The sequence below is a fragment of the Phoenix dactylifera genome, chromosome 2, assembly GCF_051530095.1.
Source record: "Phoenix dactylifera cultivar Ajwa chromosome 2, Ajwa_hap1_PhDact_Kaust_v1.1, whole genome shotgun sequence".
Taxonomy (NCBI): Eukaryota; Viridiplantae; Streptophyta; class Magnoliopsida; order Arecales; family Arecaceae; genus Phoenix; species Phoenix dactylifera.
The window spans coordinates 29,160,105-29,304,283 of record NC_143191.1 but is presented as its reverse complement, the minus strand read 5'-3'; the positions used below and the strand labels follow the sequence as shown (position 1 = coordinate 29,304,283).

The window sequence follows — 144,179 nt, the reverse complement described above, 5'->3', positions numbered from 1 at the left end:
ATATATATATATATATATATATATGTATATGTGTATATATATATATATAATATATATATATATATATATATATATATATATATATATATATATATATATATATATATATATATATATATATATATGAATGTATCATAATGCATAATATTAAAACTTAATGCAAGAAGAATTTATTTTTACATTTTTTTTACCATAACATCAGAAAAAACGGTCCCTCTTGAACTTATTTGCCCACACCCTAAAATGAATACAAACATTTAGATTAGCATTGTAGTGCTTTAACCATCCAGAACTGATATGTTTGAGAACAAACTAGAGAAAGCGTGCATGGTATGCCCTTCGTTTCTTTTGTACTGTTTGTATACTTTAGAAAAAAAAAAACTGGAGAATAAAAATTATCTAGTAACTGCGTGATGCACCATGCGATTAGGAAAAAAATCACTCTAGTTTTTAGCAGTTTCGGGTATTTGGATATTAATTGGAATATTTATAAGAAATAATCTCTGGGCAGAATTAGCTATTATAACAGCTAGCAGTACCTTTTATAACTGGCTTCTAAGTATGATCGTTACTCCTTAGGCTTTATGAAGTGTACTTTCAAAGTTGAAAATCCATTAATTACTAATCATTGCAACTAGTCATTTCAATTAGCCATTATAAATAATCATTCCAACTAGCCATCATAAACTAGTTGTTTTAACTAGCCAATAACCAAAAAAGATTAGGTATCTGTATATATCCTTCTTTCACAAATATCTGACTCTCCCCTCTAATAGTCTAATATCCTCTACTGCCTGCCTATTACTAGAATTTCTTTTATCCAATATGGATATGATTCTGTGAATCACAGGCAAGGAATAAACAACAACTATAAGATGTAAATCACTTTCCCCAGATTATACGAAGGTGTAACAAAAAAGTGACCTTATCACACCTCAGTCTTGTCAGGTGTTACACATATCAAGGAAGTTCTTGAAGCTCATTTGGCGATGTAAAGGGAAGTTTCATTTGGAAACTCTATGTTTGTCAAGCACTTGCACAATGTTTGATGACAAATAATTTCTTCTGTCATACTAGCATGCTAGTGTTGAGGAGCAAGCAATAATGTTTATGAATATATTATCAATGAATTCAAGCAACAGCACTACTGTACCAAAGCAATTACAGCATATAGCAATGAAACTATAAATTGACACTTTGGGCAAGTTTTGGACCCTATCGTGGAGCTTACCAGATACTAATATATGTCTTCCATTGACCATTAACCTCCACAAATTAAAAACAATCATAAACCTCTTTATTTTGAGATATATCTTTATTGATGAACCAAATGTTCATTTTTTATAGGCATGTGATGACTTTTTATCTTGCACTGTGGGACTCCATAAGTGTTATTGATGATATACTTACGTCCATGATAGTTGGGGTAGGTAGACATGCAAGAACTGTAGCGTAATTGAAAGCAAACTTTATCTCATATTGATATGGTTGTATGTAATTTTCACTTTTGTTTTCATAAATGCATGGGCTAGTTAGGAAGGCTCAACTTTCGATGCTAGAGTATTGCAACATGCACTGGATTCTAGTATCTTTCATTGTCCACATAGTAAGTAGGTAAGTATTATTTGGTGGATTATAAGGAAAAAGTAAAGCCAGGCCTAATAAAGCATTCAACTTTCAACATGCACAGCTTAGAATTCATATCTAGTATGTTATTGAAAGATGCATTTTCTAATTTTATAGATGGCTACACATCATCCAATCGACTCAAACTGATAGTGTAGTGGCGTAATTGATGCTATGTAACTCTATATGTATTTATATTATCAATGATAGATGGCTTAACAACAATATTATTGATGTTGATCCAAGCAAAATTATTAATGCACCTAATGATGAACAACCGCCAATATTGGAATTATTAAGCAAGACCAAATTGGTGAAAACATATGAAAAGATAACACGACTGAAAGAAGGCGTAAAAAATCTAATAAACTACTGTGTGAAGTTAGCTCACTAATTTCATGCATATTAGTTATTCAGTACCTATTATATATAACAAAAATGTTTTGAGAAATTTTTCAATAAAACCATGATTAATATTCGCTACAAAGTAGGAACATCAACTATCATAGCATTTAATGTTGCGCACTTACTTAATATTTGGAAAGAAGCAAGGCAATCCAAATGCATTAGAAGAGTGCAAGTTACAACCATTTCTATCCTCCATCAACCAAACCGCTCTCTAGTCCTCCCTCGGAGATAAATATCTCACGATTATCTTTGCTGTTTTTGAAGATTTTATGGCCTTTAACATATCTCAAGCCAAGAAATCTAGCAGCTCATTGAAAATATTAGTACACCTACTGATGGAGTAAATGGAGCACTCACCAGCAGGTTGGCTATTCTTCTCCATAGCCCGGATGCATTGCTCAGAGTCCTCAATCCGCATAACTAAATACTCCAGCTAAAATTTAGTTACTACACCAGCTTTAGTCTTGGTCTTTTTTACTACTCCCTTGTTAACCACTATAGCAGATCTTGGGGTAGGTAGTTGTTAAGTGGCAGGTGGTTGCACCTACAAGATGGGAGGATTCATGTCATTCGACGACCCATATTCGATAATCACCATCTTACAACAAATTTAGAAGTTAAAAACAAAAATAGGAATCAATACTAGGGATAGAACAACCTAAGATGGATTGAATTCTTGGAATGTTCCTTTGGGGACAGGGTGGTTTCTGGCATCCACACGACGACACCATTATGGCCAGAGAAGGCTGCAATGTTCACAACACCAAGAAACCGCGTACAAGTATTTCCATTAACAGACTTCTAAAGCAAACCCGAATTTACAAGCTTTTGCCACGAGATTAACATAGTGCAAAAGCCATTACAAAAACTGTGTCAAGTCCATTATTTTTTCTAGGTAAACCAGGAGATTGTAATAAAGGGTATATGATCCCATAGAGTCAGCCAACAGGAGAAGATTGGAAGGATGATTAGAAGCAAACAGATACGTCATGATCAGCAACAAAATTAGCGACACAGTCTGCCGGAGTAATCAAGTAGTCAGTTTTCCGCGCAGCTTTTTACACCAACGAGATGCTTCTGATCTTACAGCTCATGCTTTGCAATTGGCTGCCACCATTGCCTGACGACTAGTTAGGACATGTCAAAAATTTAGACATAATGAATCTATAGAGAGAGATCGATCCACTATCACCAGCTTTTGTGAAATTAGGCATACAAAGTGACAACTTATAAAAGATACCAGAAACAGAAGGAAACATTTACTGCATCGTAGAATTCCTCCCAACAAACTCATTGCAGATTTGAAATTAGGAATGCAAATGGACAGCCAGCAGGCCCATCGAAAATTGTTGAAATCCTTGGCCCTGAACTGGGATATTTGCATCACTATTCGAAACATAATTAAACCGCATGACATCGTTTTAGAAAATGAATTCGACAGGATTCCACTGTTTCAACAGAAGAACCATGTAATAATATAGCAAAAGAAAAAAGAAACAATATGGCAATGACAAATAGGTTTATGGTAATGACTAATGGGTACATGCTAATGACTAACACATGTACAAATGAAAACCACACTGCATGTAAGTTAGAATAAAGTAGCTAACGAAACAGAACAGCAGAGACATGGAGGTACATTGTCAAGGGCCAACACAGAGTCGCCTACCCTTGCGCCTGGGTGGAGGTTCACCTGAAGGATCTTTTTCTGGTGTATCCTCAACAACTGTTTCTTCTTGTATTATCAAGCCCCTATTTCGGGTCAACTTTCTGATAGGCGTTGAAGGTGCAGCAGACTGAGAATCCCCATCTGGTGGCTCTGCTTGTAAAGAGGTGCTGCACATACTTGGGCCACTCCTATGAGGCATCAGCTCTTCCCCAGACCCAACACTATCCATCATTAACTGCAAAGCAGGATAACAAACAAAACAAGCATATAACGGATGAGTCATGAGACTATTTGCTCCTGCAACAGGGAGGAAAGAAGAGGAAGGGGGATCAGAAAGAAGTAAATTTTGGCAACAAAAGCAGGGGCATTTTCCTACAGTACTTGTGAGGCAGCTCCTTGCAAACTCAAATTTCACAATGATAAAAAGGAAAGATAAGTTTAAATATAACAAGAAAGAGAACAGGTGATCCTTCAAATTTTGAAAATTTTCTTGTGGGTCGCAACCTGAAGGCCATGTACTTGGACAAAATTGAGAAGACCAACAAAAATCAAGATCTTCACATAAAGCAATCCGTTTCTGTAGGATATTAGGATTCCTTTTATCATTTCTCACAACATTGTCCCTCTTTTGATGCTATTCAATATGAACAGTTTCACGCATTGGCTTCACTCCAGTAGCTACGCTATAAATCATACCATTTGTTATCTCTTTACAAGTTCGAAAAAGAAATCGCTTTCATGAGCACTAAAATTAGGTATCCATGACCACTTTAAATAAATAAATGATGCAAAGAGTAATCAAATTCCCAAGAAAGAGTTTGTCTTTTCATACCTTCCAATCTTTAAAATCAAATCTGAATACGAAATGGTTGTAAGAGACATCCCCTGAGGCTACTGCAGTAGCAGCAGGTGCATTCCTTGGAGCTAAAAGAGACATATTTTCATTAGTATCAATACAAGAGAAACTTAAATAGAGTGGTGTGAAAAGCCTAATTTTGTTTATAAAGACTTACAAACAAAATGATGTCCATCATTCACAGATATTTCCGCTCTCCCATCTTTCACCAGAAATGACAGGGCAAATATGTTCTCCACAGTTTGCGCAAAAGATACTCTGTTTAGAACCAGGTTCTGAAGTCCTACACGTCTCTTCTTTCTCAATATGTTGAACATGGTTGCCATGTTCTTATCAGTATCAGTTTTTTCTTCTGGTTGAGCCTCATCAAGCTGAAAAAACAGAAAAAAATTGTCATCTAAAAGAAAACTATGTCATTGATTACAAATCATGAAACCATATTGTTTTGGAAGCGCGACCAGCCCAGTAGTTTGCTCTTCCTGGAGGTCTTTTTGTAAAATCTCATTTTACAAGCTTCAATATTCCAACATGGTGCTGCTCCATGGCAGATGTGATGTTTTTCTGGTGGCAATGCCAGGCAGCGCACAGAGGGCAGCTTGTTGGGAGGATAAGCACAAACAGCAAATAATGATGCTTAAAAGGGCCTCCAACATGGGCTATCGATAGTTCACAAGGTGGACTATGGGGCCCTTGTGACCTACATGACGTAGCCCATTGCTTCAAGGGTCAATCTTGATTTGCTAATAAAAGAATCAAAAAAAAAGAACAAAGTTAACCTTGTACTAAAAGGTAATCCGTATGGCCAGGTGTTATGCTGGAATTGGTGTTCTCAATCACGGCTTGGCCCTGTATCCTACAAAGCCCTTTAATTATACCATATTCCTCATACTATATGGCATTGCATTTTCATTTTTTTCCCATGATTACATACGGCAGCTCAGAGAATCAGAGAATCATTTTTTTTTTCATTAATTGAAATGCCACCAAATGGCTACTAGGTAGACCAGTTTTTAAAATAAAAAAAAAAAAAATCAGTGCCTTCCTAAACGGTCTTGCACATTCTTGATTTCTCCATTTTTATGGAATCATATTGTTGCCGCCAAAATCCAAGTCAAAGAGATCGGACAAACTTTAAGCTGAATAGATTACACGAGCTAGTGAATGGCGAGTGCCCGACTATGGATGTGCTTAGATGAAGAGATATGCTAAGAGTCCAACCTAAAAGTAAGAGAAATAACACAAAATGTTGCCAGATTTTGCCGACAAGAAATCTTTCGATGTCTAAATCAGACAAGAATTTTGGGGAACAGTAGAAATTTAAGAATAGTGAAAGCAAGAGTGTTAGCATGAGACAACGTACGGTCCCTCGAGTGTAGATTGTATAAAGTGAGGGTCAACGCCCGTTACCGAGTAAGGTAGACATGTGCCTTAACTGCTTGGTAACCACCCCCTCATTATGCATGTCGTTGGGCTTAACTACGCGGGACATACGTTCAGGAGCCGAGCTGTAACCGTCACCAATTGGAAGAGTTTTAAATGGCTTTCTGGTGAGATGCCATTTGTTGGTTTTATTATGTCGGATCCAATGCATATCACATATATTTATGGTAATCTTTTGCCCTTGCATTAATCATATGTTTACATAATAACTACAGTTGATGTATCATGTGTAACACTACATAAGATAGTTTATGGCAATTATGGCCCAATGATAGTATATTTTGTGTCCTTGTTTCCAAAAACCATATACTAATAAAGTTATAGGTGCCATGTGGAACAATCCAAGACCTCACCAGCTAATTGAAAGGTGTTATTTGGCTTCTTTGACCCTAAATAAGTACTCAAGATCTATCTAATGTATAGTCAATATGGGACTACAAACACACCTACTCGAATCCTCACATACTCATCCCATTTAAGCTCTCTTACTATGCTAAGGGTCCAAATCCATTCAAATATAATCTCAAGTACCACGATCGGCCCATGGTTGGCCCTAATGGGCCCATATTGCAGTGTTCCTCTAGTCCACATAGGTAATGGGCCGGGTTCGCTCTAATACCATTTGTAGCAACTTAGGATTTTATCCATAAAAGCTAGATAGAAAATATTATTGCTTGCAATCTAGAATTGAAACCTAACTCTTTGTAGGACAAGATGATTTGTGCTAAATATAATTTCTCAACATCTTAGTAGGCTATAGTATACCTTGTGGATGCTCTCTTATTGAATGCTTAATTATGTAGAACCATTTCATTTGGATGGTAGCCTCTGATGACCAGGTAAATGTCTATCATGACCCTTGGATTTCTAATGTTGCTTTAAAGGTTTGGCCTACTTTTTTCTAATGTGAATGTGGATGCTGGGAATTGGTAGGCAACTGATTCCATAAGTGATGATAGAGTTTGGAATAGAAGGAAATTATTATCTGCCTTCCTAGTTGAAATGGTGGATAATGTTTGTAAAATGCCTACGCCTAAAAGGATTTGGCCTAATCAGCTTTGTTGGGGTAAGAACAGACAGGTCAAAGTAATAGCTCTTATTTTACATAAATTTGCAAATTACATACTATCGAGAGGGTAAAAATGTTTTGGTGGACACCATTGTGGTGCAGAATTTCTTGCAAATTTGGATTGCACAGAAGACGAGTTCTTAATGCAAACTCTCTGTCCTGTGCTTTGTACCCGGACTATGAGGGGTTACTCGCTGATATTTTAGACGAAATAAAAAAATATATTTTAGGACCCCCAGAAGAATGTTTTAACATCTAAAAGAACCCTCATTTTGCATTCATCCTACAAATCGTGAAGATTTTTCTTGCAACTGCATATGCGATGGACCAGCAGCAAATAGAAAGTACTTGCCACTTGATTGACTAAGTAGGGAACAAACTTGAGAGATAACAGATAAGAAGTGACAGTCATTAAAAAAAAACTAAATAATTTTTTAAAATAGGTCGGCAACTAAAACAATCTTAAAAAAAGGAAGAAACTCTGTAAGGTACAAAGAGAGATAGTGGGAGCTAGACTCTTGGAGCAACTAACCTCCTCAGGACGACTGTTTTCAGTTGGCCTTGTCGGTTTTCTGTGAACCACAGCCTTGCGTTGTTTCATTTGAGTACTCATAGGACCAATCCTACATCATATATAACAAGGAGAGAAAAGTTAATAGACCGAAACAATTGCATATAAATCAGAGAAAAGTTAATAGATAGAAACAATTGCATATAAATCAGTTTAAGTTCCTCAAAATCCAGCCCCAGCAAGCTAAATTCACCAAAAAGAGAAACAATATTTAATACCTAAATTGGTATAACGGTTAGGAAGGTTCCTTACATTGTGCAGCATCCAGGGACCTTTCTAGAAATATGAGATACAGCAATGCCAACTTCTGCCCAAGAAATCATGTTGTGAGCACTATCAACATTCGCACGTCCATCTCGTTGTCCGAAGTTCCTGAGCAATGCAGTTACAAAATCTGCTGGAGTCACTCCATCATTGCTTTGAGACCTAACCGATGTAACCAGTGTGTTAGCAATGTCCAATAGAGCCTCCGCATCCGCCACTTGTTCTCTAGGCTTTTGAACTGTGGCCACATGAATACAACGAGAATGAGGAATTTGGCAGTTATTACATGATCATCTCATACCAGTAAAAAGGTTGCAAGTGGAAGAAAGAGAGAAAGAATGGCGGGGAAAAGAACAATGAAGTTCTAAAAGAGTAAGGGTTCAATGGGTCAGTGCAAAGATCAAAATACAGCATTCTGTGTCTTAGCTCAGAGCCAAATAGATTTATTGATCTCCCAAAAGCCACTAGGAGAGTCCCCTTTTCACAAGGCTTGATATAATGGGTTTCTTTTTTTTTTTGCTACTCCAATGAACTAGAACATGCAGCAAGGGATAGACTAATGGTGGTTCATGAATCATCAGACTCTTCAACCATGAGTCATATCTAACATAATCTAAGCATCAATGGAGCCAGAAAAATATTAAATAACCATTATGTTGATAAGAATGAATAGAAGGGTTAATTAGCAGAGTCATAGGGGGTGTTAAAAAGAATTAGGAAATGTGGTTAGAGAGCCTTGTACAAGAAAAGCAAGTGTAAAAAAAGTTCCATTCTGCTCACAGGTGAATCAATAGGCCAGACTTAGACTTTTTTTTTCAAGAACAAGGACAGGAGAAAATGGACCTAGGGTATTCAAAGTAATAAAAAGGCAAAGTCATTGCTTCAGTTTTAAGAATCATAAAAACCTTCAGTTTTAAATGAATCCCTAATTGTAGTTATTGATCATTTGACAATATTTTAGCATTTCCTCTGTCCATGAAATTATCTTCCACTGACATCAGAACACCAAATGTTCTAGCAAAGTCATAATATTCTGCTTTAGGATAATCAACAGCGGTGTGGTTGTTGTCCATTACAAAATTCATATACAGGGTAGGCAGTAAAATCATATCAAGATATTCATGCTTAAGACAGTAACCCATTTGTTCCCTTGGGGATTGCTAAGGTGCATTTTTTCACCATTTTTTTTCAAAAAACGAGACTAATCTTAGCCGTTCATTGTTTGGGATTATAATAGAAAATTTAGATTAACTAGTAGAGCCAGTGTCCACCCGCGCCATGCAAATCAATGCGCTTTCCTCCCATCTCTCACCCTCGTCCTCCATCCTCAATTCTGTTTTGCAGAATTTCTCCCATGCTGTTCCCAATGTAACCCTCCCTCCCTCCATTCCCTTGTCAATTGCCCCAAACCCCTACAAGAAATGGCTTCGCAAAGCTCACCCACTACTTCTTCGACAATGCCCGTAACCGCCATGGTGCTGCCGCCGTCATGTTGGAGCCCTATGACAAGGGCCTTGGCCACTCTTTATACTACATCCACCTCGACGCCCCCGTCTACCACCGCCTCCTCCAAGGTCCACCACTCCAAGGAAACCATCACCTTCTGCACCATCTTCGGCACCTCCATCAGCGCCAACACCACCCCTTCTCTCTCCACTACCCTCGCCGACCTCGACATCAAGCAAGCTGCCGACATGGTGCAAGGAAGCAACGTCGGAGCGTTCGTGGGAGGAAGTAGCATCAAAGCGGATGAAGAATGAGCTTGTTTTCTCATAAACACGTTATAAATTAATCTTTCAAAAAGATGATGAAAATAAAATCTTCATTAACAATAAAGGGTGTCGTACCACAAACAATGATAGCTCATTCCAAGTTTCTTCATGGTTTTGAAACCAAAATGTTTGATTCTTTTCGAACTTAGCCTTGGTCTTCTTGAAAGCCTGCTCTGCAATGATAGCTTCACTGCCATTAGCTTGTTTGATCTCTAAGTGGGATTTTTGATAGAATCCAATACCCCTTAGGTCCCGTTTGGCAAAGCTTTTCGAAAGCTAGAAAGCATTTTTTAGCCCTCCAAATGCATTTTTTTTGGGGGTCGGGTCCAAAGAAGAAGAAGGAAGGAGGAGTCGGCTGGGTGTTGAGAAGAAGAAACAGAGCAGTGCTCTGTTCTTGGGAAGAAGAAGAACATAAAAAAAAAAATATTTTATGTTGGAAGTCCACCGTGGGAGTGGGAGAGAAAAAAAAAAGATATTACTTATTTTTATTTTATTGTTATCTGTAGAAGAAAGAAGCATTAGGCCTCATCTTCAATCTTTTTACTTTTTGTGATCATTTCTTTTTATGAAATCTTTTAATGCAATCCATTAATTTTTCTTTTATGCAATTCATGTTTTAGGTTAAGTTTAATTCTTGCAGTTTGTTTTATGCATTCAAAAATTCTCGTTTTAGTTGCAAATTTATGAAATTTTCTTTCATGCAGTCTATGTTCCAGGCTTTAATCTCCCTAAGCACTGTTTTCATCCATTTTAATTTATGCAAAAACTCTTCTTTGATTGATTAAATAAATGCTTTTCGAATTTAAGTAATTGTCTTTCTGTTAATTTCAATTAGAAAACATTCTCTGGTAGTCCAGGGAATCATTCAACATCCTCAAGATAATGTTTTCCTTTTATCATTCAAAAATCGATTTCAAATCCGAGTAAACGTTCTAATTTTTAAGCAACTCCAATCGCCTCCCTGTGGATCGACCTCTTACAACCACTATTCTTCGAGTAGAACAGGTAAGAGTAAATTAAATTTAAACTTTTGTTCGTCGGTTCTAACAACGATCTGTCTAGCATATTTTTAGGTAGACAGGAATCGGACGAACAATGATGGTGTTTGGTAAAAAATCTGGAAGCTATTTTGGCTTCGCCAAAAAGCTGAAAAAGGTCTACTTGGGAGAAGCTCGATTTTGAAACTTCTCCCCAAAAATGCTTTCGGACATATGTCGGAAAGCTATTTTAGCTTTACCATAATTTTTGTAATGACCAAAATGCCCATGAACAAATGTATACTTGATATGATATTATGTTATATTATATTATATCATATCATGTACATTATGATACTATAAATATATTATATTATGTTAGTACATTATTATATTATATTATACTATTATAATAATATAATCATACATTGCTATATTATATTATAACATATCATGTCATATCTTATTATATATCTTGTATAATAATATTGTATCATACTACATTATATTATAATAATATATTATGCTATATATTTTATGCAATTATATTTTTGATATATAATAATAAATTATTATATTTTAGAATGTCATACCTTTTCATATTATATTATTCTACTATACTACATAATATTACATTATGTTATAATTATAATACAATATTATATTACATTACATTATAATAATATACTATGTAATATTATTATGTTGCATTATAATAATATTATACTATGCATTAGTACATTACTATAACATATCATATCATATTATATTATGTTATATTATTATACTATAGTATATAACATTATATTACACTATATTATAATAATAATATATTATATTCCAAAATATGTCATAATATATTACACTGCAATAATATTATACTATGTCATAATGTCTTAAAATATAATAATATATAATATTATATTATATTGTACTCCGCTATACAATACTATGTAATATCCTTCATTATCATTTTATTATGCCAAAAGCATTTTAGCGGTTTGGTTATCAAATATATGTTAAAGTTCCACGGCACTTCGGAAATGTAGTGACCAAAGAGTAATTAGCTTTTTGTCAAAGCTTTACTTCCAAAAGCTCTACTTCCAAAAGCTCAAAAAACTCTACTACCAATAGCAATCCCAAACAGGGCCTTCATGTATCGGCAATAAAATCATCAAACCCAAAGGCTATTGCCGCCTCTACCTTGGCTCCGTACACTTGGAAGATGGATCCTCATCAAAGCGGGAAAAAAATCGCTGCTTATAACCATCCCGTTGTGACCCCTAAAAGCCGACTAAATTACCAGATTATCCACACGTTTTTAGCCCATGGATTTTGTCCAAACTACAATACTTGCCATCTGTACCTAAACTTTCCACCAGCTATAATGGGTTGCTTTTGAGAAAAATATGCATTATTCATCATCCAATAAATGGTGAACAAAAATTAAGAATCTATTATATATAACATTTTAGGAAGCATTGTAGCAAATCCCTTGTTCCCTTAAATCAATATGGGACCTTACTCTTTCTTGCAGCCGAGAAAGGACAATCTAAGGCCTTCTATCCAATAAACTGTACAAGAAATAAGTTGACCAGATAACTTTATTGAACAAAAATGACCAATTAATATATCATTCACCGAATTATATAAGCATGGGCCTTACACATTATAATGACGTAAACTTGTCAAACAATTTATGAAAGGTTTTGTTAAACCCTTGAAAAAGCAAGAATAAGAAAACAATCAAATACGTTCAGAATAGAAAAATCTAACTATTTGGCTAGCTCTCCGCTAGTCATCAACCATTGATTTTCAATTAGATTCAAGATTGTCAGTACCCTTCTACCTTCTTTATCCTGCTTCTCTTCTACTTATTTCTTGGCTTCATCCCCAAACTATCAAATCCATTCCCCATTATTTTCATTTAGTTTTAAAAAGCTTAGAAAGCTATGTTTCTAGTCCAAATGCATATTAACTTGATGGTAAAAAAACAAATGGACATAGAAGCATCTAGTAAGATTGCATAATTATCCCTTCTTTCTTTATTTCCTTTATTGTTAGGCCTAAACCTTTTATGTATATCACCAAGAATATAGGTTAACATGTAGAACAACATCCAAAGAATACAAATTTTCAATGGATAACCACATGGTTAAATTATTTCCAGCTTAATTCTCTAACTGACAAAGCCTGTAAGTATAAACTGAATTAAAACACTAGCGAACACAGTTTAGATGGGTGGTTAATTAGAGATGCCAACATGACCTTAACTCACAGAGTCTAAACAATTATGGCCTCAATTGAACCTCCACATGCACCTCTTGCCCTCTACCCAAAGGACATGGATAATATGGAGAGATGCCAACTGACTGAACAAGGCCAAGCACAGCAGGTAGTGCTGCTTAATTAGACCATTATTGTTGAATGCAAGAAACATATCAGTTCAAGATAAGAGCTCTCTCAAAACACAAAGTATCATTAATGAGTTAGAGGGGAAAATGGATCGAGCTGATATCCATCCAAATCTGTTTGTGTATCCAAAACAATCCAATTTAGTATGCAGATTTCAGCATCTAAACTACTTCTGCACCTATATCTGTAATCCACCAAATAGAAGCAAGTAGAAATGTGGATAAACATATTGCCGATCTATAATTGAACCATTAACATTGAGACTTCTAACCCAAAAATCTACTCTAGTCGTGTTTTTAGGATTTAGTAAAAGGTGATGTGATTAAGTGAATGTAAGCAGCTTCTTGTGGTTTTTTATAGTTTATACAATGTTAACTGGAGTCCAGCATGTGCAAGCAATCCAGTATTTCATTTCTCTTCTATCAAGAGATGCATGTTGAAAATGGAAGGGATCAGCCAATCCTTTTTTTTGTGCGTGTGTGTTTGTGTTTTTTTTTTTGGAAAAGGAATTTGTATTTTCATTAGTTTTTTAGAACAAAAGAGAGAACAAATCCACCAACAGCCACATCCAAAATTCCAATCCAACTAATAGAAGCAGATAAGGATATGCATGTACCAATCCATTCAGCCTTGTAACATATAGTCAAGTAGATTTCAGTGCACAACAACCAAGACATAGGCGATCTGAGTAATTGTTTATATGGTCACCTTCCAATTATGGCTTCCCCTTGTTGCAATCCAATCTTTCAAAAGCTTTCTCGTTAAGTGTACTAACCAATAAATAAAAGCCTATCAAGTATGTCAATTGTAAAGGAATGCCAGCAATGATACTGAACCTTTTAAAACAACAATAAGTTACCTAATCTGAAGCTATAATCTGCCTGCTTCCTAAAGTTAATAAAAATTCAGCAAAACTAATTCACAGATACTATACCAGTTTAGCTGAGCTAAGGTCATTAGATTCACCGAAAAGAAGCATAGTACAGAGACATACAATTTCAATGTTTTTCTAAAATTCTACAAGTAGATACAAGATAATCTGCAAACAAATTTAAAAATACGTGCCTAGATGATGCAGATTCTCCACTTCACTGATGATCGAATTGAACTTGTCAGAATCCACTCTGCTAATATCCTCCCTCTCATCTGCAAACGACACTAACTGATTGGCAGCAAAGAAAACAACCTAGAAACCAGAGAGGAAGAAGAACAAAGGGAAAAGAAAAGAAAGACTGATACAAACATAAGAACTCGGCAGAGGGACTCGAATACATACCACTGATTAGATTCCTGACGGCCAAGTATCGAGACCTAAGAACCCGCCGCTCCGTCACCCCTTGCAAACCTTTCCCCCTGCTGCCCTCCCCCGCTTCCCCTTCCCTGGTCTCCTCTCTCTCTCTCACCCCCGTCTCCCTCTTCACGGCCCTCACCATGGCTGAAGATCCTACGACCACACAAAGTAAAGCCGGAAAAACACTAGAATCAAGAAGCAGAGTTACAGGTCGATATCAAGAGAATTACACGAAATTAAGCTTGGATGCGAAGCTATTACCTTGGAAGCTCGATCTCGAAGCCCTAACCCTAACCCTGACCCCAAACGTTGAGATTGGGACGGCGGAAACGGAGAACGGCAGGAGAAGCGTCGAGGTTTCGAGCGCGCAAAGGAGTGCTTAACGACTTCGACCCTTCGAGGGATCGAAGTCAGGTATCCTTGGAAAAGATTTCAATGGCGCGCGCGCTCTCCGCTAGAATTTTTTTTTAGAATTCTGGCTGGCTGCGAACCGTGCCCGTGGAGGCTCTCTCCTAATATATACCCTATGATTTAAATTAAATAAAAAAATATATATTGGGTTTGATAGATGGGTCCCACTCGAGAAAGATCCGAAATAGAAGGGCGTTTATCAAAGATCCGACGGGTTTGAGAATCAATTGCTCAAATGCGTGGCAGAGGTCTATTTGCTACTCTTCAAATCTTTTTCCTTTTTTTTTTTTTTTTTTTTTTTTTTTTTTTTTTTTTTTTTTTTTTTTTGCTAAGTTGGGTGGATTCCATCTGAAAAATACGAATGCATCCAATAAGATTAAAAAAATAATAATAAGTTTATTCGCGTATACGTCCCTTGCCCTCTTGAGGTGTTTAAAACTAGAAGGCAATGGAGTTTGTGTAACATGGTTGGGCTCTAAGAATAAAAGTTCTATGATGCGCACATATATACAAGGCAAGTTTCTATTTTGCTATATTTTCTTTGGCTTCACTTTAAAAAAAACCCCAAAAATTAAATTAGGATTGGCCTTCTTGTACTAACGAAGTTCATTTGCTCTATAATTAAAAAAAAGAAAATCGCAAGCATGAAAAGACGTCATCGGTTCACATCCTCTTTTCTTTCTCGTCGAGTCTCTCTCCACCCATTCTCTTTCTAGTCAAGCCATCTCTTTCGTTCATGAGGCATTCCTTCTCTTCTCCGTTCTTTTCTCATCCTCCAAATCCTTCTATCTTTTCCAAAATCAAAGAAACTTACAATATGTATAAAAAAACCAGCGAGTCTATATCATCTAGTCATGTATTATGTAGCAATGAACACCATATTCTAAAAATTGTGTATCGATTTATCTAAAGATTCTTTCTTCTTTTCTTTTTTTTCCAAATCTAGTGATTTATCTCACCAAGATTTGTTCTTTTTCCCAATTTTATCGGTTTATTTTGGCAAAAATTGTTATTGTTATTGATATCACGCCCAATGGATTTACTGTTATTTATCTTGCCTTTTGAGTGATATGAATGATAAGTTATCCTTCAGTCTTCTCTGCTTTGTTTATCAATCAATTTTGTTATTTTTGTTATTTTTAATTCTTGGTATTTTTTGTTGTCAGCTTAATTTGAAGATAATCGTTATCATCGACTACCCAAACATTGGTAACAAGTTTTGCCTCACCTTTATGGTTGTTTCCTTTTTTTTCTCTATGAAGCATTCTGTTTGTAAATTAGCATGCCTAGTTTTTTTTGGAAAAATGCGTATAACCTCATCCAGTTTTAAAATTTGGCTGTCAATCAAGTTTCAGCAGGAAATAATCCAAATAAATTTTGTGTAATATCTCAGAAATTATTAATGTTCTCTTGTTGTGTTTCTCGTGTGCCAAATTCTATCTGCCTGTAATCATATTTATTTTGCATTTTGTTAGCATTCCATTGAGAGCTGACTATAAAAAAATAAAAAAAATTGCATCGCCATTTGAATCTATACCTGTCAGATTTACCTAGAGACTAGAGTAAAAATTCTAAGCATGCCGCTATTGGATTACTCTGGGTTTTCTTTGCATATATATGCTGAAACAATGTCCAAATAGATTCACTAAAATATTTGTTTAGTTCAACATTCTATCATAACATAAAATAGTACTCCTTTGGGTTAGCCATGGGTTATCAATGTCGATGGTTAAATTTAGTTTTGTGTGATGTGGGTATAGTATTCCTTACTTTTGTGCTACAAAAGCCATGATCTATTTGTACCGCTTAAATCTATGGTTGTCAATCTTGCATGTTGAATAGTTAGCTGTCGGGGCAGCAGACTGTGTAGCTTCTTATGTGGCTAACCATTCTGAAAAAACTTTCTGGCTGGAAGAGGAGGAATTACCTGGAGCACTTCGGACCTGTTAGTTTTTGACTTTTTTGGGTGTATTCGTACCCGTCAGGCATGGTACATCCGTTTCAGCACAAAAAAAAAAAAAAAAAGTTAGTTGTCCACCTTCTAATTATTTTTCATTCAGATTTTGAATGGATAATATGAAGTGTTTGGATGATCTCGATGCATCAATATAGTAGTTGTGCAGCTAGGATGTTGCACCTATTGATCTGACATTTAGGTGCCAAAATTGGGAGAAGAAGCGGGCATAGGTGTGGACCGTGTGGTTGCAGGTGCAGTGAAGTGGATGCTTTAGAAACACTGCGGATGCCAAGTTACTTCAATTCAACCACAGTACCCTTCCTTCAATCCCACACCTTCTGTTTTGCATCTCTTTTATTGTTTTCTGAACCCTTGGTGTAATGACCGGGCTCAATACAGACCGGGCCCAATATTGTAGGGCCCAGTTAAATAGTATTGGGCCAGGGAAGGGTTAGCAAGGCCTTGCAGGCCCAGGAAGAGCAGTCTGCCATCTTCCCCGAGGGCTGAAAGGACAGGACCACCAGATGGCCAACGGAGAGACCCCCACGAACATGCAAAATGGGAGCCCGCCACCTCCTCTTCCCCTCGGCAGGCGAGCAGTGAGCTGGCCTGAAGGGGAGGGGCAGCCGGTGGCTCCCGGAGCCCTGAGGAAGGAGAGGATGCCACCTCTCCTTGGGGTCAAATCCTAAGCCAAGCATTTATAACCCCTAAACCTGCTAACCCCTGGTTTTGTTATACCCTCCTACAACCTCTAACCCTCTGGAAGTTGCTGCACCAGAGAGCTAAACCTTGGAGCTGGAGGCAGAAGGGATCCCGCAGCCTTAGGAGAGGAAGGAGGGAGCACACCAAAGTGCTACTGCACAAGTTCGACCGGCCACAGCAAGGTAAGAACCACTGTAAGTAGGACTTACGCAAAAAAAAAAGGGGGGGGGGGGGGGGGGGGGGAGGATGGAGAAACCCCTCTGTGGGGGGGTGTTCTTCTCTCTGTTTCATCGATGAAGCAGAGGGGAGGAGACCGGCACAGGGAAGAGACCGGCATAGAGAAGACTGGCACGAGAGAAATAAGAGGAGGATCGCGGGCCGGACCCACAGGCCGCGGACCGGCCTGAAGACGGCCCAAGCCCGGGCCCAACGGCCACCCGGGCCGAGCCCAACCGGACTCAGCTTGCAGGTGACCAGCCCTGGCCATGGCCGCCCTAGGGCTGAGGGGCAGCCGAGGGCCGCCAGGTCTGGCCGTGCCGGCGACAGACGCGGCCCCTAGGCCGCTAGCCTCAGCCGAGCCCCACCCCTCCGCCGGCCGAGAGGTGGTGGCGCGACTTCCACAAAGAAAAGGAGGAAAAAGGGGAAGAAGGAAACAGAAAAAGAAGAAAGACAAAAAAAAATAAAAATAAAAATATATAATAAATACCTACCTTGGACCACGGCCTTACCTCGCCGTGGCCGGAGCCGGAGAGGACCCTCCGGAGGAGATCTGGCCTCGATCCCACCTCCCGACTCCTCTCCTCTCCTCCGGCATCACCTTAGAGGAGGGGAAAAAGGGGCCGGCCTTACGCCACCGCCACCTTGTAGGGAGACCACCGCCTCGGCGGGTAGATCGGGGGAAACCTCGCCTCCCCGGTCGCCTGTGAGAGGAGGGGGAGAAGGCGGAAGGCGGCGAGGAGGGAGACCGGAGGTGAGGGAGGCCGTGGAAGGGGTTCCGGCAGAGGCAAAGAGGGAACGAGGGAGGCGGAGAGACCGAAGAAGGGAGAGGGGCGAACGAAAGAGGCCAAGCCTCTGGAACCCCCTGGAAAGACCCTTAACGGGTCTGCCTAACGGGTCGGGTCCGAGTTCGGGTCTGGAACCCGCTAGGCTCAAATAGTTTGAGCCGGTTTGGGTGAGACCAGTAAAGGATTGAACCAAGCCCAAATAGTATCGGGTTTGAACCGGACTAAGCCCAAACAAACCCAATTTAAGCAGATTGAGTTGGACCCAAACCCAATTCAGCTGGGTCCGAACCCTGTTTATGACATGATTGACCCCAGTAGGCCCAATTAGTCCTAAATCAGATCCAGACAAAGCCCAATTAAATTGGCAGAAGGCCAAATTGGCTAGAAAAGGGTAGACCTAACCACAAATCCGACCCAACCCTTTCATTAAAGGCCCAATTAGGCCTTGTAAACCCAAATTCACTTTAATTAAACCCAAAGGCTTCAAGTTGGGTGAATTGAACTAGGCTAAAATCCTTGGTTGGGATACAAACAAGTCCATGGAAAGATGAACGAAATTTATGATGATGAGAGGGTAATGGGGGTCTTGCAATGTGATTTTAGGAATCAAAGATCCGTCGTCCGGATCCATCTTATAGTAAGTAATCTATCTTAATCTTATCGTAGATCTTGTATTACGTTTTATAAGATGAACCAGTGTTTTTCATACAATTTGAATTGTATACATGATTTGTGAAGAAAGTAAGTAACCTGTTCTAATCCTGTTATGGACCATGTCATGTTATTGATGTTTCCTCAGTTTTTTAAGTATATATGTTTCATGCATGATATGTTACAATGCATAAGTAACTTGCCTGATCTCAGAAGCTATGGCCATGTATGCAACATGATTATGCTGATATTTTAATCATGCATGTAAGTTTATACAGTCTTAGCTAGCCAAGAGGCACTATAATGGGCTCAAAGATGCTACTGATCAAATGCAACTGAGCTGGCCTTGCTAGTGGCCGAGAATAACTTCGCTGGCCTTGCTAGTGGCCGAAAATGACTAGCTGGCCCCGCCAGTGGCCGAATGAACTTCGCAGTAGCATCCGAGAGAATGGACCACGGCATGCCGGGGGCACGGTTAGATATGCATATTTTGTGACTTGCAATACTGCTTTGTTTAACTTGCACACATATTATGCCATGATAATTGTTAGATAAACATGCATGTCAGCTTCTCAAACCCTGATAAACATGTTTAGCCTACTAGTCGATCCGGTAAGATTATGCAGGATTATTTACTGAGCCGTATAGCTCACGTCTGTTTATTTTTCATTTTCTTTCGGATCCTCACCAGTGATTGCCATCAGATGTATTTTTATTTTGTTACAGAGCTTCGTTATTTTTGGAGAAGCTTATATACTTTTGTACATCTGAACAGCATAGAAGTTCTGTATTTTTGGTATCAATCTTCAAGGTTGTAATGCAAATATTTTAATATATGAAAGTTTGAAATCTATTGGCTACCTGTTACCTCTGTACGAGGCTGCATGCTATTGTGGGAGGTAGTCGGCAATAGTACGGCCGTGTCACAGATCCGGATCCGGGGTGTGACATCTTGTGGTATCAGAGCCTTAGGTTAAATAATAAAATAACCATAAAATACCTGAGGCAATGGGTAGTTAAGAATGTCACCGTCATGAAAAATACTATAATATGCTAGTTTATCATAATCTTACTTTAAAAATTTTTGACTGCTAGGCGATCATCTGAAAGATATGGACGACGACAGGAGACCACCCTCCCCGGAGCCTAGTGAGCAGTCAGTCCCCCCGGATACTCCACGGTCTGCAGCAGGTCAAGCAGGCCTTGCCGGAGTATATCAGCTCATGGCACAAGTGCTGCAACAGCAACAGATGATGCAGCTGGCCGCTATGCCTTCGGCAGACTCCTGCTACGAGAGGTTCCGCCGACTGAACCCCCCAACCTTTGAGGGTGGGCCTGACCCCATGGCGGTAGAAGCATGGATCCGGAAGATGGAGAAGATGTTCCGAGCCCTCCACTTTCCCGATGAGGTGATGGTTCGACTGGCGATCTCTATGCTGAAAGGGAATGCCGAGTACTGGTGGACGGCCATGGAGACGGCTTATGCCGTCGACGGACTCACCTCGAGGGACTTCAAGAGGCTGTTTTACAACCAATATTTTTCGGACTTAGTCCACCAGGCAAAGCAGAATGAATTCTTGGCGCTGACCCAGACCGACCAGACGTCCGTTCTGGAGTATGCCAATAAATTCAACGAGCTGGGACGATTTTGCCCCCAATTCATGGAGGAGGAGAGAAGTAAGGTAAACAGGTTCGAGCAGGGGTTGAGGTACGAGATTCGGTCCCGAATATCCTCCCATCTGTACTCGAGCTACCGGGATGTGCTGGACCGAGCCTTGAAGGTTGAGGCTGACTGATACGGTCTGGAAGAGAGAGGGAGGACCTGAAGAGGACCCGATCGTCGGGAGCACAGAGTAGCGGGTCCGGTGGCAGCAAGAGGTCTGTACCCAGGAAGAAACAGGGCAGAAGCTGCCCCACCTGTGGCAAGAACCATAGTGGTACCTGCTTGAGCAAGACCGGGGCTTGTTTCTCTTGCGGGCAGACAGGACACATCGCCCGCAACTGCCCGAGTCGAAAGAAGGACGAGCCCAGACATACTGCACCAGAGGACTAGAGATCGAGGGATAACCCTTAAGTTTTCGCACTGACTCGACAGGATGCCAGTGCTAGCGATCAGGTGGTGACAAGTACACTTCTGGTCAACTCAGCCCCTGCCCTCACTCTATTTGATTCTGGTTCTACGCATTCTTTCGTGTCAGTTGGCTTTTCTAGACAATTACATAGCATACCTGAGAAATTAGTGGAACCATGGCAAGTTGCTACACCCCTTCAGAAAACCGTAATTGTTGACACTAAATATAGAGACTGCATAACTCAGATAGGGGAAAGAGAGTTAGAGACAAATCTTCTGCAGCTTGACATGTCAGATTTCGATATTATTTTGGGCATGGATTGGATGTCTCAGTACCACACTCATATTGACTGTTATCATAAAAGGGTGGTATTTCGGATACCTGGGGAGCAAGAATTTTTCTTTCAGGGCGACATACTCCTTCAAGGTGCTCCTACACTGCTCTTCATTTCTGCTTTGAAAGCTGGAAAGGCTCTGAGAAAAGGGTGTATGGCCTATCTGGCCTGTGTAACGGATACTCAAAAAGAGATCAAACTGGAAGACATTCCAGTAGTCAGAGAATACCCGGATGTCTTTCCGGAGGAATTATCAGGATTACCCCCAGACCGAGAGATCGAATTCACTATCGACCTCGCACCAGGGGAGGGGCCAGTCTTCAAGGCTCCTTATTGGATGGCCCCTGCTAAGTTAAGGGAATTGAAGATACAACTACAAGAACTCCTGGACAAAAAGTTCATCCAGCCCAGTGCGTCGCCATGGGGAGCTCCTGTCCTGTTTGTGAAAAAGAAAGACGGGAGTATGCGGCTATGCATCGATTACCGGGAATTGAACAAGATAACCATAAAGAACAAATATCCCCTACCCTAGATCGATGACCTGTTTGATCAGCTGCAAGGCGCCCAAGTCTTCTCCAAGATAGATTTGCGGTCAGGTTACCATCAGTTGAAGATTAAAGCTGATGATGTGCCAAAGACTGCATTTCGAACCAGGTATGGGCACTATGAATTTCTGGTTATGCCTTTTGGACTGACCAATGCTCCGGCTGCATTTATGGACTTGATGAATAGAGTCTTTAGGCAGTATTTGGACCAGTTTGTGATAGTTTTTATCGACGACATTCTAATCTACTCAAGGAGCAGAAAGGAGCATGAAGACCATTTGAGGGTGGTGCTACAAACCCTTCGAGAGAAAAGGTTGGACGCCAAGCTGAACAAATGTGAGTTCTGGCTGGACAGTGTGGCGTTTCTCGGCCATGTGGTCTCTAAGGAAGGGGTGTCAGTGGACCCCAAGAAGATAGAAGCGGTGGTGGATTGGCCTCGTCCCACCAACGTCAAAGAAATTAGAAGCTTCTTGGGATTAGCCGGGTATTACCAGCGACTTATGGAAGGATTCTCCAAAATAGCTACTCCCTTGACCCAATTGACTAAGAAACGGGCCAAGTTTATCTGGGACGACAAGTGTGAGGAAGCTTTCAGGAGCTTAAACAAAGGTTAGTTTCTACCCCAATTTTAACATTGCCATCCTTAACTGGAGAATTTACCATCTATAGTGACGCTTCCAAGAACGGGCTAGGCTGTGTGCTGATGCAAGATGGCAAGGTGGTAGCCTATGCCTCGAGACAGCTAAAACCCTATGAACAGAATTACCCGACACATGACCTGGAGCTGGCCGCAGTGGTGTTTGCCTTGAAACTTTGGAGACATTATTTGTATGGCGAACACTGTGAGGTGTACGCCGACCACAAGAGCCTAAAGTATATATTCACCTAGAAGGAATTGAATACGAGGCAAAGAAGGTGGTTGGAACTCCTGAAGGATTATGACCTGAGTATTAAGTACCACCCAGGGAAGGCCAACGTAATGGCTGATGCCCTAAGTAGGAAGTCAGTAGTAGGCTCCGCTGCATTACTCACCACTCAACCATAGATTCAGAAGGATCTCGATAAACTGCAGGTTGAGGTGGTTACCCGAACTGCAAGAAGTCTGCTGGCCACTTTGAGTGTACAACCAACATTGATCGACAGAATAAAAGTTGCCCAGCAGTCTGATGAGCATACCTGTCAGCTCAAGGATGAAGTGGAGAAGGGGTTACGACCCGAGCTCCAAATCCACTTAGATGGCACCCTGAGGTTTGGCCACCGATTGTGTGTTCCGGCAGATGTTGACCTAAAGAGGGAAATCATGGAAGAGGCCCACCAATCCCGTTTCTCTATTCACCCGGGCAGTACTAAAATGTACCGGGACCTTCGGGAACATTACTGGTGGAAGGGGATGAAGAGAGAGATAGCTGAGTTTGTGGCCCGATGTTTGACCTACCAGCTAGTAAAAGCAGAGCACCAGAGGCCAGCAGGGTTACTAGAACCAATAGAAATTCCAGAATGAAAGTGGGAGCACATCACGATGGATTTTGTTACAGGACTCCCCAAAACGGTAAGAAAGAATGATGCAGTATGGGTGATTGTTGATCGCCTCACAAAGTCGGCTCATTTCCTACCTTTTAGAATTGGAACCCCTTTAGACAAGCTGGCCCAATTATACATCGACGAGATTGTACGCTTGCACGGAGTACCCGTGAGCATCATTTCTGATCGCGACCCCCGATTCGTGTCCAGATTCTAGAGAAGCTTTCAGAAGGCTATGGGTACCAGACTGAGGCTCAGTACAGCATACCACCCCCAGACTGACGGCCAGTCAGAGCGGACAATCCAAACTCTGGAAGACATGCTGAGGGCATGCACTGTGGACCTAGGAGGAAATTGGATAGTCATATACCATTGGTGGAATTTGCTTATAACAATAGTTATTATTCCAGCATCCAGATGGCCCCATACGAAGCTCTCTATGGGAGAAAATGCCGATCCCCCTTACATTGGGATGATGTCGGGGAGCGGAGAATGTTAGGCCTCGAACTGGTCCAGCACACCAGAGACAAAGTACTACTGATTAAGCAAAGGCTTCAGGCTGCCCAGGATAGACAGAAAAGATGGGCTGACAGAGGAAGAAGGGCCTTGGAATTTTTGGAGGGGAACTTTGTCTTCCTAAAAATTTCTCCATCGAAGGGTATTACCCGATTCGGAAGACATGGTAAGCTAAGTCCTCGCTACATTGGCCCATTCGAAATTCTTGCCAGAATAGGCAAGGTTGCCTACAAGTTGGCCCTACCCCCAGAGCTATCCGGCGTACACAACGTCTTCCATGTCTCTCTGCTACGGAGGTATGTCCCGGATCCCAGCCATGTGGTGCCGCATGAGCCTCTGCAATTAAATAAAGATTTAACGTATGAGGAAGCCTTCCCTGCGCATCATAGACAGAAAAGATCAAATCCTCCGAAGGCGCACCATTCCCTACGTTAAGGTCCAGTGGACCAATCACACTGAAAGGAAAGCTACCTGGGAATTGGAAGAAGAGATGCGACAATGTTACCCTCAGCTCTTCGAGAACCAAGGTATGTTTAATTTCGAGGATGAAATTTATTTAAGGGGGGAAAGATGTAATATCCGAGCCCAATACTGTAGGGCCCAGTTAAATAGTATTGGGCCAGGGAAGGGTTAGCAGGCCTTGCAGGCCCAAAAAGAGCAGTCTGCCATCTTCCCCGAGGGCTGAAAGGATAGGACCACCAGATGGCCAACGGAGAGACCCCCACGAACATGCAAAACGGGAGCCCGCCACCTCCTCTTCCCCTCAGCAGGCGAGCAGTGAGCTGGCCTGAAGGGGAGGGGCAGCTGGTGGCTCCCGGAGCCCTAAGGAAGGAGAGGATTCCACCTCTCCTTGGGGTCAAATCCTAAGCCAAGCATTTATAACCCCTAAACATGCTAACCCCTGGTTTTGTTATACCCTCCTACAACCTCTAACCCTCTGGAAGTTGCTGCACCAGAGAGCTAAACCTTGGAGCTGGAGGCAGAAGGGATCTCGCAGCCTTAGGAGAAGAAGGAGGGAGCACACCAAGGTGCTACTGCACAAGTTCGACCGGCCACAGCAAGGTAAGAACCACTGTAAGTACGACTTAGGCAAAAAAAGGGGGGGGGGGGTGGAGAAACCCCTCTGTGGGGGGTGTTCTCCTCTCTGTTTCATCGATGAAGCAGAGGGGAGGAGACCGGCACAGGGAAGAGACCGGCACAGAGAAGACCGGCACGGAAGAAATAAGAGGAGGATCACGGGCCGGACCCACAAGCCGCGGACCGGCCTGAAGACGGCCCAAGCCCGGGCCCAACGGCCACCCGAGCCGAGCCCAACCGGACTCGGCCTGCAGGTGACCGGCCCTGGCCATGGCCGCCCTAGGGCTGAGGGGCAGCCGAGGGCCGCCGGGTCTGGCCGTGCCGGCGACAAACGCGGCCCCTAGGCCGCCAGCCTCAGCCGAGCCCCACCCCTCCGCCGGCCGAGAGGTGGTGGCGCGACTTCCATAAAGAAAAGGGGAAAAAAGGGGGAAGAAGGAAACAGAAGAAGAAGAAAGACAAAAAAAAATAAAAATAAAAATATACAATAAAATACCTACCTTGGACCACGGCCTTACCTCGCCATGGCCGGAGCCGGAGAGTACCCTCCGGAGGAGATCCGGCCTCGATCCCACCTCCCGACTTCTCTCCTCTCCTCTGGCATCACCTCGGAGGAGGGGAAAAAGGGGCCGGCCTTACGCCACCGCCACCTTGTAGGGAGACCACCGCCTCGACCGGTAGATCGGGGGAAACCTCGCCTCCCCGGTCACCTGCGAGAGGAGGGGAAGAAGTCGGAAGGCGACGAGGAGGGAGACCGGAGGTGAGGGAGGCCGGGGAAGGGGTTCCGGTGGAGGCAAAGAGGGAACGAGGGAGGCGGAGAGACCGGAGAAGGGAGAGGGGCGAACGAAAGAGGCTGAAGCCTCTGGAACCCCCTGGAAAGATCCTTAACGGGTCTGCCTAACGGGTCAGGTCCAAGTTCGGATCCGGAACCCGCTAGGCTCAAATAGTTTGAGCCGGTTTGGGTGAGACCAGTAAAGGATTGAACCAAGCCCAAATAGCATCGGGTCTGAACCGGACTAAGCCTAAACAAACCCAATTTAAGCAGATTGAGTTGGACCCAAACCCAATTCAGCTGGGTCCGAACCCTGTTTATGACATGATTGACCCCAGTAGGCCCAATTAGTCCTAAATCAGGTCCAGACAAAGCTCAATTAAATTGGCAGAAGGCCAAATTGGCTAGAAAAGGGTAGACCTAACCACAAATCCAACCCAACCCTTTCATTAAAGGCCCAATTAGGCCTTGTAAACCCAAATTCACTTTAATTAAACCCAAAGGCTTCAAGTTGGGTGAATTTAACTAGGCTAAAATCCTTGGTTGGGATACAAACAAGTCCATGGAAAGATGAACAAAATTTATGATGATGAGAGGGTAATGGGGGTCTTGCAATGTGATTTTAGGAATCAAAGACCCGTCGTCCGGACCCAAGGAATTGGAATACTACTTATAGTAAGTGTTGCCCAGATAGACAACCCAAGAGGGGGGGGTGAATTGGGTTTTAAAATAATTTTGCAATTAAGACGTTTGTGGATGACTAATTAATACCTTTGCAAGATGATTAATTAGATGCTATGTGCTGTGAATGAAATGAAAGTAAGAGAGAGACACAAGCAATCACAAACACAATGATTTTATAGTGGTTCGGAGCTATCCCTTGCTCCTACGTCCACTCCCCAAGCCTCACTTGGGAATTCACTATAACCCCTCGGATTACAGCCGGTTGTTTTACAAGCTCACAACCCAACTTGTTGTTTTACGAGGTCACAACGAACTCGGTCGGTTTTCCCAGGCTCACCGACTAGAACCACCCGATTATTTTTTCGGGATCACAATCGAACCCTTACACGTTGGTTTCAACCTAGGATCACCAACAAACCTATATACCCTTGATTCAATCCCCTGATTGAATTAAGTAAAGAACAGGTAGTCTAAAACAAACAGAAAAAGAAAGCTTCTTAAAAGCGTATTTAACAATTTAAGCAAGGAAGAGTAAGAAGCCCTCAAACTATTTTTGGAGATGAAGGAAGGGGCTTTTCAAACTCTTTGACTCCTCTTGAATTTGATGTAGACTTGCTGTCAGGAGGAGAGCCTTGAATATAAGGAAGAGAGTTGGAAAGTTGACTTCAATGCACTTCTTCCTTCTTTTTCGTGTAATCACTCTAGAGAGCTCTTGGTTGGTGGGGATCTCTTTTGCTTTGAATGGAGTCTCTATTTTCTACCTTGCTACAGTCCTCTATGGCTATTTAAGCCATTCCCCACGGAAACTAGCTGTTAGACACACTTTTCTAGCCGTTCTGCACATTCTGCACATCCTGACAATATGTCCGTTGGGATCGGAGTCGACTCGCGCGATCTGGAGTCGACTCGACTGTAGCAGGAGTCGACTCATGCTTTTCTGGAGTCGGCTCGGCAACTGTTCCGGATTTGAATTAAAGTGGTCTTCTCGACTGGGAGTCGACTCGACTTAACCCGGAGTCGACTCCCCAAAGTCTGGAGCTGACTTGGCATTTTTGGAGTCGGCTCATTCCACGGAATCCAAGGATGCATTCTTCAACTTGGCTCACTCGAGTCGACTCGTGAATTCTGGGAGTCGACTCGGTACTCAGAGCCCGAACTCCCGATCTTCTGTCTTTTGGCTTGTCCAGTCTTGGAGTCGACTCGAACTGTTCCGGAGTCGACTCGGCTCTCAGTAGCCGAAAAACAGTCTTCTGTCTTTCTGGAGTCGCGCTGCCTTGGAGTCGACTCGAACTGTCTTGGAGTCGACTCGAATCTCAGAGACAAAAATACTGTCTTCTGTCTTTTGGTGTAGCGCTGTCTCGGAGTCGACTCGGGCTTTGCGGGAGTCGACTTGGCTCTCAGTGTCCGAAAATTGCTCTCTGACTTTTGCCTTGTATTACACTGAGAGTCGACTCTCGCTTTCTTTGGAGTCGACCTGCCAACCATCGGAGTCGACTCGCGTTCCTCAAGAGTCGACTCGGCTCTCAGGGTCCGAAAACTCCTCTCTGACTTTTTGTCTGTAACTCCCTAGAGTCGACTCATACTACCCTGGAGTCGACTCGGCTAGCATCGGAGTCGACTCACGCACTTCAGGAGTCGACTCGCTGACAGGTTCTGAGTTGGGTCTTTCTGTTTGTCTGTCTGTTCTTAGTCGGAGTCGACTCGTAATATTCCGGAGTCGACTCGAGCCTGTGCCAATGCTTCTGATACGCTTGGAGTCGACTCGTACTATCCCGGAGTCGACTCGAGTCTCAGACCATGGTTCATATAGACTTCTTAACTTATCCAAATTGTCTTGAACCAAATCTAGAGACTCTTAACCATAAATTTACAGGAATATCACTGAAACACTAGATTGAATTCATTAGTAAACATAAGATATACTCAAATACTTTGAGCTCATCAAAATCAAATAGGGTTACAATCAATCACTCCACAATCTCTCCCTTTTTGATGATGACAAAACATTGAGTATATGTAAAGTGAATTGCTCAACAAACAAGAAAATTTATAATACAATTTCGAAATGAATTCAAATGTCTGGTTATTTAATTTATCCAAACTTGAAAGGTGTGAAACAATAAATTTTGGAGTTAAAGCTCTCCCTTTCATTTGGAATTATATAAGCCTTCATATCATGCAATCAATTGTTTGGCTTATATATATTTAATGATTTTGCTTTCTTAAAAATTCAGATTCTCCCCCTCAACATATGCATTCAACTTTGTTTTGATTCTCTGAATTTTCTTTTAGTGCATTGAAACTTTTGAACTGAAATTTTTGATTTTTAGAGGGAAAATCTGTCAATTTGTTCTTGAATAGGATTCAACTAATCTCCGAATATCCCTTGAATAGATTCTGGAGATTACTCCATTAGGAGCCCCAACAGAGAGATAATGAGCCTCGAGGTATCAAATCCACTAAGAACAAATTATTGTTTGTTTTAATTTTTTGATTTTCATTTTGATTTCTTTTACATATCTATTAAATATTTCTCCCCCTTTTTGTCATCGTATCAAAAAGGAGGTAAGCAAAACACACAAGCAAGTAGAGATAAATGTGCACAATATTGAAGAAAATTGTCTACTCATTGTATTGATGTATATGTATTTGTGAATACAATAAGTAAAGCAGTAAATACATGTCAAAATACAAAAAGAGCTAAGGCTTCCTCGAGGAGGATGCGGCTCTCCTGGGCTGTCTGGACTGTTGTTCCACGAGTAGGGTGACCGCATCGGTGACGTGCTCTAACTGTCTGATAATGGCCGAGGTGGCCCTGCTGTGTGTCGTGTCGAGCTCGGTCACAGTCTGCTGAAGTGTGTCCAGCTTGGCGATAAGCACATTCGCCAAGCGCTCGGCCCCCTGACTAGTGGTGCCCATATCATGTCGGATGTCATCTCGCATCTTCCGTGTGTTGCTTGTGACATCGCTCATGTTGGAGAATTGGGCTTGTATCAGGCTCCTGACATTGAAGATCTCCTCCCTCAGATGAGCCGTCATCTCGGTCACGGCTGATAAGGAAGGGACCAATGCAGAAGAGGGGGCAGTGGAGGGAGCAGTCGCTGAACCTCGTAGCTCCCTCAGCAGATCGTCCCGAAGGTCCATGACGATCTCCTGTCGCAACTCCCGGAGCTGCTCAGGTGAAATCCGAACCTCCATCGGCTGAGTGGGTGGAGCTGAGGAGGAGGGTCCGGCAGAGGTGGATGGGGCTGAGGTGGAGGGAAAGGTAGGGATGTCTGAATCAGGGTCAGGACTGGGGGAGTGCTGGTAGTATGTATGGAGGTAGATGGTTTCCTGACCCAAGTTCCCTCTACCTTATGAAAATCCATCCGGTGCAGGGTCCCCTCACCCATGCGATCTGTCCATCGCAGACCGCGAGAGGGTTCCCCCTCAGGAATGGGGATCCCGGACTCCCTAAAGATCAAGGTGTACAGCATACCATAGGGAAGGGTGAGCCTAGGCCTGTCTAGTGGCTCGCATAGGTATCTGTACATGAGTTTGAGGAAGTTGATTGGGGTGTCCTGAAGGAGGTAGAACATGAGGGCTAGGTCCCTCTCAGACACGAAGTCAAAACGGCCGGTTTTAGGAAAGAGTGTCCTAGAAGTAATGCTCAGGAGGAGCCGCATCTCAACGGAAAGTGAGCTAGCGGACACCTCATCTAGGGGGGACTGTGGTGGACTCCCTAAAATGGCCGTAAGGGCCTCAGTCCTGTCCTCGGGATGAGTGGGAGATACCCCTACTTGGGGAAGATGGAGGATTTGAGCAATGAAATCCTCCGAAATAAACAATGGGACACCCGCTACTGTTCCCTCTATCCCACCATTTCCCCTATGTACTGTTCCATAGAACTCTCTAACTAGACCGGGGTATGTGGGGAGATCTCAGGAACAAAAGAACTCTAAACCCTGGTGGCCCTTAACCTCTCACCTATGGTGAAGCCCTCCCGGGAGAGATAGTCAAAGTTGACGTATCTCCCGGTGGAGACCGCCTTCCCGGCGCACGGACGCGAGGGAACGGGCCTCGGCAGGGAACGAGCCGGAGGTTGTGGCCTCACGAGATCGTTCCGAGCCTTGGACCGTCGCTCGGCACCGGTCGCGGGTTGGGGCCTCTTCCGGCTTGGGACAACGGTTTTTCGAGGCATTCTAGACCTAGAAGAAGAATGAACCCTAAGGGACGGAAGAGGGTCGAAGGAAAAGCCCTAAGGATGGTCGGAGACGACGTAGGAGATGGTCTAGGGTTTTTGAACAGTGGCGGCGGTGAATAGAAGTGTTGATTAAACGCTTGGATTAGGGTTAAAAACCCGGATCCCGACCTCGAGTCGACTCCACTGAGTCGCGAGTCGACTCGACCTTGAGTCGACTCCAAAGTATGCGCGAGTCGACTCCCCTTATGCTTCTATTGGCCTCGAGTCGACTCCCGTCAATGTGTGAGTCGACTCCTCCTTATGAGCCGACTCTGAAACTTACTCGAGTCGACTCAAACTCTGGCACGCACCTAAGAAGCATGCTATTTTCGTACCAACCCAGGGACAATCATTAAGTTATGATCTGATTTGATGATTATGAATGAGAAACTCCATATTTAACACAATCTCATCATCAAAATCAATGAAACTTAGAGGAGAACACCACTAGGATGGATCAATCACTCCTAATCCCCTCCTAAGCACACTAAATCTCTCTTCACTTAAGGGTTTTGTAAAAATATCAGCTAATTGATCATCAGTGCAAACAAATTGAAGTGACACATCACCATTCAGTACATGATCTCTTATGAAGTGATGTCTTATCTCAATATGTTTAGTTCTTGAATGCTGAATTGGATTTTTAGTGAGATTAATGGCACTTGTATTATCACAATTAATGAGAATTTTGTCTTGTTTAATGCCATAGTCTTCAAGTTGTTGTTTAATCCACATGATTTGAGCACAACAACTTCCGGCTGCAACATATTCAGCTTCAGCAGTAGATAATGCAACCGAGTTTTGTTTCTTGTTGAACCATGAGATTAAATTTTCTCCTAAAAATTGACATGACCCGCTGGTGCTTTTTCTATCAAGTTTACAACCAGCAAAGTCTGAATCTGTGTATCCTATTAAGTTCAGGCTAGATTCTTTAGAATACCATAAACCTATATTCTTTGTTCCTATTAGGTATTTAAAGATTCTCTTGACTGCAATTAGATGAGATTCCTTAGGATTAGACTGATATCTAGCATACATGCATACACTAAACATGATATCAGGTCTACTTGCAGTGAGATACAATAAAGATCCTATCATACCTCTATATAACTTTTGATCTACAGATTTACCTGATTCATCTTGATCTAATTTGCATGATGAGCTCATGGGTGTGCTGATTGGCTTGTTTCCCTCCATATCAAACTTCTTAAGCATCTCCTTGATGTATTTAGCTTGATTGATGAAGATCCCCTCTTTTGATTGTTTGATTTGAAGCCCGAGGAAATAGTTCAGCTCTCCCATCATGCTCATCTCAAACTCACTCTGCATCAAGTCAGCAAATTCTTCGCAGAGACGATTGTTAGTAGTACCGAAAATAATATCATCAACGTAAATCTGCACTAATAACATATCTTTGTTTTCCTTCTTCAAAAATAGTGTTGTATCTACATTTTTCCTAGAGAATTCATGATCTAGTAGAAATTTGCTAAGTCTTTCATACCATGCTCTAGGTGCTTGTTTCAAACCATAAAGTGCTTTGTTCAATTTATATACATGATTAGGGTATTGATGATTTTCAAAACCAGGAGGTTGTTCTACATATACCTCCTCATTAATATACCCATTTAAAAATGCACTTTTTACATCCATTTGAAATAATTTGAAGTCCTTAGAGCATGCAAATGCTAGTAAAAGTCTAATTGCCTCAAGTCTAGCTACAGGAGCAAAGGTTTCATCAAAATCTATACCTTCTTCTTGATTATAACCCTTTGCTACTAGTCTAGCCTTATTCCTTATTACAATTCCATTTTCATCAAGTTTATTTTTATAAATCCATTTGGTACCTATAATTGAATATTCAGAAGGTCGTTCAACTAGATTCCATACCTTGTTTCTAGTAAATTGGTTTAATTCTTCTTGCATTGCTTTTATCCAATTTACATCTTTTTCAGCTTCTTCTATGTGTTTGGGCTCAAAATGTGAGACAAAAGCTAGATGATTATTTAAGTTCCTAAGAGATGCTCTAGTCCTAACAGGTTGAGATGGATCATCTAAAATCAATTCTTTAGGATGCCCGTGAGCATACCTCCAAGCCTTAGTTAGCCCATGATCCATCATATCCTCTTGGCTTGATGATGCATTTCCAATTAATTTTTGTTCATCATCTTGTAATGTCATCTCATCAATCTTTTCTTCAAGAATTTCCGTATCATCATCAAAATTAACTCTCTTGCTAGAAGAGATATCACTAGAATCATCAAAAACAACATGTATGGATTCTTCTATAACTAGGGTTCTTTTATTAAAGACTCTATAGGCTTTACTAGTTGTGGAGTACCCCAAGAATATACCCTCATCAGATTTAGAGTCAAATTTTTCTAGATTATCTTTCCCATTATTATGAACAAAACACCTACATCCAAAGATATGAAAATAGTTCACTTTTGGTTTTCTATTTTTCCAAAGTTCAAAAGGTGTTTTCTTTATAATGGGTCTTAATAAAATTCTATTTAATATATGACATGAGGCATTTATGGCTTCTCCCCAAAAGTACTTAGGAAGATTACTTTCACATAACATGGTTCTAGCCATTTCCTCTAGAGTTCTATTTTTCCTTTCCACAACTCCATTTTGTTGTGGTATCCTAGGTGCAGAAAAATTATGAGTTATCCCCTTTTTACTACAAAACTCATCAAATAAATGATTTTCAAATTCGGTTCCATGGTCACTTCTAATAGCTATGACTGAAGTATCTCTAGCATTTGTTACTTCTTTATGAAATTTCTTAAAAATTGAAAATGCTTGATCCTTATGACCTAAGAACATGACCCAAGTGTATCTAGAATAATCATCTACAATAACTAGACCATATTTATTTTCACCTAGACTTGTGGTTCTAGTTGGTCCGAATAGGTCCATGTGTAGTAGTTCTAGAGGTCTAGAGGTAGAGACACAATTTATAGATTTAAAGGAGTTCCTTGATTGTTTGCCAAATTGACATGCTTCACATATTTTATTCTTTTCAAACTTTAGTTTTGGCAAACCTATCACGGAATCTCTTTTAACTAGTTTTGATATTGTGTCCATGCTTGCATGACCTAACTTACGGTGCCATAACCAACTAGCATCATTATCCTTAGTTTCATTAACAACTAAACATGGATTATGTTTGGCAAGATCCTCAAGGTCTACAACATACACATTCCCACGTCTTATTTCTTTAAAAACTAAACTATTGTCATTTGAGTTGGTTATGATGCATAGTGATGGTTTGAACAAAACATCAAAACCTCTATCACACAGTTGACTAATGCTAAGTAAATTATGCTTAAGACCATCAACATATCGAACATTATCAATAAAGGTTGAAGGGGTAATTTGTACTTTACCTATACCAATGATGTGACCTTGGTTATTGTCTCCAAAAATCACAGCACCTCCCTTCTTAGCTTCAAGGGTGAATAATTGATCCTTGTCACCCGTCATGTGTCTTGAGCAGCCACTATCCAAGTACCAACAATTTTTGTCGACCTTGGCTGCAAGATACTCACAAGCAAATCATATAATCTTAGGTACCCAAGTTTTCTTGGGTCCTTCATGGTTAGTAATGTTGGTTCCTTTTGGAACCCAAACCCTTTTAATTTTTCTTTTAGTTTTTTCTTTTCTATAATCACATACATTTGCTTTGTGTCCTAATGTTCCACAGCAAAAACATGTTATTTTCTTAATTTTGCTCTCCCCTGCTTTAACAAAGAAATTACTAAGGAGTTTTTGCTTATTTTTTGGTTTATACCCTAGACCAGCTCTATTGAATACAGCTCGTTGACTATTAAGTATCATATTCAATTTTTCAGAACTATATGTAAATTTTTCAACCAAAGGTTTGTATTTTTCAAGTTCTTTAGTTAGTTTTTGTTTTTCCATTTTTAGAATGTTTAAGTCTTTTGTGAGATTCTCGTTTACTATTTGTTTATTGTTTTTAAGTTCTGAAATTTTCTTAGTTAGTTTTTCATTATCCTTAGTTAAGGTATTAGATTTTTGAATCAACATTTGATTCCTTATTTTAAGTTCTACATTTTCTTTAGTGATAAAGTCCTTATCCTTAACTAATTTATCGTATTTGTGGAGGTGAGATTGATTGGTTAGTTTTAGCTCTTTATTCTTAAGATTTATAGCCTTATATTCAACCATTAATTCATTAAATGCATCATACAACTCATCAAAGGTAAAATCTAGATGCGTTTCGGATGTTACCTCATTTTCATTTGCCATGAAGCAGAAATTGGCCTTTTCTTCTTGTTCCTCATCCGATGATGATGATGATGAGTCGGAGTCCGATAAGGTGGAGACAAGGGCTTTCTTTTTCTTGTACTTGCTCCCCTTCTTCAGCAAAGGACACTCGGCTCTGATGTGCCCTGGCTTCTTGCACTCATAACATCCAATCCCCTCATTTTTCCTTTCCTTACCTTTATCCTTGTGATAGGAACTTGAGGAGCCTCTCCTTTGATGAATGGTCTTCTTACGGTTGATGAATTTTCTGAACTTACGCACGAGAAGAGCCTCATCATCATCTCCTTCATTGTCTTCCTTTTCACTGCTGCTGCTGCAAGATAAGTCTTTATTAGTAGAAGTAGATTTGAGAGCTATTACCTTTTTCTTATGGGAGGACTCTTCTTCGCTGTGTTGTTTCATTGTGAGCTCGTGCGTCATTAGCGATCCAAGAAGCTCCTCAAGTGGAAGCTTGTTCAAGTCCTTAGCTTCTTGGATTGCCGTCACCTTGGCTTCCCATGACCTTGGTAGACAGCGAAGAATCTTCCTGACAAGCTCACTGTTAGTATAGTTTTTGCCAAGGCTTTTTAGGCCATTGACAATATCAGTAAATCTAGTGAACATGCAGGTGATTGTTTCATTAGAATCCATCTTAAATAATTCATACTTATGAACTAATATATTTATTTTGGATTCTTTGACTTGATTCGTGCCCTCATGGGTCACTTCAAGTCTATCCCAAATCTCTTTTGCAGAATTGCAAGTAGAGACTCTATTGAATTCATTTCTATCTAATGCACAGTAGAGCACATTCATTGCTTTGGCATTGAGTTGTGCCTTCCTAAAGTCATTGTCATCCCAATCCTTTTCAAGTTTGGGTACAGTGACACCCTCTACATAGATGGATGGGATGTATGGTCCATTTAGTATAATGGTCCACATCTCATAGTCTTGGGCTTGGATAAATATTCTCATCCTAGTCTTCCAATATGAGTAGTCGGATCCATTAAAGAATGGGGGTCTTTGGGTGGACTGGCCCTCAATGTGGGAAGATCCAAATGGGGTTGTCATTTTGATCTTTTACCCTTAGGGTGAAAGAGTTCCGGCTCTGATACCACTTGTTGCCCAGATAGACAACCCAAGAGGGGGGGGTGAATTGAGTTTTAAAATAATTTTGCAATTAAGACGTTTGTGGATGACTAATTAATACCTTTGCAAGATGATTAATTAGATGCTATGTGCTGTGAATGAAATGAAAGTAAGAGAGAGACACAAGATGTGAGATCCCGAAACTGGGCCCGGTCCATTGACCGGCCCAGCCCAAATTTTGGCCTCACGTGCGTCGCACGTGAGGGCGTGTGAGAGGGGGGGAGCCATCCCGAAGAAGCCGACTCCCCCATTTTTTTTAGGGCTCCTCCTCTCTTTGAAGGGATGGGAAGAGGAGCCGCTGCCGGCCAAGAGAGAGGGAGAGAGGGGGAGAGAGAGAGAGAGAGAGAGAGAGAGAACCATTAAAAAAGGTGGGTCTTCTTCGGCACGGGTCTTCCTCTTCCTCCATCACCGCCGGAGAGGAAGGAAGGCGCCGGATCTTCGTCGGGGCTAAGGTAAGCTTTTTCCTTCTCCTTGCTTGGTGATTAGCCATGGTGGGTGGTGATTTTGAGCCGGCCGATCGCCGGATTTTGGCCCAAAAAGAGATGCTTCGCTTCGGCTAGAGGCGTTAGCGCCGGCGTGCTCGCCGCCGCCAGCCGCAAGGGGTGGTCGGGCTTGCTCCGCCGCCTCCTGCCGCCGTCGGGGCCGGCCACCATGGCCGCCCCGGAGTCCGACCGAGAGGGAAGAAGAAGAAGAAGGGGGGGTCATGGGACCCCCTGTTTCGCCGAAAGAGAGGAAGAGAGTCGGGAGAGAAAAGAAGAAAGAAGAAAGAGAAAAGAAAAGAAAAAGAAAAGAAAAGAAAAGAAAAAGAAAATAAAAGAAAAGAAAAGCAAGAAAAAGAAAAGAAAAAAATAAATAAATAAATAAATAAAGGGAAAGGGTGGTTTACGGGTATGAACCCGAATCCGAACCTGAACCTGGGGGGGGCTAGACACTTCTGCAGGGTCGGCCCTGGAAGAATATTAAAATTTAAGTTTTATATATATTGTGATTAATTTTAAAAGAAAATATGATTTTTGGATATTAGGTTCTGCGAGGAATTTGTGAGATTAATTGGATTTGTTGTGGATCGCGTTCAATGTAAGTAATGAACTGCCTTCTCTAGACTATTCATTTATATAATATTATTTTTGCATCAAGAAAATTGTTAATGAATTTATATATGATTTATGAATCTTACGAGATGATGCTTTGAATGAAAAATGGATATGTGAATTGGAATGATATTTTTTTCGGACTATTGTTATATTACTGTTCTTGCATCGTATATGCATATTTAGATCGGATTATGATATATCTATTATGTTACAAAAGAATTTTGATGTGCATCAGATTTAGAACTCTCAGCCTGGCTATGTTCTGGACCCTGCCAATAGGGGGTTATGCATTGGCAATTCTGGCCCCACCACAGGGTATAAGTGTGGTATTCTGGCCCACTCCGCAGGGTATAAGTGCGGTATTCTGGCCCACTCCGCAGGGTATAAGTGCGGTTCTGTTCTGGCCTAGCCACAGGGTATAAGTGTGGTCGTAGCTAAAGGCTGATGAGATGAATGTGATTTGTTTCGAATCAGATTTATGATTATGTATATAGATATTTGAAAGATACGAATTTTAATGAATTTGTGCTTGAAAAGGAATTGATTATGTTATTATGTTGATTCATCGTAATTTGTATTTATATTTTATGTTAGTATATGAATTGACTAATTAAGGTGTTTATTACTTATTAGGCTGTCTAGCTCATTATACGATTTCTTGTTGTTTTACAGATTCTGAGAACTAACCTATCGGGGATTTAAAATGGGAGAGCGACTAGAAGAACTGAAGCACAAGTTATCCTAGATTAGGCTTTGTTTAAATTGAAGTTTTATCTTTATTGTTCCGCTGCGTATTTAGACTTGTGAAACCCTATAACTTGAGTTAGTCAATGGAATAAGATTGCATTTATTTCAACTGAATTATTTTAGTTATATATATTTGAGATATTTGGTTTAGATGCCTTGCATGCTTGTAGGGAGAGTTCCCTACGGGTGTGAGAGGGAGGTTGGCGCGGACCCCCGGCTCGCGATCTCGGGCCGGGGGCGTGACACAAGCAATCACAAATACAATGATTTTATAGTGGTTCGGAGCTATCCCTTGCTCCTACGTCCACTCCCCAAGCCTCACTTGGGAATTCACTATAATCCCTCGGATTACAGCCGGTTGTTTTATAAGCTCACAACCCAACTTGTTGTTTTACGAGGTCACAACGAACTCGGTCGGTTTTCCCAGGCTCACCGACTAGAACCACCCGATTGTTTTTCCGGGATCACAATCGAACCCTTACACGTTAGTTTCAACCTAGGATCATCAACAAACCTATATACCCTTGATTCAATCCCCTGATTGAATCAAGTAAAGAACAGGTAGTCTAAAACAAACAGAAAAAGAAAGCTTCTTAAAAGCGTATTTAACAATTTAAGCAAGGAAGAGTAAGAAGCCCTCAAACTATTTTTGGAGATGAAGGAAGGGGCTTTTCAAACTCTTTGACTCCTCTTGAATTTGATGTAGACTTGCTGTCAGGAGGAGAGCCTTGAATATGAGGAAGAGAGTTGGAAAGTTGACTTCAATGCACTTCTTCCTTCTTTTTCGTGTAATCACTCTAGAGAGCTCTTGGTTGGTGGGGATCTCTTTTGCTTTGAATGGAGTCTCTATTTTCTACCTTGCTACAGTCCTCTATGGCTATTTAAGCCATTCCCCACGGAAACTAGCCATTAGACACACTTTTCTAGCCGTTCTGCACATTCTGCACATCCTGACAATATGTCCGTTGGGATCGGAGTCGACTCGCGCGATCTGGAGTCGACTCGACTGTAGCAGGAGTCGACTCATGCTTTTCTGGAGTCGGCTCGGCAACTGTTCCGGATTTGAATTAAAGTGGTCTTCTCGACTGGGAGTCGACTCGACTTAACCCGGAGTCGACTCCCCAAAGTCTGGAGCTGACTTGGCATTTTTGGAGTCGGCTCATTCCACGGAATCCAAGGATGCATTCTTCAACTTGGCTCACTCGAGTCGACTCGTGAATTTTGGGAGTCGACTCGGTACTCAAAGCCCGAACTTCCGATCTTCTGTCTTTTGGCTTGTCCAGTCTTGGAGTCGACTCGAACTGTTCCGGAGTCGACTCGGCTCTCAGTATCCGAAAAATAGTCTTCTGTCTTTTTGGAGTCGCGCTGCCTTGGAGTCGACTTAACTGTCTTGGAGTCGACTCGAGTCTCAGAGACAAAAACACTGTCTTCTGTCTTTTGGTGTAGCGCTGTCTCGGAGTCGACTCGGGCTTTGCGGGAGTCGACTCGGCTCTCAGTGTCCGAAAATTGCTCTCTGACTTTTGCCTTGTATTACACTGAGAGTCGACTCTCGCTTTCTTTGGAGTCGACCTGCCAACCATCGGAGTCGACTCGCGTTCCTCAGGAGTCGACTCGGCTCTCAGGGTCCGAAAACTCCTCTCTGACTTTTTGTCTGTAACTCCCTGGAGTTGACTCATACTACCCTGGAGTCGACTCGGCTAGCATCGGAGTCGACTCGCGCACTTCAGGAGTCGACTCGCTGACAGGTTCTGAGTTGGGTCTTTCTGTTTGTCTGTCTGTTCTTAGTCGGAGTCGACTCGTAATATTCCGGAGTCGACTCGAGCCTGTGCCAATGCTTCTGATACGCTTGGAGTCGACTCGTACTATCCCGGAGTCGACTCGAGTCTCAGACCATGGTTCATATAGACTTCTTAACTTATCCAAATTGTCTTGAACCAAATCTAGAGACTCTTAACCATAAATTTACAGGGATATCACTGAAACACTAGATTGAATTCATTAGTAAACATAAGATATACTCAAATGCTTTGAGCTCATCAAAATCAAATAGGGTTACAATCAATCACTCCACAGTAAGTAATCTATCTTAATCTTATTGTAGATCTTGTATTACGTTTTATAAGATGAACCAGTATTTTTCATACAATTTGAATTGTATACATGATTTGTGAAGAAAGTAAGTAACCTGTTCTAATCCTGTTATGGATCATTTCATGTTATTAATGTTTCCTTAGCATTTTTTTAAGTATATATGTTTCATGCAGGATATGTTATAATGCATAAGTAACTTGCCTGATCTCAGAAGCTATGGCCATGTATGCAACATGCTTATGCTGATATTTTAATCATGCATGTAAGTTTATACAGTCTTAGCTAGCCAAGAGGCACTATAATGGGCTCAAAGATGCTATTGATCGAATGCAACTGAGCTGGCCTTGCTAGTAGCCGAGAATAACTTCGCTGGCCTTGCTAGTGGCCGAGAATGACTAGCTGGCCCCGCCAGTGGCCGAATGGACTTCGCAGTAGCATCCGAGAGAATGGACCACGGCATGCCGGGGGCACGGTTAGATATGCATATTTTGTGACTTGCAATACTGCTTTGTTTAACTTGCACACATGTTATGCCATGATAATTGTTAGATAAACATGCATGTCAGCTTCTCAAACCCTGATAAATATGTTTAGCCTACTAGTCGATCCGGTAAGATTATACAGGATTACTTACTGAGCCGTGTAGCTCACGTCTGTTTATTTTTCATTTTCTTTCAGATCCTCACCAGTGATTGCCATCAGATGTATTTTTATTTTGTTACAGAGCTTCGTTATTTTTGGAGAAGCTTATATACTTTTGTACATCTGAACAGCATAGAAGTTCTGTATTTTTGGTATCAATCTTCAAGGTTGTAATGCAAATATTTTAATATATGAAAGTTTGAAATCTATTGGCTACCTGTTACTCTTGTACGAGGCTGCGTGCTATTGTGGGCGGTAGTCGACAATAGTACGGCCGTGTCACGGATCCGGGTCCGGGGCGTGACACTTGGTTAAGCTGTTGCTGCCCTCCAAACTGACAAGGCACTTAAGTTAACGAGTTGCACACTGAAGAAAAAATGGTTTTAAATTATATGATCTGATGATATATGATACACCGAAGAAAGCCTGGCGTTCCTTATTTCTTTGTCGAGGTAAGCATCTCTAAACCCCCTGGATTATTAGCTATTGATTTTGTCTATGATTGATCTTTTTTCCCTCTCATCTTTAGTGATTAATTTTTTAAAAAATATATTATGTTCTATATTGTGCTATTTTTGCAGCTAACCAACCAAAACCATAAAATGTTTTCAGGTGGGATCTCAGTAGTCACTCAATGATGCAGTCTTACCTGGTGTAAAAAAGTTATGCAAGAAATACCACACTGATCTCATGCATTAGATGTCTTTAAATATTACATGTATACGCTATAGCTGAGTTGTACAAGCATGATTCTGATATCTAATTATGGAGGCTAGCTATACAAGCATAATTCTAGGATGTAAATATGTATAATGGAGGCTTGATATGTGGAGCAAAATCTGCATGAATGAATTGTGGTGGAGAGTGATCTGCATGAATGGATGTATGGCTGAAATCTTGCTTATGCTGGCTTGTCATGCGTATGTGAGTTATTGCTTACACCTGGTTCAAGCAAAAAGCTATGAGACTTTTATCTTCTCCTTTTGGTTTGTTTGGCTCTGTGGTCTTGATTCTTTCTTTTGTGTTATTGGGACATTAGGTTGTCCTTCGCTTCTTCATTAGCAAGGAAGTGGATGGCTTTGTTGGTTTTGTTCTCTGTGTATTATATCTGCGGGCTTTTCGCAGGGCTGGTATGAGCATTCTTTATTAAGGTTTTTTATGCTATCCTTTGAACCATTCTTCCCTATTTGGTATTCTGTTTCTTCATTTTTTTTAAGTATTTGATACAGGCTTAATTTCAATATCTGTGGTCCTCATTACATGAGTTGAAATTAGTGTTATCTATCCTCTTGAATGATCTGAATCTTTAAGCTACCCTTGGGTCCTTTCTGTTTCTCTGGTTAGTCAGTTTTCTTATTCTTGTTTTTCTTATTTTTGGGTATTCTTTTAATATAGGCTTACTCTCAATAACTGATGCCTGCATTATATGAGTTGGATTTACTGTTATATTTCTTTGCTTGTTGAGGTTTCTTTGTTTTTCTAATCAGTTTACTTTTTCTTATTTCTACACTTTTCTCTGTTTGGTGTTCCTTTACTCCTCATGGCACACTAATGTTGCCTTAATTTCAGTTTCCGAGGTATTCATTGTTTGAGATAAATCTAGCATTTTCCTTGTTGCCTCAATTTTTTTTGGTGAATCTTTTAGCCTTGGTTTTTTCTGTTTGGCTGATCAGTTTTTTTTCCCATTTTCTTACTTCTCCAATTGGGATTTTTAATTTATTTTAATATATTGATTTGTCTTTAATTTTTATGTTCTTGAGTTATTTTTGTTTGTTTTGAATTTGGTGTTATTGCCTTGTAAGTTTTGTTAATCTTAAGTTAGCGCAGTTCTCATTGTTTCTTCAGTCAATTTATTTATTTTTTTTTTTCTGTTTGTGGTTTTTTTTGTTTCTTTAGAGGGGATCTGAAAGTCAAATATCTCAAATCAAGTTCTCCTTTTTACTTTAAATTATTGCATCTTTAAGCAGAAAATTTTGAAATATCATCTTCTCTCCTCTTTGTTATTCTGACTTTCAGAATGAAGCAAGGAACTTGAAAAGAGAGCACCCATAGCGGCGTTGCTTAAACTAGTTGTTGATTTTAGCCATTGGATATCCAGAGAACAAACATCAGGGCGATCATCAACCGGTGCCGATCAGTTTGCTAATGCTGAAGTTTATAGTCAAGTTGTACAGCATACACCTTCATGTATGGTGTTTTTACTGACTCAACTATATAGCAAGCATGGACTACTTGCATATGTGCTGATTGGATACATACAGCCTCTTTTGCTTTTGGAGTTTCACTTAGTTTCTCCTCTAATTGTTTTTGCATACAGAAAGAATGTGCCATGATACATTTTTCTTTATGGTGCCAGAGTTCAGAGATAAGGTTTTCTTTTCATTATTTTACAAACCTGAAATCTTGAAAATTTAGCCAATGTTGCTTAGTATGAGATCTTAGAAATCTTGCATCAGGACAGTTTTTTTCCCTTCCCCGAATGTCGTGATGATCGAATTTGTTTTTGTTATATTTACAGTTTTTTTTCTCTCTGGTTTATCCTGGATGTTGCTGCTTTATCTTCATGGTCTTAACATTTAAGTCCTAGTGTTACCAGTCACCAACTTTCTCTGCAAGGTCAAATTTGTTCTTGAAGGGAAATCTTCAGTGGTAGGATTTCTATACTGCTCACTGCAAGTGGCTTTTGCAAATAATATGCCGCATAAGCACTCAATGTTGTGCCCTTGTCATGTCAGAGAACCTCAACCAGTACCACTTTTATGGCTTTGTGGTAGCTTCATCTGTATCCTGCTTTTTTCCATTTATATTCCACACCACTTGATTGTGGTAATGAAATTTTACATCTGCTAGATAAATGCTTCCTTTGTAGTATTGTATCATATATGAATCTGATTTATTACATCAGTATCTGCATCTTTTTCTTTATTTTTTGTTTACATACCTCGAGTGTCACCTAAAATTACCATGCTGATGTAGCTTTATGTTACGCTCTTGATCTTTTTGAGAGGGTCCTTCACTGAATACCTAAAATACGACGGTCGCATACCATCACTCATTTAACGAAAATGAACAGCTAGAACAATTTAGAATGTTTTGGAAGCTCGAGGAATCAGTTTGAAATTTTTTAAAGTTAAGATATTTCTGCGACATGTTCAATCATTATGGAAGTGTCGCTATAATTTTTTTAAAAAAATATATATCATGTCTATTAAAATAAAATCATACAAATTAGCAATAGTTATTATTTAAATATTAAAAAATCTTAATTTTGCATTATTTTTTTTAAAAAAAATAATATCCCCGAGAGACGAGCTAGAGAATTGCCAAAGTAACGCCCCTGGATATCCATCCAAATACACTGCAGAGTCGTAATTTCAGTGACAACGGAGGGCTGTTTCGCAGTGCTTTTCTGAGCCATCACCACCTCGAGGGGTGGTTCTATATACACCCCCCCTATTGCTCAGGACACCCCCCAAAAATTAAAAAAAAATTAAATACTCTCTACACCCCCCCCATTTGCTAAGGACACCCCTAAAAAATTAAAAATTCCTAAATTACCCCCCACCCTCCCCACCCCCTCACCTAAATTGCTCTCTACACCCCCCAAACCCCCCCCCCCACCCCGCTCTTCCCCTCCAAAACACCTCGCCAACGCCCAAAACCCCCCCGTTCCCCCTTCTCCCTCTCTTCGCCGGCATTCTCCCGATCTCCGACCACCTCGCCGGCTTCTCCCGGAACCACCTCGCCGGCTTCTTCCGAAATTTTTTTTTTTCACGGTTCGTGCTCCGTTCGGCACTGGATCGCCGAACAAAAGGCTTCTGTTCGGCTGAACAGTGCCGGACAGAAACCTTCTGTTCGGCACTGTGCAGCCGAACAGATCTGTTCGGTTGAGGGTTGCCGAACAGAAGGCTTCTGTTCGGCACTGTTCAGCCGAACAGAAGCCTTTTGTTCGGCGATCCAGTGCCGAACGGAGCACGAACCGTGAAAAAAAAAAATTTCGGAAGAAGCCGGCGAGGTGGTTCCGGGAGAAGCCGGCGAGGTGGTCGGAGATCGGGAGAATGCCGGCGACGAGAGGGAGAAGGGGGAACGGGGGAGGAGGGGTTTAAGGGGGGTTTGAGGGGTTTTTTTTTTTTTCTTTTCAAAACGAAACGGAGGAGGAGGAAGGAGGGTGTATGAGAAAATTTCAAGGGCAATATGGTAATTACACTAAAGGTTAGTTTGGGTATTTTTTTTTTGGTTTTTGGGGGGTGTCCTGAGCAATAGGGGGGGTGTATATAGAACTACCCCACCTCGAGGGAGCCCTCGCCAGCCCTTCTCTCCGAATCCGGAACACACGCCGTAATCTCGGCTGAAAAATTATCGCCTTCTCTTTCCCCCTCCCACCTCCGATTTTTGAAACCCTAAACCTAATTAACCCTCCCCCGATCCATCCATTAATGGGAGCCTAGAATTCGAATTCCCCCTCTTCGATCAGGCCGTTCTATCGAGATTTCCGAAGTTGAGCTCTGAAACCCTAGGCCGAGGAGGACGCCATGAAGGCCTTCATCAAGTTCCGGGAGGACCAGAAGCCCCTCGTGAGGGCCAAGATTCCCATAAGTATCCTCGGCCTTCCCTTCCTCTCCGGCGTCTCCGCCGGCGAGTCCCGGGAGCTCCGCCTCGACCTCGCCACCGCCTTCGACTCCGGTCCCTGCTTCCGCGTCTCCTACCGCCCCAATGACTCCTGGAACCCCTTCAGCCTCGTCGTCAAGACCGGGAACGGGGCCTTCGGCTCCCCCTTCGGCGCCCCCATGGCGATGGCAGCCGAGTTCAGCCTCCTCGGCCGCGGCACTGGCCCCAGCTTCTCCATCCTTTTTAAGCCCCGCCTCGGCGACTTCAGCATCAAGAAGGCCACCGGATCCGTGCCGGCGCCGGCCGTCGGGAAGAGGATTGCCGCTGATGCTGAGTCGGACGGGGAGGCATCGGTCAAGGGGGTCGAGACGCCCGTCAACGAGTTCCGGCCGGAGAACAGGATCCACATCGGTAAGAACGTGAACGGATTCCCGACGGATTTTACAGCCGGCGGCGGCGGTATTCAAGGCCTCCTCTCCGGCGTGGAGGTCACTGCAAGAAGCGTCCTCCCCCTCCGGACCCGCACCGCGGTGAGGTTCCGGTGGGGGCTGAGGGTGCCGCCGGAGCTCCGTACCGCGTTCGTGGAGGACGCCGGCGGGAGGGTGCCGGCGGCCGGGATCTCGCTGAGCAAGTTCCCGCTGCTCGTGATGAGCAAGATCTCGATCGAACACGTGGCGACGGACGAGGGGAAGGCGAAGGAGAAGAAGGCTGTCGTGGCCACCGGCGGCGGCGCTGTCGCGGACGTGGCGGAGACATGCTTGTTAATAAAGCGGCAGCTGGAGGCGTTGCAGGCCGAGAATGGGCTGCTGAGGAAGGCCGTGGAGGAGCTCCGGGCAGATGTCAGCGGCTGGAATGTGGCGCCGGTGGCCAGAGGTCAGGTCTCCAGCGGGGCTGGCGTTGGCAAGGGTGGGAATAAGGCGGCGATAGGGAATAGGGACCGCCGGAGCGACGGGAAGTTGCCGGACAACTCCGGGAAAACAGCGGCGGAGGAGGTGAACGAGGAGCTGAAGAAGGCTTTGATGGGCGCCGGAAAAATCTGAAAGCAGTAGGAAGTTTGGACTAAGATGGGTGCTTGCATTGTCATAGTTTGTTTCATGCCATGTGTGACTTATATAATTTTGGTGTTTTTATGAGTCATAATATTATGCCCTAGAATCTTTTGCCAGTAACTTTCTTCTGTATAAAATTTATGTTTTTGTAATGGTAGTTGTTGCTGTTAGGAATCGATTTCACTAAGACGTCAAGCTGGCTTAGTTGCTAGATGGCAATGTGCCACCAAAATGGTGAGATGGTAGTTGATGTGTTAGGATAAGGACGGTTCCAGCATTGATTATTTTCAAGATGATGCTGGGAAGAGAAAATTATGTTCAAACCTTCGCCCCGACGTCGTATTTAACATGAAACAGCAAAGGCGAAGAAGTCCTGTTATTGAAGAGTATCCACTGAAGAATCCTTCGATGCCTAAGTCAGATATACTTTTAGAAATAATGTAGGTATTGTGAGAGCGGCAAAGCGACGATATATAAAGGCCTGAGAGCATTTACCTAAAGAATCCTCGAGATTGGTTTGTATAGACAAGTATTGGTGCTCATTGCTGAGAGATTTAGCTATTTAGGCGTGTGGATTGGCTACCTTTAGTAACCTATTGCATATCTCGAAGATCACACGCATGCGTTTTGCTCGTGCATCACGCTCTGCACTTCTTGTCGTGCGGTTAAAAAAACTACTTGCGATCGTATCGGAGTTGTCGAGAGAGATTTTGAATTTTAAAAAATTCTCTACATGCTTTTGGGTCGACCATATAGTGGGGTTTGACTAGTTGATTGGAGGTTTCGTGGTAAACTTTGATTGATCGATCTGCTATGTTGGCTCTGGCCGGTTTTGATGTGTATCAATAGTCATTTTATTCGATCAAATTTTGATCGACGAGTATGCCTCATATTACCAAATAAAAAAAAAAAGAAACAACTGCCGCCCTTCTTGCACTCTATGTATCAATTCCTACGGTGCGTCACACGGCCCCGTGGATGCCCAAAACGTGGTAGCTCCTTTTTTACCTTTGTTTTTGTTCCTTTTCTTTACCGGTCTTGGGCCAAAAAGCACTGTTTGTCAATGCATTTCTTGCATAGGTTGGTATGCAATGCAGAGAAACCATGCATACCTCTTGGAATCAATTACGACTGATATGATAGATCGACAAATCAGAGCTTGCCACTGAGCTTCTAATTAACCAATTTAAACACGCCATATGGTCAATCTAGAGGTGCATGGAAAGTTCTTCGAATTGCAAAATCTCTCCTTAGCTAGCGACACCTTAGCTACGATCCTGAGCGGTTTTCTTAACTGTACGGATGAGATGTGCAGAGCATGATACGAAAGTAAGATGCCTATGCATCACATTCGGGACTTGCAATGGTTTACGGAAGACAGCTGATCTGCATGCCTGAATCTTTTGGTAACGGGCACCGACCCTTCAATATACAAACCAATCTCGAGGAACCCTACAACTAAGTGCTCTCGGGCCCTCATACACCTTTGTGCTGTCGCTCTATCACTCTCACAACATCTCCACTATTCCTTAAGAATCTATCAGACTTAGACATTAGAGGGTCCCCCGTTCCGTCAAACACTCTCTAGCAAGATGACTTCTTCATTTTTGCTATTTTAGGTTGGATAGAGCGAAAGTCTGAGCACGGTCTCCTCTTCCCAACATCATTTCAAAAATGACAGGTATTGGAGCCGTCGCCACCTAAGTACATTAACCACAGTCTAGCCACCTCGAAAGCACATCACGACCTTCTATCTACTTCTACGATCTGGACAATTGATTACCGTGCTAGCCAGCTAGCTCGATAGCTCGATCAAATTGATTTCCAGCGGCAGTAGATTGGATAGTATATAATTAATAGATGTGTCTAAAGGGAAATAATCCATTATTGTAGGATAAATTCTGCAAAAGTATGTACCCAAGATTATCAATCACAGCCCAAATATCATTCAACAGAGATTGGAACAAATCCATGCTGGTTCTTCTGTTGCAGATCCATTGAACTACTCCTTTACTGAAGGTTTTCACTTTCCTGCCCAATGCGTAGTAGTGTCAATGAGGTGATTATTCCCATTTAGGTGATATTTGCTTACTAGCACATTTGACTTGCCACGGCTCGCTTTCACCTACGAATGTGAAGTGCTTGTATATTTTATCAGCTTTCACATGGCAAACACACTAAGGCCCTTCTACTGAAAAAAAATTCATTATCTTGCTCACAGGCCAGTGGTATGATAATGCCTTGTGTAGCTGATATTTGTTTAATAGCACAGTAGCAGGTTCAAGTTTACTACGGGTTGCTTTTACCTAAGACCTATGAAGTGCATGTGTATTTCACCAACTACCATATGGCAAATTGATATAGTGCCTGCGTGGCTGTTTAAGATTAACTGGTTCGATCTTTCATAAGCAAGAGAGAACATGTTATGGCTTTGTCATAGAAATTTGTAATTTTTTTCAGTTTTTGTATGCATGGTCATAATTGCGCTAGTGACAAGTGTTTTGAGCTAAGAAATATCGCGGTATGTGCTACTAGAAACATTGGCATCTTTGGTGATGAAAGATACTCACAAATATGCAAGTTAATAACAATATCACCTGTGAACCATGTTTTCCTTAATGGCATCCAACTTATTACACAACTTAATGTGACAATTTATTACACTAACTTAATCGATTTTATAATATAACATAATTTGATATTATATAATATAATATATCAATGTATTATAATATAATATAATATTATATTTTTTATAGTATAATACAATAATAAAAATATAAAATATTATAATAATTATTATTATATATTAATATTATTATTTTCTGTAATTATTCCATTTTACAGAACCTTAGGTGTTCTCTGTTCTATATCTCCAAACGGACCTACCCAAACAAATTTCCCTGCGCTGTGTCTTACTTCTCCAAACCATCTCTATTACTTTTATCGAAAACCCAAAACAAGGTGGTAGATAAAAAAAAAGAATTTGTATGAACCTTCCTAAATATCAAATTTTGCATGAATACCCTTTCAAAATTGATATTTGTATATATATCTTCATAAAACACTTGTTTTGCTACTCTACCATTTTTATCCATATTTTTTATATGTATCTATGCCATCTAATGCTGTTAAAAAATTAACGTTTTTAAAGTAAAGTGAGTAAAATACTTTTAATAGGTAGATGTGCAAAAAAAAATTATAAGGTAGTCACAATAAAAGACAAAAAAGGTAATTTCTAAATTTTATTTTATTTTTAATTAAAATAAATTTATTTTTTTATTAATGATGTTAGAAAAATCTTGAGACATTTATAAAAAATAATATTTTATAAAAATAAAAAATAAATATAAAATTTTAAAAAAATATTTATATAAATTTAAATTTTTAAAAAAATATTCATCCAAAACAATCCATAAAAGCAGCACCGCATTTCCACCATCCCGTCCCCAAAGCGCTCCCTGGGTGGCTGGAGCACATTAGACTCTGACCAATCGCGTAATTCTTACAGATAGGGGTAATTTCGTCATATGAAATAAAAAATCGCTACCTCTAAGAACTGGCGTGCTTTTCACACCCTTACATAACGCCCAAGCAAGAGAGAGGAGTTGAAAAGAAAGGGAAGAAAAAATAAACCGTAAAGAAAAAGGGGGAAAAAAATAAAATGAAACCAAAGCCAAGAAATGGGGAAGAAGAAGGGGGAAACCCTAGGTCTCGCAGCGGAGGCGACGAGAGGACGATGGAGGCGGCAAGATGAGCATCGTCGATGGCGAGATCGGGCGATCCGGAGCGCGAGATCTGGGGGACGTGGGAGGAGCTCCTGCTTGCCTGTGCCGTTAACCGCCATGGCACCCGGAGCTGGGACTCCGTCGCCATGGAGGTCCAGGCCCGGAGCCCCTTCTCCCACCTCCTCACCCCGCAAAACTGCCGCCAGCGCTACCGCGACCTCCAACGCCGCTTCGCCGTCGCCGCCGGGATCGACGGTGGCGCCGACGCCGCCGGCGATGACGCGGCGGCGGCGGAAGTCCCCTGGCTCGAGGAGCTCCGGAAGCTCCGTGTGGCCGAGCTGCGGCAGGAGGTCGAACGATACGATCTCTCGATCGTGTAAAGGAATCCATCCCTCGCCTTCTTTCTTTTTTTGACAGCTTTTTAGGCTAATCTTTTTTGTGGCGTTGGATGGGAATCCGACGGTTTTGGATTTACGAGGTCTGAGATATTAGATATGATTGGTTTTTTTCTGTGTTTTTAGGTCTTTGGAATTAAAGCTTAAAAAGCTTAAAGAAGAGCGAGAACGGAGCTTGCGTGAGACGGAATCCGGCGAGCGAGAGGAGGATCCGAAGGATGACGGTAAGAAAGTGGGTGGATCGCCGGGATCGACGCCGGGATCGTTCTCCGGAGATCGCATCTCCGGCGGAGATTCCGGCGGGTCTTCCAATGAGTCGAATTCGAAAAATCCGAAGGATGAGGGAAAACCCGGCGGGGAGGACGGGAAGCCGGAGGAGAATCCTGGATCCAGCGGAGGGGAAGCCGATCCGACCGCCGGTAGGGGCGAGAAAGCTGCCGGGGAAGGGTCATACAACGGCAGCTCGGATACGATAGCGAAGGGCGCGGCGGCGGCCGAGGCCGGCCTTCCGCGGCCGCAGACGGGCGAGTCTGGCGAGTCGGTGGCCGAGTCGAAGGGTGGCGAGGCGGAGACGGAGAGGGAAAAGGAGAGCAGCGACGTCCAGAGCTCCGCCAGCCGGTCGAGGCGTCGGAAGGGGCGGCGGGGGAAGGCGGCGTCCGGCAGTAGTAGCGGCGGCGACGAGCAGGAGGCGGACGAGGACTCCGTCATCGCCAAGCGGATAGTCGCTGAATCACAGCCGTTGGCGTCCTTCCTCGAGATCATCCGGTCGCACAAGTACGGTTCTGTTTTCGAGCACCGGCTCGAGAGCCAGGTATTTTTAATTTATCGCGTGCTTTTTTCCGATTAATAGAAATTCCTATGTCGTCTCCGTAAAGAAAATAAAATTGACTGTACTCCGTGCGCGGGTAATTAGCCTTTAGGGGGATGTTTAAGTTTTGGTTTCCAGTTTCCACCACATGGAAAAAGGATAAATCAGAAACTCGTTGGATTTAACGTGCGATATTAGAATATTTGATTCGAACCTATCATATCGTGACTCGGTCTTGTCTTGGAGTTTGAATCCGGCCACTGACACAAGAGTGTCTTTATTCCTTCCTGATTCCTATTGTTATATGAACTGTAACCGTCAGATTGACACGTTGTTTATTAAGATACTTCTAGTGTCATATTGACCTCTACCAGATGTTGTACACGACGAAATGTTAGATTAGCGGAAACGATGATGATCGCCAAGATGCGTGTAAAAGCGATTCTCCACCTGATAGTCGGTCTCCCAGCTTCTCGTGCTTGGAGGGCCATACTTGAAAGATAAACATGTTATGAATTGACGTTTTCACCAAAAAAAAAAAAAAAAAAAAGATAAACCTGTCTACGTGGAAGAAATCGATTTAGTGGCGGCGTTGTTGGCAACGCCAATTAGGTGCTACCACGAAGTCGCGCAAACCCCGTTGTTGAGCAAAGAACTTTTCCCGTTGTCTGGTCGATAATGCTGGGACGTGATATCTGGAGCCCCTGTAGTAAATCGAGCTGGGATTTTTGCTATGGCCAACTCTACTTGCAATCATGGACGTACTTTTTCATGTGGCCAACTTTAAAGGACGGGTGGTTGTGATCGAATCGAAAGGCTATGTGCCTCTGATCGGGACGGCCGTTCTTATTTAGGGAGCTCTCATTTATGTCCACATCCTGGTTGTTGTGCGTGATCGCCAGTAGGTCCCAGTTTCCGGGTGACGATATCTAAGCCATACATCTAAGACGCCCCGCATCTAGGAAACGTAACGGGATAGAGAGCTGTGTGTTACGTTTAAAAATTCACCATCTTGCTCCATTTAACTACTGGATTATTGTATAGTAATATTTTTTCTGAGTAATTTTTAGGAAAGTGGTGAGTACCGGAGTGTGATACGGCAACACGTGGACCTAGCGATGGTGCGAGCGAAGCTGGAGCGCGGAGTCGGGAGGGCGTGTACGGGCGTGGAGTTCTTTCGCGATCTACTGCTCCTTTTCAACAACGCCATTGTCTTCTACCCCAAAGATTCTTCCGAGTCCACCGCGGCGGTTCATCTCCGGCAACTCGTCGCCAAGGAGATGGCTGCAACCATCCGGAAGCTGGCGCGAACGCCATCCCCGGCGGTGGAATCTGCGCCGCCGCCTCTGCCGCCTCCCCCTCAGCCGAAGCAAGTCGTAACTAAGCTCAAGAAGGATCCGGACTTGGCCGGCTCGTTACCTGAGAAACCCTCTTCCTCAACTCCCATAGTCGCGTGTCGGAAGCGTAGCTGCATCTCCAACAAGGCCAAGAAGGAGGAGAGGGACGAGAAGCATGATTCGGATCGGAAGGAGCGGGAGACGGAAGAGCAAAACCTCAGCGCCAAGAAGAGTAATGCCAAAGAAAGATCCGCGACAAGAGGCTTGAGGACCAACAAGAGCCGCAGCGGAACTAGAGCAGGAGGAGAAGGAGGTGCGGCGGTGGGAAAGAGCCCGAACCCCGCTCCCGCTCCCAGCCCCAAATCCAAGCCTGCGGAGAGCACGGCGGCGGCGGAAACGGCGGTTAAGGTGGAGAAGAAGAGCGGCGGCGGGGCGGCCGCGGCGTCCATGGAGAAGAAGCGGAGTCCCGCGAGCTTCTTGAACCGGATGAAGCGGAGCTCGCCCTCATCCAACGGGACGTTGCTGGAGATGCTGAAAGGATCGTCCTCCGAGGGCAGCGTAAGAGGAGCGGAGCAGAGGAGGGGGGGGAAAGGAGACCGGAAGGGCCATGGCTCCCGCCAGGAAGGCGGCGCCACCTACGCGAAGAAAGCACCAGAGACGAGCGCTCCGGGAAAGAGGAGCGTGGGGAGGCCGCCGAAGAGGGCGGTGGCTCCGCCTACCCCAACGCCGGCGAAGAGGGCGAGGGAGGAGGCGGAGGCGGCGCCTGCTAAGCCGCCGTCGGCGTCTACCAGGAAGCGGGCGAGGAAGTGAGCGCGGTAGGTTGGAATTGCGCTGTAAGTTATGTATTATCTGTAGCCGTTTCATGTTATTATTGTTTATTTTGTTTTCTTTTGGCTAAAATTTCCACGAATTTTACTGAATTAGCATCCGCTGTTACGTACAATTCCTTTTGAGTCGGGGAAATTATAGTCTACATCCGGTAATACGAGCTTGATAGTATGTCAGGCCAATAAAATACTGCCATGTGGATATTCTTACCCCACAATCTAAGTTTCCAGCGCCTCCGCCACTTCCCAGCACTAATGGGAAAATTTTGATATTGGCTAATAATAGCATGAGATCATTTACTTCAACAATTTTTATTCCACACTGAATTTTAGAACTCAGTTATTCGGAATATGGGTGGACTGGAGTAGAGGTAGAAAGGTGGTGGTTGGCCCCCTCGAATATCCAAAAAAAATTATTACTTTATGAACATATAACTTTTTGTTATGTCAATTTTAAAGAAATAAAAATTCCATATTTGCCAGTAATAGCATAAAATCGTTTAACTATTAATTTTTATTCTATCATTTAAAAAATATAAAACATTTAATCTAAATTGAGAGGAAAAGAGCAACTTTGTGATGTCATTTTTTGAAAAATTTAAAACATTTTTATAGAAGTTAAAAAGCAAGAAGGAAAATTGTAATGAGCATGGATCAAAATTTTTTATTTTAAAAATTTGCGGTGAGCGTGGTTCGGGCACGCGACCTTCATTTCATATTAGTATCTTAGCAACCCATTCCAAGTGGATGGCAACCTTTTGGATCAGTCTGAAACAAAATGAGAAAAATTCATCCTAAGCTTCAAACATAGGATCGATTGAGCTGGAGGGATGCCAAATCTAGCCATGATTGCCCCACTGGATGAGTTAGGTCAACCAAGGCGAGACAAACAACTAAATTTCGAGCAGCAAAAATTTGGGCACAGGTTCACAGTCGACCAATCTATGTGAATTCATGTTTGCCAACTTACTTTCGCATGATCTAATGATTAGGAGGAAGTCCGAAGCTCGGGCTCGGTTCACCATCCCAAAAACTTGAGCTTGGACATCCAAAAAGCTAATTTTCTTTTTACAAACGAATTAAAATCCCATTTCCTTTAAAAATTTGTATGAGCAGTTGTCTTAGAATATCACCTCATCTCACCTGCTTCCAAGTGCATAAATTCATTAAAACTCTAGCATCGGATCCTGCAGCAGGCAGAGAGGTTAGATGATGTCCCGGCTTCGCCTTCAAAGCCACTTGTACAAAAATATTCACTTTAGATCTTCACCTAAATTAAGTGTAGCATAGGAAGTAAATATCATCTATTCCCTTTATACCTTGATAAATTACTGGCACAACTAATGTAATACAGTTGTAACTTTCCCTTGAGGTTCGCAATGAAGCTCAAGTATTTTTTTTACTTGTTTAATTTAATCCAAATACAATGAAAGATAGCAACCTATCTAAACCAGTAAATACAAAAGGCATGACCCATCCAACTTGTTAGATATCATCAGAAGTGGACAATACCGAATAAAATTGCATGATCCTTTTTGTGCTCTTTTTCTCTTTCGTACTTGATAAAATATAGGGCGGGTCCTCCCTCCCTTTTTCACCAAAAAAACAAAAAAGAAATTTAAATCTTTTACTGACCTGGCCATGGATGATGTGTCAGTTCATCGATCTATCTGTGTACAAGAACCAAAATCCTCTGGGCAAAAGCCAAATATTCTCGTACCAAATCACATGCTAGGTAGCAGAAACTGTTGTCTTTAGTGATGATACAAGACCTTTTGTCTTCAGATAATTGCTAAGTGATGATACAAGACCTTTCCTTTCTGTCACAGTGGTCAATTTGATGAGTACTTTCAAGAAGGAAGACTTATATTTCCATGGGCCATGGCAGGTAGGACATCCAAGCCAGAAACCTTGGCATGCTAAATCCAACACTCAAATTGTTCTATGTAGATAGACAGATCTGGTAAATAATTTTGCAATATTTTTTGGTGAATTCCATCGTATTCCAATCAGCTAAAGATGAGTATCTGCTACATGAGCGTGGAGATCTCCGTAGCAGAAACGTAGAGTCCAAATGTAACATCAGAGAAATGATATTTTTATCCTTCTATTGGCTCGACGTTCCCAGGTCAGACACCTGATAGCTGGATACCAAAAACCGAGATTCCGTTGATACGTAATTGGTGCCTATTTCTGTGTTTCCTTCAACAAAGGAAAAGTCCATAATATACCAACTATGTTTGCTTTTGACCACAATAGAGGGGTATACAAAACAAAATTTTCAGGTCTGATTATGGCAACGAACGTGCCATGGCTGTCCATTAAACCAAATTCCAAGGTGACCATGACTTTTTGATTCATCATACATAAGTGTGTTGTCCTATCAGTTTTTGGTAGCAGATGGGCTTCATAGTTTTCCACTTCAATTTCTGAATCCATTGATACATACATGCATGCATGCATACGTACGTAGAGACTTCTAGTATCAAATCACATTCAGAGAGAGAGAGAGTGTGTGTGTGTGTGTCTTTTTCCTATCTTTTTTAGCTTAAAAAGGGGGAAACTTTCAGATATGAACAAGATTCTAAGAAGCATTTCCTTGAAATATAGGCATCATGTGCACAGACAGCTGAAGCAATTTTTAAGTAGCGGACCAAAGGCAAGGAAGATTAGCTAATGACCATAAGGCATATAAAATCCTTAAAAAGCATAACAAGCAGGGCAACAAAACACTTAAAAAGTAGAAGATAACTCAAGGACATGATCTCTAGAATGAAAGGGTTGCAACAATGATCATGCGCATCCAACATAGAAGCAACAAAGTAGTGACTGAAACCGAGAACATTTAGCAAGGCATTGAGCAATAAATATAATGACATATCAATGGCAATGTGAACCTAGGCTGCAATATTTGGATGAGACACAACCAATGCAATAATCTTCTAGGCAAGGAAGAGGCACGCGATCCTATTATTTTCTTGTATAATATTCCTTTGAGATTGCAAACTATAATTCAGCTTATAACTTCATCAATTATTCAATAATAATCATAATTAAAACAAAAAACCTTCACCAATTATGGGGATGTAGGGACGATAATCCCTTGTAGCTGCTCCAACGGGTGGTGGTCGAGAAGAGGCCATGGGGAACAACGTGAGGTGAAGAGGCGGGGAGGGGAGGAAGAAAAGATCGAAACTTGTGGGCAGGAATTCATCGAAAGTTTTTCTAAATTCCCGCTGGCGGGTAGTGATGTGAATTTTGGAAAAGCGTGACCGGTTGGTCTCTCTTTTTGTGAGAGGGGCCACCCAAAATAGTGACGCGGGCATGCCACCGGCTCAATAATAGGATGCTTCCCATTTGGAGGATGGTAAATTGGCAACCAAGAGAGTAGGCTACGAGAAGTAAAAAGATAAAATTTATTAAAAATAAAAAGAGATATAAGTATAATAAATATTCTAATTGTTCGGAAAAGAGTTCTTCGTCCACCGAATTTGATTTACAACATCATCTCTTTAAATGTTGGACAATTATTTTTTTTTATTTGTGTTGAAATAGATTTTTTTGCATTAATACCCTAATAAAATTTATATTTATATTTATACCTTTATAAAATACTGTTTTTACATAAATGCCATAATATAACTGTTTTTCTAACACTATTAATAAAAACCATATTTATTTTAATTAAAAATAAAATAAAATTTTAAAATTACCTTTTGTCCTCCATCTGTTATAAATGTTTTTCTTGTACATCTATCCATTAAAAATATTTTAATCATTTTAATTTAAAATCGTTAATTTTTTAATAGGGTTAGATGGTGTGGGTACATAAAAAAATAATGATAAAAAAGGTAGAATAGCAAAAGAAGTGTTTTACGAGGATATACATGTAAATATTAATTTTGAAAGAATATTCATATAAAATTTGATATTTAGGAGAATATTCATGCAAACAATCAGAGTTGAAATATATCTTGTTTTATTAATGCCGCTCCAACCACTCCTAATGATTAATGCTTTCAGTTTTAATTTTTAGGTCACTATGTCCACTTATCACTCTGGCTTTTTGGTAACTATTTCTATTGCAATATGTTTTGTACTAGGCTAACAATTTATCTACAGCTTCAGCAAAATTAGTAGAAGATATGGTCAGCCTCTATCTTAGCAGCTGATCTTCGCTAGGTAAGTTGTTCGGTGATCGATCAAATACCTTACATATTTGGCCTATGTTTAAACTCCTTGCAACTCAACCTACTCCAAGAGCCGTTATTTGCATATTCAGCCCGCTCTTGGATCACCTCGCCTTGTTTGTTTTCTACTGATGTGGACACTCCTTAGTTGTAATCATTCGGCTTATCTCAGGTACTACCACCTGGTCTTTACTTAGTTGACTTTTGGACATTCACTATTGGTCAATATGTGATGTAAACTACCTTGTGATCTTTACTTGGTCGGCTTTTGGATTTTTTATGTTGGCCAGGATGCAATGTAAGCAGTAACTTAGACTCTGCGTTCACGTTTAATCTCTATTCAACCTATAAATTTTATTATTGGGCCTTGATTTTGGCAGCCAATTCATATGTAATCCTTATCCTTGCCAAACAACAACAACAAAAAAAAAAGGAGCTAGCTTGACAGTGTGAAAAACATGGAAAATAGCCAATGTGACATGTTGGTGCATCGGCTACTCATACTGCTTTAACATAAGCACAACCAGCTACATCAGAAGCAAAAAGACTATACAAAGCAAAAAAAAAAATGAGGACTGCTGAGTCCAGAAAAACTCTTTTGAATGGTGAGCAGCAAATGAGACGACTCAGTTAGCAGTTTGGTTCATCTCTTGAAGGACATGTCTGACCTGGATAACCTGACACTCTCATAATATCCATCGCATATCGCCCAGAAGTGGGTGCTCCACTTCCTCCCGCCCCTCCTCCCGAAGACGCGCGATCAACGAGGCTGAGTCCGCCGCCAGAATGATGCAACCAGCCTGCAGAACATATCTCGCATAGGAAAGCCCCACTCATGCTGCCCTAAGCTCCGTCCCAAAAGTCCAGGCCTTGAAGGAACGATACCCCCCGCCACAATCAACCTAGCACCATGGTCTTTGATAACAAAAGCCGCTCCCGCCCAACCATTACCGGCGGGCAAGCTCCAATCAAAATTCATCTTTAGATGGCTAGAGGGTGGGGGCTCCCAAAAAACAAGAACAAACTTAGGCGTTGTGATAGCGAAACGGGAGTCCCAAATGCCCCTAGCCATCGCAGATGAATCACCCTCAATAGACACAATGACCTCGACTGTTTGATGGAGAGCCCGCTCTATAACAGACCTCATTGGGGCCCTCCTATTCTCAAAAACTCAGGCATTTCTGTCCAGCCAGATATGATAAGCCAAGTATACCACTGCAATATCCCACCCTACAGTGCTCGACGATCGTATAGCAAACCTCACCTACTGTAGAAAGACCCCCACTGCAAAATCGATCTCCGGCAAGGGAAACGATGCCTTCCTCCAAACCTGGGCTGCTCGCGGGCACTCAAATAAAATATGGCCGACAGTTTCCACCAAGTCCGGACAATCCACACACAACGGAGAAATCCTAACACCCCTCCTGACCAACATGCTTCTGGTCGGCAGGTAATCCTAGACCACCTTCTAGATGAACAGTGCCAATCGAGGGTGAATCCGCATACTCCAGATCCAACCACCATCACATTGCCTGGCCAGCTTGGCCCCCATCACTGCCTATATGTCAGCGAACCTCACCCTAGCCGACCTAATCGCCGCCCACACCTGTCTATCCGGTCCACCCTAGGGTATCGGAGTGGCAAGTACCCTCTTCGCTAACTGTGTCCCAAAAGCCTCTCTGATCACAACCTCATCCCACCGGCCCTTGCCATGGACCATCAGATCACTAACTCTGAGTCCGGCTAGTCTCGCAGAATCAACCATCGTCAACACCCTATAGAGCGATAGCTCCGTCAACCACCTATCCTCTAGAATGTCAATGGACTGTCCATCACCAATCATCCACCTGATTGCCGGAAACACTGGGTGGGCAGAAAAATACATCTCCTGCCAGATGAAGGAACAATGGCGCCCAGCTCAAACCTCCACCTCGGTCGAACAGGCACCATACTTGGCCCTCAACAAGACACTCCACAGACTATCCGGCTCCAGCAAAAATCTGGCAGCGCGCCTCATAGCTAGAACCTCCCACCTCGCCAACATTGACAAAACCCCCAAACCCCCATGCCTGAGCGGCTGACAGACAACCTCCCAAGATACTAGATGAATGCCTCTCCTGCCTTCTCGCCTGCCCCATATAAACTCCCTGAACAGCTGCTCCAGAGACTTCAAAAGAGATAACGACACATGTGCATTCGTCAGCAAGTACACCGAAATCGAACTCAGAACCGACCGCACCAGTATGATATGCCCCATCATGGAGAGAACATCCATCTGCCAACCCTCCAGCCTTCATCTAATACTTAGCTCAACCTTAGAGCAGTTACTATACCAAAGTCGCCGCCCAGTGATGGGAACCCCAAGATATCTCATAGTACCCTCCTGCTCACCCACACCCAGGATCTCTTTAATGGAAGCCTTGATCTACAGTTGGATCCTTGGACTAAAACAAATAGAGGACTTGTCTCTATTCACCAACTGACCAGAAGTGGAACCATAATCATCCAGGATGTTTTGGATCACCCTCGTTGCCTGCCGTGTCGCTCGAACCAGCAGTAGACAATCATTGACAAATAATAGGTGCGAGATCTGGCACGATCCTGCCCCCGGTCTGTACACCTCTAGGGCCTGACGCTCTGCCACCTGCCATAGTGCCTTGGATAGTGCATCAGCAAATAGAATAAAGGGCAGTGGGGATAACGGGCAACCTTGCCGGAGACCCATTGTCGACACAAAGAGCTGCATGGGTGAACCATTCACCAAGATGGCAAAGAAGGGGAAACTCACACACCCCATGACCCACTCAATCCACTACTCGTGGAACTCAAAACTCAACAATGAACTGCACAAAAAGTCCCATCTCATCTTGTCATAGGCTCTCTCCATATCTAGCTTGATACTCATCAAGCTCTTCCAACATGGAGCTCTTTAAAGATCAAACATAAACTCCTGGGCAATGAGAATATACTCTGTGATGCTTCGCCCTCCCACAAAAGTACCCTGCTCCGGACTGATAAGCCTAGGGAGAACGACATGCAGCCTGGCAATAAGAATCTTCGCTGTATCTTTATACAGGGTGGTGCACAAGCTAATAGGCTGATAATGGGACGACTCTATGGCATCTATCCTCTTTGGAATCAATGTAACAAATATCCTTTTCCAATCTGCTTGTAAGATTGCCGAACTGAAGAACTGCTGTATTGCCTCCACCACATTCTGACCAATGATCGATCAATACCTCCTAAAGAATACCGGGGGGAATCCGTTCGGACCCGGTGCCCTATCCTCCCCCAACGACCATAGAGCCTCCCTAATCTCCTCCGCAGTGACAACTCTAATCAAAGCATCATTTTCCTCCTTAGTGACTCTGGCAAAAGGTTGTGGCAACAATGACGACCGCTCCCTGTCTAACTGGTCTGTCCATCTGGACCTGAAAAACAACTCCAACACCCTCCTAATAGCCGCTGGATCCTCAGTCATTTGGCCATCTGAACCTCTGATATGCCTGATTCTGTTCCTTTGTCTCCTAATAATAGTAGATTGATGAAAAAACTTGGTATTCCGATCTTCCTCCCTGATCCACTGGACCTGAGACTTCTGCCTCCAGAATGTTTCCTACTGGTGAAGAAGAGAATCATAGGTAGACAGATGGGATCTAAGCTCCTCCAACTTTCCTAAAGTCAATCCTCCCCCCGACACCTCCTCGGTCTGCAACCTGGAAATAGCCTCCTCAGCCACCTCCACCCTCTTGAAAATATTACCCACCTCCTCCCTGTTCCACCGCCTCAAATGTCGCCCGATAATCTCCAACTTATGGGATACTTTGTACATGGCATTCCCTCTAACTGGTACCCACCAAGCCTCATGAACCACCTCCCAAGATCGAGGATATGACAACCAAAGCTTTTCGAATCTAAATGGGCAACAAATAGGAGTAGTGAAAGAGGTACTAACCAAAATTGGACAGTGGTCCGAGGCGATCCAAGGCAGGTGGCTCACCCGATAGTCTGGATAGCTTTGCACTCAACCACCCGTGGCAAAGACTCTGTCAATCTACTCCCAAACCCTGGTCTGCCCCTGCCTGTTGTTGCACCAGGTAAACCTGGGGCCATCGAAGCCAAAATCCACCAAGCCGTTACATGTGATGAAACTCTAGAACTCTTTGACCTCCCACTTATAAGAAAAGACCTTTCCCCCAATTTTCTCCTAAGACCTTTCCCCCAATTTTCTCCTGCGGACCATCTATGCAATTAAAATCCCCTGTCACCAAAAGAGGATGATCATGCTGAGTGATTTTGGCAACCTCCTCCTATAGGATTCTCCTCTCCCTGAAATCTGTGCTAGCATAAACAACAGCAAGAACCCACAGCCTAGTCATGCCATCCGAGATCACCATCACAACCTCCGGGTCACACACATGGAAAATATCTAGCTCACCAATCCCCAATCTCCACGCGGCGATGAGCCGATGATCCTCCCCCCTAGCAATTCTCGGGACTCCACAGCATAAAAACCCTATGATCTAGGGAGGCCCCTCCTCGAGTGCTGCAAACTTCTTCCAAAAAGCCGGATCTCGAGTAAAACACAGACATTTGGATGATGGACCTGCACTAGCCTATGGAAGGCCGGGCCGAAGGAGGGCTTTCCTACCCTCCGGCAATTCCATAGTAGGACCTTCATTGGATATTCAGGGTGTTTGCCAGGATCCTCTCCTTAGACCCTGCCATCACCTTGCCATTCAGCTCCCTGCATTTCTTTTTGAGTGAGAGGATGGCAAGCTTGTTTTGTTGCTCTATTACGTATCATCATTCAATAGCATAGTTTAGTCACCTCAAATTTTCTAATAACAGTTGTTCTTATGTATTAAGAGGTAGATATATGGATGCAACACTACTCTCCTGGAATGTCCTCTCAATTAGCAAGATAATATCTTAGAAAGTTGTGGATATTTCAGTTCTTCATCCTCATAGTTTATAAACTTCTAATTGGTACAAGTTCAAAGCCATTCAATGTCGTTGGAAGATTGTACACAAATATTTTGTTAATTATAAAATATACATATTTAGTGCAGTTTTTTTTGGGTACTTAAAAAAAATGTTTATGTGTTAATAGCACATCATGCTTTTAGAAGTAGCAAGATGGCACTAATAAGGGCAGCACAGAACATGCTCTTGATTATGAAACCTATTTAGATAACTATTTTATGAATTATTTTATTGAAAAACTTATATCTTTCTAAAGCTCTAACATGATGATACAATGCAACCTTTTTTTTTGTTTAATAAAAGTGATACAATATAAATTGAACCTAACACCGTCGGGAATCTCATTGCTTGGTGATGCAAGTAAAACAAGGGTAATCCTAGGCATGACCCAATCTTTTGTGTTTGTAACTGCCATGCTACTTGAAATATTCTTGATAGAGAGAGTCTGCAAATGTCCCAACCATGAAATATATATCAATATTTGGAACCCGTTGACCCGATCAACCCATTGGTGAGGCTGAGTTATGGGTCACCGGTCCAACCGCCGGACGACGACGGTCGGACTGGAAAAGAAAAAAAGGAAGAGGTTCTTTGGACCCGTCACATATTTGTTCCTTACTTCTCATGTGTATTCTCTTTCTGGACTCTTATGACAGTGCTCACGCGAGCCTAGAGAACCCTGATGAGGGGCTCCACCACCATGGATCCCACCACCAGATGGCGCTCCTCCACCATGGAACTATGGAATTCCTAACTGTTGAAAAAAAAAAAACCTTAAATGCGCACGCGGCCAAAATCTCGGGCCGCGTGCGCATTTGAGAAAAAGGTAACGTCCAGCGGGCGTTATGCATTTGAAAACGGACGCGTTTGAAAACGCATCCGCAAAAGACCAAATTGCCCCTGTAAAAACCCCTATTTAAACCCCTTGATTTCATCTCTTTGTGAGCACGAAAAATTTCAGAAAAATAGTGGAAAAATTCTGAAAAAATTCTTCTCCCTCTTAGCCACTTCCAAATTTTATTTTTACATTTTTATTCAGTTTATTTAGTTCTTTTCATTTCATTCTTTGCTGGATCTGCAAGTCCGATCGGGTTCGCTTTGACTTCTTCCGAGACGTGCCGAAGAAGAAGTTGTAGGGTCGTCGTATCTCCGAGAAGGATTGCCGGGTGACCCGTACGTGGGGGCAAATACTTCTTTGGGACAGCGTCTACGCGCTTCGACCTGCCTTCAATCAGGCTACTTTCTTCTACTTTTATTTTTAATTTAATATTAGTAGATTTGTAGGATTTGAATTTCTATAATATAAATTTATTAAATGCATAGATTTATTTTGTGCTAAAATAGATTTATTTTGCATTAAAATAGAATTATTTGGATGCCGAATAATATGCATGTATATTATTCCCTTTAAGATTTTTCATTAATTGAATTAATAGATTTATTGTTTATTTATATGATATATTGCTAACAATCCAAAGAAGTATTTGTTTTTGTTAGTAATATATAATTAATTAAATTCTTTATTACAATTGTGGCATATTAGATTTTAATTGCAATAATTGTTTTTGCTAGCACATCATTAATAATAAATTATTCTAAAGAGGTAATAATTTGGTTAACCTCCAAGAGGTTTATTATACCTCCATTTGGACTCCTCAAGGAGTAATTTCCAGATCCTATTCAAACGGAAAATTCGAAAATTGGTTGATACATAATAATAAATCTATTGAATTGACTTATTAGATCTCAATCAATTAGTCTAATAAAGAAATAGATCTTTTAATTCATTGAATTGACATCTTAATTACAATAATTGATTTGCTACAAAATTAGTAATTAATTATTCTAATAAGTAAATAAATCAATTATAATATATATAATTCATTGAATTGATAAATTAGATTTTAATTACAATAATTGTTTGCTAGAATTAAATTTAGTAATCAATTGTTACTAATTCGGAAAGGTCAAACGAAAAATTCAAAAATTAGTTAATTCGTTTAAATTTGCATTTAGGTTATTCTAAATATTGAATTTGTGTGATTTCTAGTAATTATATCCACTAACTAATAGTGTCTAAGAAAAGCTTGTCAAAAAGGCATACGTGCCTAAGAAAGGCTGGTACTTAAGTGAGCCTAGTGCGCCACCACCGATCTGGAGCTAATCTGGCTATTAGTTTTTTGGATATATCAATTAGACATCCAAAGTTCAATATAAATATTAGTGCAATCTTTTGACATAGATTTTTTGCCTTTAATCAGGTTTCTGTCTCTATTCTGTAACCCTGATCCTATGGCCTCAAACGCTAGTGACCACCTTAGTGCCAAACCTGAAAAATTTGATGGCCATAAGTTTAGGAGGTGGCAGAACCAAATGCGGTTCTAGCTCACCACATTAGGATTAATCTCAGCCATAGGTGAAAGTACTACCGAAGTTGATAATGGGTCCAATCCAACTACCTCTTCCAACACTGAACATTCTGCCTCCACTGGCACACCCTCTAGGACACCTGATGAGATAGATTATCATTGTACCCATAGAATCCTAGGTGCTCTTTCTGAGAGGCTGTATGATATCTATTACACAGCCAAGAGTGCCAAAGAACTCTGGAACACCCTAGATAGCAAATATGGTCTTGATGATGCTGGGGTAAAGAGGTTCAAGGCCTCCGATTTCAATAAGTTTAGGATGGTGGACTCAAAGCCTATGAATGACCAAATTCATGAATTTGAAACCCTGATCCACCAGCTTAGGGCTAATGGAACCAATTTGGATGAATCATTCCAGGTAGCCTGTCTGATAGATAAACTATCTACTTCCTGGTCTGATTTTGCCAAGACCCTGAGCCATACCCAAGGAGTTCTCACCCTAACCCAAGTCTTAAACTCCATTAGGATTGAAGAGCAGCATAGGCTCAGAAATAATACCTCTAATGGATCCAAGAATAATGCATATAATGTAGAGGCTCTTTCTAAGAAAAATCAGAACCGACCCTTCCGTAAGAATTTCAAGAAGAAACCCTACAACCCTAAAAACCCTAACCACCACTACAATGGGAAGCCTATTCAATCCCAGGAGCAGAAGAAGAAGAAAGAGGAAGGTGGTGCTCGTTTCTGTTATGTGTGTGGTCGGACCAACCATTTGTCTCTCCAGTGCTTCTATAAGAAAATTGCACCTCTTCAATCTAAGAAGAAGGGTCCACACACATCCAGTGCTCAAGTCAACATGGTGACTTCCGGCGCTGGCTCCTCTGAGACAGTTTTCAGGTCTGTTTTCTTCACTCCTGAAGTTAACATGACTTTACAAGCACTTGATTGGTGGATTGATACCGGAGCTGGTATTCATATTTGTTCGGATCGCTCCTGGTTTTCTTCTTACCAGATCTCAAGTGGAGGAGCTGTGATCATGGCAAACAGCTCGGAGGCGCGTGTGTTAGGAGTAGGACGTGTGGACTTAAAGCTTACATCTGGAAAAGTCCTGTCCCTGCACGGCGTCCAACATGTTCCAGTTGTTAGGAGAAATCTCATTAGTGGTTCCTTGCTTGTCCAGCAAGGCTTTCGTCTTGTTTTTGAGTTCAATAAGGTTGTAATTTCTCATGGTGTAATGTTTATTGGAAAAGGATTCCTCAGTGAAGGATTGTTCAAGTTGAATGTAATAGCTCCTTTAATAAATGAAAATCATTTGATTATGAATATAGAACCCCCTTCTATTTGGCATGGTAGATTAGGTCATGTAAATTATAATTCAATTAAGCAACTTATGAACCTAAATCTAATACCAAAAAGTGATCTTAAGAACCATGAGAAATGTCAAATTTGTGTAGAAGCTAAATTCCCTAGGAAGCCTTTTAAATCCGTTAATAGGGATTCAGATCTATTAGAGTTGATCCATAGTGATGTTTGTGACTCTGGTAGAACTTCTAGAGGAGGTAACAAATATTTTGTGACCTTCATAGATGATCTATCCAAATTCTGTTATATCTATCTAATTAAAACCAAGGATGAGGTGCTCAGCAAATTTAAAATATTTAAGATCGAAGCTGAGAACCAACAAGAAAAGAAAATTAAAATTCTGAGATCAGATCGGGGAGGTGAATATACATCCAATGATATAACTCAATTTTGTGAAGATCATGGAATCATTCATGAAGTGACTGCTCCCTATTCTCCCCAATCAAATGGAGTAGCAGAAAGGAAGAATATGACTTTAATGGATATGGTTAACTCCATGCTTATAAGCTCAGGAGTACCAGAGAATTTGTGGGGGGAAGCTTTAGTTTCAGCCTGTTATATACTTAATAGGATTCCCTCTAAAAATAATGATCTAACACCATATGAAGTTTGGAAACATAGAAAACCTAATCTTAGCTATTTAAAAGTGTGGGGGTGCTTGGCAAAAGTAAAAATACCTGATTTTAAGAGAAAGAAAATAGGGCCTAAAACAGTAGATGCCATATTCATAGGTTATGCAGCCAATAGTAATGCCAATAGATTTCTGGTGATAAGTTCAGAAGTAAATGATATTAGTAACAACACTATCATAGAAGCTAGAGATGCAACATATTTTGAAGACACCTTTTCACTTAAGACTAGAGTAGATAGCGGTATAGCTAGTAGCTCTAGTAGAATAAGGACAAGAGAAATAGAAGTAGAAGCAGAACCTAGGAGGAGTAAAAGATCCAGGGTAGAGAAAACATTTGGAGATGATTTTTATACCTTCCTAATAGAAGACTCTCCAACTACCTTTGAGGACGCAATGAAATCTTTGGATTCACCTTTTTGGAGAGAAGCTGTGGACAATGAGATGCAATCAATTATCCAAAACCATACTTGGGAATTGACTGATCTTCCTCCTGGTTGTAAAACAATAGGATGCAAATGGATCTTTAAGAAGAAACTTAGGCCTGATGGCTCTGTAGATAAATTTAAGGCTAGATTAGTTGCCAAGGGTTTTACTCAGAGACCTGGTGTAGATTTCTTTGATGTTTATGCACCTGTAGCTAGGATTACTACAATTAGGGTCCTTATAGCATTAGCCTCCATTCATAAATTAGTGATTCATCAGATGGATGTTAAGACAGCTTTTCTAAATAGAGACTTAAATGAAGAAATTTATATGGATCAGCCAGAGGGATTTAAAATCCCAGGCCAAGAAAATAAAGTTTGCAGACTAGTTAGATCTCTTTATGGTCTTAAACAAGCACCCAAGCAATGGCACTTGAAATTTGATGAAACCATAATGACATTTGGATTTGAAATCAATAGCACAGACGAATGTGTATATCATAAGAGAGTTGGACACAAATTTGTGATCTTGTGCCTTTATGTAGATGATATACTGATCTTTGGGACAGATCTTCAGATAATTGATGAAGTAAAACAATTTTTAAGTCATAAGTTTGATATGAAAGACTTGGGACAAGCTGACTTAATTTTAAATACCAAAATAATTAGAAGTGCAAAAAGTATTGAGTTATCCCAAAGTCATTATGTTGACAAGATACTTAATAAATTTAATTATTCCGATTGTCAGCCTGTCTCTACTCCATTTGATCCCTCTACTCATCTTAAGAAGAACTTAGGAACTCCTGTCCTTCAAAGCCTATATGCTCAAATTATAGGCTCACTAGGATTCCTAACAAACTACACCAGGCCAGACATAGCATATGCTGTAAATAGACTTAGTAGATATACTATTAATCCAAATAGAGATCACTGGACAGCATTAGAGAGAATTCTTAGGTATCTTAAGGGTACCAAGTCCTATAGTTTGCACTTTAGTGGGTTTCCTGCTGTTCTAGAAGGCTATAGTGATGCCAACTGGATCAGCGATACCTTAGATGTTAAATCCACCACAGGATACGTCTTTCTCCTAGGAGGTGCTGCTGTGTCTTGGAAATCCACCAAACAAACCTTAATATCTAGGAGTACCATGGAGTCTGAACTGATAGTTTTAGACACTACTAGCAATGAGGCTGAGTGGCTCAGAGATCTACTAATAGACCTTCCTGTAGATGAGTCACCTTTACCACCTGTCTCCTTACATTGTGACTGTAAATCTGCAATAGATAAGTGCAACCAAGAAAATGCCAATGTAAAAATGAACAGGCACTTAAAAGTGCGTCATAAATCATTAAGATATAAATTGAAAAATAATGTTATTGCCTTAAATTTTGTTAAATCAGAAAATAACTTGGCTGATCAGCTTACTAAAGGCTTGTCTAGAACAGTAGTTCTAGAGTCGTCGAGGGGGATGGGGCTTAGCCCATAAAGATAGATCACCACGGTGGGAACCCAACCTTAAAAGGTTCAATGGGTAGAAACAAACCGGAGTGTGACTAAGAGGAGCACTATTTCATGTTTTCCTCATCCCTATGGCGCTAGTGCTCATAAAAGCAAGCGGTAGGATGAGTTCGTTTGTATAACTCTTAATGAGTCCGAGACCCAAGAGGCAGGAGCTTCCTTGCTAGCTTCCTTATTAGGACTCACCTATATGTGTAGTCGTGAGGCCGCGATTATGGGAAATGGGCGATTCCCTAAAAAGTACATGATAGATATCTGCGCATGGCCATAACAGCGCAACCCGCTTAGAACCCAGATCGGGCTATATTATGTGTGTTGTTGATTTAATCTGAGCCATGGACCGAGGTTCAAGGTTAAGACCACCTTGGCTCCACAGATGTAATCAATTGTCACTAAGTGAAGGTTCAAACCGAAAGGTACCTACACCTATTACATAATATAAGATATCCAGCATTTTATTTTGATTTTAAAATTATTTAAGTTTTTTTTTTGTGGGGGATTGTTGAAAAAAAAAACCTTAAATGCGCACGCGGCCAAAATCTCGGGCCGCGTGCGCGTTTGAGAAAAAGGTAACGCCCAGCGGGCGTTACGCATTTGAAAACGGACGCGTTTGAAAACGCATCCGCAAAAGACCAAATTGCCCCTGTAAAAACCCCTATTTAAACCCCTTGATTTCATCTCTTTGTGAGCACGAAAAATTTCAGAAAAATAGTGGAAAAATTCTGAAAAAATTCTTCTCCCTCTTAGCCACTTCCAAATTTTATTTTTACATTTTTATTCAGTTTATTTAGTTCTTTTCATTTCATTCTTTGCTGGATCTGCAAGTTCGATCGGGTTCGCTTTGACTTCTTCTGAGACGTGCTGAAGAAGAAGTTGTAGGGTCGTCGTATCTCCGAGAAGGATTGCCGGATGACCCGTACGTGGGGGCAAATACTTCTTTGGGACAGCGTCTACGCGCTTCGACCTGCCTTCGATCAGGCTACTTTCTTCTACTTTTATTTTTAATTTAATATTAGTAGATTTGTAGGATTTGAATTTCTATAATATAAATTTATTAAATGCATAGATTTATTTTGTGCTAAAATAGATTTATTTTGCATTAAAATAGAATTATTTGGATGCCGAATAATATGCATGTATATTATTCCCTTTAAGATTTTCCATTAATTGAATTAATAGATTTATTATTTATTTATATGATATATTGCTAACACTAACCAGGAGCTCCTCTATCGTGGATTTGTCGGTGACGACCTCCACCATTATGAATTCGGCGATTACAAGCTCGCCCACCACAGATCCGGGCGTGAGGGGCTCCTTCACCATGGATCCAGCGACTAAAACGGAGTTTCTTTCCCAAATAGAGATCGATTCTCGGATATATTGAGATATACATATACATGACACTCTCCCATGTTCCCAAATTTTTATTGACAAAAGAAAACACCTTTGAAAGTTGTGGACATTTCACTTCATCATTCTAATAATTTATGTGCGAAAAAAAAGAAGATCTTAATGCAAATTCAAAAGCAATTAGCATGGATGGAGGAAAGGAATTTATTAATTATAATATATACATAGTTGCTGTAGGGACGGAAACAATGTGTATATGGTAATAGCATGTCATATTCAGTCTATCATGCTTCCATAAGTAGCGAGATGATACTATTAGGAGCAGCATGCAATATGCTCTTAGTTACAAAACCTAATTATAAAATTTGTTTTTATTATTTCTATTAAAATATTTTTTAAAGCCCTTTCAGATTGGCATGATATAATTGAATCCAAAACCAGGGTGAAGCTCATGACTATATGACTAAAAACACCCGAAATTCTTAGCAAGATCCAAGAATTGTGATCATTGCCATAGGCTAGTTGAATTATTATTGATAAATAATGTCTATATCATATGATCCTTTATAAACCACCAAGAAATAGTTTTTAGACAACATTTATCCAAAATAGCTAATCCAGGACCGACATTTACCTCACCAAAAAAGGTTAACCTAGAACCTCAACTAAAATGGCAAACAATTCATGCTCTAATATCATTTGTAACAATCCAAAATTTTATTCAAAATAATTAGCTAAAAAATATTATTTAAATTTTTTAATTTTATATAAGTACTTAAAATCTACGAATAACTGATGTAGAATTAAACATACATCTGCGGTGGTAATTCCTATGCTACGATAGTTGGTATAGCATGGGTGATAGATGAGCAAGCTCGAGACCTAAATCGCTCACGAGTCACGACTCGACCTTGGACGATCCTTGCCGATCCAACCTGGTTACCCTTCCGACGTTCCCGACCGGCTCTTGCCCGCCGATTTAGCCATCCAGTCTCCGTCACTTTCCCCTTCACCAGCATCCAACTACCTCCCTTTAAAGCCCTGAACAAAACCCCTCTCTCTCTCTGCCTCTTTCTGTGATAATCTCACTCGCATCCCCTTGTCTCGCCACGCCTCCTGATCTCTCGCCGGGTGCTGGGGGAGAATGGAGTTGGTGACGGTGGAGACGAGCGACGGCGTGAAGCTCCGGGCGCGGTTCTTCAAGCCCGCGGCGGATCTGGCGAGGAACGTGGCCATCGTGCTGGTCCACCCCTACACCGTCCTCGGGGGCTTCCAGGGCCTCCTCCGAGGCATCGCCGCAGGCCTCGCCGAGAAAGGCTACCCGGCGGTGACCTTCGACATGCGCGGCGCTGGCAGCTCCTCCGGCCGCCCCTCCCTCACTGGCTTCGCCGAGATCCAGGACATCATCGCCGTCTGCAACTGGGTTTCTCGTACCTTATCCCCCGACGGGATCGTCTTGGTCGGCTCTTCCGCCGGTACTCTCTATCTCTCTGTCTAAAATTTTTATCTTTGTGAAAGTTTGGGCTGGTTTGATGAGTGTTTCTTTGCCTTCTTTTGTTGCTTGGAGACCTTCAAATTGGGTTTAGATTCCATAAAGATACTGTTTTTAGCTCTACGTGTGTGTAAATTTGGTTTTGAATTTCCTTTTTGGATAATTGATGGAAATTTCAAGCGGTTGAGTGTTTTATGGGATGTGATGTTTTGATATTTGACACACTAACTTATGATGGGTGAAAAAAAGGCATTTTCCTTTTTCTAATGTTCTTGAATTTGCGATTCTTTGGCTTGCGCCTCCTTTTCTGTATTTTTATTTTGTTTTGTATCGCATAGTTGATTAGTTTGCATAATAGAATGTTGGGTTTGATAGAGAGATTGATTGTTTGATGAGATGGGATATTCAGTGGTTTGAGGTTGGATTTGAAGATGGCTTTAGAGAAATTGGCTCTACAAGACATGGTATAACTAGTTGTGATGTTAAATTTATTCTATGTTGAAAAGAACCTGCGCTATATTTTTTCTTCAGGTTGTATAGTTCAGTATCAGATCCATCTTTTTGTCACTTTTTATGCGAATAATTCATAATTCTGTGATGATTGTTTGTTTTCATGGTACAAGACGGTATTAATCCTTAATCCTTCCAGGATTGTGTGTTTGATAAAGTATCATGGAAGATCTAAGTGGTGGAAAGCATGCGAATAATAGTTATGTCGATTTTTTTTTTTTTTTTACATGAGGGGAGATGTGGCTTGTATACTTAGTGTTTAAGGTTACAGACTTGGTGCTGGGATTGTGGTCGAAACAGTGAATAGATTGCAAGCTTGCCAGTCAAAGTTTTTCCTTTGATTTTGGTGATGTTACTGTGTGCTCAGACATGCAACTTGGTAAGATAGTTCCATGGATTGAAAACAAAAGCATTATGAGAAGGGAGCTGGACCCATGAAATATGAGGCAAGTGCTTGTAAAGTGTCTGCTGTCATATTTTGCTAAATGCTGTAAATGAAGGATACTGAAACGAGCTAAACTAGAGATAGAGCAAATTGGACTGCATTTTATATGATTGAGCTGAAATTTTCATTGCTACTGTTCTATGTAAGAGCAAAAAACATGAAACTTCTTATCCGATGTTTGAATTTGGAGCTACAGTTGCACTTCTTGCCAAAGATTCCTGTGCTATCTTTTGCTAGGTTTCCTGAATTGGAGCTTTTTCTCCATTTAGTCACTAGCTTACTTTATTTGTGTTCTCTTGTTGGAGAGATAAATAGTTTAGACATTTTCAGAAATTTTGGTGGGAGAGTAGAATTTTAAATTGCCTTAGCTTTCACAATTGAAAACATATCGAGATTTTCAATATATTTGCAGGATTATATAATGAGTCATGACATGTTGTAGATAATTTGAATGTGGTGTTACAAATGTATTCTTCAGCTTGATGTTTATTCTTTACATATGTTTTCTCATAGGTTTGTTGACTTTTGTTTGGAGATTGGTTGCTTTCCTCCATGTATGAATGATGGATGTACAAAGCACAATACTTTCTTTTACTATTTCAAAACTTGACTCGTTCATATTTATTTGATTATGTATCTGACTTTAGATTGGGTTGATGATGGATATCATGTTACCTAAGTAGTTGCTAGCATCTTTCTCAGCAAAATGCTTTCGTTGATGCTTTTCTTTATTTCGTTTATGTGGAGTCTAGTTCTGCCTATCCAATAAAGAAAGTATCCTGAAGAAACGACAGAGGAGAAAACACATAATTGTAGATATGAAAAGAGTTGCAGTTCTTATGCATTAAAGTTACTGATCTTTCATTAATATTAGTTTTTTATTTATCCAAACAAAAATGTATTTTCAGATTGTTAAATTTGTTCAAGATGGCTACTTTAAAAATTCCATATTTTCTATAAGTTTCATATTTGAAGTTTTAGTACCAAATTTCTAGTTTTCTTTTAAACATGATAGATTCCATGTCTTATCTTTTTCTTCTTGATCATAGGCTTGATTAAAGCCCCGGCACTCTCTTCCTTTTTTCCTTCTTCTTTTTCAATCTGCTAAAGAACCAGATTGTATTTGTGTAAATCAGATACTTAGATTCACTTTACGTTGTCTATGCTTACATATGCTGGAGAAACAACAAGGTATCTTTGGAATTGTTACTTGCACACTCCTTGTGTATGTGATGCAGAATGAATGTTCATAATTCCTATGGTTTCCCGAGATATGTATGGAATGGCCTAGATCATGTTAAATCCTTTTGTCCAAAGATGTTTCATGCGAATCGAAACGAGATTTAAATGAATTTGAGATAAAGTAGCTTTCTTGGTTAGTGATTAGACCCCCGTTTTCCTTTTAAAATTATTTTTAAATAGAATGGAAGGAGTTATGTGAGGGCTATAAGGTTTCTCTGACAAAGAACTTCGATACTTAGGAGTGGTTGTGAACATGTATAGAATGGAAGTAGTGAGGCAAACAAAGAATTCCATGCTGAAGGAGGTGGAATCTGAAAGGGGAACAAGTAATGTACCTTAAGAAAGACATTATCGATGGAGGGAAAGTGGATTCCAGTGATTAAGGATATGATGGGAGTGCCATTCATTGAAATGCTAACTTTGAGGCCCAGCTCAAAGTTCTTTGGAGCCAACTTACCTTTTCTATGAAATGGTGAGAATTTTTCAAGAATAGTTGGGATTGCATGCCTATGTAAGGTTGTCCACTAACCTCAGATCTGGTATGGCATTAGGGTTATTGTTATGAATTTAGCAGACCTCCAAGTGTATGAGCATACCATGTCTATGTTAAGTTGGTTGTGTCCAAATTGAACGTGGTAGAGTTATAAATGACTAGACAGAAACATTATAGACTGAAACCGATGAAAACATAACAGTGTGGACTTGATGAAAATGGCCTGCTTATGTGCATTCAGGTTAAAGACATGTCTTTAAAGAGTAAAGGATTTGTACCAAAAAAAGAGTAAAGGATTGATTTGGGTCAAAGTACTTTGGAAATGGCAGTCAGGAAGCTGTGCGTTCAGGTTAAAGATGTGTCTTCAAAGAGTAAAGGACTGATTTTGGTGAAAGTACTTTGGAAAAGGCAGTCAGGAAGCTGTCATAAGCAGGGGGCATCTCCCACACGTGGGAGTAATCTGAGGAAGTTTTGTGAGGAACTTTTAGAGAATCAAAGAATTGCATCAAATGATAATTCACTAAAGATGCATCCTTAATGGAGAAAGAGATGTGTAATGAGTGAGTTTTATGCCATGTATTCATATTTATTTTGCTGTTCCTGTCTCTATCAAACTTATGATTGCACTTACATAAGATCATTGTAAGAACCTATTCTCCCTTTCGTCTGGGAAACCAGAGGATAAAATTTATAATGGCTAATCAAGGTGTCATGTTTGCAATGATATTGGTGAAGCATCTATCAAATTTAATTTTCTGGCATATACTTGAGATCTTTCTAGTACTTTCACCTACACACTGGTGAATGGATAGACAAGATGGTATCGTTGCAATAGTGCATCTAATTGTAATTTCTGAATATCAGATTGACATAGAACTGTACTTCATTTGAATGTTAATTGTCTATCCTAGGCAGTTATTTGTAATATAATTATTTTTTCTATGGTTTGGATCATGGTACGCCATACCGGCCTGAACCGGACGATACAGGACATACTGTACCATACTACTGGTATCCGGTACGGATAGCGTACCGACATTTCGTACGCTAAAAAATTTTTGTACCATACTGTACCAATACTGTGCTAGTGTGGCACCGGTACAGAGTTCGGTACCGAGACGGCGACTTTTGGTTTGGATCTTGATCAATCATTATGGCAAGAATCTCTATCCACTTGAATATCTGTTGAGGCCAGGAAATGGATGATTTGAAGCTATTGTTGTTTCCCGCAGCTGTACACCCTGAAAAGAACCTTTATTTTCATAGTTGTAGCTGAATATGCCATAGAACTCATGACTAGCAGAATGGCTCTGCTTCTGACATCCATTTCATTTTCTAGTGTATCAGTACATGCTTCTAACCTCTGTTCCCATGGACAGGAGCACCAATTGCAGGCTCAGCAGTTGATAAAATAGACCAGGTCGTGGGTTATGTGAGCCTGGGTTATCCTTTCGGCTTGATAGCTTCAATCCTTTTCGGCAGGCATCATGAAGCCATCCTACGGTCCGAGAAACCTAAGTTCTTCATCATGGGCACCAAGGATGGATTCACAAGTGTAAAGCAGTTGCAGAATAAGCTGAAATCTGCAGCTGGCCGAGTCGAAACCTATCTAATTGAAGGAGTAGGCCATTTCCAGATGGAGGGTCCAGCCTATGATGCTCAGATGGTCGATCTCATCACCACATTTGTTCAATCCCTGCAGGTAAAATAGATCGCATGCAAGCATCGGATGACTTGGAGCTGTAGGGAAGTAACCTCATCCTGGTGTACAAGGGCATAATTTTCCAACATATGGAGTGCTCTATGTAAAAGTAGATCACAAGCAAGCATACGTTATTGTTGGTGGTGTCGTCGCAAGCAGTCATGTAAAGTGAAATTTATTTAATGTGCAACTTAAAATCTTACGTACTGCATGCTTGAAACAGCTAGTGAGCATTCTCAAAGTTTCGTATCAAGATTGTTCACATTCCCATTTATTTCAACAAAAAAATGTGGCGTCACAGACTGAATTCATGTGATGCTACCTGATAAAATCTTCGACTTCAAAACAATATACAGCATCACAAACAATTCAATATTCATCAATATTCAATGAATAATTTTTTACAGTTTCATCATCCTGGCTTCCCCCGGCATTTTCTACCGGAAGGGGCGTGAAATTGCGAGAATAATTATGCCCTCCTTAGGAGCGCCTAAAAAAAATCCATTGCAGCGGTCTGCCGAGCGTGCCATTTTGTACAACCAAGGGCTTGGGCTACGGAAGCACAGGTTAGATGTCATACTCATCAATAGGGACCTTCCTCGCCTGCGTCCTCGTAATCAGCTCCATTCCGATTTGTGGTATGATGCCTGGTTTTCCGCCTCTGGTCCCGGTCCATCAATCTTCCATGAGAGAATCGGTCCGCGTCCTCTTCTGCTTCATCGAAAACGTGGGTTACAGTCCCAAGGGTTGATAGTGCGACGGACTCTTACAATAGCGAGCAGAGCAACTCGAGGATTCAAAAGAGAATCTAGATGATGGGTTCTTGCAATAGGTTCAGCGCACTCAGAGCATATATATAAAAAAAAAAGGAAAAGGCAAGTGTAACGAAGCAGCATCTGCTTTCACAGAGGCTGCTTTTGTATGGGAGGTTACACACTTGTGATCATACAATCTTGTTCAGAACGAATTCCTTGTGATGAGGTAGTTTATGACCTTCGTTTATCATGATTTTAAGTAAGATTTCATTCTGCATGCATCGTTGAGATGCTGAAACACTTCTGCAGCCTATCAAAAGAGATTTATTGTAGTACATAACTCAATGTGGTTCGCAGTTCGCTAAAGGGATACTGCAAATTGGCAAGATATCTATGACTGAAAGAAGTATTCTAATAGTACAGATCAAAAGGCCATTGTTGATACTGGGGAGCCACGACAAGCAGTATTGAGTAAAAAGACAGGCCTATATATATTTACCACTTTCGCTGTCGGAAGCATCAGCAAGCCTTGCAATGGAATCGATTAGGGATTGTTCGTGCTCCTGTAAAAACATCAAACACCCTCTATGTCTGGTGAAGAAAATAAATAGCATGAAGAAAATGAAAGTCAGATGAGAAGTTTTCTTACTTTCAGCAATTTCTTTGCCTTCTCAATTTCGAGAGGATCTGGATGACTTGCACCAAAAACCCTCTCCACCTGCATAAAATCCGAAAATAAAAATGATGACCAACGAGACATCTCTGATAGCTCATATATGATCTCTTCATGCACACACCGGTACACCTACCTCCTTCAGGAGACTTTCTGTGTGGAGTATTTCTATGTTATCAGATGCCTTCTTCCCAATGCCATTTTGTGCTGCAGCAAAATCTTTCTTTGAATAATTCTTTGACAACCCTCTTCCCCTGCCTGCACTTGGAATGGCCCCATTGCCGCCTGTAGGCTTCTTAGTCCTCAGGCTGGGTCCACCCTGACCCGCTCGACTTGAGATGCCGGGATCCTCACCTTCCCATCGGATGTCTTCAGGAGGAATCTGCCATTGTAATTTTTTAAACAAGTAAATCGAGTGAGATATCCCAAACACATCTGCATTGAAAGTGTCCTGACAATTTTAAAACAGCAAAAAGTTTAATATCATATCTTTATCATCACGGAATTGTCCAAACTCTTGTAGTGAAGTTGAATTTGGAAATGAACAATAATCTCATAGCATCACAACAATTCGAAAACTACCCAAGCTGTTGATTGAACTTCTAGCTATAGACACTACAACTTAAAGTATGGAAGGTTTCATTAACCATCTATGGAAGGTCTCGTTAACCCTCACAGAGAAATACCCAAGGACTGATAACCTTCACATACTCTTTTTTTTTTTTTGAAGAATAAAGAGGAACAAATCGATTGAGACAGGGTAAAATATATGTGATGAATCACCGAGTGCCACCACACAAGGTTTGAGTGTCAGAGTAACTCTGGTCTTACTCGTATATTTGACGTACTTGTATATTCACCTTATATAAGTTGCACAAGGCTCCCATCATGCCCCTTTCTATATGCATGAACATCTGATTATGATTCTTCAATTCATGGTATACCATACCGGTCCAAACCGGACGATACGAAACGTATCGTATTGTATCGGTTCGGTATTGGTACCCAGTACAGGTGGCCTACTAACACTCGGTACACCAAAAAAAAATCCGTACCGTACCATACTGTACCGACACTGTGCTAGTGAGGCACCGGTATGGGGTCCGATACTGAGATGATGAACCTTGCTTCAATCAATAAAAAGATATATATTTTTTCGCATAAACTTTGAACGTTACATGCTACTACAGCCAACTAGCTCTTTTCACCTCCACGTATTCTTCTAGCAATTGTAGGAGACTTCCCATCCTTGTGTGTGATTGCCTCAGGCCAAAGTTCCAGCTCATTCCCCATAATACAGCTACTTGTGACCGATTCAGCATTGGCATTAACTTGACACGATCAAGTCCCAAGCAGTCTACCTGATTTACAGCCCAACCTCCCTCTAAACCCTCCACCATAAAACCCCCTGGTCCTTTAGGCACCTATACACTCTAACCTCGGATCCTCTGATACTCCCGGCAATCCCCACATCTGATAGCACTCCAGACAAGCAAAGCTCCAATGATCTTTAATCCATTGATACTAGTCGATGCTTAGGCATGCTTTCGGCTTCACACTTTCAGATACCAGTTGATGTGGTCAGTCTTTTGCATGTTTTTGCCTAGCCATGCATGCTACATCTGTGATCACATCTTATTGCATGCTGTAATACACCATCTATTCATTTGCGAGAGGGCAAGTACATCTCAAGCAGAGGGTCGTAAGCACAATCTTCATGCTCTATACTACCTACTTCCTCTATTGCCCCGTACATGCAAGTGATTCTTTTCAACACCTTGATCAGTAGTTTTGGTTTACCTTCTGATCACATGCATCCTTTGACTACCGTGATTCCTTCTACAAGTCGGTTTTTCTTCTTTTCCATTAAGGGGACTACATCATTACAGCTGTTCGAATGCACAACCCTGAAGTCCAGTAGTCCATCTGAGTCTGAAGGTTCAGATATGGGGGAAAATTTGCAGCTAAACTCCAGAAGTAGAGAACAGGTGAGCCCAGCAAAAGGAACAGTTGGTTGTTTGCTAGTATACATGTGAAACATAGAATAAGACCAAATAGATGACTAGAAAGCCAAATTAAGCAGGTAAGGGTGTTGACTCGGGTTCCCCAAGCAATGACAGTACTAAAGCCTCCTTCAATCCAAATGTTTTTTGCACACAACGAATCAGTAGCATAATTGACTTAGGTGCTACTCACTGCATGACCCATGATGGCACTTGTCTACTTAAACTTCTGAGTACTTTATGATTCATTTTTACTGAAAGCCCTTCATATTGTTTTTCTTGTTGCGATCTCATTTTTCTAGTTATTTTACCCTTCACATCCCTAGTTTCTCTATCATTTCATTTTTTGTCTGCTAACATGTCAATCAATATTTTTGTATCACCTTGACTTATACCCAACCCTCTTAACTTCCATGAGTCTATTGGGCAGGAGAAAGAAATAATTGGCTGGTTCCAGTGTTGTTAATATTTTCTACCTCTATCAGCCTCCTTTATCTACAAGATCATTGTCTAGGCCATAGCTGTTTGCTCATCTTTATTATTTAGCTTCTTCAGGTGCTCCAAGAACTATCCCACTAGATGCTTGCTTGCACTAGTTGCACAATGGTGAGATTTTACTCCTATGCTTTTCTAGATACTGATATATGGACCTTCCCAGTAACTTTCAAAGGTATCATTTTGTTATTTATCTTTACTGACGAATATTATTACAACAACTAAATTTATCTTGTGCAACAGCAGCTTTAAGGTTTATTTTCATGATTATGATCCATAAACCATTTCTCATCATAGTTTAAACTTGTTGGACAAACTTTTGTAGGCAATATCCTTTTTCCAATATTCATGTTATAATTCTCTCTTCTGGCACCAATGAGCACTTGTCGTTGTTGACACAGAATGGTGTTGCTGAGGGAAAGCATAAGAACATCTTAAACCAATCTCTTACTTTCAACTCCTTTATTCTATCTCCTGTTTCTCCCTGTAGGTATTCACTCACAGTCTCCTACCAATTCATTCTTTTGTGTATTTGGATACACCTATTTCAGTCTTTTGCCCTCTTGCATTCACTCTTTGGTCTCTAATTAACCTGGTTTACGAACTTTTGAAAAGTGGCATCGCTATACTTTGTAGCTAGTTGCCTTCATGCTTCATGCCACCTCTTGTGACAAGAATCAATCTAGATGGTCCATTCCATGAATACAGATCTAAAATCCATGGTAGATTTGAATCTATTGCAGATCTATAAAGAAAATAAATAAATAAATAAATATCTTTGCAACAATCAATTCCAGGATCAAGCTTGCCTTCTCAAGCCTGAAGATTGAAGAAAAAATTAAATAAGAAGATAATGAAGAAAGAAGCAAGAGAATAAAATTTCCATCAGTCCATCAAAATTAATCCAAAATTTATCGCTCTTCACCCTTTATAAAGCAACTGAAACCCTTATAAACAGTATCCAAATAACCCTTGATAAGTGACTTATACTAGGGACAGTTTATGTAGATTATTACTACAGAGAATAAGTCAAATAACAATTTTTTCAAAACCTTCTAATCACATACTAAAAACATCCTATTAAAAGAACTAAAAGCACAAGACAACTAACAATGAACAATTAAATAGAGAATACAAGGCCAATCAATATTATCTAATGAAGCATTCCTCACTTAAAAAAAAAGAAAAGATAAAATGGCATGATCAGACAATTTCAATAATTTATTTATTCATATGGACCCAAAGGTAAGGACATCTACAACTCACGGTTATGCTCTTAGAATTCTCAAGTCCATTTTATCAAAATCGTACTAGCAAAAGTATAGATGAAAATGGGGGTGGCTTGAATCTTCTAATATATTTCATTTATCAATTTTTCTTCCTAAAACTGCCATTAGTTTTTACAAAACAAACTTCACAAGAGTACATAATTTCATATGGCACATTTTTGCAAATATAGATGAAATCAGAACTTTTCTCCACAAGTTGCCCCTAAATCTCACCACCCACAACACAAACCCCACTCAGCCCCTCCTCATTTCCTTATCTCATTAATTGATATATTATAAGGTACAATATATAATCTAAATTTGCTTATTCAGAAATGCCCTTGACACCAAAAAAGAGGAGAGGTGGGGATCCAAAAGAGATATCCCACTCATCATGGAGGAGGACGATAACGCCCCTCCTTTTCTTCTTTCTGCCTTCATATCCATCTATCTATCTATCTTGCATAAGCTCTCACTTTTGTTACTGCAGTTGGTATCTGTCTCTACATGGTACTAAAGTTTGCTTAATCACTCTTTAATGCCTTTCTAAATTTTTGCCTGACTGTCTTTCCTCAGCCATTTTTTAAGTCATTTAATAAGTAAACTCACGAACACCTACTTAATATAATGCCTATGTCTAAGAAAAAACCTACCATTTATATTAATCATTCATCTAAAGATGTAATTAACTTCTCTTTGACTCTATCAAGCTCCCATCATATACATAAATAAGCAAAATATCATGATCATTAATTTTAATAGTATTAAGTGTAACACATATATAATTGATTAATTTCTTTATTTCATTTTACGACATGCACTGCACATTCTTGTTTGCTAGTAATAGCAAAAATTCTAGAAGAATAGCCAATTCTTTAAGATTTGGTTGGAAGGACCTAGTATTGCTTCCTACAAGATGCAACTGAGAGGACTAAGATGACGAAAGAGTGAGAAGAAATGGTGATAGAGATAGACAGATATGTGTATTTTTTCCCCTAAGGTATAGGAGCAAATTTAATTTGATTTTTCCCTCTTCTATGTATTAGGGGGTTAGAGGAGTCCACCTGCACACATGTAGGCATTTTTGCTCTAAATGTCCAATGATAGATTGATAGGTCCCCTAGCATTATATTTTAGCAGCATCTAGGCCATGATTATCTACCAGCTGGGAGGCTTTGGATGACTAATTGGAGGTTTCCAACTGGTAAAATCCCCTTCAAGAAAGCCTCTCAAGTTTCACTCTGTCATCCTTAACTTTGATCCATGAAAGACTCCATTGATTTGACCATAGGGGGCCAAAAACACTCTATCTCTGTCGCTGTGTAAAAGTAGCATCTGTACATCAATTTTCTATATTTTTTTCAGAAAAAGTTTTTGCTTGTTTAATATTTTGGTAACACCAAATATATCCACTATATCGAACTGCTTGTGCAGCTATTGTTTCCCATTATAAAGGAAATAATAATTGTTACCTACCCACTTAAGCTCTGAAGTAGAATTTGAAGGAACAAAATGACAATTTTTATCATAATTGTTATTAGTCAATGTTATGGGAAAGAAAATGGAATAAGAATAAAAATAATGATGCTATTTGATGAAGTCATTATTAAATCGGAATTTTGTTTTTAACCAATACAAAAATTTGAATATCAAAAATTATGGTTCTGAACAATCTCCTGTGTCCCTTATGGTGAACCGTGCCCCATCATGCTTAGAACATAGGCTCCTAGTGTATAAGGTTATGTCCCCACATACAAATGGTGTTGTTTGTGATCACACCACATGCAGAATATGAAAATATATGCAGGGTACAGTGGCTGCTCTTATACGAGGATTTTGAAAAATAATAGCTGTTATATCATTGTAATGGCTGTTATGATGGGTTTTAAAAGCCTCTTGGTTACATTGCATGCACGATACACACAAATAACAGGTTATTATTATTAATCATTATGAAGTTGTTATCTCGTTAAGTAATGGGAGCAACAGCTATTATTTCCCTATCTCAACATCTATGCAATTAAAATACTAATATTTAATGTTCAAATTTTCATCTTTTTTAAAAAATAATGTTATTCTTTGAATGTGATTACATTACACAACATTGTTATTTTACCATGCATATGTCAAATTCCCATTGCAACAACAACAGTCATGATAACAATATAATTTAATTCCCAGAAAACCCACCCCGGAGTTGAACTAGGAAAACAACGACCGTTGTTTCCACTAAATTGGAAATAATAGTTTCAAAGGAGATTTGATATGTGGGGATACAGATTTTATCGGAACCTTATTCTTTATCAGGTTAAAAAAAACTTTTTGTTGAATTCTTTACAGAAAATTAAAAAAGAAAAATGCCTATGGTTCTATTTCTGACAGATAAGAACTTGTTTTTTACTTTTTCTTTTCCTTGACAGGGAGTACCTTTTCTTGTTTGATGGAGTCTTTCAAGAGACTTTGATAAATTTGAAAGGCTTTACAGGTTTGGAATACTCCCGAACAGTCATTCAGAGGTAAATGATAGGGACTATAGAGCTGCCTAAATGGGTGCTACATGGACCTATCAAAACATGCATCGATGTTTTGGCCTACATGTGCATGAAGGTGTAGCACTCCCTGCAGTTTAAGGCATCATTGGACAATAAATGATTTTAAAAAGTCCAATGGGCCTTAGAATATTATTGTAGATCATATTTTAAGTCGGGGAATAGTCGAGAGTATGTCTAAATGCAATTAAACGTTTGAGTGAGACCCCACACGCTATAAAGAGGAAAAATATGAAATGGTCAAACATAAGAAAGTGCAGAGCCATATGGCAAATTATAAATGGTTGGATGTCAATATTTTATGAGATGCCTGATGACTTAAACCAGTTAGTACTCCCATGAGAGCTGTTTACATTTACTTCCTCTATCCCAAGAACTACTGGTACTCTTTCGCTACTCTCCTTTCTTTTATAAGGAAATGATTGTAGTTAGAGTTCCACAACTTATACAAAAAGCTACAGGTTCTGCTCCATCACCTTGGTAGTTTCATAGTTGACGTGGCGTGGCACATCATAATTCAACCACCCATTGTGTATCGCACCAGCCACCCTAAATTGTATCAATTTGCTCATGCACTAGCACGAGGAATTTACAGACGAATAGTTCCCCATAGCAATAAGTGTAACTAACAGGCACAACACTATCTGGTTGAGTAAAAGAATAAATCACCCCATATTGAGCAATCTAAACAAAAAAAGATCTCTTTATGACTGGAATTTGATTTAATTTAAAAAGGTTTCTTCACACAAATTCTGGTTTTTGGGATTTAAATGATTAGTACGTCCGGTCTTCTCGAATCAGATGACCATCAATATGGTATCAAGACCCTTTCTTTAGAAGAATTCATTTCTAAAAGTATCAGTAGTAATATGGGTGCCGATGTCTCCAACAGCTTCACCTTAGCCTCAGCAGAAGAAAAAGGTAAAAAAGTTTAATGGCAGATTCATTAAAAATTATTTAGCATCTGTAATTAGAAATAAGTCATTCTACCTCATTTTATGATCAAGCTGGTCAAGTTAGTTCCATCAAATACACAGGTCTTGTCAGTTTTGATAGGAAAGATTTGAGCTAAATCATTAGCCAGATCAAATTGATGTTTATGGTACTGAAGAACTCAAATGGCTTAAGATATGAGACTATATGTGATAGAATGTAGAATTTACCTCTCATATAGCACATAATTACATATAACCAAAGGCTCGTAAGATGAAGAATCGCAATTCTTGCAGTGAACAAATTCTTCTTATATAAAAAGAAGCCGACCTATTGCACTATTTTTTCCTTAAAAACAATCCACTTAAACAAGAATCAGACTCTTCGTAAATATATTATAAAGCACCAATCCTTGCTTTGAAATGATCTTATATCTGGGCAACAACAAATAGCACAGAGAGATCAAAGCTGGCCCACACAACAAAGTTATACGGTAATCAATTTTACTTGCCAAAAGATGATGCAGATACATGACCTATGAGGATACATCAGTGAGCAAAAACATAATCTACTCTAAATTAAGTCCCAGCAAAGCCTCACCACAACTATTAATTAATAAGAAAATAAAAACAGAACAATTTCAATCACATCTGCAATAGAGAAAATTAACTCACCTCTTTGAGGTTGACCCACTCCCATGTTTCATTCTTTGTGTTCATATCATAAACAAGAGCATGTAAATCCTGATAGTGATTGGAAATAGTAAGGACAACAAATATACCACTACCAAACAGAAATAACTAGGACAAGCACCATACACTCAACAGGGGAACAAACCTCACGAGCATTATAATCTGTTATAACAGCCTTGTAGAAGTTATTATCATCAGGCCACCTTGTCATGACCTTCCGCCCAATTAGTGGATCATATGCTGCAGCTTCAGCAGGTTCAGTTGTTGCAAGAGCACCAGAAAAATTCCTGTTTGTTACCTGGCCCCGTCCACTTGGACCTGTAGAAGGGTACTGCAAGGATTCGCACGAAAATGCAGTAGGATCAACCAAAGAGCTGGCATATTATTTTACCAAAATAAATATATTTATTTCAATCATTAACATACTGGTTTTGGCTTCTTGCCCTTGGTTCCTGCCATAACCCCCCACTTTGCACCTGATAATGATGGCTGAAGGGAAGCAACTGGTTGTGGGTGCAGAGCTGGGGATGGTGCACCCAGAGATTGGGAAGGTATTGAGTGAGATGTTTTTTGCCTCTTGCGAGAAGCTGAAACAGTAGGACTCGGTGCTGGGTCATGAACAGGTTGAGCATTATTGTGCAAACTAGACTGAAGCCCACCTGCCTGTCTCCACTCCCTGGGAAATTTATCAAATAATTAATCCTAACAATCAGACCTGAAAAAGAAATTCTACCTCACTTCAACTTGTCGACTATAAGAAAGCTTTTAAAAAGTGTATGATGTCTCATTCATCAAAGGACCTTATTCTCCAGATGATGTCATCTGCATTGACTTTGCTTAACAACTCCCTATGTTCCTCATCAGATACTCTCAACTCTTTCCTCAGTTCAGTAATCATACTTTCTTTCTCCTGGAGAGATATACTACACATTAGTATCAGCAACAGGAACAGAACAAAGAAATAGTAACAAGGTCAATCAATTAGAGTTGATACGTTGGCACATACCCAAGTAATGGCATCGGATTGAGCCTTAAATGCCCGAAGAACGGAACTGTATGCTTCTTGCTCAAGTCTATGTATTTCACTCTCCATATCATTCTGAGCCCTTGTGTATGTTAAAGCACCAACAGCAGCTCTTCCATTCCCAGTTATACGCCCTCCTCTTGCACTCCTATTTTGATGTGATGGTGGTAGATCATCATCAGTACCTGCAGCCATGTTTCAAGCAGGGCAGAATCTATTCAAATAAAGTTTTAGTTGCAAAACATAAATAATTTAATTAAAAGTTCACAGTCTTAAGTGTCAGGGATGAAAATATCAAATACTTAAGCCACTTAAGTTTATCATGTAATTTGGATTTCAAGAGATGTCAAGAATATACATTGCATATGGGTTGCAGGTTGCAGGCATTCAGTTGGGAAGGAATTATTGAAGTCTGACTGGTTGTATTGCCATCTGAAGAAGGAACAACAACCAATCTCTAGATGCCAACACATTTTTTTCACATTTTCTTGGACTCGTTCAAGCCATAAATGCATGTGACAAATTTGCAAACGTGGTCCCCAGTTTAGGGTCCACAAATACTGCAGCCTGTTTGACACTTTAATTTTGATTGAGTTCAAAGAAATGCTTTCTGACTTACAAGAAGTTTCAGTGGAAGAAATTCCACCTTCCACCGAAATTTTTTTGATAAGTTATTTGGTAACTTGCTTATTGTACACAATCATAGCTTGTCCCAAGTCTGATCTTGTTATTAACATGATTTCTCCAAAAATGAAATTTCCCTCACATAAAATAAAGAAGGAACAGCTAGTAATCTTGTAGGGGCATGTGACGTACACATGCTTCAAGTCCAGAACAATGTACTACTACATTCAATAGGATACCCACACATGCAAGAGAGTGAGACACACTAGGAAACCAGCAGAGCAGGGTACTGACAGAAACAGAAGATATCAATATGTTAGTCAGCAAGCTGCAAGCATATAATTAGTTCTTATCTCCAAATAGCATTAGCAATAAGAGCAGCTAGGCTAGAGAAGATCAAATTTAAATCTCAATTTTTGAGAGTATCTTGTTTTGAGAATTAGAGGAAAAGCTGCAAAGCAGCAAGATTGGCCTTCCCAGAGTATGAATTTGAAGTGGTGGCGTTGAGACAGCTTTAATTTCTTTAAAAGACAGAAGACACAAGCAATTACCATTATATATGAGAAAAACAAAAACTAAACATTCTAAAATTAACATTACATTGCTGCAAATAACTAATTGTTGCAATTTGTTTACACTCATAGAACCATAATCATACAAATTAATGAGGGTCTACTTAGCAACCCTTCTTTGCCAAACAACCATATTAAATGCTACATCTGATTTCACTTATCATCATGATCCTTTGATACATATTCAACTTCAAGTCCCTCTTCTTATCAGAGCTTCCTTGAAACTTTACAGGACATGCCCATACTATCTCAATAAGATCTCCAATTCTCCATTACTTAGCCCTCAACTAGAATGATGTTAATGCTTCCTCTAAATGCACCCATACCTAAGCTTTTCCAATTTTTTTGTCATACAACCACCTTAGCATACTCATTACTGCCTCACTCATCTTGTGTTATTCTTCTTTGTCCAACATCACGAATCATACAACACAGTGAAGATTAGTGCTATTGTATAACTTTTGGCCTTAAGCTATAAAGGTACATGAAAATGATATGGAACAGATAAAGCACCTCTCCAATTCATCTATGTGCTATCAATAATATTAGATTGGTCTATATTTTCACAGTTTTCGTATAATCGCACCAGCAAATCAGAGCAGATCAAAGCATAGCATCCTTTAGCAAACAATTATGCTTGTAATGGAGACCCATTTATTTCTATCTCTGTTTAAATTTGATTCATAGAATCTTTTTATAGTTGTAATTTTTAACGTTATCCTAGCCTAGACTTGAGCAAATCCAACGAGACTCACCCAGCCCAACCCGTTGAACCCGGTATTGGCCAAGCTGGGGCAGATGTTTCAAGCCCAACAGGTCATTTAGCACACAAAAGGGAAAAACCCCACCTTTCCAGTTTGACAGTACAAAGTGAAAGAGACTTGACTAAGTAAGTTGCAGCTAACATAATCTCCAGGATCCAGATGATCAGCAACTGCATAAGGGATCACCTCTTATGTCATAATGCTTAAACCCTATAAGAGTAAGACTAAAACCAAACCATGATGTAAGCAAGATAACTTCAAATAAGTCATATATCATGTTGTCTTTGACATACTTGCTGCTACATATATATATTCTGCAAATTGCAAAATAAAGCTGAACTTATAAATGAAGGCAATCAAAAGAGATTGTTGACTGCATATGAGCAAGAAAGTTAATGATGTTTCTTCAAAAGTGTCCATCGGCAACAAGGATCGGAAGAAAAAAAATCGCAAGATAGCAGTGAGTAAAATACAGGGTGTTCTTAGTTTTATCAATTAGCATGATATCTAGCAGAGTTGACCATGTGACAAATAATCATAGCTACTATTATAACAAGAATTGTCATAGGAGTTGAGATGGAAGACCTGGCATGTCTCATGTTTAGTGGAAGTCTTTGTTCGTAATTTTTAGGCCATCTCATTAAAGTTAAAAGCAATCAACATTCTGACAAGCTATAAAAAATGATATGGACAGACATTGATACTCTTTTCAAGGTTATAAATACTTCCTCAGTAAGAAATGGCAGAAGATCAAATCCTGAGGCTAAAAAATGTGTGACATTTGGATACGAGAAAATGTTCAACATTATATATGAGGAGAAGAAAGAGGAAAAGCCACAAGCAAATAGTCCAGCCAAAAAATAGTATTTTTATTCAAACAAAACTCGGATTCTCACTTACATCGTGAATCAACATCACCACATAATCCTACCCAGTGATTTTGGTAGCTAATGATTATATAACCTCCAAATGTCACATGTCTTCATTTAAGCTATTGATCACATTATAAGGCCAATAGAAGAAGATATTAATGACACCTGAAGACAAACTTTTACGAAGATTCTTGAAGCAAAAGTATGTAAAACAAAATTAAACAAATGCTCAAGCTCAGGACCCCTCCTTAAAGAAGAAGGTAAATGAAAAATGCTGAGACAGTTATATTCCATGCAACTTCACATAAATCATGGTGCCAGAGATCAGTTTGCACAGATATACTCAACGGAAAGGAACCAGATTTCTAAGCCAAAGATTTCTAAGGACATAATTCCACATCTATATCTTTCGAGCTTCTAATGATGATCCCTGCATGCATACATAGAAATTAACATGTTGGTGAATCATTAACACAATTTTTTATATATGCCCATGATAATTTTCAATGTGTAACCCCCCAAAAAAGCAAGATATCAAATAATTTGCTTGTGTTGTGAACAGCTGGCATCGTCAAATAAGATGACCCCGATTTTCCCTCGGGGAAAACTGAGAATTATGCACAAATCATGGAATTCTTACGGATGCTATTTTTCTGAACTTGGTCAGATTAATATTTGTAAAACCCTAATTTTTTCTGAAGTGGAGCTAACTCGTTCAAGGTAGAGAAAGAAGCAGTTAGACAGCCGACAAAAAAAAAGAAGCAAACTTTTATCTAGAATTTAACGAATTTATGAAATCCTGGATCAAATCCCTGACAGATAAAACTATATACCCCAATTTTCTCCATCTTTCTTTATTCACTGGCTACCCGAGCCAGTCCTCCAATACCTCACATCAAATTCGTTGTAAGACGATAATGCCCGAATATTTTCATCTATTCCAACCCTAAAACCTTTTAGAAACACATTAGAGACGGCTATTGCATGGAACAAAAACCAATACTCACCGCTGCTATCAGAAGGATCGTACTCCATTGCCAAATACTGCTAGCGTGGTAAGACCCGCGCCCGAAACCCTCGAAACCAGAGCACCAATATAGAGCAAGAGATCCACCTATTTTTTATTCAATTATCCCCTGATCGCAGCAAAAAAACAACCCAATCCGAGCTTCGAGAATTGGAATTCGGGCGAGAATTCGAAACTGGGAGGGAAATTATCAAGCGCTTTGTGGAAATTTAGTCGAGAGAGCGTGCGAGCCAATGGCGGAGGTGAACAGAGGGAGGCGCAGTCAGGTTCCAAAGAGCGAGAAGAGGCGAGAGGAGCAAGCGGACTTCAAGCCTTATATAGCCGAATTTTGACATGTAAAATAACTTTTTTGAGTTCCGTCTTCAAGTAGGACTGGGACGGACGGTTCGACGTCTGGGCTTGACTACTTTTGAACCGAAGATAGCTGGCCATCCTAGGCGTACGTGGCACTGCCGAGCATCAGCTTTCGTGTCGCGACAAGTCCACGGTGCTTTGTGTGAGCCACGAATACCCGGTTGCGAGAGTAGCTCTGAACGGTAACGGCCCTCCAGATAAAGTGGAACGAATCAGGGACGCCCGATAGACACTAATGAACAACCCATGCTTTTTTAAGTAAATAATAAAATAAAAAAAATAAGAGAGGAGCCGCCGCATGTTTTATCAAGAAAAAAATCCCTACAACGTAGGCATCGATCGCCTCTGATGGATTTGCCAAAAAAAAATAGACGAACGGTGAAGCCTTGTCGAATTGACTTTAGCCGGATATTTTTATGCTTGAGTCAATAAAAATTTTGTTGATAGAAAGAATAGAGAAATAGAGTTTCTCTTAGCCAAGTTAGATTTTTAGTTATCTTTTTTGAAGAACTATTCAAACTTATTTATAGTTGGAGTCTGAATCCTCCAAAATCATATCTTAACAAACTCAAGATCCTGATGCAACGAACTATTGATGTGATGTAACAATCCTATAAATATGCTACAACAACTTAGCACATGGTGGGAATAAGCATGCCTTTGAGATGGTGGAAGCCAAACTACTCCTTCTGTGCAAAAGCTTTGCTTCGACCCAGGACCTCGGCCAAAATGGCTAACTGGAAGGTATTGTTTGGGTTTCTTGATCCTGTATAAGTACCCAAAATCTACCCCGCAAGTAACCGATGTGGGACTAAACACACGCCCGCATGGGTCCTCACATACTCCCCCCATTCAAGCTCTGACGTCTTCGTCAAGCTAAGGATTCAAATCCATTCAAATCTAATCACAAATACCACGATCGATCCATGGTCAACCCCAATGGATCCGTGCTGCGGTGTCCCCTAGTCCACATAAGTTATGGGCCGGGTCCGCTCTGATACCATTTGTAACAATGCAGGACCTCACCCAAAATGGCTAGTCGGAAGTTATTATTTGGGTTCCTCGATCCTATATAAGTACTCAAGATCTCTTCGGCAAATAACCGATGTAGGACTAAATACACGCTCGCACGAATTCTCACAAGGTCAGTTTCGGAGATCGAATGTTGCTTCTCTGCTGGCCTCCCTCTGCATTTGACTGAGAAGGCTGGGCCGAGATGCCCTTAAAAGAACCTCGGACCTGTAGGGACCGCAGAACGCGCTATGCCCTGGATGAAACCTTATACACCATATCAGACTGGTTATTAATTGCCACAATACTGGTTCCCCCACTTCTAAGCTTAAGATGTTCCTTGTCATTCGGGCGAAAGAAGTAACCACTTTATTAGAATATATACTGCTTTAAAAATAACAATAATTCTTGAATGGTGCTACATCGCACTGAGTCTGAATGCTCTATTCCCTGAGGCATCATAGATCATTTGATGTAGTGGGGGTACAACATGTGTCCATCAATCCAAGCAAAGCGATGACTGATTAAATAAATCTCAACCATTCAAGGCTTTCTTAGAAGGGATCGGTATCCCTGCGAGTTTGCCATATCTAAGGAGGCTTCGAGCATTCTTTTTACTGCCTTAAAGGAGATTTTCATAGAGCCAGTCCCCCATTTGCTTTAGGAACAAGATTAGGCAGCCGTTCCATTGCTCATTCTCCTTTTCCTCCCAAGTAGATAGCTTCCTCACTGACCCGCATTTTATTTTTGCCCTACACAATGGAATTTCCCAAGAAGCAACACCTTCGGAACCAAATAGAGATGCTTTGGTTGACCTCACATGAGGCTACAAAGAAAGCTGCTGAAGTGGAAGCTAAAGTTAGGTCCCTCAAAAGTGAACTTGCCGATGAGAAGGATTGGACCCAAGTAGCAATGCTCCGAGCGGTTGCCGCAGAGGAGGAGCTGAATGTTGCATAGTTCCAAGTCACCCGGACCTAGAAGAAGGCTTTCCGGGCGATAGAGCGATTCAAGACATTGGAGAGTTATTGTGTGCGGCTTGCTCTAATTGTAGTGGAGGCCTTTGTAAAAGGCTTCAATGAAAGTCAGAGTCAAGTGTTGAGCCTCTTTCCTAAGCAAATTTCAGCGGTTCGACCTATCTGCGAGCAGCAACGATGAACCCCAGGTGCGGAGCAGCGGCATGAAGGATGAGGAGACATGGAGCAGCGACGGAGAGGATGGGAAGCTATCAAGCCCCAAGTAATAAACTTTTATAGATCGTCGTCTTTCGCTTCTTCGTGCCACCATGGAGGTGCGAGACGAGATGAAGGATGGTCTCCTGAGTCAGGTGACCTTTCTAAAGTGGTCGACTAGATCTCGACTGACCTAAGCACTTTTCTCTTCTTGTTATTTGATTTAGTCTTTGTCTTGCTGTTTGCACGTTATTTTAAATGAAATGTAATTTTTTTGTGTGTGTGTTTAGCTTATTTATTTTTGTTTTGTATTGCCTGAAATGTTAGCTCGGGGTCGTCTTTAGGATGCCAAGATAGATTAGGTTAGACAAAGATACAATTTTTCGAGATCTCATAAACGAGATTAGAATGCTTTGTGATACATGAATCCGTGACTATTTAAAATCAAATGAGTGTTGTGAGATGAGGTCGCCTCAGTTTGTCCTTGACAAACCAAGATGAGTAGGAGATCATGATGGAGAAAGACTCTAATGATGTGAACCAAAAAAGTAATCCACAATAACTTTCAAGCAAATAGTATAAGAATTTCACAAAATGATTGTAACTGGCAAAAAATCCGTAACATACTCGATGGAAAACTGGAGCTCACTTTGTTGAAGAAGAATATTGCTTCGAAAAGAGAAAAATAGCTCCTTCCCGAGATCAAGTATAAGGGCTAGTGTGCCTACTCAAACCTCATAAGCCAACAAGCCTTGAGAATACATGAGGGCAAATATAAGAGCCAGGGGGTCCGCTTACATCTCGGGGGCTAATGGGCCTTGAGAATACATGAAGGCAAGTATGAGGGACAACAAGTCTGCTTGCACCTCGAGGGTCAGTGAGCCTTGAGCATACATGAGGACGAGTATAGGGGCCAACGAGCCTGCTCGAACCTCAGGGCCAACGGTCTTTGAGAATACACGAGTGCAAGTATAAGAGCCAATGAGCTTTGAGAATACACAAATATAAGTATAAGACCCAGCGGGCCTGTTTGGACCTAAAGGGCCAACAGACCTTTAGATTACATGAGGACGAGTATAGGGGCTAGTACGCCTACTTAAACCTTAGAGGCCAATGGGCTTTGAGAATATACGAGAACGAGTATAGAGGCCAGTAGGCCTACTTGAACCTCAGAGGCTAATGGGCCTTGAGAATATACAAGGGCTAGTATAAGAGCCAGTAGGCCTGCTTGCACCTTGGAGGCCAACGAGTTTTGATTTGGCGTGCACTTCTGGTGATTAGGCCAAGTATGCCTACTAGGCTGCACTAGAATTTTGAAACATAGTTACATTTGTAGTTAACGATGAAGTACAAAAATTTAAGAATTTATATCTTACTGATATCACATCTTGCTGTCACCAAAGTTCGAACTTCTCAATCTGGGTCATTAAGCATGAATGCATTCTTCCTACGCCTTAAGCTCATTCATTAACTCATTGAGGTAGAGGGCCCTGAGCTCCCTACTACAGATCATCAAAATATGTTGGCTATTACCTCGGCAAGAGGCTAGTTGTTGTCTTAGCTCTTCGAGTTTCACCCATCCTAACTAGGGTTCTTGTGGTCATTCATGTATCGACCGAGGTATTCTTGTTGAACGAGTGCTTCAATTTCGTCTTTCGGCTAGAGGCACTCCTTTGTGCCATGTCCATGATCTTTATGGAATTGGCAATACTTAACCATATTTCTTTTCTTTATGGAGGTTTGCAGCTTCCGAGGCCAGCGTAAATAGCCTCAGTTTTGAATCTCCATCAATATCTAGGTCATTGGTATAGAGAGAGGTATACCACTCAGGCCTCTGTAGCAGGCTTTGAGGTTATGCAATGCCCTCTCTTCTTGGTTGCGCTATCTTCTTGGCTCTCCCTTCTCATTGTTTTTATGCTTGCCTCTTATCTTCCTCATCGCCTCTTTCTAAGCAGCAATGGCTTCTTTGGCATTAATATACTTGTCTGCTCGAGTTATGAGCTCGGCTAGATCCATTAGGGGTCTCTTCTCCAAGGAGAAGCTAAAGTGTGAGATTTTGAGCCCGTACATCACTATGATTATCGTGATGAGGTGGTCCAACTCGTGCAGCTCCAATACCTTGACATTGAATCAATTGATGTGGCTTTGAAGGAACTCAACTTCCATCATCTTGATAGAGAGTAGACTGGTTGAAACTTTTCTTCATCTTCTGTTGCTTTGCTAATAAAGTGACCAGCAAATTAGCATCCAAGCTGATCGAAAAGAGCATATCGAGCATGGTCGAAGGCTCGAGTGCTAGACTTGTGTCGCCTTCGCTTAGCGTGGCTGGAAAGGCATGACACATCATGGCCTCCAAGGTTCCTTGTATCAATATGAGGGCCTTGAAGCTCTCAAGATGATCTATTGGATCAGTGGTGCCATCATAAAGTTCAAATTGAGATACCTTGAACTCCATAGGTGAGGGTTCTTCCATGGTATCTTTATTGAAGGGAGGCTGGCTCATCATCTCAAAGTTGTCACCAGCTTTGACCTTTTGCTCTCACAAGGCTCTGATCTGGTTTCACATCTCCACAATTATGTGGTCCGGATCTCCCTCCTTCTTGGAGACCCTCTTCAGTTGGTTCGGAGAGAGATCGCTAGAAGCAGATATGGTCTTAGAAGAAGGGTGAGGACAACTCTACCTCTAAATCTTCTTATGACCTTCAGGGTGGAGATGGTTGTTACCCTAGATAGACTCGTGGCCCTGCAACAAAGGAAATGATCCATCGTCGCGGCTCCTTCACCGTCATGATAAGAGATTGCAATTGTCGAGTTAACAAGCCAAGCTACCTTGCGTCAGTGGCCTCTGCAACCAATTGTAACGGCAGAGACTTTGTGCACTGCTCCGAGAGCCGTTAGACTCCTGTTGGATGGTCCCTAAGCTATTTTTTCTTCTATGCCTCACGACTTTTCTACCCTTATTTCCTACAAATGACACCAATCTATTGTTTCCAATGGACAAAGAGTGAAGGCTTGGCGAATTGGCTCCGATCGAGCTATTTGATGCCTAAGTTAGTAAAGATTTTGTGGATGAAAAACAAAGAAAAAAGATTAGAGAACCAAGAGACAGAGTCTCCCTAAGCCAAGTTGATTTTTCATTACTTTTTTTGAAGAACCATTCGAACCTATTTATAGTTAGAGTTTGAATCTTCTAAATTACATTCTAACAAACTCGAGGTCATATCACAACAGACTGTTGATGTGGCATAACAACCTTAGGAACGTGCCGTAACAACCTGGCACATGGTGGGATCAGGCATGCCTTTGAGATGGTGAAAGCTGAACTGCTTCTTCTACAGAAAAGCTCTGCTCATCATGGATCAATGATCGAGGTTGCAAAACTAAGCTAGAAGAAGGTCGGTCTCCGAGATTGAATGCTGCTGCTCTGTTCGGTCTCCCTTTTGATCTAACTAAGGAGATCGGGCTGAGATGTCTTTAAGGAACCTCGGAATTTTTATGCAATCGATTATTAGTTATTGCAACAAAAGATTTCCACTTGAATATAGAGCCCAATCAAAGTCCACAATTTTTACTTGAAAGTTTGGAGTAATTTTTATTTATTTTCAAGCAAAATCTTCCACAATAAAACCAAGACAAGATTCAAACCTCAACCCTATTTATAAATGGAGGGGTATAACCAATGTCATGCTTAAGCTACTCATGACTATGGGTGGAAATGGGTCTGGATGGATTTGAACCATTTTAATAAATAGATTGGTTTAGGACCTATTTGGATGCTAGAATGGTTAATCTAGAAATATCAATTTTCAATATAAGAAAGGCAAAAAGAAATTAGTTACAATGAAGAAGCTTGGGAAATCAATAGATTTTCATTCTATTATTTGGATTTTTTGTAGGTATTAGAATAAAAAATAACTTTTGTTTATATCAATCATCCAAATATTAGGAGTAAAGAAGCTGCCCATCTCTTGCAATCTATACAACCTTTGTTTAAAAACATGCCTTCATCTAATACATCTAGCAGCCCACCTAACTCCATGACTAGCCACATTCTCATGAGTGTGGATTATTTTGTACCCAACATTATGTGCCCGTCCTTATACCATATATTGAGGTAGGGATATCAACATGAATGGATACATGAATATTTTATCTGTCTTTGAACCAAATAGAACAATTTTGACCAAAATTAAATGGGGATAGATTTGGTGATGAGTTCAAAAATTTAAAAGTGTCCGATTTCGATTTTGGTTATAGTTTTAATGATTCCTTGATTCAAACTGAACCCAACACTAAACCTAACACCGAACTCAAAACCTAACCCGATATCGAATATACCCGATATTTAATATCCTTAATACCCTTTGTTAGATGAGTTAGTATGAACTATATTATGAAAGTTATGGATGATACCTTTAATTTGATTATTTATATGGAACAATTTTGAAATAAATAACAAAGTTAAACGATTTTGGATTTTTCAATTTTGGTTTTAATTTTGCAGTTTTTTTCATAATGGTTATGGTTTTTTATTTCAAAAACCATTTAGTTTTTGTTTTGATTTTGAGAAATGGTAGTAAATTTTGGTTTTAGTTTTAGACACAGTAGTGAATTTTTGTTTCGGTTTTTTTACTAACCATACTAAGGCCATGTTTGGCAAAGCTTTTGGTGGGCTAGAAAATACTTTTTGGCCCTCTAAAAGCACTTTTTGGATAGTATAATAGTGTTTGGTAAAAATTTCGAAAAGCTATTTTTGTTTTTTCAGAAAGCTAAAAACAGCTTTTGGGAGAAGCTCTATTTTGAAGCTTTCCGAAAAAGTACTTTGAGGCCCTGTCGGAAAACTATTTTTTGACTAAAATACCCGTGATAAAATATAACAATTACATAAAATGTTCTTTTATAATTTTGAAAATCTGCAGGAGTCCCAACAAGAAACGTTAGTCGCAGAACAGATTCCCTCTCGTGCAGGAAAAGTATTCTTGTTTTTTATTTTTGTATGCATTCTTTTGAATCCTGTTTTAGAAAAAAAAATTATAATTTCTTCTCCATTCCTTCCGATCGATTCTTTTCCATCGACATCATGGTCCACGCTGAGGTCCTCCTCTGATCATGGATTGCGATACTGGACCACATTGGCCGGTCTAACCGGTTCGTTCGATTCTCTCAAGTTTGATCAAGTTTTGACTACTTTTGAAATATCCTTTGAATTAGACTGAATAGGTTTAATTGATTTTTCCGATTCTCTCGAGTTTGATCAAGTTTTGACCATTTTAAAAATATCTTTTGAACCGGATCGGATAGACGACTGATTCCCAGTTCAACCTATTGAATCGGTCGATTCGATCAAATTTTAAAAACATTGAGTAAAATAAGTGATTTTTTTTTTAGTAGTTATACATTTCTTGTAGAAATACATTCATGAGAATTAGAGTATAAAAGATCTAATAGCTAGGTTGGAGAAGTAGAAGCAAAGCCTCATAGTGTAGTCAGATTATAATTAGCCATATAAACACCCATCGAGTCGGCAACATTATTAGGTTCTTTGTAAACATGTTTCATCTCAAAGGATTAAAGATTAGCCACCATCCACCAACAATCCTGAAATAGGAGGTGATGATTGACATAATTATGCTACATTAAAGACTCATTTGGTTCGCAGAAAAAAATTTTCTCTACTGAAATTTTTTTTCTAGAAAGATAATTTCTGAGAATATGATGCTAGAGAAAATGGTTTTAACATATTTAGTTGAGCATTTACTTTTCAGAAAAAAAATGTATGAAATACCTATTATATTTTTAATAAAGGGAAAGACTTTACTCATGGATTTTGATAGCTTAAAGATACTTTTGGAAAAAAAGAAGTCTCAATTACTGTGGAAAAGTAGCTTTTCCATATCTCACAAAAGTTTTTCTTTTCCATGAAATATGGGAATAGTATTCCTATAAAAATGCCACTTTTCCATCTCTCTTCTTCGAAAACTCTAGCCAAACAAGAGATATTTCTTTGTTTCCTCGTTGACTATATTTTTCCTTCTTTTCTCGCAAGCCAAACGAGTTCTAATAATTGCTTCACTCCTATAGAAGATTCTCCTTTTAAAATAATGTGAAAGGCTAAACTAATCTTTCGTATGCTCTGTGGAAGTCAGGCATTGAGGTAGTGGAGAAAAAACCTTAGGTGTGGCACTTATCCGTTATGCACCCTTCGACGGTCTTTCACTTATTCCCTTTGAACATCGATTGTGACCTTTGCATCAAAATTTATTGTACTAATTAGTATCGCATCGATATTGAATCAGTATACAATATCATACTATATCGATATTCGGTATGTCTTGAGGTCTCGTATTGTACTGTATACGAACATTATGAGACGGCGGACCTTGCTTTGCACAAAAGAAAGAAACATCTTCCTTCTACCCATTGATCGTTGGATCATCCACTACTCGCTTTCAGATATGTACAAGTGGAAGAATGATATTTTATTTCCCCACGAAGGATGCAACCGCGATCCTTTTTCCCTGGCTGGTTAGAGACGTGTGCACTTCTCGCGAGGACTAGCCCAGATTACCGGACTCGATTCCAAGTAATACCACGCGAGTTTGATGAAGCGCACAAAACCCAGTTCTTTACAGGGAGAGTGGCGTACCACCGGATTTATCGTCCAAGAGCACAGGTCGGTCAAGTGGCCCGCTTGGTGATTATGGTTCGATGACCTTTTGATGCGCAATTTACGGCGCGGAAGCATTTTCCCCGGTTCCTGCAATGATTACCACCCGAAAAACTCACCAAATGGACGGTCCACATAACCCAATCATCCACAATTGCCTAAAATAAAATAACGCGGTTCCGCCCTTGTTTCACCCGAGGTACACTAGAAAAGAGAGAGGACATGCTCCCACTGTCGTCTCTCCCCTCCCTCGGCCTCTCCTACCCCGCCGCCTTCTCCAAGAGTCTCCTCACTTCCCTCCCCCCTCTCCTCCTCGCCTCCTCCTCGAATCTAACCCTTGCCTCTCCTCCGGCCGTCCGCCGGAGATCCCATTCGCCCCAGCCCGTACGCCGAAGTCACCAGATTTCCCCGGCTGATAGGCGGAGATCGCCTCTCCGTCGCCTGAGTTGTATCGCTTTCGGCGCAGGAGAAGGGTTTACCGGTGTTGCTCCGATGGCATCTTCGGAAGAGACGCGGCATCCGGCGTCGGAATTGGATGCGGAGGGTAGTGGAGACGGGAGCATGGGCGAGGAAGGGGTTCCTCGGAAGCTCGAGGAGTTGAATTGGGATCACTCGTTTGTCAGGGAGCTGCCGGGTGATCCAAGAACTGATGCGATTCCTCGAGAGGTAATTCCAAATTCTTCTTGAAATTCTTGGAAGAAATATGCAGTCCAATCTTCTGTAAAGTTTATTTATTGGTAGAATTCTGTAAAATTTATTTAATCGCGAAATCTTTTCGATGACTTCAAGCATGATTATAAAAGGAACAGATCTGTTTGTTATTATAAGCATACATTCTTTATTCTTTCCATGTTCACCATGGTAGTGTTCTAAGTTTAGAGATGAAAAGGGGCATTTGACGGAATTACCCCAAGAAAGATGCTGTAATCATTGAGGAGCACTGAAAAAATGTTCTTTTAAAAACACAGCCTGGGATCATAAATTAGTGCGTTGGAATCGACATTATTGATGTGACATTGTTTCATCAAATCCTCAAAGCATGTTCGAGCTAACACTCATTTTGGATAGCAAGATTTAAAGTGAAGAGAAAGGGAGAAAGTCGAAATTTCTTGTTTGGTTAGTAAAAGATAGCGAGAATGGGAGAGGAGAGGGTTCTTTCCTTACACTGTTTGGATACACGATGGCAGAGAGGATGGAAAAGTAGGAAAATGAGAGAAAAAAAGCGAAACAAAGAGAAGAGAAGGTGAATCTTGTCACCAGAAGAAAAGTTAGACTACTTGTCCAAAAAAAAAAAGGAAATAAAAAATCTCTCTGTATATATGACGTGAAACTCGTGGTCCACAATCCTTCAATCTATCCTCAATTCTCAAAGATATGACTCTGCAAAATCAAAAATTGCTTATAAGACATCTCTCTCTTTCCATATCCCTTTCAGAGATAAAATGGGCATGGAAATAAATCTATTCTCTCCTTTTTCTATTTCCTTCTCTCTCATTCTCTCCTCATTTTACCATCCAAACAAGAGATTCTGGCTTTCCTTCCTTTCTCTTTCTTTCTCTTTTCTCCAAATTCCAAACCTCTCAAAACCAAATTCAGAAAGAAGAGGGAGATATGCCTTAGATATATTCTTCAGACTATCTTTAAAAGTGCAGCAAGGGAAAGACATTTATAGTTATTGTTGTTGATAACTCATGGAATTTCTCGATAATGGTGAACATAATGATCATCATGATTTAACCTGCAATTTCAAGCAATCAAGTATCACGCTTGATCTTGGCTCATGGTTCTCCAATACCCTTCTTCCTGCTGACTTACCGCTTGCAATGTATCCAATGAAATTTGGTCACTCCTCTCAAGTTTTACCTTTACCAGCACAAGTAAATCTTTCTTTCACTATTTAAACGATCTATGGTGCGTATAGAAGGAAGCATGATAATATGATTCTTTAGATGTATTTTACACCTATCAACTAAATTTGATTAAGGAACAAAGATACACATGAAATTAGTAGAGGCCACTTGGGTATGCACAAAGATCAGCAATTAGAGCTTCATGTTTGACACATATTCTATCATATCTTAACCTTCTTGTTTCTTTCTTCTTGATGCACGAATTCTATGATATCTTAGCTTTCTTGCTTATTTCTTCTTGATGGATATACTGTTGTACCCTTCTTTTCCTGGTCTTAGTCGAGTTAGCATGTAGCTACAATTTCCTCATATGCTCATCCTTTTGTTGCCAATCTATCAAATTAATTGAACTTTCATTGTTGTGACTTAAAGCTTGGCACTTAGCAACCGCATGATCTAATGCCTATCATTTGAAAGTGTAGTTTAGTTTTCTTTATCATGTAAAGGTGTTTGCTCATTGCCTTTTGTTTCATGAGAACATGTGCTTATCTCAGCCACATCATAACAGTCCATTTTTTTGTCATCTAAAATTTTGGTCCAAGCTCTTATAATTCAATTGGATGTCCTTCATATAGCTAAATGCTGATAGTTAGGGCTGCTAGCTTGGCTTAAAGTTTGAAATTGATACCAAGCTTAACTCTTTTCCATTGCAACAAACTTATTTGAGCATAATTTCGAGCCATACTGAATTTGAGCCTTTTTCAAGTGGTTTCTTACCCTTATAGAGAAACTTGAGTTAGAAATGAAATAAAACTTGAATTAAACTTTATTCAGAATTGGCTCATGCTCGGTGGAAGGCCTTTTAGCCTGGAGGTGGATAGAGGCAGAGAGAGCCAAGTAAAGAGGTTGAGGGCGCTCAAGGCTGATAAAAAGAAGAGCAGCAGGGCTTAGGTGCACCAATGGAGGAGCAATTACTTTGATATGAAAACGGGTGGGGGAGCTCAACATTGACAAAGAAGTGGCATGCCTTGGGATAAGAGAGGAAGGCGGAGCTTTGGCATTGGAGGAGGAATGGTCCTCATAGTGGTAGAGAAACAAGGATATTGGTGCTAGTGGAGGGTCATAAAGGGCTGTTGCAGCTTGCAGAGGAGCAAGGATGAACTTGGAGGTGGAGAGAGGTGGAGTAAGGCACTGGAAGATGGAGGGATTTGATTTCAATAAGCTTAGTATCCTTAAAATCAGTTAGCCTATAGGGCCGATTGCTTATGCTTCTTGATTTTGGCCATTATATTTGTCTCGCTTACATTTAGGATGTTTCTTATAATGTATAGTGCATAACATTTGACATATTGTATTTTTTGAGCCTAATCAAGCCAAGCTTGATTATTCCGAGGTTTGCTTAAGCTTGTTAGAAAATTTTTTCTAAGCCTAAAACGTAGAGCTGAGTTTCATCTTATTTCTAATTGAGCTGGACAGAGCCGGGCATGAGCTGTTTATGAGTGGCTTGAACTAATTGTCGTCCCTTCAGATGATGCTCCAGAGTCTATGTTTCCATGCCAAGAAGCCCAATGTTTCTTAAGCGCTCAGGGAGCATTTCATGTACGGTCGAGTCATGGTGAGGCAACCATAGGCAACAAAAGCACCAATGTAGTTTTCACAAATCCTGTGTAGTGAAATGAGAGTCATCTTAATATTTTGGCATAAGTGAATTGTTCTTTTTAATGATATTTTGACTCTTCAACAGATGCAAGATTAGACTTCACAAACTGTTTGAAGCAGTTTTAGAACTTCAAATATATAGTCAGCTTGTGTCACAGTATGAGGTTTCACTTTCCATCTCACACGAGGAAGAAGAGTTCTAGGTTATGACAAGATTGTGATTTTCTAAAACTCCTAGATGAAATTACTATTTATTTCGTTTTCAGGTCCTACATGCTTGTTACACAAAAGTTTCCCCATCTGCTGAAGTAGAGAAGCCGGAGCTTGTAGCATGGTCTGAGTCAGTTGCCAAGTTGCTTGATTTGGACCCCAGAGAGTAAGTGGCTCTGCACCTAATAACTGTTTACCTTTTTGGTTGTCTAATAAAATTCACATTGTGTTACTGAATCGTGCTGCCAGTCAAATTATCGGAGTTCATTTATAATCCAGATTTCTCTCTGTGAACTATCAGAGTATTTTAGTTTGAATAATATTTCCATTTTCTTTTTCTGGTGATAACTGTTACTGAAAGCTCATGCAATCACCATCATTGTAATAGTGTTTATAGCATTACTTCCTCTCCCAATAGAGTACTCTGGGCATATTGTTAATCAAATGACATGTTATCTATTATTCTTATTCCCTTTCAAAGTTTCACTGGATACAGTTTCAGTGCTTCAGCATGCTTTGCAAGACTAAGAATCCAATGAGGACTCGAAGTGGATGATCTGTTTCCATTAGCGTCTTATTACCTTCTATTTCTTTTCTCATAAATGATATATATAAACATAGGCTTAGAAATACCTTTGGTGGAACCTCCATATTTAGAGTTCTGTTCGATAACTGACCTCATCCTGATGGGATGAGGCTGAGGTCACTTTGTGAATATCAAAAGCATTAAGTCATTTCAGTTACTTGGTTTAACAGACTTTCTTTTTTGTCTCATGGTACACCAGTTTTACTGGGGACAGATTCCTTAGTCCATGGTGGACTTATGTTGTATGTTTCATGATCTTGTATTAGTTTTTGGATATATTGGTCACTTGTCTAAACTTGCTTCTCTAATATCATAACATGCAAGCCATAATGGAGTATATCTGTCAGACAGGACAATGAACTCAATTGTGACAAATGAATGGGGACAGGATATATGATTTTCTTTTTTTATCTAGTATCACAAATTCACCATGTCATATTGCCTTCTATGCTTGATCTTTTATATCTTGGGTTATTTTGGAAGTTCATTGATTCTGCTGGCTGGATCTGCCCTGGATTCATCATAAGTTTAGATCTTCTGACATAGATCATGTGCAATTAGCAGGAAGGATGGTATGATCATATACTCACATTTATTTTATTTTTCAGATTTGAAAGGCCAGATTTTCCGCTAATTTTCTCTGGAGCACTGCCTTTGGTGGGAGGGTAAGTTTTAGGTAGATTATTCACTGCAAGTCTTCTCCTTTTTTCACGCAATGATTTCACCTTTGATGATGTGCGTTAAAAGTATGAATATTTTTTATATCATCTGCAGGTTGCCATATGCACAATGTTATGGTGGACATCAATTTGGTGTATGGGCTGGTCAGCTGGGGGACGGTCGTGCCATAACTTTAGGAGAACTTCAAAATTCCCGAGGTGAAAGATGGGAGTTGCAGCTCAAGGGTGCTGGCAAGACTCCATACAGTCGATTTGCTGATGGTCTTGCAGTCCTGCGTAGTAGCATCCGGGAATTCTTGTGTAGTGAAGCAATGAATGGACTGGGAATTCCTACTACCCGAGCACTTTGTCTTGTCACAACTGGCAAAAATGTCATTAGGGACATGTTTTACGAGTATGCTCTCTAATTTGATAAGTTATGAATTCTTTGCAGGGAGCTGCTTTATATAATGTCTATATTTTTATGTGATTCTACATACATGTGTCTCTGTATAATGGTATCCATCTACTTTTGTGTGTATAGAGGAAGGGAATTAAAGTATAATTAGCTGTTAGAACATTCTCAATTGTCTACTCTTCTTTGATATAGGAATTCATTTATTCCTTATTTAAGTTGTATTAGGTTTCAATAGTAAGTTGTAGTTATTTTTTTCCTTAAATTTCTGCCATAGTAAATAAAAAAATTGAAATTAAGAATATCCTTAAAATATTCATTTTTCAATATTTGTTTCTGGAATACCCTAAACTGCATTATGTAATTGCAAATCCTTAACCTAAGCCCTCTATCTCAATCTAGTACCTGCCTAGTAGTCTATAATCTATTCATGCATTGAAATTGTTGAGTTTTGGCCGGATCGTAATAAAGCACTTTGCAAATTTCTTGCATTGTGGTGATGGAGTGCTCACTAGATTCATGTTTTGCAATGGTGGAAATCTACCTCCCTGGTCAATAACCCAAAGATATCATCTCTTTCTATGATTGGTTGGCAAGAAAGCAACTGACATACAAGAACCACCCCCCCCCCCCCCCCCCCTTCTCCCCAACCAATAAACTACCTCCCTCCATTCTTTCCATCTCTCCACCCCTCTCCCATCTCTTTCACACACAAGCACATACACACTCACTCACTTGCGAGACTGATGCTCACGTGTCTCTCCCTCTCTTTCCTTCTCCTAGATTGCACTCACTCACCATCCCTCCCCAGCCCTTGGCTTACTTAATACTTTCCTTTTTTTTCTTATTTCTCCATAATCTCTATTAATACTTTGTCCATCATGTTTCCTATTAATCACCTTTGGTTTTGTGGGGTTAACTAATGATGCTTAAAATGCTCCATTTTAACATGAAACCTCCCAACAAAACCCCTTCCCACATAAGCATTGTCCTCTTTTACCTAACTTGCCATATCCTACTCCCACCCTTCTTTCTCTGCCTCACCCTTTTGCTTTTCATTATTTTTTAGTATTCTGAGTTGATATTTTTCTATTCATGTTTTTTTGTTATATTTTATTATGTATTTTACTTATTTATTGTGTTCTATTCAATCATGCCATTTACTTATTTATTTTTCTTTTTGTATTACTACCTTATTATACTATAAAATTTTCAATGTCTTTTGTTTCTGATTTTTGTTGTATGGTTTACATTTTTATTTAATATATTTTATAATTTTATACTTTTGTTGTATGAGTTGTTCTGCCTTTGATCTTATATTTTGTATTCTTATTGGTTTTGTTCTCTAATTTGTTTTTATATTTTATATTTTTATTTTCTATTTTTGTTTAAATTTCATTGTTTATTCAATTTTGTGAAACCAATTCATTTCTTTTTTTATTTTCAATTTGGATTTAATATAATTCTGCATATCCTTTCCCTTGAAACATGCAGTGCACATGCCTGTTTGCTAGCATTTTAAATAATTAAGTAGGTTTAGAATGAATGTAGAGTCCAGTTAAAGGACTTGAAAACATCCTAGACTTCCAAAGGGCCCACAACTTGAAGTAACTTTCAGCATTACAATTAAAATATTTTATGGTTGCTTGACGATATGAGGCTGTTGGAGCCAAGCATTATAAAAAGGACCCACTGCCCTACAAGTGATTAATACGTATTAATCTTGTTTATTATTTGGTTTGCTTTTGATGACTAGGATTTACTTTGTTCTAGTTAAGATTTAATTGGGTCATGTACTATCTAAAATTCTCAAATAACAAGTCTTAGAATATTAGAGCTGGTTATTGATGGAATAGTAAATGAAATCTTCTCCTCTCCCAAGAAAAGTCCATTAGTGTGTCTGCTGTCTGGCTGAATGGTGTGATTGCTTTAAGGCCTTGTTCAAGAACTTGGTGTGACAGTCTCATATTAAATGCTAGAACAGAACCAAGTCCGTAGTTGCTAAAGTTTTGTTTATTTTTTGCTTTAGCGTTACCGATAACAAGCTGCAGTTATTCAGTTCTTATTATAGCAGTTGAAGGTCATCTTTGATTTGGTTGACAAGCATGTCCATTTTGTGATATCTGGCAAGTGTTTCTGGTGGATCTGTTGACGACACAAGGATGCCTATATGATTTTTAGATGTCCTGGGTACTGCTTTTGTGCATGTGCATATTCACTTATGTAGATATATACCTGCCAGTGTCAGCTGTTTTCTTGCCAACCAATCATAGAAAGAGATGATATCTTTGGGTTATTGAAAGATTTTTGCATCAAGTATCATGCTACCTCTCTTTATTTATCCCACATCACTTTTCCTATCCCAGTCTCGATAGCCCATGATTAATTCTTAAATAGAAATCACTACCAAGCTGCCCATGCACTAGACTATAAGGTGGGTCCAAGTGTCCAACTACTTGCCCCAACCTCTTTATTCTCTGTGTTGCATAATTGAGTGAGATATCGAATGCTTGAATTCTGATTACTACCAAATATTATGCAATTAAAAAATAACTTTCAAATATTTCTGTTGCTCATTTTTTGATATAGAAGGAAATCTTTATAATTTTAATGGGGCCATGAAATCATGTTTCAAATGCACTTGTTTTTACATGAGAAGAAACGTCTACAGTTTAGTGCAGTTCTTTGCAGTTTAAATTTCAAACAGAGTGATCTTGTTGAATAAATGTGCTCATTCTTCTCTGGTTTCACTCCTGGTGCAGTGGCAATCCGAAAGAGGAACCAGGTGCAATTGTTTGCCGCGTTGCACAATCCTTTCTGCGTTTTGGCTCATATCAGATTCATGCATTGAGAGGCAAAGAGGACCTGGACATTGTTCGTATTTTGGCAAACTACACAATACGACATCATTTCCCCCATCTTGAAAATATGAGCAAGAGTGAAGGCTTGTCTTTTGAGACTGGTCAGGGAGACTCTTCACATATTGATTTGACATCTAACAAGTATGCAGGTAAGATTGTTTATTTGTCCCTTCATTTTTGGTTACCATGTTTCAGTATCCTCCATGCAACATACGTTCTAAATTGATGCGAAGGACATTTTGGAAGAAGTGTAGTCTATATTTTTCCTGTGGTTTTATCAGCTTGGTCAGTTGAGGTTGCTGAGCGTACTGCTTCCTTGATTGCAAGCTGGCAAGGGGTTGGCTTCACCCATGGTGTGCTGAACACTGACAACATGAGCATCTTAGGCCTAACTATTGATTATGGACCTTTTGGCTTCTTGGATGCATTTGATCCCAGTTATACTCCAAATACCACAGACCTTCCAGGAAGAAGGTATTGTTTTGCAAACCAACCAGACATTGGCTTGTGGAATATTGGACAGTTTACGACAACTTTGTCCACTGCCAACCTGATCAGCAAAGAAGAGGCAAACTATGCTATGGAAAGGTATTGTCGCTTCTTCTCTTTGACCATTGGTCCAGTGTGGTTGATTTTATTACCATTGATGCCTTTTCTTTTCACTGTTTCAGATATGGGACCAAATTCATGGATGAGTATCAATCTATAATGACCAGAAAACTTGGTTTAGTTAAGTACAATAGACAGTTAATCAGCAAGCTGCTCAGCAACATGGCTACTGATAAAGTTGACTACACAAATTTCTTCCGGTTACTTTCAAATATCAAAGCAGACCCTAACATTTCAGATAGCAAGCTGCTTGTTCCTCTAAAGGCTGTGCTGCTAGACATTGGAAAGGAAAGAAAGGAAGCATGGATCAGTTGGTTGAAGACATATATTCAGGAGGTATTATTGTCATGATTTGAAACTACTTTTCTTTCCCTCGTTTTCGATAATCTTTTATTAGAAGTTATGGTTTTTCCCTTTGCATAGTGTGGTTTTGTATTTATTGCAGTCACCCTACTTCATGCGCACTGTCCACCATTTAGTTCCTCTTTTTTGTTAAAAAAATCGCTTAGAAGTATTGTATTGATGAAATATAGAGAAATTTAAACTTCAAAGACAATACTCAAGCATGAAGGATAATATTACAAGAATTTTGTGAGAGGAAGCTACAAGTTCCATCAATAGAGGATAAACTAATGGACAACTGATTGAGATGTATGTTAAACCATAACCATAGCCTTAACTTCTGATCCTTGTCCCATTTATTCGGGTAAGCTTTATGAAATCCTTCCTATTTATAGCCATCTTAATGCTATTAGCAGGTTCTCCAAATCTTTTTGAGGTCCTAAGAACTGATACCATGAGTTGTACTTATGATATGGTACTATATGAACACACATTATGCAGCAGGGTACCGATCAGGTTCCTGGTTCGCTAATCTAGGATTTGGCCCATATTTTGAGAGAGAGAAAGAGAGAGGTAGGTGTCCTACTGGTGGCTGGCCAAGACATGGACAAGGTGTGGTAGACATTGTGGAGGAGAAGGCCGACATTCTATTAGCGGTCGAGGTGGACAAGGATGGTGAGGAGGTGCCAAGCTCGCCTAATCTAGGGGTGGTTGATTGGAGGAGCTTTGGGGCAAAGGGTGAAGAGCCTCCAAGGGCGGATCTAGAGAGATTGAGGAGAGGGAGCGAGCGAACAAGAGAAGAGAGACTAAGTAGATCAAATGAGGGTTCGATGAGTGTTAGCGGTTTTATTTAAGGGGATGGGTTTGGCCTTGAACCGGCATGTGCCAATTAGAACCGAACTGGATGGGTAATTCCGCTCAACTCAGACTGGTTTTGCACCTATTTTGAACTAATTAGCGGTCGAGGTGGACAAGGATGGTGAGGAGGTGCCAAGCTCGCCTAATCTAGGGGTGGTTGATTGGAGGAGCTTTGGGGCAAAGGGTAAAGAGCCTCCAAGGGCGGATCTAGAGAGACTGCGGAGAGAGAGCGAGCGAACAAGAGAAGAGAGACTAAGTAGATCAAATGAGGGTTCGATGAGCTTTAGCAGTTTTATTTAAGGGGATGGGTTTGGCCTTGAACCAGCATGTGCCAATTAGAACTGAACTAGATGGGTAATTCCGCTCAACTCAGACTGGTTTTGCACCTATTCTGAACTGATATTAGGTTCGGTATGCTGTGAGCTAGGCGGTTTGGGATGGTTCAGCTGACCTTGCTTCCATCCATGTTGCTCTAGCTCTTCCTTTGCTCTCACTTTATGTCTTAAACAATGATTAAACCACCCCTTTTTTTTGGTGACACCTCATTTCTTCATGGTACATGCCCATGCCAGCTCACTTGATTCGCCATCACTTCACTCTTAATTTTTGTAACTTCTACAGCTTTTACAGTATAATACCCATTTTTCACTCTATTCTTTCTACATTTGCCACACATTCTTCTCGATGTTCCAATATTGTTACTCTCGACTTCTTGGGTGCTCTTTATAACATTCTGAACCATACAACATCATATGTCTTGTTGACTTATGTTACACAAAAAAACAAAAAAGAAAACAAGAAATAAAGGGATAGAGATAGAGAATGTCTGGGATTCATGAGCATGTGCATTGAAACCACAGGACCTATTAAGGATAGGGTCCTCGGATTTGTGAACTTATGATAGTGGAGGAAAAGCCTAAGCAAACCTGGATGAAATTTGTGAATATATACATATATATTAATTTTGCATATAAAAATATCGTCACACTTGATAGAAACGGATGATGAAAATTGGTCTATATAAATAAGAAGAAATCCTGTGACCAAACGTTGGAATTTGATGCACTCTGACATTCTAATGGAAGCCTTAACTACACTATGCCATCTTGGGGTGTAAGTTAGATTTGGTTCAGATCCAAGTAAGATCTGTGGTAAGATAATTGAGTTTGGATGCAGTTTCAAATCCTCCTGATCAGATTTGATTTGGATTTGGATCCATGATGGAACATTCAATAACTCTATAAAATATATTAATTTTTTATTTTTATTTATCCTTTTAGCGTAAACAACTTTATAATGATGGGCTGACAGTTTTTGTTCAATCTAGCTTATTGGCTGGCTAAATGAAATCAGCTATGGGCTGACAGTTTTTGTCAGGAGTTAAGCTTGTGTTGTTAGGATGCTCAAAGAATCACTTATTTGAGAAACTAGGGGGTTTTCCCTTGCTCTGCGACCAATGAAAAAAAGAAACTTCTGGGTCAATAACTAGACTGAACGTATTTGTAATTTTGATTCTTTTCATTGTGGTTTTAAGTGTTTTCACATAATAGGAACCAGCTGTCACAGCCTGTTACATTTTTTATTTTTTATTTTAGAGAAACCGACCAACACTCTAATGATAAAATCTAATCTTTATGTTGATAGTTTAAATCTAATCCAACAGATCATATGGTAATAGAGTAGCATGATGTGAATTGAAGTGCATATATTAGTTTTATCATCATACATGAAATTTCTACCAATACATAATACACATCTATATTTGTGCACATAAACTATTATAAACTATTATTGGCTCATCCATTGGGCTATGGGGTTGGACTGGGGTCACATGCAGATCCTACATAGTGAGCAGTTGGTCATCAGATTATCTGATAGTCAGGTTACATTATCAAATTGTTGAGTATCATTTTGCAGCCCTAACATCATCTAGTCCGTATATGTTGATGTGGCAGCATATTAGTAGTGTGCACTTGTTGAGAGAAAGGAAGTACTCTCTCTTAGAAGGAAAGTAATCTCATTGTTAACATAATCTTCTATCTTCAATTTCAGTTCATGTGGGAAGCAAAAGGAGTCACCTATTAAATGTAATTTCTTCTTTAATTTTAATTTTGAAAGGAAGGTAAGTGGTGGAAGGGGGAAATAGAAAACTGCCAAGAGGGTGGAAATGACAGAAAATTCATTTTCTTCAATGGACTCCACTCCTCCCTTGTCTTTGTGGATAACGTGCATTGCATGAGGAGAACACTAGTAGTCGTAAAGCTAGCCCCAAGGAGTCAGGAGATTTCTTAGTAGTTTTGATTTCTATTTTTTCCTTTTGACTTTGATTTAAAAATTTAAAACCATGAACTAGTATTTTCTCCAAGGTTTGTCGTACCAACCCATACCATCTTATACTAGGCATATTGCACCATACAAGTAAGGATGGGGTGCGGTACTGGGGTTCGGACTAGTGTATAAGCAAAATTGGTCCAAGCCCGTCTAAACTGGTTTGATCCACACCGTACCGGCCAGTTTTAGACTGTACCATGGTTGGGCATGAGAAAATGCTGTGCTGTGTCGGTACAATGTGAGTGTTGGACCGATAAGATACTGATATGGTGGTGGATATAAGTATCGCGAATCTTGCTTTTTTCTGTCACCATATAAAGATGGTTTCAATTCTAGCAAGATGTTGCGGTGAGGAACATATGCCATTCATCTAAAATGGAATGATTTAAACTTCTGATGAAAAGACGGTAACAATGAAATTATGTGATACATTGATGATTTGAATTTGTGAGTCCGTTTGCATTATTGAATTTGCTCAGTCTGTTGTTGTTTTGCCTGGATATACTTTATAAAAATCATTCAAAAACCTAATTTTAGTTTGGACATGTTAGACATCAGGTTATACAGTTAGAACTTACAAAAAGTTTTGATTTCAGTCTGATCTCACACCTACTTTTATGTTACTTATCGTGAAGCTGGTCTCTAGTGGCATTCCTGATGAACAAAGGAAAGTTGCAATGAACTCTGTAAACCCGAAGTACATTCTTCGAAATTATCTATGCCAAGGTGCCATCGATGCTGCTGAGCAAGGTGATTATGAGGGGGTTCACAGGCTGCTGAAAGTTATGGAGCATCCATTTGATGAACAGGAGGAAATGGAGAAGTATGCACGTTTGCCACCTGCATGGGCCTATAGGCCAGGTGTGTGCATGCTATCTTGCTCATCCTGATGATATTTGCTGTCTTCCCTTTTGTATGATGTAATACTATTGTACATATACAGTTTTGCTTTGATAACCAAGTCTGGTGGGGGAAGTCACCAATATTTTTGTTATAACGCCTCAATGCAGATATATTGATTTATTCTAGTAGCTCTCGAATAAGGTAAAGTTAGGGAAGATTAATAAATATTTTGTGGCTTATCAGAATACTTCGGTTAGAATGTAACGTGCCTGCTGCCAAACATGGTTGGATAAACTGTATTCATTGAAAATGTTGCCTTGGCAGGTTGCACCAAAATGTTTTACTTGCATGCAGTTATCTATTCTAAACATTATGTGATCATCATATGGCATTGCTAGCTTGGAAACAGGAGTCTAGGATGTCAAACGCTTACATCTAGTTTCCAATTTTGTGTCTTCTGCAATATCACTGCTTTCACATTTATGCAGACAGCCAACTAACTGATGTTGATTTAGATTATCATTCCTTGGGCTTTTTCCCCACTTGTCTGCATGCATCCCGAGTAGCCCAGCATACCCTGTTTTAGGACACTGCTACAGAAACTCAACTATGGAATTCAAAAGTCCACTATGATACAGCAAGGGATACCATAGTGTTGGGGGAAAAACCCCAAGTCATACCGCCACGGAGGCGCTCGGCCAAAGAGCGCCGACCGGAAAGGCGCTCGGCCAAAGAGCGCCGACCAGGAAGATGCTCGGCCAAAGAGTGCCGACCGGAAAGGTGCTCGACCGAAGAATGCCGACCAGCAGGGTGCTCGGCTAGAGAGCGCCGACCAGAGAGAGCGCCAAGAAGAGGCGCCCAACCAAAATGACCAAGTAGGGATGCTCGGCTAGAAAGAATCGACCAGAAAGCGCCGACCAGGAAACCAACCAAAGAGCGCAAGACGCTCGCCCAAAGGGCCCCGAGCAGAAGTACTAGAAGCAACCCCGCCACAGGGCGCCCCTCTGGGCGACCAGCTCGGCTCGGCACCCCTGCCGAGCCGATGCCTTGCCTAACCTTCTCGAAAGGTCTGGCGGCTATACACGCGACTCCACTACGACCTGCCACTATCTCCAAGCCATCAAGGCATAAGATCTCCGCAGGTATTCGGCACGACCTGCCATTAATGCATGAGACCCCCTCAAGTCTCCGATGCACTCAGTCATTTAATGAACACGGCCCAAGACGATCTCCGGATCACTGAACTATCAGAGCGTATGGCTCTCCCTGATCGCCGGTTCACTCGGTAATAAATGCACTTACCATCCACGGACCCCAGGCCCACCACGGCCGGCGGTTCAACCACTCCAACAGGTCCGATCGACCGTGACAACTCCCTGACTCCGGTCCGATTCGGCCTTATTCTCCACTACGCCATTAATGGGCCAAATCGTGCCCAAATATTACAAAACAGGACAAATCTCCTGTCACCTCCCAGGTAACAAAAATCCTTCTATAAAAGGAAACCTGGGGGAAAAGGGAGAGGGACCGGCCCGGACTCGGACCGGAGGAAAAAAAGAAACAGCACAGACACAATTGAGCTTAATATTCTCTTCATCTTCTCCACATATCTCTTGCTTGCTCTCTCCACATATTAACACCCTCTGACTTAAGCATCGGAGGGCCGACGCCGGGGAGCCCGGCCACCGGCCTCTTTTTGCAGGACAGGACAGGACGCCCTCTTCGTCGCTCACCCCACTCTCCACAGCCTCCAGGAGGACGCCGCCGGGCGGCACACCGCCGTCCGCCCTCCCCGCGGCGGAGCTCCTCCTTCCCCGGCTTCGCGGCGGCCCCCGGGTCCAATTTCCAGCAACAGCTGGCGCTAGAGGAAGGGCCCGAGTTCGCTGCCATGAAGCTAAGAAGCAAAGGGGCTTCCAACGCCTCTCGACGTCCTCCACCCAGCCCTGAGCATTCCGTCCAAAACTCACCACCTCCGGCTGAGTCAGTTCATCAAGTTCGGCCGGAGCAGTTTGATGCCCTGGTGCAACAGGTGTAGGCCCTGGCTACCGCTGTCCAAAGCCTGCAGCCCAGGGGCATCCCAACGGCACCGCCTCCTCCGGCTCCAGTTCAACCGGAGCCCCCTACAAGCGGACTTCCCCTTCGAGGTCAGGACTCCCAAGTCCAGGCCTCCCTCTGGAGAGAGCACCCAGCCAGGGGCCACGGAGGCTGGCCACAGCCTTCAGAAGCTGAATCGGTTCCAGGGCAACCTGCGCTCGAACGAACCGCTGCAGCGATCCTCCAGAATGGCGAACTCGACAAGAAGGTCGAGAAGCTGGAGCGCCAAATCCAGGCACTCCACGGGAGGAAATCAGGACGTGACGGCGACTTCGAGTTCAATACGAAGTCGCCCTTCTCCCCGGAGATTGAAGATGAACCGGTTCCATTACGGTTCAAGATGCCCCAGGTGGAGCCTTACAACGGCAAGGCTGATCCCCTTGACCACCTGGAGAGTTACCGGGTCTTAATGGCCCTACAAGGAGCCTCGGAGGCCATGATGTGCAAAGCTTTTCCGGCGACACTCCGAGGACCAGCCCGGCTGTGGTTTGCCGGGCTGAAGCCGAGTACTGTCTCATCCTTTGAGCAGCTCGGCAGACAATTTGCTGGCAACTTCGCCGCCAGCCAGCCCCAGCGACGGACGTCAGACTCCCTCCTGGACATTAAGCAGAAGGAGGGAGAGTCCTTCAAAGAGTATTTGGATCGGTTCACCGCCGCAACATGGGAGGTCCGGGAGCTTGACCAGTCAATCGCCATGTCAGCATTGAAGACTGGAGCCCGGTCTTACAGATTCCTCTTCTCGATTGAGAAGAATTTTCCTGCGGACCTCACCGAGATGTTCGCCCGGGCGCGGAAGTACGCCAAGGCTGAGGAAGCCGTGGCCGTTAGGCGGGGCGGGGCCGAGCAGAACCCCAAGAAGAGACGCCGCGAGGAGCGCGGCCAGCCCAGAAGCTCATCTCCGCGACGAGCTAAGAATCCGCCCCGCCTGAAGAGTCCACCCCGGTTGAGGGGACCACCACAGCAGAGGTTCCCACAGCGGGCCCGCACGCCCGAAGGGAGGTATGAAAGATACACTCCCCTTAACGCTCCTCGGGCTGAAATCCTCATGGAGATTGAGAGTCGGGATTGCATCCGGCTCCCACCTCCGAAGCCAGACACCAGAATCCGGCGTGATCTCCGGAAGTATTGCCGTTTCCACCGGGATCACGGCCATGATACCGAGGAGTGTTACCAGCTCCGAAATGAGATCGAAGCACTCATCCGCCGAGGGGTGCTCGATCGGTTTGTGCAAGGCCGGCGTGAAGAGAAGAAGCCAGCCGAAGGAGCAGCACAGCCTGAAGGTTCAAATGCCAACAGGCCCATCGCCGGCGTCATCAACACTATCCGAGGCGGGACCTCGGCTAGGGAAGCCTCAGGGGAAGAAGCCTCCTCGAAGCGCCCGCGCACCTCTGAACCGTCTCCTTCTCAGATGATGATCTAGAGGGAGTCGAAACTCCCCATGATGATGCCGTGGTCATCTCCATGATCATAAATAAATTTGATGTAAAACGCATCCTGGTTGATAATGGAAGCTCGGCGAATGTTTTGTATTTTGGTGCTTATTGTAAAATGGGGATGACAAAAGAGCAACTACGGAGGATGAATGCTCCGTTAGTTGGATTCACTGGGGATTCAGTCCCAGTAGAGGGCGAGATCGACCTTCTGGTCACAGCCGGGCTCGCCCCTCGTGAAAGTACCGTGGGTATGAGCTTCCTTGTAATACGCCTGCCCTCGGTTTACAACGCCATCCTCGGAAGGCCAGGACTCAACGCCCTCCGAGCAGTGGTCTCAACTCACCACCTGCTGATGCGATTTCCCACCAGCCAGGGAATCGGTGAAGTTCGAGGGGACCAAATGGTGGCAAGGCGATGCTACCTAGCGACCCACGAGGCAAGACGACCAGCCGAGGTGCCTGCCCCAACAACTGACCAGCCCTCAACTGAAGTTATGGAGGCACGGGTCAACCCCCAGAAAGAGCGGGTTGAGCCTGATGAGTTGTTAATTCAAGTTCCCTTACGAGAGAACTTTTCCGAGCTAACCGTGCAGGTCGGCTCTGGCCTTGGCGAACACGAGAGGAGTCGCCTCGTCAACTTCCTACGGGACAATATGGATGTCTTCGCATGGTCGCCTGCAGACATGCCGGGGATAGATCCGGAGGTCATGGTCCACCGGCTTCAGGTGAAGCCAACCTACAAGCCCGTGCGACAAAAGAAGCGAGGCGCCGCCCCTGAACGACAATGAGCAGCAGCCGAGGAGGTCGGCAAGCTCCTTGAAGCCGGCTTCATCCGGGAGATATCCTACCCGGAATGGCTCGCCAATGTGGTCCTCGTCAAGAAAGCCAGCGGAAAGTGGCGTATGTGCGTGGACTACACCGACCTGAATAAAGCCTGCCCGAAGGACAGCTTTCCACTTCCCAGCATCGACTAGCTCGTGGACTCCACCTCGGGTCACGAGCTGCTGGCATTCATGGACGCCTTTTCCGGATACAACCAGATCCGCATGGCGCCAGAAGATGAGGAAAAGACAGCCTTCATCACCGACGGGGGAACCTACTGCTACAAGGTAATGCCATTCGGCTTGAAAAATGCCGGGGCAACTTATCAAAGGCTGGTCAGCCGAATCTTCAAAGACCAAATAGGCCGAAACATGGAGGTCTATGTGGATGACATGCTGGTGAAAAGCAAGGTGGCGCAAGACCACATAGCCGACCTCAATGAAGCATTCTCCACACTCCGAAAGTACCAGATGAAGCTCAATCCAGCTAAATGTGCATTCGGGGTCACCTCCGGCAAATTCCTCGGCTTCATCATTACACAACGAGGAATTGAGGCCAATCCAGAGAAGATCCGAGCCCTCCAAGAGATGACGCCTCCCAGGACGGTCAAGGAGGTACAACGGCTCACAGGCCGAGTCGCAGCCCTTGGGAGATTCATCTCCCGCTCGGTCGAGCACTGCCTTCCATTCTTTGCAGCCCTCAAGAAGCCGAAGAACTTTTTGTGGTCGAACGAGTGCCAGCAATCTTTTGAAGAACTAAAGCATCTCCTGGCTTCCCCTCCCCTGCTCATAAAACTTCAACAGGGTGAGCTCCTCTACTTGTATCTAGCTGTCTCCCCTGTAGCAGTAAGCTCGGTCCTGGTCCGAGAGGAGGGCAAACTCCAAAAGCCAGTATACTACACCAGCCGGGTCTTGAGGGACGCCGAGACCCGATACTCCAAGCTTGAGAAGACTGCCTATGCTTTGGTCATCTCGGCTCGGAGGCTCCGACCCTACTTCCAAGCTCATACAGTGGCTGTGCTGACCGACCAGCCGGTCAAGCAGATCCTGCAGAGATCAGATCGTGCAGGTCGGATCACCAAATGGGCCATTGAGCTCGGGGAATTCGACATTGAGTACCGGCCTAGACCGGCGATCAAAGCACAAGCACTTGCAGACTTTATAGTCGAGTGCACCATACCGGATGAGGTCGAACCCGAACCTGAGCCACCGGTGGAGCAGACCCCGAGTTTGACATGGACTCTGCATGTTGATGGCTCTTCAAACTCGGGGGGTAGCGGAGCAGGGCTCATCCTCACCAGCCCAGAGGGGGTGGTCGCCGAGCAAGCCTTACGCCTCGAGTTTCCTGCTTCCAATAACATGGCGGAGTATGAAGCGCTCGTCGCCGGGCTCAAGCTAGCCAAGGAGCTAGGAGTGAAGGACTTGAAGGCCTTCAGTGATTCTCAGCTCGTCGTCAACCAAATTGTGGGCGACTTCGAAGCCAGAGACCCGACCATGCAGAAGTATCTTCAGAAGGTACGGGATCTCGCCTCGACCTTGGACTCTTTTCACATTCAACATGTTGCCAGGTCGGAGAATCTCAGGGCCGACCAGCTATCAAAGCTGGCGTCCTCTCGCATGAGCAAGCTTCCCAAAGAGGCAGTACTGGAATATCTCCAAAAGCCCAGCACAGACGAGCCCGAGCAGACTCTCTGCACTGAGTTCGAGCCAAGCTGGATGGACGAACTCATCAGCTATCTGCAAGACGAAGTCCTCCCCACTGATGAACAAGAGGCTCGCCGAATCAAGCGCCTCGCCACCCGGTACGTACTATACGAGGAAAAGCTCTACCGGAGATCCTTCACTTCTCCCCTCCTCAGATGTCTCCGCCCAACGGAGGCTGATTACGCCATGCGCGAAGTCCATGAAGGGATCTGTGGAAATCATCTGGGAGGACGAGCATTGGCCCACAAAATTCTACGCCAAGGATACTATTGGCCGACACTCCAGAAGGATGCTATGGACTTCGTCCAAAGATGTGACCGGTGCCAAAGGAACGCCAATGTTCAGCGCCGGCCCTCGGCTCCTTTGACTTCTATCAGCTCCCCTTGGCCTTTTGCCCAGTGGGGAATTGACATCCTCGGGCCATTTCCACTGGCCACCGGGCAAAGGAAGTTCCTGGTCGTCTCCATCGACTACTTCACAATGTAGGTAGAAGCCGAGCCGCTCGCCCGAATCACCGAGCAGAAGATGCGGGATTTCGTCTGGAAGTCCATTATCTGCAGATTCGGGCTTTCCCGCATCCTTATCTCTGACAACGGTCGCCAGTTCGACAACATCCACTTCAGAGAGTTCTGCTCCGAGCTTGGCATTGACCATCGCTTCACCTCAGTCGCGCACCCTCAGACGAACGGAGAAACCGAGGTAACAAATCGTACTATTTTGCAGGGTCTCAAAGCCAGGCTCGACAAATCCAAAAGACAATGGGTCGAAGACCTATACAATGTCCTGTGGGCTTACCGGACCACATTCCGCGTCCCCACCGGCGAGACTCCCTTCAACCTAACATATGGGACGGAGGCCGTCATTCCACTAGAGATTGGGCTTCCCTCTCCGAGAGTCGAGCATTACGACGCCAGCTCCAACTCTTCACGGCTCAGAAGCAACCTCGACCTGATCGAGGAAACAAGGGAGGCCGCCCGAGTTCGTATGGCGAGGTACCAGCAAAGGACAGCTCAGTACTACAATGCCAGGGTCAAAGTCAAATCTTTCAGACCGGGGGACCTTGTCCTCAGAAGAGCTGAAGCCTCCCGACCAACTGAGCAAGGGAAGCTGGCCCCGAACTGGGAAGGACCATACCGAGTCACGCGCATCCGCCGACCCGGAACTTATCAATTGGAGTCTCTAGATGGGACTCCCATTCCGCGGAGCTGGAACTCTGAAAATCTCCGCGTGTACCATCAATAAAACCCCAAGGGGTCCCCCATTGTTCAACTATGAATTTCATTCTGTGAATTTCATTTTATGATGGTCTGCGTACTTATTTTGAGCTCACCGACACTCCTGATTATCTTATGGTGTCAGGTTTATTTCTCCTCCCCTGACCATGGTTGGGATGCCCCGATGCCTCGGGATGATGGAGTACCTGCGTGGACTCCCTGAAGATGTTCGTGAGTTCGTGGTGCGCTCTCCATCGACCAACAAGCTCGGCTCGTTCTCCTACCCTGACCACGGTCAGGACGCCTCGAGACGTCGGGATGCCCCGAACTTCGGGATGCCCTGAGACGTCAGGATGCCCTAATATATTGGGATGCCCTGCCACAACGGGATGCCCCGATCCGTCGGGATGGCCCGAGACGTCGGGGTGCGGTCTTAAGTGACCAGACGAGCTCGGCTCGTTCTCCATCGACTTCCACCGACGAGCTCGGCTCGTGCTCCATCGACTATGAGTTGCGGTCCTCTCTGACCAGACGAGCTCGGCTCGTTCTCCTACCCTGACCACGGTCAGGATGCCCCAAGACGTTGGGATGCCCCGAACTTCGGGATGCCCTGAGACGTCAGGATGCCCCAATATATTGGGATGCCCTGCCACAACGGGATGCCCCGATCCGTCGGGATGGCCCGAGACGTCGGGGTGCGGTCTTAAGTGACCAGACGAGCTCGGCTCGTTCTCCATCGACTTCCACCGACGAGCTCGGCTCGTGCTCCATCGACTATGAGTTGCGGTCCTCTCTGACCAGACGAGCTCGGCTCGTTCTCCTACCCTGACCACGGTCAGGACGCCTCGAGACGTCGAGATGCCCCGATCCGTCGGGATGCCCCGAGACGTCGGGATGCCCCGGCTATAGGGAAGCTCGAGACGTCGAGATATGAGTTGCGGTCCTCTCTGACCAGATGAGCTCGGCTCGTTCTCCATCGACTTCCACCGACGAGCTCGGCTCGTGCTCCATCAGCCAACGAGCTCGGCTCGTTCTCCTACCCTGGCCACGGTTAGGATGCCCCGAGACGTCGGGATGCCCCGGCTATAGGGAAGCTCGAGACGTCGAGATATGAGTTGCGGTCCTCTCTGACCAGACGAGCTCGGCTTGTTCTCCATCGACTTCCACCGACGAGCTCGGCTCGTGCTCCATCAGCCAACAAGCTCGGCTCGTTCTCCTACCCTGGCCACGGTCAGGATGCCCCGAGACGTCGGGATGCCCCGGCTATAGGGAAGCTCGAGACGTCGAGATATGAGTTGCGGTCCTCTCTGACCAGACGAGCTCGGCTCGTTCTCCATCGACTTCCACCGACGAGCTCGGCTCGTGCTCCATCAGCCAACGAGCTCGGCTCGTTCTCCTACCCTGGCCACGGTCAGGATGCCCCGAGACGTCGGGATGCCCCGGCTATAGGGAAGCTCGAGACGTCGAGATATGAGTTGCGGTCCTCTCTGACCAGACGAGCTCGGCTTGTTCTCCATCGACTTCCACCGACGAGCTCGGCTCGTGCTCCATCGGCCAACGAGCTCGGCTCGTTCTCCTACCCCGACCTCGGCCGGGATGCCTCGAGACGTCGAGATGCCCCGATTTATCGGGATGCCCCGATGCGTTGGGATGCGGTCTTCATTGACCAAGACGAGCTCGGCTCGTTGTCCGCCGGCTTCAGCCAACGAGCTCGGCTCGCTCTCCATCGCTGGACTTCTCTGCCGACGTCCCCAAAAAACGGAGTCCGAGCAGAGAAGCGTCTTCAGTCGCCTCGGCGCCAGGACGCACACGGTACAAGGTACCCATTTACTTAATGTTTCTACATTAATGTCTCTATATTGTTTATTCTATTCTTGGATTTCTCTGCCGACGTCCCCAAAAAACAGAGTCCGAGCAGAGAAGCGTCTTCAGTCGCCTCGGCGCCAGGACGCACACGGTACAAGGTACCCATTTACTTAATGTTTCTACATTAATGTCTCTATATTGTCTATTCTATTCTTGGATTTCTCTGCCGACGTCTCCAAAAAACGGAGTCCGAGCAGAAAAGCGTCTTCAGTCGCCTCGGCGCCAGGACGCACACGGTACAAGGTACCCATTTACTTAATGTTTCTACATTGATGTCTCTATATTATCTATTCTATTCTTGGATTTCTCTGCCGACGTCCCCAAAGAACGGAGTCCGAGTAGAGAAGCGTCTTCAGTCGCCTCGGCGCAAGGACGCACACGGTACAAGGTACCCATTTACTTTACGTTTTTACATTATCTATTCTGCTTTTGGATTTCTCTCTGCCGACGTCCTCAAAGAACGGACACCGAGCAGAGGAGCATTTTCAATCGCCTCGGTGAAGGGGTGCTCACGACACCAGCACAATTATACTAAGCCCGGTGAATCCCCGTCACGAGCTGACGAGTATTCAACCCATTCATTGGAAAAGAATCCGACCCGCCCCGGCAATGTGGGGCTCGGACCCAAAGTTTACTAACTTTGCTAAAAAGTTTAAGTCCCAGTGACCGCTTTAGGGCTTGGTCGAATTCTGGGCTAGGCTCGGAAAGACTCTCCGAGCCCAAATCCCTTAAGCACAAGCGTTGCTATACCACTGGTCGAAGGGCCGAGCAATGGAGCTCGGCAAGCCGAACCTAAAACCAAACCCTGTGGCGGGTAAAGCTGAGGCCCTAGAGCCCATATCCTCGGAACCTAAAATGGATCCGAGCAGAGAAACTTGGACTACAACAGACGAGTTTCCAAGAAAGTACATTCATTTCAAAAAAGGCCCGTAGGCTAAGTACAAAAATTCAAGTCTCGAGCTCGACTACTTCGGCTCCAGCAGCACCAGGAGTAGCTGGCTCACCAGTCGGGGCCTCTTCGACGGCCTCGGCAGCAGCAGGAGCGACCTCGGAGGCGACCTCGGTGACTTCGGGGATCGCCTCGGCCGCATCACCCCTCTCGACCCCTGCTCCCGGTTGGAGCAGGTTCACGTCAAAATCCGGGAGGAACCGCCGCAATTGATTGCGGAAATCCCGGAAGCCTTGGATTAGCCCATTCACGCCCTCCTCTGCTAGGAGGTCGTGAAACTCCTCCGACTCGCGGAAGAGCCTCACCGCGTTCTGAGCTTGCTCCCGGGCCTCAAGCTCCCGAGCCTCATGATATGCGGCCTTCCGCTCGAGGTTATTCAATCCCCGCTCGAGCTCTAAGTGGCGAAGGCGGGCGTTCTCCACCTCCTGCTCACGGGAGGCCAGCGCCAGCTCGGCGGCAGCCAGACGAGCTTCCGCGGCGCGCAGTTCGGACCTCGCCAACGTGTGCGCGCCCTTTTCTTCGTCGAGCTCGGCGGTGAGAGCTCGAACCCTTTCCTCGGATGCTCCTACTTTTTCCTGGAGCACCTGACATTCGGCCTCGGAGGCCTGGTACCTCGCCTCGGCGGCCAGGTACCTCGCCTGGGCCTCATCATACCCACGCTGATACCTCCGGGCCCGCTCCTGGTAGTCGTGGGTGATGTGCATCAGCATCTCCGTCTCGTGCAAATGCTGTAGAAGAGACGAAAAGAAAAACATAAGGCGCCGCGAGTAAAAATTTTACAAATTACACAGATGAAAAATTTTACATACCCGGACGGCGCTGCAGCGGGTAGAGTCCATGAAAGCATTGTAGCTCATGGACTGTATCAGGGCCCGGTCGGCCGGGAGCAGCGCGACCCGAAAAACTTCGCGCGCCACTCGAGGGTTTTCGAGGGCTGAATCGCCCTCGAACACCGACCAGTTGAGTGCCAGAGGCACTCGCTCCTCCGAGCCCGATGGGCCCAGAAGGCCAGCATCGGCTGGCCTAAGCAGAGCCGACCCCGAGGCTCCCTGACTGCCCCCCGGCTCGGAGCTAGGGGGCTGGGGTCGGGCAAGCGGCCGATCTGACTGCCGCACGACTGGAGCAGGACGCGCAAGCGCGGGACCTGCGGAACTCCTCTCCTGGTCGGCAACTGGAGCGTCCTGCCGACCAGGAATTTGCGCCAAGGGCGTCGGGCATGGGAGCGCCGCCGAAGCTCCCCGGGATCCCGAGCCCCTGGAATCCGCGCCCTCCCCCCGACCAGCCTCGGACTGCGCGAGGCGAGAAGGGCCCGCCTCAGGTGCGAAGGGCGAGAAGGACCCGCCTCGGTCACTGCTAGCGCCGGGGGCGCTGGGGTCGCCGAGACCTTCTGCTTCTTTCTCGGCTCAGTGGGCTCGCCCGAGAGCTCGGCTGCCCTCTTCTGGAAGCGGGCGTAGAGGACTTCGCTTTTCGTCACCATCTTTGCGATATCTGCAAAGGCAAAAAGGATTAGAATATTAGAACAGTAAGGAAATAAATACACCTTGTAATTACTCTTACCGTGGGGACGCGCCGAGCTCAAGCCCACGTTCACCAAAGCGTCCTCACATATGAGGCCGTTCAGTAAGATGCCGTCCCCGAGGCTGCGGATGGCATCGAGGATCCCCTGCTCACGTGGAGAAAGTCTGGGGGGTTTGTTGATGGACTTGAGCTGAGCCGGTCCCCACCTGGGGTCAAACCCCCAGGACTGTGCAGAACCAAGGAAGAAGAATTTCTCCTTCCAGCCATGAATGGATGAGGGGGCACCATGAAAAAGTGGCCGACCCGCCCGAAGGGCGATATACAGCCACTCTCCGTCTCCCGGATTCGACTTAAAGATAAAAAGTCGCCGGAAAACGTTGACAGAGGTCGGAATCCCCTGCAGTAAGCACAGCGATAGGAAACCGACCACTGTCCTCCAGGCGTTCGGAGTGAGTTGCGCCGGAACCAACTGGCACACCGTCAGCAACTCATTCACGAAGCCGTGAAGAGGAAATCGGAGGCCGGCCCAGAGCGATTCCAGATGCACTCCGACCCGGCCTACCGGAGGATCGGCTATCCGATCCCTTCGCCTGGCGGGCTCTAAGCGGAACCCGTGAAGAGGAAAAAACCACTCTTCGGTCATTTCGACCTCCAGGACGCTCATGGTAGACTCGACCTTACTGGGGAGAGAACCCATTGTAAGGGAAGAAAGGGATTAAGAAAGAAAAAAGGACGACCTGGGGAAGACGCCGGAGAATAGAACTTCGGACCGCGAAAGGCTGAAGGAAGAAAAGCTGGAAGAAGGCGATAAGAATGGGACAGAAGGCCAGGGGAGAGTTTATATAAACCTCCCCAACGGCCCTGATCGGCGAAAAGAAAAGCCGCATCCCGTTGAGATGACCACACGTGTCGGTCCAAAAGACAGAACGACGCATTTAATTAGGGCTAGCGCTTCGGACGCCGAAGTGCCCCATCGGATCGTGCGGCCCCATCATGAGCCCACGACGCGAGGACGCTTCGCAAAAAGTGTCCCAATAATGAGACTTTTCGGGAAGGGAGAGACGCCGCCTATTAAAGGCACCTCGAAGCGCTCGATAATTCAAAATGCGCAATAAATTAGGATTTTCGGAATCCGTAATGACCCAACTAAAGCTACTTCCCGCGCTCCAGCTGGTAGCCAACTGGAACTCGGAAGTCGGGGGGTAGTGTTGGGGGAAAAACCCCAAGTCATACCGCCACGGAGGCGCTCGGCCAAAGAGCGCCGACCGGAAAGGCGCTCGGCCAAAGAGCGCCGACCAGGAAGATGCTCGGCCAAAGAGTGCCGACCGGAAAGGCGCTCGACCGAAGAATGCCGACCAGCAGGGTGCTCGGCTAGAGAGCGCCGACCAGAGAGAGCGCCAAGAAGAGGCGCCCAACCAAAATGACCAAGTAGGGATGCTCGGCTAGAAAGAATCGACCAGAAAGCGCCGACCAGAAAACCAACCAAAGAGCGCAAGACGCTCGCCCAAAGGGCCCCGAGCAGAAGTACTAGAAGCAACCCCGCCACAGGGCGCCCCTCTGGGCGACCAGCTCGGCTCGGCACCCTTGCCGAGCCGATGCCTTGCCTAACCTTCTCGAAAGGTCTGGCGGCTATACACGCGACTCCACTACGACCTGCCACTATCTCCAAGCCATCAAGGCATAAGATCTCCGCAGGTATTTGGCACGACCTGCCATTAATGCATGAGACCCCCTCAAGTCTCCGATGCACTCAGTCATTTAATGAACACGGCCCAAGACGATCTCCGGATCACTGAACCATCAGAGCGTATGGCTCTCCCTGACCGCCGGTTCACTCGGTAATAAATGCACTTACCATCCACGGACCCCAGGCCCACCACGGCCGGCGGTTCAACCACTCCAACAGGTCCGATCGACCGTGACAACTCCCTGACTCCGGTCCGATTCGGCCTTATTCTCCACTACGCCATTAATGGGCCAAATCGTGCCCAATTATTACAAAACAGGACAAACCTCCTGTCACCTCCCAGGTAACAAAAATCCTTCTATAAAAGGAAACCTGGGGGAAAAGGGAGAGGGACCGGCCCGGACTCGGACCGGAGGAAAAAAAGAAACAGCATAGACACAATTGAGCTTAATATTCTCTTCATCTTCTCCACATATCTCTTGCTTGCTCTCTCCACATATTAGCCCCCTCTGACTTAAGCATCGGAGGGCCGGCGCCGGGGAGCCCGGCCACCGGCCTCTTTTTGCAGGACAGGACAGGACGCCCTCTTCGTCGCTCACCCCACTCTCCACAGCCTCCAGGAGGACGCCGCCGGCCGGCGCACCGCCGTCCGCCCTTCCCGCGGCGGAGCTCCTCCTTCCCCGGCTTCGCGGCGGCCTCCGGGTCCAATTTCCAGCAACACATAGCTTTAATAGCCTCTCATTTGGCAGTTAAATAGTTAGCGCTGGTGTTTCTCAGACCTTTTTTTTTTGTCCTTTTAATGTCAGATAAAGCGGTTTTGCACAACTAGTCATTTAGCAACTTCAGTCTATTGAAGGAAGCACCAAGCTTTCACACGGATCTTGTTTTCATTCAAACAAACTTGTTGCCGCATCTGCCAGTCTCTTGACATATTTGATAGAGATACGTTTTGCCTTTGCAACAAAATCTACTCCTTTTGTGACCATTTGGCATGTCTGAATGTTCAGCTCGGCTGAGTTGAATCCTTTTTCTAGCCCAACTTCTTATTGGTGATAATATGTACATGCATGCCATCAATGACCAGAACTATGCACTACAGTTTCTAAGACTTATCATCGAGTTTTTCAGTAGCCATTTCCAGCACTATTTCAATTACTGAGCTTTTCTCCCAAACAAAAGCATTCCTGGTTTCCAAGAGAACAAATGTCTTCCCTGTGCGTGGACTATGACGTGTTTTTACCTGTGTTTAGTAAATCTCATCTCGCTCTCTCTTTCTATAGAGAGAGAGTTTTTTTGCATATGTGTGTGGAGGGCTTTATCCCCACCCCGCTGCTCATATCCACCCCACCCCATCCAGGCTAGAGCCCAAGGCTATAGCCAAACCGAGTCAAAGCTCGCTGAATTAGGTGTTAAAGGAAAAATCGACACCTGGGAGTCCATATCCTCAGCAATAGTTGCAACCCGGATCATTTCCATCACCTGGGCCCTCCACTCCAGCTTTCTCAAAGTTAACTTCTTTGGCAGCATGGTTAATGGAGGTGGCAGAGGTAGTGTTGGATTTATGATCAGAGGGCCAGATTCTAAATTCATAGCAACTGGCGACAATCTGTTATACGATATCTCGACTTCGGAGTGGAGTTGAGAGAGACATGGGAGGCACAAGTATGCAAAGCTAATACTGCAGGCCAACCACATCCTCTTGGAGGATAATCCACCGTTTGCGATAGGGTGTTTTTGGAGACATACATAGCTGGTGGATGGGCACCCCCACTTGCCAAGAGTTGTGTCATTCTATGCCACTTATGTAGAGTTGTGGATTAGGTGGTGATGGAAAAAATATTGGACACCTCGACCTCGGCAGACTGACCTTCTTAACCTCGAACATAAATCGAGGTGGACGACTTTGGTCCCAGCCGAAGAGCCGACTTGCCGGCACATGTCGACAAAGGGTTGACAGTCCTAACAATCGACTGCCCCAGCAACCTATAGTCGTGGCAGGACCACGCGGACTAACTTCCACGCCACGACTGTACTACCAGCTGTTACTTAGCCATCAGTGCACATCATGTTAGCCTAGGTAACGACAACTCCAATCTCTCTATATAAAGGGTAATCTGGTGGACCTCAGGCAGACATACAATATTACTCACAAAGTGACCCCCTGCTAAAATCCTCTCCTTTCATATTGTTTCTTCGTTATTCTAACTTAGGTATCAGAGGGTCCCCCGCCGAAAATTTTCCGGCAAATGGACTTCTTGCAGACCACTCGCAGAGGAGACCAACACCCGACATATCAACTAGCTTGCTCAAATCGTCTCCAGCTAACTTCAGGGTTGTCCAAGCTGCGCTCCCACTTCGGTTCAAATACGGCTGCAACATGTGGCCTTCTATGTGGTGGAATATTCTGATGGCACTTCGTGAGAGAACTATGCAACTATTACCCTTCAATTTTATAATATTTTATTTTTTGATTTTATTGAATATATCTATATTAGATGGGCACATGACTCGTCCGTCTTAATTGAAAAAAAAAACGAAGGCCGACGCCGCTCAGACTTGGAGCACCTCTTACCCAAGAGGTAATGCCCCATGGGGTAATACCGCCCCAGGCAAACCTCAGCAATCTCATTTGTTATACCTAATGGTGTACGCCGATTCCTGTCTTGCTATTCCCAGGAGACTGCTCTAGATAACATCGTTAGTCGATCCAAGGACTCAGGGGAAGAGCTCAAGTGCATTTGGATTTAGCTTGCATCGTTTGCCGACCCATTTATACCGACCGCAGGAATAGCCATGGAGAAGTTAATGGTTTAGTTTTCAGTTTAAATGGTTCCATCAGGAAATCCTATGGCCCCACAAGTCAAGTCCTAATGCCCAAGGGGAAGCAGCTGTGAGCAGTGTGATTCACCGGGGGCCCTGTCGAACATCCAGATAGTCATGGGCATCGGGCCGGCCCGGCCGAGGCCCACCAGGCCACGAACTAAACGGGCCGTGCCTGGCCCGGCCCGCTTCGTTAGCGGGCCGTGCCCGGCACGGCCCGCTCAGCCAAAAACACAAGCCCGGCCCGGCACGAGACGGGCCGTGCCTGGCACGGCCCATCATGGGCTGCCAGACGGGCCGTGCCAGGCACGGCCCGTTTGGACCCGTTACGGGCCGTGCCTGGCACGGCCCGTCTGGCAGGGGGGAAGAAAATAGCCGTTTCCAACGGCTATTTTTTGGTTTTTTTCCAAAATATCCCTCCCAACAATCCAAAAACGGCTAATTTGAGGGGTATTTTGGGGAAAATTTTTTTTGAGTCCTATAAATACCCCTTTCCTCCCTCATTCTCACCACACCAAACCAACTATTCTCTCCTTCTCTACTACTACTATTTCTCTCTTCTAAAGTGCTCTTCTAGCAATTTAATTTTTAGTTTGCATTTAGCAAGGGTTCCAGTGCTACACAAGAGGAGGTTCCTGTTGAGAAGAGAAGGTCACTCCTGTTGAGAGCACAAGAGGAAGCTCAGAATCTCGGCTCTACCTCTGCCCTCTGACCCTCTACTCAATTCCTCCTTGTGGTTAGTTTTTATTATTTGCATTCATCAATTTAGATATGTCATCTTTTGAGGAAAGTCATTTTGGCATTCCTCCTGTTTCTGAGGGAGAAGAAACTAATCCCCAACCCCATGTTCCTAGTTCCTCTAGAACTAGTGAACCGAGTGAAGATCAAACCTCTTCTCGTAAGAGGACTAGTGCTGTATGGAATGAATTTGATAGAATTATGGTTGATGGAGTCTGGAAAGCAAAATGTAAAAAATGTGCCAAACTTTATAGTTGTAGTAGTAGTAGGGGAACAGGCCATTTAAAAAGACATCAAGAGAGTCATAGGATGCATGATTCTCATGCTCAAAGTACCCTTAATATACAAGGGGGATCACTTGTAGGTAATTTTGCATATAATCATGAAAATCAAAGAAAAGCACTTGTAAAATGGATAGTTAAGGATGAATTACCTTTTAGTTTATGTGAATCTTTTAATTTTGAAGAATATGTTCAATTAAACCTACAATCTGCTTACAAAAGAACTAGTAGGCGTACATTTAGAAGAGTAGCTATGACTAACTTTTTAGCAATGAGACAAACTTTAATTGAAACACTCTCTACTTTAAATGTAAAAATTTCATTAACTTCTGATATTTGGTCAGCATCTGTAGGTAGTAATTGTTTTATTGCCATTACTGCTCATTATATTGATAATGATTGGCAATTAAATAAACGTATTCTTGCTTTTCGTGCTTTTGATTTTCCACATTCTGGGCAACAAATTTCAAATGCCATTTATCAAACTGTATGTTCATATAATATTAATGATAAAATTATGTCTATTACTTTTGATAATGCATCTAATAATAATTCTGCTGTTACATTATTAAAGGACTCATTGCATCCCATGTTAAATGAAAATTTATTGCATATTAGATGTGCATGTCATATCTTAAATCTTTCTGTTCAAGCTGGCATGGGCATGATTCAAGATGTGATTTCAAAAATTAGAAATACAGTTTCTTTTATTCATGCTTCAAGATCGAGACTTCAAGAATTTAAGGAACTATGTATAAATCATGGTAAACGTTTTAAAAAATTTAAACTTGATGTAATTACTCGTTGGAACTCAACATATAACATGATACATGATGCATACCCATATAAAAACTTATTAAGTGCATATATTAATGATCGTGGATTAGGCTTTACATTGACTGAAACTGATTGGAATAAAGGAAAAATTTTGGAAGATTTTTTGCTTAGTTTTTATAATGCTACTAATGTTCTTTCTGGTATTTATTATCCAACTTCATGTTTATTTTTACAACAAGCATATATAATTAGTCAAAAATTTGCAGAACATAGATATGATGATGTTTTAATGCCTATTATTGAACAAATGGAATCTAAATGGAATGAGTATTGGGACAAGATATGTCCTATGCATAACTTAGCTGCTGTATTTGATCCAAGAGTTAAATTGAATGGCGTGCTAATTTTACTTGATGCATACTGTGAAAATATGATTCAAGATCTTGAACCTACTAAAATTGAGGTAAAACAACTTCTTTATGATATTTATGCTATATATGATGAAAAAATTCGTGGATCTAGATTCTCCGTACAAAGCTCTATTTCTTCTTCTAGTAGTTCTCGTTCGTCATCTATTTTTTCATTCATTGCACAGAGAAAACACATACATGCTTCAAGTTCATCTTCATCTTCTTCATCTTTAAGTAGTGAACTAGAATTTTATTTACGAAATGATCTTCAGTCTGCATATGATGAAAATCAAATAGAGAGTCTAGATGTATTATCTTGGTGGAAGAGTGTTAAAAATCAATATCCTGTTATGTCTGCAATTGCACGCGATATTTTAGCTGTGCCGATGTCCACAGTAGCATCGGAATCCGCTTTTAGTGCAGGTCGGCGTGTTCTTGACGAAAAGAGAAGTAGGATGACTGGCGAAACGGTTGAGATGCTTCTCTGCTTCAAAAATTGGTTGGATGCTGAGGCGAGACTTCAAGATAAAGGTGGACACAATACAACATCCTCTGATGATGATGATACAAATACTACTGAATAGTGAATACTGAATCACTGATGATTAGTAAGATTTCTTAATTTTTTATAATTGTACATTTTTATTTTTTTAATTGTTAAAGTGAGTCATCTCTATTTTTTCTCCTTTCTTATTGTATTCTGGTCCTCTGGAGGTCAGACCAAGGTCCAAACCTCCATTCATGTACCATTTTGATTTAAATTAATAAACTGGTAGGGGTCTATGCCAAACCCCCCACCATTAAGGTGGCTTTATATTAATAAATCCTTAGTTTTCAATATTTATTAATTTATTAAAAAAATTATTTCCATTTATTTTAAGGGGGACGGGCCGTGCCTGGCCCGGCCCAGGCCCGGTTCAGGCCCTTATGGGCCGTGCCGGGCCCAGGCCCTTATGGGCCGTGCCGTGCTTGGCCCGCGGGCCGTGCTAGCCCAGGCCCTTATGGGCCGTGCCGGGCTTGGCCCGCGGGCCAGAAAATGGTAACCCAGCCCGGCCCCCTTTAATGGGCCGTGCTAGGCACGGCCCGTTACTGTAGCAAGCGGGCCGTGCCTGGCACGGCCCGCTTCGTGCCGGGCCATGGGCGGCCCGGCCCAGTGCCCACCTCTATATCCAGATGGGAAATTTGTTAAGCCTTAAGAAACCGGTAGTTTTTTTTCCGAATGACGTTCTTTTGAGAATCAAGAAACCGAAAAATCCGTAGCCCAGGTGATTCATTGCCTTCCTCTCGCTAAAATGGGATGAATCTTCTCATGCAGCTTTTTGATTATTCAGGATAAGATCAAGGATATAAGCAGGAAACGAAAAGACATCACACAGATATTCTATAGAAAAAATATTGACAAGTGGAATAGCCGAAGAAAGAGCGGCAAAGGAGAGAGAGCTTGAATGTAAATAAGAAAAAAAAATGGACCGGTTCGGCAAATACCATCCGGATGGACCTGTTTTGGGATGGATATAGATCGCCTGCAAAGATCAGGATTCGTACTGGCATGTCCATGGTCTAGCAGAATGATCGTGCTTCTGAAACTAGCACCATCCTCCTGACCTTTGCGAACATCCAGGGAACCAGTTTAGACCTTATCAGCATAGCTCTATTTTTCACAATTACCATCCTTCTGACCTGGGCTCGATCCACATCATTTGTGGGCATCGATTGAACCAGTTCAGTCCACAGGAGCATAGCTCGATTTTTCCTCTTGTTAAATAAGGATAGCTCGATACCAGTCTAGGTATCCTGAGCTAAAGACTCCTAAATGCTGTAAACAAATTCACCATACGAGCACCTGTAAATCCCTTTCACCTGAGGACACTAGATTAGGTCGATTACTCATCAAACCACTGGAGCAACAGAACAAGTTCTATTGGGTTCTTTTGCTTGGTGTAAGTGCATTTATGATCTTAAAATCAGGACATAACGACAACCAAAAATGCATAGTTCCATTCTTCAATTTGAGCCAATGATCCGCTTATCAAAAGAGCCTTTGACGAGAATGGTGGTAGCGAGTTCAAAGGTTTTCAGAACACAGAACTAGCCATTTACCTATGGATTTTGATCAAGTAACAGCCGGTCCACACGGGCAACAACAATATTGTGAACATCATTACCGATTGAACGTCATCAAGAGGAAGGCAGGAATTGAAAAACCCTGATCTTTCAGATCTCCTTAGAGGCAGCAAAAGAAGGGTGAATTTCCGCTAAAAATCTACCAACTTCAATCTTTTCCACAAGCAACAAAAATAAATCACAAATGTTATCAGGGGCAACTGTGAGGCAGTCCTTTGCGCGCCCGCTATAATAATAGCTTATGAACACTAGCAATAATCTCTGTTTTATTTTCAACTGCACTTCAGAAACCAGCCCATCCAGATGGTTGGCTGGTCTCCACCTTTTTTGTTCCCCCACCACTGAGTCTCTGAGAAGTATTTGCCTGAGCAGAGGTCCTCGACACCTGCGCACCAAATGGCGCTGCTGTGAAGCTTTCCAGATTGAACCCCCACACATCACTGGAGGGCGCTGCCGCCGATTGCTTGGTCAGATTTTGGTGACCATTGGTTGTTCCAGCTGCTCTAGACTGGGCTTTTGGCTCCCCAGAAAATGCCTGCCATGGCTTGGGCTCTTGGCTGGGTGATGGAGAACTGTTTGCGAGCATCCCTTGCTGGAGTTCCCATACAGTTCCTTCAATCTTATCCTTTTGCTGCCACCACACAAGCGTTATGTAGAGTTAGCTTGCAGCAACTGTATGGGTGGGTAAGTTTTCAAAGCTGGAAAACGAAAAAGAGCATCTGATAGGAAGTAACAGAGATTGAAGATGTACCAGAGTTCCAGACTGCAAGCTTCCAAGAGAGATATGGCTCTTTGAGCTATCCTTACTTGATGGCGATGGAGTTGCTGCTGCAAGGGCGCGCTTCAGCTCCTGGATCTCCTGCCGCTGAGAGCGACAAATGGCCGACAACTTCTCATATTTGGATGTAATTTCGGCTTTCCCCAAGTTGGCTTGCTTCAACTGTTCCTTCAGCCTATCCGCTTCAGCTTCTAGCTCTTTTCTCCCTGATCCATTGTTATGATTATTACTAGCACTATTTCTGGAGTCAAGGTTACTGGTCTCAAACTCAGCAATGAAGGTGTTAAATGCCTCGTTCTGAAATGTCTGTATGGTCTCAGGATGTACTGCTTTTGTTTTCTGAGAATTCTGTTGTGGCTCCTCTTGGAAAAAGCTTATTTCAAAGCCTTTAGAAGGATCCTCTTCAAACTTTTTGAGAGGGTTTGCTGCTCCACTTTGTCCCGTATGAACATGTTCTCTTGGCGAGATGGTCTTGCTATCCAGACTATTCTGATTGTTCTTGGATCTCCACTGTTTAAATGGTTCCTTGTCAATCAAAGAACCTTTGTTTTCTGCAACCTGCGGATCATGTGCATACTGGGTGGACCAAAATGAACCAATAGGACACCCAGCAGCTTTTGAACCACCCTGGGAGGGTCTAGAGTGTGACACCTTTTCAGATTGCACTGAGATATTTTGCATCTGTTCTCTTGATGATGGTGGTGGAGGAGGGCTCCTTCTAGGCATCAAATATTTCTTAGGAAGTCCTGTAGAACCCATGTTCAACTAATATGATCACATAATATAGAAAAATTCTTATATTGAAACATAAAAGCAATATTAAGAAATGCCAAAATTTTGTGCTGAGAAGTTGCTTTCATATTAAATCCAATTACAGTAGCTAATACACATATTGTCCAGGATATAGCTTCCAAGCATCAGACAACAAACCAGGACCAACAACCAGAGCGATATCTTTCTGCTTTCTGTGAACAGCTCACTGATTTTCAGTTTATACTAACCTTCATCATGCATACTTGAAGTAGGATGGTACATGCTGATATTTGATGATGACCCATCAGGTAAGTATTTCTGCAACTCCACAGGCAATTGTTCATTAACACGAAACCACACCTGAAATGTGAAAAAGGCTGGGCATCAGTAAGATGAGATTTAAGGCCCCTTGAAATCCTAAGCCTACCACATATGCAACACTCTATGACTAACCTAGTTTCATGGAGATGAATGGCCAATCAAGCAAAGCCCTTGCCTGCGTGATGTCTGGTCTGGCATTTGGAGAGGCTTCAAGCATGTCTTTAATTAGGTTGGTTATGGCAGCACTATATTTTGGTAACTCTGGAATGCGATAGTTTCCATTCAATATCTGAAGCTTTGATTCACCATCAAATGCAGATTTGAGGTAGCAGATTCTGTACAAAAGGCATCCAAGAGCCTGAAAAATGGGAATGTAATAACTTTCTTTTAGTTTCTATAAAGTGAACCCTTCTTATATGCAAGGAAAAAACAGACAAGTACTTCAGTGAATCCCTGAAAAAAATCATAATGGCAAATCAACTTCGTTTACCATAAATTGATCATGCTAAAGCAATTAATTTGAACTCATACTATCTTTTTTTTTAATACATGGAATGAAATTGAAACTTGAAAGAAAAGAATCTGAGGATGATTTGAAGAGAGGTAAACACTCAATATTGTAGCTAAAGGTATAAAAAGATTGGTTTCATTACATACCCAAATGTCCACCTTCTCACTGATAATTTCTCTTCGAAAAAGGTCCCACATCTGAATCAAGTAATAAGAATTTATTGTCATTCTCTCCACTAATTATCATAAGCATGAATCTTGTTAAATTGCAAAAAGTGAAGTCATTCTCTAGTTAAACCTCAGGGGCTCTATATGCAGGGGTTGTATGCTTTCTGATATTGTCTTCTTCAATACCCATCTCTTCAGGCCTGTCAAAACACTTATGATTGGTCGAAGTGCTACCGAAATCGCATAATTTCCAAGCTCCATCAGATCCAAGCAGCACATTTTCAGCTTTCAGGTCTCTGCAGGATTCAATAAGAAGGATAGCCATGAATGAGAGGTTTTAGTGAAGGAAAGGAGGTTAAAATTGCATAAAAGTTTTCCTTTTCCAAGCAAGTATTATCTCCATAATGTATCATGTACAGGAGTACTAAAAAAGAGATCGAGGTTAGACAGCAGACCTTTCACGAAAATAAAAGGAAAAGATGGATTTATTTCAGTAAAATCTATCATAAATATAGAATTATTAAGAAACATAACTTTCTTTTTGGTAAATTTCATATTGCAAAAAAATAATAATGTTTTTCAAAGCTAATGCATTTCTTCTGACCACATATCACGAGAATGTGGATCAAAATTCTTGAATTTTAGATCCAGAAGACATGGACAGTATAAGAAGCTATTAGCATAAAGGCAGCATGTTTCTGCTGGAACTATATGAATCACCTGAATAGTTCAGGAGGAAAGTACCTGTGAGCGATAGGTGGTGACTGAGAATGCATGGCTAACACTGCATTGCAGACATCCCTGAAGATCAGGAGGACCTGATTCTCCTCAAAGTACCCAGCCCCTCTATTATCCAGCACAGCAACCAACGACTTCTCACAGAACTCCATCACGATCAACACCTCCTTCATACGACCCATGTCCAATATGGTGTGGGCCACAAGCGCGACAACATTCGGGTGCCCTTTAAGTAGTCTCATCACCGAGATCTCCTTCATTGCAAGATCCAGTGACTCCCCATCATTGCAGATCATGTGCTTCAAAGCATATTGCTTTGATGCATGCAGAGCATCACGAGCGAGATACACACAAGAAAATCCCCCTTCCGCCATGGCATTTCGAACATGGACCTTTACATTGCCGACATCGATGGTGCGACCTTCCAAGCCGGTCGGTTCTTTTGCTGTAAAGGGCTTGAACCTCCACATGACTAAATCGAGCAATGCACAGAAGTCACGGTGATTCTGGCTGCAGACACTAATGAAGCATAGATCCTCGTCGGTATATCTTCAATAAATTCTACTGTACAAAACAAGTTCAAAAATCTTTATCAGAAAGCAAAAAAAAAAAAAAAGGAAATCGAGAAGAGGATCCAAACGCCAATACTCAAAGGTAACTTGTTTCGATCCAAAAGTTCAGCTTTCCATACTAGCATCAGTACCTAATTCTGGATAACTAAAGATCTTAGACAGCCTGGATAAAGATCTAGGGCATTAAAAGACAAGATATTGTTAACTGATCAAGATCCGCACCTAATCACTATCATTCTTGCCCTGGATTTGTACTTTGGTTCTTTGAAATGCGGTGCTCCACGGATTCTGATATAATTAAATAAGCAGGGAATATAAACTCGCATTGGTATCTACTTACGGATGTAGGAATTCAAAGAACAAGAGACCGCGAATCATTTATCAATGAATCTATCCTTATCCCAACATGCACTCTAGATCCAGGGAAAATATTCAAAACACTCATATCGAGCGAAAAAAACTCAGAATCTCAGCGAAAGAACGCGAACATTCGGTCCAAAGCTCCGATCAGAATCAGAGAAAACCCTAAGAAGCGGAGATCGACGCACCTTTCAGATCGGAGGCAATAGGAGCTTCGATTCTTTGGGCCGAAGCGAGATCGGAGGCATTTCCCGTGCGATCCCAAGAACAGAATTTCCGCATCCAGATTCCTAACTTAAGAGAAAAGGAACTAAACCAAAAAAAAAAAAAAAAGTAACAATGAGGAGAGGCGGGGTAGATGGGTTGGAGATGCGATAGAACGTGCCGGCAACTAATAGGGAGCGGATACTTATAGGCTCCAGCTCGGCGACGACCGGCGTGGAGGCAAAGACGCGTGGCGATGGCCTCGATTCTCGAGCCAGATTGGCGTGACTCTCTTTCCGCGAGTCCGGCAACATCTGCAGCGTCCGATGGGTGGGCCCATCGTTTAAATCAATCAGGATCGTCCAACATCTGGATACTGGGAATGGGTGTGAGAAGGCCCAAAGCCGGCATGTTGAGTCCGGCAAGATAGGTTTTGGGGCCCCATCCAATCCTGGCAAGTGATATGTAACGGAACCAGATCATTAATGACCCCGACTCATTATTTATTCAGATTTTAATGTTGGACACAAATCCAACTTAATAGAAGATTAGATCAGATCGGTTCGGATCTAAAGCTGCAATTTTTGACCCAGTGGATCATTCGGACTAGGTCGGATCCATGCATAACCTAATCCCAACACAAAAGATTCGACTCCGAATCGGGTCCGGTTCGGGCCCACTCAACTTTCATAAATTTTGCACGCTTGCTTCAGCTTGCGAGTACGATCATCATGTTTTAAGCTTTGTTGCCTTACTGAATTTTTAATAGTTGATGAATTTATGACTTTGCAATCAAGTTTGTTTCTTGTCAACTATCATGGAGCCATCACTTCTTATTTACAATTCTCCTTCATATTAGTGGATTGGCCCAAGAATTCCCAGGCTTGTGGACGCTAAGGAGTGTGGATCTATCTCCAGCTAGTTGGATGGCAGCGAGCAGCATTTCACAAACAACATGCCCAAACGTTGCTTGCAAACTTAATCGTAGGCTTCAATATTTAGATCTGAGGCTAAGAACAGTTCTAACTCACTGAAGAAGCGCTCAATGTATCCCAGAAGAAATGGCTCAGCAGCATCAGAAAGTAAGCCCCTGAACTCTTCGCGCTTCTGCTCAGGCACGCCCTTGATGCCTTCCTGTTCTTCTCTGAAATAATTAATGGATTGATGATAGTTTGATGATAGTGAGTATGCAATAAAACCTCCATGAGAAAATAGAGAAAATTGCTAGTATCTCTTTATTTCCATTAGCAAAACTAATCTAAGAGATGTAGCAACATTGAAACCTGTCATTGACTAATAATTCTCCATTTTATAGTAAGCACATCTACACCCATAGTGAGGAGTATTTCACAAGCCCAAGTTAAACCACTAATCCAAAACTTGGGGAAGGCCTTAATTAGAGATCACAGAAGTTGTTTAGTTTGCACCCCTGCAGGCTGCGGCCCATGGGCCCAAATTGTTTTACAAGTTCGGGTTGGGTCGAGTTGGGGTCCGAATTCAGTAAATCCAGACCCGATCCGAAATATAGAATGGGTCTAAATTTAGAAACCGACCCAACCCCACAGATTCTTTAAAAAGGGTCGGGTCGGGTCTATGCGAGTTGGTCGGGTTGGCTCATGGGTCAACCCGACCCATTTGCAACCTTATATACAACGGCAACATATAGATATTAGGCTTCGGCCTAACTAGAGAAACTAAGTTAGCAAGAAATATCATATATTTGAAACAGATCAATTTGATGTATATATATAATTCTAATGTTGAGAGAACTTCAGAGGAAATGTGGATGATGGTGATCCACATTGATAGACTCTCTCTCTCTCTGACACTTTTGGCTAGTGCACTCTCTCGCGTTCTTTGAGAGTGCAAAGAGATATTTAGAATTATTTTATTAAAAACTATAATTTGACACATGTAATACACATGGAGATAATTGGTTTCGCATTGTAGAATTATGTTTATTGAAAATTACAATTTTATACACATAATACATGGAGATGTATGAGTGGCCATATTTTCGCTTAGTATCACGGAAACGTCACCTTCTAAAGTCGAGGGGGACAAAAAAAAAAAAGAATAGTCTTATTGGACCCCAAATGCTTGCTGGGCTAATAGTAGACGTTTGTTCTTGATACTTAGTAAACTCTTATTCTAAACTGGACTGAATCAAGACTTAAGAATTCAAATTCAATATACAAGATTTTTTTTTTTCCAATTTGATTGATGAGGAAACTAAGCTGGATCAAGATTTAAGAATTATGATTCTTTCAAGTAACTGGAAAGGAAACCGAGCTGAATCAAGATTTAAGATTCAAAAATCAAATTTGATAATTAATTATTTGGATTCTCATCCTCTCTAAGCGATTAGAGACAGCTTTTTAGACTGCAATCATGATTTAAATTTTTATAAAAGCTCTGATATTGATTCTTTTACCAAAATTATCATGGTTGAGCTTCCATGAAAGTTAAATTACCTTGCCACTATCTTGGGACACAATCTAATCTTTATGTTTCAAACTCGGTCTTCATATTACTCCTTTGTCAAGTTTGAAGGAAAGTAATAAGAAAATTGAGCTGGATCAAGACTTGATATTCAAAAATTAAAACTCAATTTAAATTTTGTTTCTATTCCTTTCAAGTGATTAATAGGGAACCCAAGTTAGATCAAGATTTGAGAATTCAAAAATCAAATTTAGAAATGCAAATATTGAAACTTATTTCTCTAAGGTGATCGAAGATAGTTTTCAAACTACAATCATACATTAGGGTGGTAGTTGGTAAGCCAAATAGAATCAGCAAGATGATCTTTAATTATTCGTAATTCTTATCCCAAAGTAATCTGATCTCCGATGATATAGAATCATCATATTTGGTATGCTATATTTTAGTGATTAAAGATTTATAGGTATCCATGAGTACCTTGTTTGGTATTCTATGAGAATCCAAAATCACTGACTATATATACCAAAACTACTCCTGATATATTCCATAAAAATATATTTATTAATAATATAAAATATTATTATAATAAAATATTATTATATTTATTAATATATTAAGTATTAATATATTTCTTGTAAATATTTTTATTAATCCTATAAAAATACATTGATCGTTATTATCGAACCAATATTTTATTTATATTATGATCTATTATTTTTTATACTCATATTTATTTTGATTAGAAAAATAAAGCAAATAGAAGTAATATATTAAATTATTTCATTATATAAATATAAAATACAATAATATATTTCTACTATAATTTAAAATTATCATTAAATAATAATATAAAATAATATGATTAATAATATTACATATAGATTACCAATACAATATAATATCCTATATATAATATTGATATAAAATATTAATGATATATTGATATTCCAATATTTTATGCAGATTACTGCTCTGGGATGATCTTGGATACTGGCCTCAAGGACAGGTATCCCATCACTGAGTTGGATGGTAATATGAGGAGTAGAGATGATTTGAAATTACTACGACATAGGATCACCAAACTGCAACCAAATACAATGATCTCATCACCTCTACTTATATCATCCTTGATCTTGAGATGATCACCTCATACTAAAAGCCTTCTTTGTTTCAACAACTGTGATATTGATTCTCTTGCTAAAGTTATTGGTTGACTTTTCATAAAATTTATTATGTTGATTATCCATAAATGCTATGATGTTATTTTTCTCACCAGAATTATCATGATTCAAATTTTCATCAAAGTTGCGATAGTGATTCTCTCACCAAAATTTCTTATCATGTACTGCTATACATTCTATATATATATATATATATATATATATATAGAGAGAGAGAGAGAGAGAGAGAGAGAGAGAGAGAGAGAGAGAGAGAGATTATATAGATTATACATACATATCTTTAAATGGCAAGAAGAGAGAAAATTCGACCCTTCTCTAAAATTCAGAAAATTAGAAAGAAAATCATAGAAAAATCAACTCTTCTCAATTATTTTTTGAAGTCCTATAAAAAAGAAAAAAATTGCTCTTGTTCTCCCCGCGTCCAAAATAAAATTTGCTTCTTAACTAATTTAGAAAGTCCTAAAAAAAAACAAGTATATTCTGCCACAAATTTTATTAGGACACTTCATAATAAATTTAAGAAATGCACACAGGCAAAGTCTGAATTAATTTAGGAAGTTAATAAATTTGGGATGTCCATATGCACAAAAGAAACTGAAAAATCCTCCAGGCAAGAAACAAATTCGTTTTCAAATTCATACATAATGTTTTCTCTGCACACCAAGAAAGGTAAAAGTCCTATAAAATAATAAATTTGGAAAGTCTATAGGCACAAATTTTTTTTGAAAATCCTCCACATGAAAAAAAAATTCATTTTCAAATTCATTCCTAATTTTTCTCTCCACATGTACAAAAAAGCAAAATTCTATGTCATGTAATAAAAGGTACATAAATTAGTGGGACTCTACATGCATAAAAAAATTGCGAAGTCAAATGCCTAAAAAAATTTGGAAAATCCTCCATGCATGAAAAAAAATTCACTTTTGAATTTGTTTCTATTATTTCTCTCCACATGCACAAAAGAATAAAATCTCCTAAGTCGTGCAAATTTTAGTGGAACTCTTCATAATAAATTTGAGAAGTCCCTGCGCACAAAAAAAAGTTATGCTTTCAAATTCATTTTTAATAGTTTTATCCCCATGCACAAAAAAAAGGAAAATCCTAAGTCATGTACAAAAAGTAAAAACGAAAAGATATTTGGTTTTTTATACTTTAGTAGGACACTTCATAATAATTTTCAAAAGTCTAGATGCACAAAAAAATTCAATACATTTAATAATTAAAAATATTTAATGTATAATTTTGCTTCTTAATAATTTGCTTTTATTCTTAACTTGAGTTCGGTGTCATGATGATTGAAGGTAGTAGGAGACCAAAACAAAAAGTCTCACCTCTATTTACTCATGCATTTGAAGTGTTAGTCCATGCCAGAACAAGCGGAGGTAGTATTACATTTTTCTCATTATTCTTTTAATTATTTATTTTTCTTATAATAAAAATAATTAAAGTGCTATAAGTCTAAATTGGAAGCATTTGATGCCTGAAACTTGATTCTATAGCTAGAAGTGAGTTTTGCCATAGGTACTGTGTAGATACTCATACTATATTATTTTTGACATAATTTGATCAATTCTACTTTTGCAAAATTTGAAAATAATGAACAATTCTACCCGATATATCTGATATTGATGATGACTAATATTATATTAATGACATTAATACTAATTTACTTGAACGACTTGAACGAGATGAATCTAGCATGCATCCCTCTGCAAGAATTGTAAGAGAATTTGGTGGACTATCAAACCTATAATAGGAAGAAAAAAATAATCAAAGTAACTAATCCATTGAAATATCTTCCTTAATATAATAATATACAATAATTATTAAATATATTTCACTTATAATATATTTTTTATTGTATTTTTAAGTTTTTAATTATTCTTATATTACATAAAGCTATATTTAAATTTTCATCTTCTTTCCACACATTGTGGGTATCATTCTTGTATATGTATTATAACACAAAGGATATCATGAATATAAATTTTCTCAAAAAAGTATTATGGATGCAACAATTGAGATTTTCTAGGGGAAATTTGTGAAAATTATATCCTAGCTTCTATAAGATATATTTTGGCATTGGATATTTTGTCATCAATTATTTTCAAAATTTCACTTTGCTCTATGTAAATTATTTTATTTTTGTCAAATCAATTCTTTTAATTATATTTGCTGCACAAGCTAGGTATATCGCAACTTTTTTTTTTTTATTATTGTATATTCACTATTAAGCCTCGAAATGCCTCGAAACCGACTATGACTTATATAAAGGGCCGGCCAACTAAAGCTTGTCACGAAGCCTATAGGTCACCGATTAGAACCCGTAATGTGGCAAGATTAGAAGTGCACAACTGAATTTGAATTTCAAAAATTTCCTAAAGTTGGCCGCCAAAATCTCGAATGGCCTCTAAAATTGCGCTAGCAAAACAGGCAGGAGGTGGTCCATGTGCGAAACACCCGTGACTGATTCTCGAAAGGTATGGAGGCTTGCCAATTCTGGTTGATCCACGTGTTCGAATTTTGAGGCGAGAGGCTCTTGCCCGTCGCCTATACAATTCATTCTTCGAGAGACCTTTTAGGTAAGGGTTCAATTGCTCTGATAAACTAACGAGAACCTTCTTTGTTTATTAGAGGATCCTCTGCCAGACATACTCCGACAAAAGAATTTCTTTGCCTTTACTGTTTTAGGTGGGAGCGCGACCTTGAACCGAAACACCAGCTACAACCGTCTATCCTGAGTCGTAGCCCTGCATGACT

At 41.7% G+C, this 144,179-nt stretch overlaps 7 protein-coding genes and 1 long non-coding RNA gene across 12 annotated transcripts; 5 read left to right on the top strand and 3 right to left on the bottom strand.

The window, feature by feature from the left end:
• Positions 1–3,271: 3,271 nt before the first annotated feature.
• On the bottom strand, positions 3,272–14,879 carry LOC103720259 (Nse4, component of Smc5/6 DNA repair complex). Of its 2 annotated transcripts, none has more exons than XM_008809873.5 (8): positions 14,620–14,879; positions 14,344–14,543; positions 14,133–14,213; positions 7,892–8,141; positions 7,601–7,691; positions 4,717–4,930; positions 4,536–4,627; positions 3,272–3,938 (listed from the first exon to the last, which is right to left on the bottom strand). In XM_008809873.5, exons 2-8 carry the CDS (start codon positions 14,498–14,500, stop codon positions 3,678–3,680), a joined length of 1,146 nt encoding a protein of 381 aa, XP_008808095.1. In that variant the 5' UTR covers positions 14,501–14,543; positions 14,620–14,879; the 3' UTR covers positions 3,272–3,677. The 2 variants fall into 2 exon arrangements, with proteins under 2 accessions (XP_008808095.1, XP_008808094.1); XM_008809872.5 differs by having other exon boundaries at positions 14,344–14,511.
• A 30,216-nt stretch (positions 14,880–45,095) lies between these two features.
• LOC103723226 (uncharacterized) lies at positions 45,096–46,624 on the top strand. The gene has a single exon (XM_008814076.6). It carries the CDS (start codon positions 45,348–45,350, stop codon positions 46,461–46,463), a length of 1,116 nt encoding a protein of 371 aa, XP_008812298.1. The 5' UTR covers positions 45,096–45,347; the 3' UTR covers positions 46,464–46,624.
• Positions 46,625–50,053: 3,429 nt separating this feature from the next.
• Positions 50,054–53,785, top strand: LOC103723225 (uncharacterized). Its single transcript, XM_008814074.5, has 3 exons — positions 50,054–50,576; positions 50,722–51,406; positions 52,474–53,785. The coding sequence occupies exons 1-3, from the start codon at positions 50,239–50,241 to the stop codon at positions 53,548–53,550; spliced, it is 2,100 nt and encodes a 699-aa protein (XP_008812296.3). The 5' UTR covers positions 50,054–50,238; the 3' UTR covers positions 53,551–53,785.
• Positions 53,786–71,277: 17,492 nt separating this feature from the next.
• Positions 71,278–76,535, top strand: LOC103720258 (alpha/beta-Hydrolases superfamily protein). Its single transcript, XM_008809871.5, has 2 exons — positions 71,278–71,873; positions 75,960–76,535. The coding sequence occupies exons 1-2, from the start codon at positions 71,543–71,545 to the stop codon at positions 76,289–76,291; spliced, it is 663 nt and encodes a 220-aa protein (XP_008808093.1). The 5' UTR covers positions 71,278–71,542; the 3' UTR covers positions 76,292–76,535.
• LOC103720257 (protein EMSY-LIKE 3-like) lies at positions 76,525–90,823 on the bottom strand. Of its 2 annotated transcripts, none has more exons than XM_008809870.4 (10): positions 90,514–90,823; positions 86,657–86,859; positions 86,451–86,560; positions 86,077–86,326; positions 85,796–85,981; positions 85,633–85,701; positions 77,847–78,092; positions 77,687–77,755; positions 77,537–77,600; positions 76,525–76,993 (listed from the first exon to the last, which is right to left on the bottom strand). In XM_008809870.4, exons 1-10 carry the CDS (start codon positions 90,539–90,541, stop codon positions 76,866–76,868), a joined length of 1,353 nt encoding a protein of 450 aa, XP_008808092.1. In that variant the 5' UTR covers positions 90,542–90,823; the 3' UTR covers positions 76,525–76,865. The 2 variants fall into 2 exon arrangements, with proteins under 2 accessions (XP_008808092.1, XP_088571926.1); XM_088715800.1 differs by having other exon boundaries at positions 86,657–86,888; positions 90,514–90,653.
• Positions 90,824–99,922: 9,099 nt separating this feature from the next.
• Positions 99,923–113,325, top strand: LOC103720256 (uncharacterized). The gene is made up of 8 exons (XM_008809868.5): positions 99,923–100,400; positions 103,510–103,619; positions 104,648–104,704; positions 104,814–105,113; positions 107,876–108,123; positions 108,256–108,562; positions 108,646–108,919; positions 112,750–113,325. The coding sequence occupies exons 1-8, from the start codon at positions 99,957–99,959 to the stop codon at positions 113,002–113,004; spliced, it is 1,995 nt and encodes a 664-aa protein (XP_008808090.1). The 5' UTR covers positions 99,923–99,956; the 3' UTR covers positions 113,005–113,325.
• On the top strand, positions 102,692–103,246 carry LOC148714659 (uncharacterized). The gene is made up of 2 exons (XR_015975251.1): positions 102,692–102,810; positions 103,024–103,246. It is a non-coding gene; the product is annotated as an uncharacterized LOC148714659 (long non-coding RNA).
• A 20,139-nt stretch (positions 113,326–133,464) lies between the features above and the next one.
• On the bottom strand, positions 133,465–138,065 carry LOC103720255 (uncharacterized). Of its 3 annotated transcripts, none has more exons than XM_008809866.5 (8): positions 137,781–138,065; positions 136,667–137,224; positions 136,053–136,218; positions 135,902–135,952; positions 135,420–135,602; positions 135,172–135,283; positions 134,144–134,916; positions 133,465–134,023 (listed from the first exon to the last, which is right to left on the bottom strand). In XM_008809866.5, exons 2-8 carry the CDS (start codon positions 137,128–137,130, stop codon positions 133,676–133,678), a joined length of 2,097 nt encoding a protein of 698 aa, XP_008808088.1. In that variant the 5' UTR covers positions 137,131–137,224; positions 137,781–138,065; the 3' UTR covers positions 133,465–133,675. The 3 variants fall into 3 exon arrangements, with proteins under 3 accessions (XP_008808088.1, XP_008808089.1, XP_038972061.1); XM_008809867.5 differs by having other exon boundaries at positions 136,667–137,179; positions 137,781–137,975; XM_039116133.2 differs by having other exon boundaries at positions 136,667–137,221; positions 137,781–137,908.
• Positions 138,066–144,179: the final 6,114 nt, after the last annotated feature.

Bases quoted from the DNA above. Each gene is read 5' to 3' on its own strand.
- LOC103720259 (XM_008809873.5), bottom strand. From the start codon at position 14,500: ATGGTGAGGGCCGTGAAGAGGGAGACGGGGGTGAGAGAGAGAGAGGAG. The intron at 4,931-7,600 runs GTTAGTTGCTCC...CTGTTTTTTCAG, and splicing joins AAAACAGTCGTCCTGAGGAG to CTTGATGAGGCTCAACCAGA. The intron at 3,939-4,535 runs GTATGAAAAGAC...CCTGCTTTGCAG, and splicing joins TTGATTTTAAAGATTGGAAG to TTAATGATGGATAGTGTTGG.
- LOC103723226 (XM_008814076.6), top strand. From the start codon at position 45,348: ATGAAGGCCTTCATCAAGTTCCGGGAGGACCAGAAGCCCCTCGTGAGG.
- LOC103723225 (XM_008814074.5), top strand. From the start codon at position 50,239: ATGGCGAGATCGGGCGATCCGGAGCGCGAGATCTGGGGGACGTGGGAG. The intron at 50,577-50,721 runs GTAAAGGAATCC...CTGTGTTTTTAG, and splicing joins CGATACGATCTCTCGATCGT to GTCTTTGGAATTAAAGCTTA. The intron at 51,407-52,473 runs GTATTTTTAATT...AGTAATTTTTAG, and splicing joins AGCACCGGCTCGAGAGCCAG to GAAAGTGGTGAGTACCGGAG.
- LOC103720258 (XM_008809871.5), top strand. From the start codon at position 71,543: ATGGAGTTGGTGACGGTGGAGACGAGCGACGGCGTGAAGCTCCGGGCG. The intron at 71,874-75,959 runs GTACTCTCTATC...TCCCATGGACAG, and splicing joins CTTGGTCGGCTCTTCCGCCG to GAGCACCAATTGCAGGCTCA.
- LOC103720257 (XM_008809870.4), bottom strand. From the start codon at position 90,541: ATGGAGTACGATCCTTCTGATAGCAGCG. The intron at 86,327-86,450 runs GTCCTTTGATGA...TAAATTTCCCAG, and splicing joins GACATCATCTGGAGAATAAG to GGAGTGGAGACAGGCAGGTG. The intron at 85,982-86,076 runs GTATGTTAATGA...GAATCCTTGCAG, and splicing joins AGGGCAAGAAGCCAAAACCA to TACCCTTCTACAGGTCCAAG.
- LOC103720256 (XM_008809868.5), top strand. From the start codon at position 99,957: ATGCTCCCACTGTCGTCTCTCCCCTCCCTCGGCCTCTCCTACCCCGCC. The intron at 104,705-104,813 runs GTAAGTTTTAGG...TATCATCTGCAG, and splicing joins GCACTGCCTTTGGTGGGAGG to GTTGCCATATGCACAATGTT. The intron at 108,920-112,749 runs GTATTATTGTCA...CTTATCGTGAAG, and splicing joins TGAAGACATATATTCAGGAG to CTGGTCTCTAGTGGCATTCC.
- LOC103720255 (XM_008809866.5), bottom strand. From the start codon at position 137,130: ATGTGGAGGTTCAAGCCCTTTACAGCAAAAGAACCGACCGGCTTGGAA. The intron at 135,953-136,052 runs GTTTAACTAGAG...TACTTGATTCAG, and splicing joins CTGCATATAGAGCCCCTGAG to ATGTGGGACCTTTTTCGAAG. The intron at 135,284-135,419 runs GCAAGGGCTTTG...TTCACATTTCAG, and splicing joins CCAGACCAGACATCACGCAG to GTGTGGTTTCGTGTTAATGA.